This window comes from Chamaea fasciata, unplaced genomic scaffold, assembly GCF_029207755.1.
Source record: "Chamaea fasciata isolate MVZ Bird 193981 ecotype frontalis unplaced genomic scaffold, bChaFas1.0.hap1 SCAF_4, whole genome shotgun sequence".
Taxonomy (NCBI): domain Eukaryota; kingdom Metazoa; phylum Chordata; class Aves; order Passeriformes; family Sylviidae; genus Chamaea; species Chamaea fasciata.
The window spans coordinates 69,676,893-69,794,228 of NW_027094089.1; the positions used below are offsets into that span (position 1 = coordinate 69,676,893).

Consider the following 117,336-nt stretch of genomic DNA (forward strand, 5'->3'; position numbering starts at 1 on the left):
AAAGGGAGGTTTTTTTCACCTGGCATAATATTAAGCACACCTGGGGAAAAGAGTCTGAAGCTGCCTGGTTTTTTTTTCAGCAAGCAGAAGGTGAGTGGAGAAGAGAAAATAAGAGCTCTCCCCTTCAGGGAGGGATGTGCTGGCATACTGCAGTGGAGAGGCCAGTTGTGGTTTGGAAGAGAGGGAGCATAATTAATGAGGTTTTCAAGGCTATCTGCACTTTGTTGGGCTATACAGTCAGCTGCACTCCTCTGGCCATTAAAGATTAAGGAATACTATTTCTCCAGCTTGTCACGTGGACCTCCCATTTCTTTGTAAGAGGTCCCAAAGCAAATTGTGGACAGAAGCTTTTGCCTCCACAGCAGACTGCTGCTTGGGCCAGGGCCACCACGGATGTCCCAGATTTAACCCCAGCCAGCAACGAGCCCCATGCAACCACTCACTCTTACTCACTGTCCCCTCACAGGACTGGGGAGAGAATTAGAAGGGTAAAAGTGAGAAAACTCATGGGGATGAGATAAATACAGTTTAATAGGGAAAGAAAAAACTTACAGACTAGGAAAGCAAAACAAGGAATTCATTCACCATGGGCAGGCAAGTGTTCAGCCATCCCCAGGAAAGCTGGGCTCCATCAAGGTGGCTTGGGAAGACAAAAGGCCATGACTCCAAACACACCCCCTTCCTCCTTCTCCCCCCAGCTCTCCAGCTCTGTGTGCTGACTCCGACACCATATGGTCTGGAATATCCGTCTGGTCAGTTGGGATCAGCTCTCCCAACTGTGCCTCCTCCCAGATCCTTGTGCATCCACTTGCTGGCAGGGTGGTGTCAGAAGCAGGAAAGGACTTGATGCTGTGCAAGTCCTCTTCAACAATAAAAAAAGATGCCTGTGTTATCAACACTGTTTTCAGCACAGGGCCAAAACAGCCCTGTCCCCTAACATAGCTACTCTGAAGAAAATTTACTCTATTCCAGCCCCAACCAGCACACATGCCAAGCTCCAGGTAACAAGTGCTAGTGGATGGTGGGATGCACCTTGCAGGACACAAGGTCCCTAAAGCTCCTTCGCAGCAAGGATTAGCTGCTGTCCTCTTAGTGGGCTCAGGACCTCCTAATCCTGGTTTCGTGCTGCAGACTGGCTTGCTCTCCTCACAGGGCAGGCACAGGCTCTGCGTGCGCTCTTGTCTGCCGCAAGTAGCTTTTCCAGGGCAGAGATGCGGTTGTGTGGAGCCACTGCCTCCGGGTGGGAAAACGCTGGCCCCGGTGGCTGCAAGTGCCCAGCTGACGGCACTGTGTCCCCGTCAGCCCCACCGGAGGAGAAGGCGGTTCCTCTGTGCCTGGCTGGAAAAGCCTGCCTTTTGCCGGCCAAATGAGTCACTGGCTTTACTCCGACAGGCATTTTTATTTAATCATGTATTACCCGATCCTCCTTGGGGGCATGTCCTCTTCTGAGGTAGCTGCAGTTTTGCTCAGGTCAATAGAAGTTGTTGTGCACATTTGGACAACTTTGTTAAAGGTCTGAAGAGCAAAGACAAGCCAGAGAGATGAAGGGCATGAATTTGCAAGCGCTTTTGCTGGCTTTGACATGACCTGCATCATCCCAGGACTTCTGCCGCATCACCACAAGACCTGAGTCTAGGTTTTGCCTCTGAATAAAATGTTGCCAAATTGCTGCTTCTATTTATGTTTTTGTTGTCTTGTGGAGAATGCAGTGCTAACAAGGGAGCCTTAATCTACCACTTCCACCTTAATGATACTTGAAGAGTGTAGTTCAAACCCACCCTACATAAGAGTCCTTGTTCAAGTAATTTTAGGGTGAGATGGTTATAAGTACTTGAAAGTGAATTTCTGCCCTCCATTTTGCTTGCTGAGGGGGTCAGAGCCAAGTGCAATTAAAAATCCCACCGTGACATTTTTTGTAGGCAGTGGTACCCCTGGTTTCCTCCACAGAGAGGGGAACTGCAGCACGGATGTGCAAGGCGGTAGCAATGCATCCAATTCCACTGTTGCCAGCAGAAAGCAAGGAGATTAAAGCTTAAAATAGCATCAGAACTACATGGCCATCAACTGATCTTGTAAAAGCCAGGGCAGAGATTTCAATATATTTTACCACCTGCTATCAGGGCAAGCCAGAGTTAGAGACAGGCTCCATTCTTTTTTTCTTTCTCTCAGGTGATGTTTAATCTGTGAGACAGACAGATTTTATATCTGGCTTGACAAATGAGAGAGAGAGAGAGAGAGACAGAGAGAGAGAGAGATTGAGAGAGAGAGAGAGAGAGAGAGAGAGAGAGAGAGAGAGAGAGAGGTGGAAAGGTAATGAAAAGGTAAAGAACTTTGTCCCAGGTTCCAGGAGCAGAGTTGAGGTGTGCAACTGTGGCTGTGTGACACTTCAGGTCTGAGATGGAGGAGAAGTTACATGGAGGGAAGGTCTGGGTGGAGGAGACATGTGGATTATATGTGGTGTGCAAAGCTGGGGCCATGAATTTGATCTTGGAGAATGATGGGGCAGCAGAAAACAGAGGGAGATGCAACCAGCACCAGATCATTTCTCCGAGGATATGCTGGGTATGGCCAGTGCTGAGGAATTACTAAATTTCTGGACTACAGTACTTAAGAATTACAGAAGTTTGCTTCAGGTTCATCCAGTATTTTCCTTATGTAATTAAAGGCATTGCTACATGATAGCAAGTTTTTGGTTTTGAGCTTTGTACCAGAAATTTAAATTTGTCAAATTGTTTGTCATCTTTAGGAAAAAAAAATTAATATACCATGTATACCCTTCAGGCTGGAAACTTTTTAATCTCCAGGTGGATGAGCAGCTTGGCCAGTCTTCAGTATAAATTGGAAACGGGCAGGAACTAAATGTACAGTCCCACCCTGGCTCCAGAAGTGCTCAACATCCTTGATAACACTCCAATAACAGATTTTTGGACTGCTTTTAAGGTATCTTTTAGAGCCAAACCTATACTCCAGGAAAAAAAGGAACATCTTGATCCTGAGATAGAAATGTAGCGAAGTCTGGAGGTGGATGGGCAGCCTGGAAATTGATGCAGGCTTATTGAATGCTTTTTTATGTATGGCTTAGTCCTGACATGGGCCTACAGAAGTCTACCTGTTTGTTTAATTTGTACTTAGGGCTTTCAAGAGACATTTTCTACATTTGTTTTCCACTTTGGTTAAAATTTAACCTTAATTAAATTTCCCCTGGAATGTTTCTGTTTAATCAGACAGAATATTGAAAATTAAAACTTGACATACTGACTGCACCAATTGATTGGTTGGTTTTGTTGATTTCCTTTTCCTTTCAGCTTTTAGTTTGTGCTAAAGTATTTGATTCAGAAACTCAGAAATACTCTTAATAGTTTAAAAATAGGATTCTCCTTTTGAGTCTTTTTCGTGCGCTTGATGCCATGAACGATTTTTAAATTTCTTGCTTTAAAGCGCATTTGAGTCCCTAAAAGGTTTAACATTTGGTGTCTTTACTATTATTATCTTTTTAATGACCATTCAAGAGCAAATTACCAATTGAAGGACAATAATCTGATCTTAATTCCTGGGCTGTTTTTCTGAGACCATCCCACTGGAGCTGGGGGACCATCTTGAATCCCTCCCTTATTTCTCTCTTGTGAAACCCCGGGGGTGCCAGGCAGGAGATTGTTTGTAGCTCAGAGGGATGTTTTGATGCCCATCTCCTGGAGGAAAGGTTCCTTGAGGAAAAGGATCTGCTGGTGAGTAAGGAGCAGATCCAGTTGGAAGATGTAGATGTCAGAAAGTACCACTTCCTTCTGCTCATGGGGAATTTCCATGTACTTTTTATATACATATTTATTCATATATAAAACAGGAATTCTGAAAAAGCTGTGTGTCATGCTAGTGACATTTTATGCTATTCAAGTATTGTCAACTGCTGCCTTAAAACATTTTAAGAGCTGAAAGGGGATTTGACAAAGAATAAAATTGAGGGTGATTTTAGTAAAGGTCTTCATTTTTTTGCCATTTTCTCCAGTCCTTTGTTTTGCTCTTGTGAGTGGTGATTAACACTGCTGTTTTCTGCTTTATCTGCTCAGTTTTGTGGCATATTAAATGGCCTTCCTTGTATCCCACAGACACTTTATTACTCACCTCCCCCACTGTCACCGGTATGGACATGAAAGAATGAGGCAAGCAGCAAGAAGGTCAGCAGGAAAGTTCTACATTTAATTTTTTGACTCCATCTTATATACAATTCCTTCAGAAGGCACAAGATGGGCTACACAGGTTGCCACCTCTTTGACCTCGTTGGTGAAGACCACCATCAGTCTCCTTTCTCCTCCCAGAGGAGAAATACGTAAACAAAAAGATAAATTCTAAAAATATACATTGTTTTCTTGAAGCTGCGTGAGAAAAAAATGCAAACTCTGAAAAGCAGGCAAAGTTGGGGCAACACCCAACCTTTTCTTTAATTGATGACGCACCTCTTTGCCCATGTGTGTGCAGATGCTCCTTCTAACATCTTTAAAATAGGATTGTCCATGAGGCAGGAGCTGATCTAGGAGCCCTTTGGCAGCTTGGGATGGAGCAGGACGTGGGTGTGGGGACCAGGAGGTGCAAATGGGGAGCTAGGGGGATTTTTGAGATTTTTTTGGATTATCTCGTCAGGCACAAACCAAAGCAAAGGCAAGGTCCAACACCAATAACCAGGCCACTATCACCTGGCTGGGGCAAGGGGCACATGGAAAAGCCCCCCCTGGGGCATCTTGGAGTGACATCAGCTCATTGGGAATCCTGGAAAGTGGAGGGGAGGATGGGTGCCTCGAGGGTGACTGAAGCACTTGGCACTGGGTGGCCACTTGCCAGGGACAGAATTGGGGGACCTTTGGGAAGATGCAGCCACCCCTTCAAGATCCCCCAGCCGTGGGAATCCCACTGTGCCCTGTCCCCTGAAGAATGGTTGTCCCAGCCCTGAGGGTCCTGCAAAGGCCAGAAGAGCCCCTACAAGGAGAGTTAACATAGTTTTGGGAGTCCCAGGCAGAAGGATGAGGTGTTAATGGCCTAGGGGTCCTGATGAGTCCAGCCCCATTCACAAGGGGTGTCACCACCATGGGGATCTCATGGAGAGCAAGTGTAATCACTAAAGGAGGATCTCAGAATCTGGGGGTTAATGTTCCCGAGTGTCCTGATGAGCCCTGGCACCCAAAATGGGTCTGCCACAGTTCTGAGAGTCCTACTGAGCCCAGGCTCCCCTCGGGAATAGCTGTCCCAGCCCTGGGGATGCTGCAAAGTTCAGGAGACCCCCTAAGAAAAGAGAGCATCCTGGCTGTGGTGGTCCCACAGCCACCCCAAGTGTCCCAGGGGTCCTGCCAAGCCCAGCATGCCCAGGGAAGAGGGTCCCATGGGGGTCCAGGGCCATACTGCTGGCAGCTCACCATGCAGAACAGCAGCCAAGGCCAACACTTGCCCCTGCCCCGCCCACCTTACCCCTGGGTAAGCCGCCGGGAAGCCATCGCCCCAGCCCTGGTCCCTGCCAGCAGCTGCCCCTGTCCCCAAACCCCCAGAGCTCTCCAGCCCAGCCTGCCCGTCCCCCCAGCCCCGGATCAGGGGCTCCCCACGCTGTAGCGCCCTGGTGTGGGCAGTGAGAGCTCAGGAACCACTTCTGTTCTCCTGCAATAGGAGTTTATTAACAGAGACTGTAACAAACGATCCTAACAACAGACAAACACAAAAATATTCATACCAATGAACATAAAAATATTTATAACAACAGACAAACAAAAATTACTTATAACAATAAACACAAAAATATTTATGACAATAAACAAACAAAAGTATTGATAACAATAAACAAACGCAAAACCAGTCTTAACACTGAATAGCATCCTAACCCATTCTAACAAACCAAACCAAGCTGAGGTTCATCCCCGGCGAAGGGAACCCATCCTGCAATCTCCAGCATTCCCCCCGTGGGGCTGCGGGACCCCCGAGTGCACACACGTCCCACTCTGAGATGACGAGCGCCCGCCGACCTCGCCGGCTCTGCCCACGGAACTTGCGCAGCTCCTCCTTGAACGCCGGGTGCTCCATGGGCCGGTAGTCTCGGGGCTCGCAGTAGTTCTGCAATCCACGGCTCCGTCAGCCCCCGCAGCGCAGCCCCCGGCCCGCCCCCATTCCGGGCGAAATCCAGCGCCCCTGGCCCTGGAGATCCCCTGCCATCGCAGGGAAGATGCTCAGAACCAGAGCTGCCCCGCCCCACTGCCATGTGCCCCCCCCCTCCCCCCACTAGTTCCCGCCCTCCTGCCACTGAGGGGACACCGGGCAGGCACTCACCGGGAATTGGAAGAAGAACTCGCGGTACCCCCCCTTCAAGACGTAGAGCTCGGAGTAGTACAGCTGGGGATACTCATGGCAGGACCGATCCGTCTGCCGCAGGAACTTGCACCTGTGACAGAGAAAGCCCACGGGATCAGCGCCGTGCAGGGATCCAGGCTAGCAGACCCCAGTGTGCCTCCCCATGCCTTCACTCACATTTTGGGCCCCCGCTCAACAGAGAACTCGCAGTGGAAGATGATGATCACCCTTTTGCTGGTGTCCAGAGGCATGATGGGCTGCTCCAGCAGGAATTCCTTCACGCCCTGCTGCAGCGGCAGGTTGACAGCACCCTGGGAAGGGACTGTAGGCACCTTTTTTCCCCTCTGCCTCCAGTTTCTTTTCTGCAGAGACCCAAGGACGTTGCCCTCCACCCTCCCCTGCTATCATGCTTCTCTTTCCAGTTGGGAGTCAACCCTTTCGGGAGTGGCTTGACACTTTCCATGGGACTGCTCTATCGCTCTGGGAAGCTCAGTACCCTTCATGGGGGCCTGCTCAACCCCTCTGAGGGCTCAGAATACGCCTACAGGGGCTCCTTTACTCCTCTCTGGGAGCTCCTTGGAGGGGCTGTTTAATCTCTCGGAGGTGTTCAACAAATCTGGGGGATCCTGAATCCCCGTTGTCTCTGCACTTCCTGGGGAAATGCTCAACCCCTCTTGGTGGGCTCAGCACCCCTGAGGATGGGTGGGGTTCAGACACCACCTTCCTCCCGGCCCCAGGGGCACGTGGGGGTTCTGACTTTGATGTGGCCCCCCTCATACTTGTAGGGGTACCAGCAGTCCACGATGGTGCTGCTCTCGATGAAGCTGCTGAAGTGCCCTGTGAGCACCACCGCCAGCTGTGCATGGGGTGCATGCCCCTCGGGGGGACTGGGGAAGGGTCACTGTCCCCTTACCGTGCCAGGGGAGATGTACTTCAAGCCCGGGTCCTTCCCCTCCACTGTTGGCAGGAGGTGAGGCTGGAGAAGATGGGCCATGGGGTCATCCTTGTCTCAGGGACACCTCCCAGGGATGGCACCTGTCCCTCCAGGCCAGTAGCACACAGTGGCCAGTTCTGAACCCGCAGGAGGGGAAGGGGCAAACACACATGGCTGTGCCACAGGGATGGACCAGAGGAGCAGTGATGGGGCTCTTCATCAACTCCAGGGGCTGCAGGCTGGGAAGTCACAACCCCGTGTCCCCAGACAAGGGCCATTAGCTCGCTTTGAGCTCTTGCAGCAGTGAGGGGTTCTTATGATGGTCCCTATTTAGAATAATGGGGGCAGCACCCCCAGACCTGCCCTATCCTTATGTCCCTACCTTGGAGAAGTCCCCAGTGAGCTCCTGGTCATCACTGACCAGCAGGTTCTCGATTTCCTCAAGCTGGGCAGACCTGGAAGGCTCCAGACACACTCCCTGTGGAGGCACCAACCAGAGACACCCCCAGATGTCAGCAGGGGCTCTGGCAGAGCCAGGGCATGGCCCAGTCCTGCCAGTGACAGGCTGGGTCTCACCCCACACATTCCCCATCACCCACCAGCTCCACCGATGCCTCCTGGTCATGGCTGCCAGCCACCGTTCCCTGCTGCTTGGCCTTGACAGGAGTGTCTTTGTCTGAGGGCTGTCTCTGCTTCAGGACAGGCCTGGGGACACTGCTGGGACCCGAGGGTGGGCGGAAGAGCTGCTGGCACTGGCTGTGCTTCCCCGGACGCTGTGGGAAGAGTCCATGCTGCTGCCTGGGAGTCTGGCAAGTCCCCAGCACCAGGGCTGGTGCTGCTTACCAACCAGCCCCCACCCCAAGGACCTTCAGCCCCAGACACTCCTTTGGAGACCCCAGGAGAGGACTGTGGGGCTCCACCCACTGCCAAAGGCTGCCACGTACCAGCTTTGCCTCTTTCTTCATCACTGGCGTGGTCACCAGGTTCTCTATCCCCTGGGGCACAGTGGCATCATTCTGCCAGGGCAGCAGCTGGGGGGACTTGGGGGAGAGGCAGAGAAGATCGTGAAGGGGACAAGTCCTGCCAGCATCTTCCCATCCCCAGGCAGGGATGGATCCCATACCCAAGGTCCATCCACCTCCCAGTGCCTTCCAGGTTTGGAGTCAAGATGTCCCCATGATCCCCCAGCCTGTCCATCTCCCACATCCACAGGTCTCCAGGGCACCCGGGGAAGTTGGAGCAGCAGCTCCCATGTGTTCAGCCCCAGCATCCACCCATTCTTGGTGCCCTCCTGAGCACTCCAGCGTCTCTCACCAGCAGCTCCGGTGCACAGCAAGGGCTCTTGGCAAGGGGGTCTGTCTTGGCAGCCCCATGGCCGGCGAGCAGCCGGCTCTGCTGGCCCAGCCTCTGCAGCTTCTTGGGAACAAAGCCCTCCTGCAGTGGGGAGGACAGGGCGTTAGCACCTCTCTGCCCCCTCCCTGACCCCCCCAGGTCTCGCTGCCCCCTCACCTCATCCTCGGGCTACTTCTGGCGCCGCTGCACTCTGTCCCTGCGTACCTGGAGCTGGGAGATGTCCTTCAGAACCGGGCTGGCTTCCAGCTGCCACTGCTGTGGGACAGCCAGGGGATGAGGAGGTGCTGCACAGCCCTGCCCCCTCTCCTGGCTCCATCCTCCTCGTCCCAGCTCGCCCAGGAACTCGGCAGGATTCTTCACAGCCTGCAGCACTTACCGGCAAGGAGTGGATCCACTGGCAAAGGAGCTTCCTCCTGCAAGAGCCGAGAAAGGAAAGGATCAAATGACAGTAGGTGTCCTGGACCGTTGTGTCCCTCTCCTCTGCCATTGTCACCTCCGTCCCCTAGGTCCTCTGGGTAAAGTAAGACCTCTCCAGGGCTGCCACAGCTACCGAAAGGGACCTAGGGTAAAAGCACTTCCAGGCACTGAGTGAACACCAAAGGCCTGAGTGGGATCCCAGGAGGGGCACGGGGACACTCAGGCTTTTGCCTCTGGGACAGGGACGGCCTGGGCACGGGGACAGCCTAGCATTCATGTCCTGGCGCAGGGACAGAGCCCCTTCACTTACTCTTTGAGAGCTCTCCCAAATTCCGGGATCGTTTTCTGGAAGCTGTGGCGAGAGCAGACATGGGGTTTATGGGGGGTGGCATCCACGTCCCCGTCCAAGCAGCCCACGTTGTCACCCCCCAGACACAGACTGGGGATCACAGCTTGATGCGCAGCCCCCAGCCAGGCTGAGACCGGGCCCTGCTGCTCGGGAGAGGCACGGGAGGGAGTGGGGGTGTCCCCGGGAGGACGCGCGTATGAGGCCACTCTTCCTGTGCGGCTGTGCGGCTCTGCTGTATGTGGGAGTCCGGCTCCAATCCTTCGGGAACAAGGGACAGAGGTAGCCCCGGTGTGGGGATCGGGGTCCTGACCCCAGCCCAGGGCACCGGGCAGGATGGGGCCGGGCAAGGAGCCCCCCACCAGGCGGGTGGCACCGCCGTTGGTAGAACCGGTCCAGCATGGAATGTCACCCTGAGCAGGGTCCCCACCGGAGCAGTTCCTGGCTAAGCCCCAGGGACTCTAGGCTATGCTACGTATGCTATGCTATGCTATGGGCTCCTGCCCGTCACTCCCCAGAAGCTCCCTCGCCTCGACTCCCTCGCCAGCCTCTCGGCCAAACCCTCCCGAGACATGCCCGAACACCATCGGGACCACCCCAAGGCCGGGGGCGGTTGGGGACGACTGCGGCGCGGAGCAGCCCCATCCCTCACCTGCATTCGTGGGCTGGGAGGAGACGGAGTCCTGGAGACAGTCCGAGGCCACCTGCTCCGGGGACAGTGTTTGCCACAGCCGCGGGAAGGGCAGCCCTCCGTGCCCCCTCTTCGGGGTTTCCCGGTGCCTGCAGGCGGTAGGGACGGGGAAGTGTCAGTGCCCCGGGTGCCCCTCGCCCCTTCTTGCCCTGACGGGGCGGGGGCAGGAGCTGAAGGAGGGGATCCCAGAAGTGTCCTTCGGCACGCCCCCACCGCCGAGCCCCGCGCGCGGGACAGTCACGTCGGGAGAGTCCCGCATGGGGCAGACGGACGAAGCCGTCCCGCTCCCCATCCCCCGGCCACTCTCACATGTCCGGGCCCGCCAGGTCCAGCGCCAGCGGCGTGAGCGGGGCAGAGCCCGGGGAGGGCAGCGGGGAGATGACCGCCAGCCCGGGCAGCCCGCGGCCGCCGTACAGTGACATGGTCTGGGCAGGGACCGAGCGAGCGAGGATCGAGCTGCGGCAAGTGACCGGCGACAGGGGACAGCGGACAAGAGAGGACGGACCTTCTTTCTTACAAGAAGTAAGAGATGAAAAAGATGGCAGGTGGGATGTGGTTGATAAAAGGCGATAAGAGGGGATAAGAGGCGACCAGAACTAAGAGGTCACACCGCCCGCTCCAGCTTACAATAATGACAGAAATAACAGCAACGGCATCCGCAGCCAATGGGAGACCGCGACGGGCACGAGGTGGCGACCCAGCCAATGAGAGGTCGCGGTGGGCGCGAGGGAACGCCGCCGGCCAATGAAAGGTGCACAGTGCGCTTGGGGGCGGAGCCTCAGCCGAGGGGGGATTGAAAGGGGCGTGGTCACGCGGAAGGCGTGGCCAACGGGGAACGGGGCGTGGTCAGCGCTGTTCGCACGCCCGGCGTGGCCGGACCTCGTCACTGCCAGGGACACTCGGTCACCTCTGATGGCCCTCGCTGTCACCTGCAGGGTAATAAATTTATGACCTAACATTACCCTGAGAACCAGGCCATGGCACTGAGTGCCACATCCAGTCGCAAGAAAGCGAGGTTGAAATTTTGGGGGTTTATTGGTGGTTTCTTTTTTTTAAGCAGTTGTGAATGGCCTGCTCTGCTTACCTGCTGAAAACTCTGTATTTCTGTATTAAACCTAACCAGAATCAGTCAATTGCCACTTGTGCTTAAGGGCCCTTGATTTATTTGCTCTTGCAAACATGCCCTTGAGTCCCTGGTGTTTATTTCCTCTGTGGTTCCAGCCTCAGTTTCCTCATGGATATGCCAAAAGACTTGGAATTTTAACAGAGGAGGGAAACAAAATCATAATCTAGAACTAATACCGAGTGTTTGACTGTGCCTCCCTTTTCTCCCACCTGGAGATCAAACTTGCCCAAGGAGTCCTAACCCCCTTCGTGGGTGTTTGGAAGGCACCCTGTTCCACTGTTGAGAGCCAAGAGCTCTGATACAATCCTGCACAAAGCACCACTTCCTCCTGCTCACAGCAAATTCCATGTATTTTTATATATACATATATTTATATATAAAACAGGAATTCTGAGAAAGCTGTGTGTCACGCTAGTGATATGTTATGCTATTCATGCACCATCAACTGCTGCTTTTAAAACATTTTAAGGGCCAAAAAGGGAATTTGACAAGAACTCAAATTGCAGGTGATTCCAGATTAAGGTCTTTTTTTGTTCCCTTTTGTGCAGTAATTTCTTTTGTGAGCGGTAAATAGCATTTCTGCTTTCTGCATTTAACTTCTCAGCTCTGGGGAAAACTTAAGTGGCTTTCCTGGTATCCCAGAGCCTCCTAATTACTCCCTCCCCATGCTTTAATTTTGGTTGTGCCCATTCTCCCAGATGCACTGCAGCCCTCCAGCAGAAGCTATGTGACCTCACACGCAGGTATTTCAGGTCCTGTGGGTTTACTGTGCCTTTATCTGGGCTCTTCCAGCTGCCTCCTATCACAGTGGCAGTCCACAAGCTAGATTTGGTCTATGTCAACTATGATGTAGCTTTGAAGTCCAAAGGAAAAGAGGCAAAAAACACTGTAGCAGTGTCTCAATGTGCTTGTGAAGGCTTCAGTGGAGCGTCACCAACCTGTAAAGAGAAGAGAGACTGGGCACTGGAAGCGGCTGCCCAGGGAGGTGGTAGACTCAACTGTTGCAGGAGATGTTTAAGAAAAGGCTGGATGTGACATCAAGTGCCATGGTCGAGTTGACAAGGTGGTATTTGGTCATAGCTTGGACCCGATGATCTCAAAGGTCTTTCCCAACCTAGTTGATTCTGTAATTCTGTATTTTGTGGGTTTTTAAAAATTATTTCTAGGCTTTCTTCTGCCTAACAGCAGCAGTGATAAATAAATGAAAAGCCAGGAAGGGCACCATGCATCCTTAAAAACTTTATTGGAGTGACACGGCACAGACTGCAACTACAGTCACGAGTCTAAATATCCCCAACTTCAGTCCCTGTGCCGTCCTTGCTTGCAGACCCCAGGCTCTGATACCAGTGCCCTCCCTTTGCCAGCCCATGGCAGAGCTGTACATGTGTTGGGATGTGCAAAAGGACATTCTGCAGGGCAAGGAGGCAGAGGAAAACCCACAAAGGTGGTGGCAGCCCAGAGCTGTGGCAGCTGACCCGTGAAAGGCGCCTGGCTATGCTTGTCCTTGCAGGGAACAGGAGAAATGGGGCTTTGCTCTCTGCAGCACCACCTTCAGCCCCAGCCCTGCCTTCCCTGCCAGAGTGCCAGAAACAGGAGGAGTAGAAACAGTGCAAAATAAGATAAAAAGGAGCCTGCCCCTGGACCTGAGCTTTGATTGCTGCTGAGGCTTGTGCCCCTCCTTTCCTTCCCCACTCTTGTGTGTTGGCAGCTCTTACATTTGTTATTTGTCCAGTCCAGGAGACTCCTGAAATTATGAGATAACGGTACAGATACAACTGGAAATAATGGTAATAATTATAAAAAAAGAGAAGGTCCTGCCCTACTGTGTTTTAACTACGGCTAAAGGCAGCATCCCAAATACCTGCTTGATGTCCAGACATTCTGGAAGAAGCGGCTAATCCCCATTTTCTCACTCTTTACCACTCTTTCTCACTCTTTTCACCCCACAGCTGGCCTGCAGTTTCCCACCAGGAATTGGCCTGAGCAGAAGGCTGCATAGCCCAGCTGAGGGTAACTGAAGCTCACTATATTCCAGAATACTTAATGCATTCACTGCAACGTTAAAAAATGCTAGCACATATGAACTCTTCAGAGATTTACAGGCACTATGTGGAGATTATGTGCAAAAGTCTGCAGATTTTTTTTTCTTTCTCTTTTTTGCCATAGCTCTTCATTGATGCAATATATTTCCTGCAAATAGAAAGCGTTCTTTCCCCCTGAATGCTGAAGGAAATTACAAAAAAGTCAGACTATATGAGTCTTAATAAACTGAATTGCGGGGGGAAAGAAACCAACCACCTGAGTCTACTACTGGGAAAGAAGAAAAGATGAGAAAAAGTCCAGCAATTATCATTGTACAAAAACCACCCAGAATAACTATGTGCTTTTGGCATCAGCTTTTGTTCTTCAAGAATAATCATCCACTAACAGAAAGAAGACATTTTACATGACGCAGCAGGATCCTGGCAGGGAGAAAACAGAACAAAAAAATAAAGTCAGAGTGCTCACATTCTGTTATTTAGAAATAAAACAACATATATCTGAGAAGAATTATGGGAACTAAGCTTCCAGATGGGTCCAGAGCAGGGGTAATGACACACGGTCAATATCCTGAAGATCAAAACCCCCAGCTGATGGGGAGGGGGGGTGGTGGGGGGTCCTCATATACCCTGTGAAAATGTCTTAGACAAGCAGCACTTCAACCCTTGGAATGCTTGGAATTCCACCAGCTTAAAGGAGTTGAGGTACATGAAGTAGTTCTGTACAAACTGAATGGATAAAGTGTGTGAAAAAGCTTTCCTGCCTGGGAACCCTGAAGTGCAAAGTCATCCCAAGCATTTTGATTTAGCAGCAGTTTTAACCATGTCTTGGTTTGGTTCAAGGACTGCTAGCAAAACTCAACTTTAATTCACAAGCACAAAACTGTCTTTGTGGTAACCCAGGGAACACGAAAGAAGAAATCTTACCTAGTAAGGTTGATGTTTAGCTTGTTTTCTGCTTCTCAGATGTGCTGCTGGAGGACTGTCCCTTCGCCTAAAGAGAGGATGGGACAATGAGGAACCGAACCAAGCTAAAACCTGCTATCAGGCTGTGACAAGACACTCTCAGAATCACAGTTCAGACATAAATACAATCTGAACTTGAAATACAGATAGTGTGGCAAGAGTATTTGCTGTGTACAAATATTTTCACCTTTTTGCCATCAATTGCATTCTTTCAGACAGAGTGGGCTGTGCCTCACCTCGTCATTCCCTGTTCCTCCCTGTTCCTTTTACCTCCACTAATGATCAGGTCACAGCTCCTCCTGAAGAGGAGATAAAGACACCCCTCAGTTTTACACTGAGAACTGCAAGCCAGTTCTGTGGTCACACAAAAGGTACCTGTGGTGATTTAATAATAACAACCAGAAACCCCATCACTAACATGTGAAATGTAAAATTTCCAGAGCAGATATAATCATCTAAATCAGGCATATACTGCATGTATCCTCTGTCAGAACAACACAATGGAATAAGCTTCACCCTGACCTGAATCAATTTTCTGTACTTCTGGATAAAAAAAGCCAAGCAACTCTTTTCATCTTCCCCTTCTACCCCCTTTTTCTTTTTCCCTTTTTTTTTTTGAATACAGAAGCAGAGGTGGTTGTGGTGTGGTTGTAGGAGTACTTTTGGGATGCTGTTACTCAAAACTGTCAAGAAATGAGAGAAGTGGTGGGGATCCTGCCCGAGGCAGCTATAGGCATGCAAAGTGGGACCCTTAGATCAACAAATCTGGGAAGGAGAACCCTTTGGAGCATGCACTGAGCCCCCCCTCAGAAAACCACACTCTGTCTGAAAGATACATATTTTTTTGCTCCTGTTTATTGCTGATTTCCCTTGAAATAGAGAGAGGCCTTTCTCCTATGTGCATGTTTACAAAAATGGATCACGGTCAACCTATTGATGTAAAACTCCCCACAAAGTAATAACCCTGTAATATAAATCCAAAATCCAGCTGCCCCTCTTGTATGACTGTGCATATTGTAATAAATGTGTTCCTACCGTTTTAGGGTCTCTGGGCTTTCCTTTATCCTTTGAGCTTGGTTTTGTGGTTGTAGCTTGTTTTCCACTTTTGCCCTACACTCCAAAGAAAAAAAAGTAATTACAGTTACAAGGAGAATAGAGCACTGGTAGCACCTGCTTTGACATCTGCCAAAACACAATCTTTTGAATGAGGTTGGCAGCAACACAGGCCATGCTGACAGGAGACTGCATCAGAAAAACTGGTAGAGATGGGCAGATTTTGTATTTACTACTGAGCAATAATGCTGCAGCAGGAGATTTAGCCCTGGATTTCACAAGCAGATGAAGCAGCACTTGAAACACCAGTGGTCCTGTCTTCAGCTGCCTGAGGATTCTGTGCTGAGGGAGGCCCCTGGGGGAAACACTGCAGCGGTGAGAAGAGTTGTTTGGAAACAGCTCTTTCCTCTGAGGAATACAGCTGATTTGAACATCAGTTTCAAAGCTGCTGCTCCTTTTCTCAGTTGCAGGACCTCTCCAGTCTATTCCTTCTGCTTCTTCTTGTCAACAGTCTTTGCTGCTCCCTGCTTTTCTCTCTACAAAACCCTCTTGAACTGTGTCTCGGCTCCAGCTAACAACCACTGCTACTCAATGCCTCCTATCATTGAACAAAGGTTTCTCTGCCTGTCTGCAGTTTTTGAGCACTCTTAAAAACTATTACCACATTTCTCTGCTCAACTTACTTCTCCAAGCCTGTCTAAAAGGCTCTAATCATCACAAACCTTCCTTTCTCCAAATACTTAGTACACAGCAAAATACACCCAACTTCCACTCCAGAAGTGAGACAATCCCTGCATCTGGACAGGCTTCCTGTAAACCTAAAATGAGCTGCTGCGAAGAAAACTGAGGAGTGAAAAACTGTTTATATTGCAAGTTAGTAGCAGAAAATGTCCTACCTTTGAGTGCTGCGGTATAGCAGGAGCCTTTGCACAAGTATCAAAGTCATCTGATAAGGCATCAATAGCTACACTGTCATCTGTAGGTTTCTGCAATAATTTTAATTTTGAAGTCACAAAAGGTGCAACCCAGCTTACCACAGTCAAATCAGTGGTTCAGGAATTTATGTCTGCTTTAATTAATTATCCCTTTTCTTAAAGAAAAGCATACCGGAACTCGATATGTATGTTAGAGACATCTATTTGAGGTATCCAAGAGGCATGATTTCCTGAACATTCATAATGCAGCTGTACAATGCATAAAGTACAATGCATAAAAACTGCATTTATTGTGAAGAGCTACTCCTCACAAAAGTTTTACTGTCCCCTACTGTTCCTATTGCCTCCTGCATTTAGGAGTATTTGCAATGAATCGCCCCTTAAGCGTAAAGGGACACAACTTTGAAACAAAATCAGAGCCCACAGCATGAAAAAAAACCCAGAATAAATAACATGAATATATTAAAAAAAAAAAACCCTCAATAAACCCCATCATAAAGGTTACCTTCTTTCCTTTGTGTTTCACATCATCCTTTGCTGTTGGTTTTGCTGGTTTACTCTTGGGAAGAAAAAAACAGATTCTCATTTTGAACTGGACAGATTAGTTTTAAAATACAAGTATTTACATATGGCACTACTGGATGTTCACAGATTGCCATTGAACCTGCAACGTTCTGAATGGATTTCCTTAGTAGTTCAAAGTGATTTATTTATTCAGACCGCACAGTCGGAAAAGGAAAAAAAACCCAACCAACCAACCAACCAACCAACCAACCAACCAACCAACCAACCAACCAAAAAACAAAACAAAAAAAACCCCAAAAAACCAAACCCCCCCCCCCCCAAAACCAAAAAACCCCACCAAACCACAACCCCCCCCCCCCAAAAAAAAAAGAGAAAACAACCCCACAAGAACAAAACTTCTTTTTTTCCCCTTTTATTTTTTGACTTATAAGCATGCAAGGACAGAGCTACTCTTACTGAAGGATATTTCAGTGTTTTACCCTAATATATAAATACAGTATAGACACTCACTTATTCAACTTGTAATTCCAAAGAGGACAGTCTAGCTCAGACAGACTTAGATTTCCACTGCTGCAAATAAAATCTAGGAAGTTTTTCCTTACCTGCTCACCTGACTCCAGAAGTTTTCGATAGTCAGGTGGGATTGTTTCCTCTCTCTCTCCAAGCTTGTCTCTGTGTTCAGATTTAGCCTTTTCCTGAAAGTATTTAATTTTTAAACAACTTTAATATCTATGTTAGAAATATTAGCAATGAACAAGTCAGAGGGCTTGTTCATTGCTTAGGACAGATATCCTTTTTCACTTTAAAAATTTAAAACTACTGAGAAAACCCCTTATATTATTTATTTTACGATGAAATATGTTTCACACCTGAAAGTTTTAGAAACTACGTTTATTTTTCAACTTATGCTGCTCTGATTTTTGGCAGCATATCAGGAACATGGCACACAGAACACCACAAGGAGGTTTTCATGCAGACTGCTGTAGAACATTTTTGTCTTTCTTAATGCAGACATTTTAGGGATCTCTTTTTTCTTTTTCTCCAGCTAAGATTCTAGCCTAAACTTATTGATAAGGCAGCATATGGTCGTTTTGTTTCTCCCCAGTAACGTATTGGGGAGAAACCTTACCTTAGGTATTTCAAATTACAATTTGTTACTACTATTACTACTGTGATGCAGAAGTTTATTTTCTTGTTAGCAGAAGGGCATTTATAGGATTTTATGAAAAATTAAATCAAGACAAAACCAGCAGAAACAAAGAAGTTTTAAAATGTGCCTGATTAAGTGAACTTGATACTTGTGGTTATAAAAGTCAAAGCTTGACAAAAAGAGAGCCAGAAAATCAATTTTAGAAACTGAGGCCTGAGAAGACACCTGAAAAGGGATGAGAATAATGGCAATGAAAAGCACTGAACTAAAACTATTTCAAATCTCCTACAAGATTGCAACACTTGCCTCCAAGCAGCTAAAGTATATTAACTAAATCATCATTTTTAACAGAACACACAAGTAATCCAGATGACTGAGAAGTGGCTGATATACCTATTTGTAAAAGCATAGATTTTTTTTTTCTCCAATAACCTTACTCTGACAACATCTAAAATCCCAACGCCATATACTCCTGTGAGCATACAAGAACCATTGCAGGTTTTGGAGAGGTTTTCTTGTTGATTTGGTTTATTTCCTCCTACCCCTCCCTCTCCCCAAATTGCTCAAGTTTCAGAATGTCTTTTGTTACCTTCACTTTATCCACAACTGGTTTGTTCTCATCGGGGTCAGGTTCTCTCTGTCCCAGGGAATCAGACAGGAGATCCAAGGCTTCATCCATCTCTTTTCCTCCCTAACAAAGCAGAAACATATTTGTGAAAGCACATATACTGCAAAAATGATGTAATTCATCAATCTACTATAAGTACTGGCTAATGAACTGTAGAACTTGAGTGAACAAAGAGGACTCCCTTTGTAGTTGCAGTGTAGCACAATAGCTGAGGAGAAATACAGAATATTTCTGACCTGCAAAAAACATTATTTCAAGAAGGGCTTTATAGAATTTACTTGAATGGTTTTCTTTATTAATAAATAAGCCTAGCTGCTATAAAGAGAAGAGATGTATGAAATGATTGGCAATTGTTTGGGAATTATTGTTTGGCAATTACTATTCATTTTGAAATTTTATACAGAACCTGGATAGAAAAAAGGTCCTTAAAGCCATCACAGGCAGAAGGAGACTTATGTTCCCCTTCCAAGCCAGGCTGGGAGCACCAGGGTAAGATCCCTCTGCATGGATCAAAATGTGTGAGCAACATTACAATAGTCACTATGCAGGAAAGTTCCCCAGGTATTCAAAGGTGGTCATGGTGCTGCCTGTGGAACTCTGTTGATAATGGAGTGTCCACTCATTCTTTTTTTCTTTTTTTTTCCCCCCAGGTGAACATTTTCTTTCTCCGCAATAGCCATTTTTAGCAATAAATTATTAAATTCTACAACAGTCCACACTGGTTACACTGTCTGGATCACGCTGCTGCCTCTCCTCACTACTCAGCCCCTCGTTTTGGGGTAAGGACCGACAGGAGAGGTTTCTTACTGAGGTAGAAGGTGCAGGAGCTGCTGAGTGCACTAAGGAAACAGTAGCAGCAGAGATCACATCTGAGGAACTCATGGGCTTGGCACCATCCTTGGCTTTCTGGAAGAAAAAATCACACAGGGGAAAACACTCATCAGATCCAAGAACACATCCAAAACACAGCACCCACACAGTTGATTTCTAGGATTTAATTTTCCTGAGGAGCTTTGCTTATTTCAGATTGAAACACACCCCCACACAGACACACTGTGCAACTGTTCCTCATCTCAGTTTGTTCTTCCGTCTCAACCACTGGGTTGAACCTCACCACACCTGAAGTTCAAACAGGTTTAACATGACATCAAAAAACCAAAGATTTCACCAAGCCATCTAATTTTCCCAAAAAACACTTTTAAAATCCTCAGCTGCAAAACACTGCTTGTGCAAGCAACTGGTAAAAAGATAGGTCACATAACTAGTTTTTGTTTGTTTGTTTGTTTAACTCCTCCTCTTCTATTAACTTACTGCAAGAAGTATTTTAAATTTTTAGCTATTGGATTTCATTTAAGGAACTTTATATAAAGGAAATATAGAAAATGTCATCATTATTCAAAAAACTTGAAAATAAAACCAGAAATCTAATACACTCACCTTTAGTAGAGTTGATGTAGGTAATGGTGCAGGTGGTGATGTAGAACAGGAAAATCCTTCTGTCAAACCCTCTAAAAGATCATTTTCACTCATAGGCTGCCATTGGAAAGAAAAAAAGAAGATTATAAATCTCGTCATCTCTGAAAAAGTAAGCAGGTAATATAGCCCATTTTTAAATTTAACACTGAGTAACCCTGCTGACATTTGGTAAGTCATGGATGAAACACTTATTTGAAATAATCACTTTTTTTTACCTGTGACTTCTCTTCTGGTTTTGGTAGGAGTGGTTTTCCATCTTTATCCTATAAAGAAAAAAAAAATCCCTTGCATTAAACCTTAAACAGCCATGCAATACGACCACTCTGGGAGAATTCTCTAAGCAACAGAAAGTGTTACACGGGACAGAGATATAACCAGCAGCCCCTATAGCATCTACTGCTACTACTCAAGATGCCACTTAAAATATCCAGGTTCCTGGGGTTTTCTTAACAACTTTAACCAGTCACAATTTATTTATTTCTAAAATACCAGAAGCTACTGAAAGACTCTGGTGGACTAATCTCAGAAAGAATTATAAATCTGCATCTAAACCACTTCCATGCCCACACAGGCATCCAATGATACTTGTGGGAACTACAAACCAGAATTTTTAGATATTATAAAAATGGCTGAACCAAAACATCAGTGCTCCAAAATGAAATGCGACTCTCAGTTTCACCCACATGTTCTGAGGAATGAAAGGGAAGTAAGACTAAGCACATTAAATTAATTACTTTGGATTCTGTTAATCTGTACTCTGGAGGAATTGTTTCTTCTTCTTCACCTAGTTTTTTGTGTTGTTCCTTTTTGGTTTTCTCCTGTAAAGGCAAAATAGGAATCACAGTTAAGAAAAACAACTACCCACAGAAATGCACATAAACAGGCTTCCAGCCTTCACTCTTCTGATTAAAATTGGTCTTTCTCATTCAATCCAACCACCAGATACAAATCTCATGAAAATTAAAAGAAAGCATTTTCTCTTGAGAAAGCCTTCATTCCCCTGCCTGTTTCTTCCTCTGTGTATCAGAAGTTGCTCTATCTATTTCAGTGAAGCTAGCAGAGATAAATGACTAGATAAGGGTGGACCAAAATCAAAAATACCTCTGAGTCTTACTTCTAGACATTTTTGGAAATCCACTCAACAGCTCTCTGGGGTGCATGTAAAGGAAAGCTGAAGAGAGAAATCACTGGACCACTTCAAAAATTATTACCCCCATACAAGTCATGCTGGGAAAATGCCAACTGTCATGGGTTTTGTAAAGAGCATACTATTCTATTCCATCTGGGTGGAGCAGAATTGCTTATCTTTGCCCAAATGGGTCAGTGTCGCTTATCAGATGGTGGAGTGCTACTTATCTCTCTTCACTGTTTCACTACTTCCATGGGAATGTCTTCTGCTAATGGACCATTAAGAGCTCATCAATGACATTACACATTACAGTGCACTATTGTAAGCTGCTCCACACAGGGAGGAGGAGCCAAACCATCTTAACCTAGATAAAAAAGAGCCACAGTCCCACTAAGTATCCAGTTTTTCCACCGGATCCCTGGAGGAAGACCAGACACATCTCACCATTACTGGACCCTTTTTTTTTCAACAGGACCATCTCTACTCCAACAGAACCACATCTGCCAATCCAGGAGGGCTTACTTTGGACTGCTTCCAACACCCTGACCACCAGGGTGTCAGGTTGTATTTCTGACTCTGTCAGGGTTTTCTAGGATTTCTTGTTTGTTTATTTGCTTGCTTATTCTTCTGTACTACAACATCTATATTTTTATATCCCTAGTAAAGAACTGCTATACCTATTCCCAAAATCTTTGCCTGACAGCCTTTTAATTGCAAATTTATGATAATTTAGAAAAGGGGGGGGGGCTTACATTTTCAGGGAGACTCCAACCCTCCCTGGCAGATACCTGTCTATCTAAACCAAGACACCAACGAAGAAAAGGGACTAATGCCAACTTTGGGAACTTTTGCCTGACAGAATTCCAGCCACCAGAACACGTGGTTTTTGACTCTAGTTTCTGGTTTCTGACTCCAGCCAATTCCATCTGGTCTATGGCACATGGGGGCATTCACACACTGCCTATGAATAGCATTCCCTTGGACAGGATTTCGGTGATTTACTTATGGCTCCCTATTTAAATATAAAAACCCCAAAAATTTTGTGCATAATTCATAATTTAAACCCCTCATCATAAATTTGGTTCCTTCAGAAAAAGGGTTATACTGTGTGCTACTCTTAATATGCATCTTAATTCTGCTTCAGTTCAGCAGAAGGACGCAACAAAACACAGTTTCCAGAAACTGAGGGAACTACTGCACTGCAATTGTCAGAATTATTAGGAAAGTGTATTCACTGTGTTGAAATCCTACCAGTACATCCTAAGCAGAACAGAACTGGTTTCAAGAGTACATTTTCTTTGTAAAAAAGAGTGAAAACATAACATCTACTTTGTTTGTAGGAAATGAGGAACGATGAAGGAAATGGAGGAACGCTGAAGGTAATTACATCAGAAGTCTACTTCTGGGGGTCTGATTTTTTTCTCTACCTTAACTTTGTCCACAGCAGGCTTTTTCTCATCTGGATCAGGCTCCCTCTTTCCTAGGCTCCTGGACAAGGTTTCCAGTGTGTCATCTGACACAGGACCAACCTGCATGGGTGTTGATACAGGGAAAAACAATTTTTAGTTGAAGAAACCTGGTTTTGTTTTTTCCTGCAGTCCCTATTAAGTTCACAAACAGCATCCCCTTTAGAGCAGTAAGAGCTGGAAGATACCACAAGTACTATCAATTTGGCTTTCTCTATGAGGACGGTCACTGACCATTCAGTTTGTGCTTGACTTGGCAATTTTTTTTTTGTGAACCACTCAGCCTTTGTGGATTATGGAGAACAAACATGCAATACTGAAATAAGCATCCTGACAACATACTCTACCATCCCATAATGAAACAGTTAGTTTTGCTCCAGCTGAAGGGGCTCCACTACTTACTGAAGGCATTGGAGCTGCAGACTGCACAGTGCAAGCTGTGGCACAAGGGACCACTTTATCCTCAGTGGCTTTTGCAGACACAGAACCTGAAGGCTTCTGAAACAGAACAATTTACACTGTATTTTAGTGAATATGCTTGGAAAACACAAAATGTGCCTGTTAAAGGGCTTTTTCTTTTTTTTTTTCCTTAAATACAGTACTAAATGAGAAAGAGAAGTCCAAATTTTAAGGCAGAAGATGCTCAATGAAGAGCTGAGTGTCAATACTGCATGTTCCACTAAAAGCAACAGGAAGGGTAAAACAGGAAGAAATGGGTTTTTTTGAAAGAAGAGTAGGACTACCCAGTCTTAGCAAAACTGTCACTGTCAGCTTCTCCAGTGAACTAGAAAGACATACTTTGGATATGTCACAGGGCTTTGGTGCTTTGGGTTGTACTGCAGGCTGTGAAGGGCAGGCAAAGTCCTTTGAAAACTCATCAATGAGATCAGATTCACTCAAAGGCTGAAAAAAAACAGAAAAAAAACAAAACAAACAAACAAAAAAAAATTGGTAGAGGTGACTCACTGCCTCTTTTTAATATGCTATTTCAAGGACTGTATTTCAGCTACTCAGAAAGCAGGAAAACATCTGTAAAGTACACTAAAATAACCTTTCACAATTATTTGCAACAAAACAATTAATTTTGCAGTGCATAAAATTAAGAAAAACACCCTTTAGAATAAGTTTCTTTGTTATTATAAGTGAATATAATGTAGAGAATTGTACATAAAAAACATAATATAGAGAACCAGGGCTACTGAAAAGGAAAATACAACCTCTTAATTAGGAAGAAAATGCTAATATTTACTAGCAGAACTAGAGTTCCCTGAAAGTTCCCTTAGCCTGTCCACTGACTGCTGACACTCAGTGGTTTTTACTGTGCGTGTTTTGGTGAATAAAAAGGCAGTTTTAGTTTCCTGCTGTGTGTGATATATTGCAGTCTACTGACACTATGTGAACTAGGCCTCTACAATCCATATATCCCTACATCTATATACTTGGAGTTCCTGGGATCCTCCCAATTACTGTTCAAAGCTAAGTATTTAAATCTTTGCTAGCAGTGATGGCCATTCACCTGCTGCACGGAATGCAACAGCTTAGGGACAGACTCATAAAATTGCATTTCTGAGAGAGAAATCCCTCCCGTGTTCCCTTCTCCTAATTCTTTACAAAGTGTCTCAATATGTAAGGCTCCACTTTCCATAATGCCTGAAATCCTCCTTCAGACATTAAATAAGAAAAGGCATTTAGGTAGTAACTTTAATTCACTAAGAATAATGCCACTGCATGTACTTAAGGCTATGCAGAGTGGAGGCCCAAAAGAGGACAAACATCAGCTGAAGTCCTGAAGGAAGGACTTTGCCTTCACCAGAAATCATGGAAGTACAGCAAGTGGCTGATGGTTTCCAGCTATTAACACAACTTTTCCCATTTTGCTGATTTTGGTTTCAGTGATCGCAGCATCAGTGATCCTACAGGGTTATCTCCTGGCAGCAGGGCCTAGTACCCCCAGAGCAGAGCTGCTCCCTTTTTCTTCTCATGACAGGCCTGGCAGGAGTTCTCTGCAGCTCTCAAACATCCAGCACTCAAGACAATCACATGCGAGACCAAAATCTCTCTTTTCCAGCACTTTGCATTCCTTCCCTCCACACTTTAACCCTGAATGACTTCAGATTTCTACTCATAAGGCACTCAAACTAGTCCTGACCTTCACATTCATTTCAGAAGAGCAGAGATTTCCTGTGCTTTTCCGATTTTTGGAAGCATTCCTCAGCTCACAGTGGTTCCAAAGTGGAGCCCTCAGTTTCTTCAGTGCACAGTCCTTTTGCTTTCTTCCTGTGCCTTTAAAACTAGTATTTGCAACTGTCTCTTTCAGTATTTTAATCTTCTCTTGCATTTTCCAGTAGAGTACGATGGGTACTCTTTGCAAAGTCCAGGTTGCTCTTTGTGATTAGGAAAATGTCCACAGCAACATTTTTTTCCTCCTTTCCAGTCAAATTTCTTTATATTTGATCACTAGCAAGAGGAAACTGTCAAGAAAACAAAAGATTTTCCTACATCACCTCTCTCTAGCCTTAACAGCTCCAAAAGACCTTTATAGAATACTTTACACTAACTCCCCACACAGCCTTTCTTTGAGTCAGCAATTATTTTTGTAACTCCCGTCTTGAACTCTCTAAGCCTTTTCCTTATATGAGTTCTTCATTCACAGATAAGTGAATTTCAATAAAACCAACTTCCACTTGACTCTTGCACAGCAAGTTTTGTGCAAGGAAGTAAAACACAAGCAGACTAAGAGACTTACATCGTGGCACAGAGAGAAATGATGACAGAGAGGGAGAAAACAGGATATCTAGCCACACTCCTACAATACTGTCGGTTTTCTAACCTTTAGTTTTTCTTCAGGCTTCGGCAATATTGGTTTTCCATCTTTATCCTAGAAGGAAATGAAGTATTATTTGCATTTTTCTGTTGTTACAAGAAGTGCCATACTCAGTAATCACCAGCAAAACAATGTAAATTACATACTCAAGAATAAATCAGTTACTGGAATTCCCTTAAATAATGGGGAATGTTTACATGGCCAGATAAGTAGTTCAAAAAAACAAATTGGATGTCAGCACATTACAAGAGACTAAAAGGTGTTCTGCTGTTGTTTTGGTTAACTTTGAATCAATCTCCATCACTTTGATGACAATCAAAAAAAAAGGTGCAATTGTCCCACCATTTTGCATCAGTGTTTCAAGGTTACATTACAAAGTGATACCAAAGAACAATCCTGCCAAGAGATGGATTCTATTTTACAAGGCTGAGATTGTCACTCTTGGAGAAAGAATGGGTGACTTTGCCATTTGAGATGACTCACCCATCTCATGGATGAGATGAGATCTTTGCCCTGAGTGCCTGGAAAAAACAGTGATGCCCACAAAGGAAGAGGAGGCAATAAGAGGTATAGAAATCACCAAGGAAAAAGCCATTGATGAAATACCAGTTTAGTTTGTTTTCCCTGTGTTCTTTCCCTCTCCGCAATGAAAGAAACCGTCAGGCACAGTACCCCGCCTACAAAACAATGGACATATGAAAAACTTACCAACTCTGGTGTTAACCTGTACTCTGGAGGTATTGTATCATCACATTCCCCAGCCTTTTGTTCCTTTTTTTCTTTGGCTTTTGCCTTAAAGAGAAACAACATTAAAAAAAAAAAAAAAAACTTAAAGAAATTAAAATAAAAGCTCCAAGTACACAAACTTCACTATCAGGATTCTTCTGTGTACTGTGGACAAAAGGACAGGCATCAGATGAAATCGTTCTAAGTAGCAAGATACTCAAATCCCTCGATTTATTCCTGTGAAATGTCTGTGGTAAAATCATAATGGTTTAAGATTCAACGCCATATGTGAATATAGCTAAATTATTTTAAATCCTAAAAAACTCTAGACAGTATTCATAACTGTCTTTATGGCAGACACTTTTAGAATTTTTGTGTGTACAAAACCCTCAGGTTTTCTTGTATTTTAAACACTCTGATTACACACACCATAATTCTCTGTCTTTTTCCATCACTGGCATGAAAACTAAGTTTTTAATTCTCTGGACCTCCTTCATGAAGAAATGCAATCCACTAGATTATCTGAAAGTCCAGAATGACTAAATCTGCAATACAAGAAGCTCTTTTTTGGTCAAAATTTAGCTCAGCAACAGAAGATTTTTTACTATTTCCCTGGTGTTTGTTTGCTCTGAGCTGTAAGTGAAGATAGGAAAAAGCCTGCTCTAACTATGGTTATAGACAGAATTTGCAAAACTAAACCAAAAAGTTAAAGCTTAACATGCAAACACAGGGTAACTTTAAATTCTGTCTGTTGGGGAAAAACAAAACTCTCAAAAGACAGTGAAAGGCAAGACTCAAATTAGAAAGATAATGGTGTTTGATGGAAAAAAGAGCTCACATGCTAGAAGTGAAAAATCAAACAGCAAATACGCACAAAATGAAAGCTTGCTATAAATTGTATAGAGTGCTGCGGGAAAAAAAAACCAAAACAGAGCTGTATCTATCTGAGAATGTATGTATGTATATGTGTATGTTTGCTTATATTAGCAAACAAATTATATGCTCATAATTTCCAGATCACCTTACAATGTTCCACTCTATCTGTATCCACTTGGGATTCTTAATGTTTTTCAGTTTCTTCATCATTGAAGACTCACACATTCCTTAGGCCTTTGATATCAAAATCACTTTCTTGTTATTATACACATTCGCCCAGTGTCTAACAAAGAGAACTTGGGATTCCACAGCCAAAACTTGGAAGCCATGATAAAAAAGGAGTGAGGTGTTACCTCTGACACCTCTACAACAGGGGTAGGATCTTCTTCAGGTTCAGGTTCACGTCCTCCAAGTGTATCAAGAAGAGCATCCATTGCATCATCTTTAATTTCCTGTATTTTAAGAAAATGTGCAAACGATTTTGTTGTTTCTTTAAACTGACGTGGGGTTTTACCTTTCATATTTTTATACTGTATATGAAGAAAAAAGCCAGCACCAGATTGGTCATTTTGGTTTGGCTTTACCCAGTTTCCTTAACACCAAATTACATGACAGAATTAGCCCAGCTTTAGTCAGACATGGGGCTTTTCTTAACCAGAGAAGGAGGAAAAAAGGAAGTAAAAAAAACCCCAAAACCCCATAGTGTCAGAATGTCAGCTAACACAATGCTCATATGCTTTGACATGGCAAACTGAAAAAGTGTAAGGTCAACACTTGCTCTGTTCAGAGGGAAAGAACAGAAGGTTCATGAAACATGAGAAAATTATATCATATCCAAGTTTTAAACACAGATCACGGAGCTAAGAAAATTTTCCTAATATTTCTATTCCACTTCCTCTAGGGAGAAGAATCACATTTATGCACAGAGTATCACACTTATTCTGCAGAATCCACAAGGAAAATCATCTGATATGTAAAGTCAGATCTTTAAGGCACAATGGAATCTGGGCAATGGCATTTCTTGTTATTCCTGTGTTTTCCATAATAAGCAAGTTTTACAATTGAAAATGAGAATGATAAGCATCTATATGAGAACAAAAACAAATAGCAGCAGCATATGCCTGTAAATTTTACTTATAAGGTAACCAGTGAAAGAAGGACTATCCTTACCTCTTTTGATTTTGTTTTCTTCTCCTTAGGAGGAACTGAGGTCTTAACTGAACTTGCTGCTTGTGCTTGCACAATTTCTCCTTCTTTATTTGGTTTCTACAAGTGAGATGAAATTAGAGGCAATTTTGCAAAAATAGAAAAGAAGCAGGAAAATTTATCTACTTTAAAATTAAATATTATGATAACAGTGTAAAATTTTCCTCACAATAAATGCATGCAATGGCAAGGAAAGTGTCAATACCTCCGTCAGACTTGTCTCCTTCTCCTGAGCAGAAGCAGCACTGCAGGTGAAGTCAGATGACAGGGCCTCTGCAAGCTCATCATCCGTCATTGGCTTCTGAGCAAGGAATTGCAAACCAAGTTATGACCATGAGAAAGTTCAAATATCATCACGGGTCAAGCTCAGCTTACGGCCTGAGTGTGTCCCACGATTACTCACACAGTGACCTCACTGGCACAAGTTCCTGACACAACAAAAAATGAAGATGCTTGCCCCCACCAGTTGATTCATGTCTCAGATAAGCTTTTATTTTTGTATGTCAAACTTCCCAACCAGTAAAATTATGCTGGCTGACAGAAATCTCTGGTGTTGAAATACTAATCTTTGCTGAAGGCATTACAGAGAGACTCCTGCTTGCACAGTATTTCTCCCCTTTGTTATTCAAATGCCCAATATTTCTCTAAGCATTTACTGGACTTATTTCAGCTTCAGCATTGTGATAATTCCTACACCTTTATTATAATCATCTGTGCCAAGCTCTACTTAGTTTTATCAGTAGCTAGGTTATCTGGCACCCCACATCCCCCTCCCATTGCCTGGGACTTTTGGAGAACAAGCAACATTTATATTTTCCTAGGAATCCAATGATAACTGTGTTATTTTCACCTGGGTTACTTTCACCTTCCAGTATATTAAAAAAGGTTCTTACTTCATCTTGTTCATTTGCTTTCGGTGGCACCACATCTTTGCCATATCCTTTGCTCTAAAAGGAAAATTAATTTTGTAGTAAATGGGAAGCAGACATATCCAATGCTACAGAAAACACACATGAACAATGTGTTTTTTAACTCACTCACCTTCAACAGTTTCACATACTCTGGAGGGAGACTACCTTCCCGTTTCCCCATTTCTTCGAAGTATCTTGAATATATATCTTCCTGTGAAAATAATGCACACATTAATGTTTGTGTACTGCTCTTTACAGAAATAAATTTCTGATAGAGCTACCTACAGTGACACTGCCAGAAAGAAAACGCAAATATTGACTAGGACACTCTCCAGTGTCTTTCAATACCTATTGTCATGCACATGCCTCCCCCCCTTACTTCAACAGTACTCATCATCCAGCAGAACATTCCCAGATTCCTAATTTAAGCCACTTCACTGTCTCAGACCACAGGATGTATTGCTGAACCTAGACTGCTTTTTAAATATTTATCAATTCCAAAATTTTTGTCATGTTTTACTAAGTTTGTAATCTAATCCTTCTTACATGATTCACCCATTCAGGCTCAGAAAGCTATGCATTCTTCAACAAATTCCCAAAATGATATAATTTCTATATAACAAAACCACTGAACATTGAAATGTAACACTGAAATGTAACTGTGCACCCTCTGTTTTAACTCTTCATAGATCACAGCTACAAGTCCTCCATCAGCACAGTAATGAGCAACTACAGATGTCATTTAGGGATGAATCTTCTAATTTACATTTATGCCTAATGTTGGGTGTAAAATACCGTAATTTCTGGGCCAGTGTAAACAGGAGTAGTAGGCACATCTTCCTCAGGTCCACCAAGAGTATCTATTAGGTTATCAAGTGCTGACTCATCCATATCAGGCTAAAAAATAAGCAAACCATTACAGAAGTTACCAAGGTGTACACAGGGAAAAAAGAAATCTGACGCATCTGGTGTATCTGTAGAATACTCCTAGAAACCAGCCTAAAAGCTTTCCTTCAGCAGGACATTTACTTGCCAAATTTTTCAGTGAGAATGGTTCTAACCTCAATTCTCCAGTGTCATTAACAAGGTATTTTGTATTTGTGTATTAGTGGATATACATTTATATTCAAATATAACCGAAGATAGGGAATAACTAATTTTAAGCTTGTGTAAGTTTAAGCTAGCTTCTAAAGAAGTCCTATTTGACAAAACACGAATAACACACGACTCGTTTTTTACCTCTTCTTTTACATGGCCCTCCACCATCATACATTCACTGAGGATGTATCAGTACTTCAGCAGTTACCCATTCTTTTTTTTTCCTGAAACTGAAGTATTTCAGAGAGAGAAGCACCCTTTGAGACATTATTGCAAGGGAAGCCTTTGTCTAGGACTATGTTTACTAACCTCAGTACTTGATTTGTCAGCAGCAGCAACCACATTGGCACCAGCTGTGCCTGCTCCAGCAGCTGCACCAGCCACTGTAGGCATCTCCTTGGACTTCTGCTGGAGAAGAAAAACAGAAAAATTAAGAGATAGTTTACTGCAATTTTAAAAGAGAGACAAAGTAAAACATCTAATGCTGAGACTGTGCACAGTTTTTAGGACTCAGCAACTGGCTAGTGCAAATGCACAGCACCCAAATGCTTGGGCAGAGTGAACTACCACCATAACAGCTCTGTTTCCAGTGGGATACTGCTGTGGGAAAGAAAGCTTTCTAGTTTAAGCACTCTACCTCCCTCTTTTACTCTGCCAGTGAAAGAAATCTGCAGGGCAAGAAAGACTTTGAGGCCCCTTCTGAGTTTTTTTTTTTGAAAGCTGTCTTTACTCCTGGTAGCTCTCAATGCACTATTCAACTCCAGCTCCAAAGGTGCTTAAGCAGGCGCTTAAGCAGGCGGGTTGGAAACTGCTGCAGGCAGGTAGGTGGAGGAGTAACACCACCACACAAAATGCAGACTTCTGCATTATTTACACTCCCATTTACTGCCAAAAATAAGTGTGCTGTAGCAGAGCTTCAGCAGCCCTCTGTTTTATCCTGGCCTTGTCACCAGACGTGCACACCAGCAAACCAAAACATCCACATGCTGATGCCACCATATGCTTTTCCTTCATATTTTTTCTCCATTTGCCCCTCCCCAGCTTTTTTCCCCAACCTTCTTCACTTTAGTTTTTTTCAGAGCCTTGCGCTCAAGGCTGACCTGCTAAATTTGGAGCCAATGGTGCAGTCAGAGGGCAAGGGAAGAGCCTTACAAAGAACAGTGACAGCTGTGTAGCTACAAGGAACTTAAAAAAAACTGAGAGAAAAACAGAAGAGCCCCAAACACACAGGAACAGGCCTAAAACTGATGTTCTTAATGTTGTTTGCTTAGCCAACAGCTTATCTACACCGTGATTTCTGAGGACCCAGAAGTCTCACAATATTCAGCTAAAGAATCCACCATGATGTGGATTCCTAACATCCCATCAATAGAATAACGAAAATTCGCTTAAATAATAAAAAGTGGTTGTTGTTTCTACAATACCCTACAATACCTTTGCTGTCTCTGTGGAGGTTGCTGGTGGAGGCTGGTCAGCCTCAGTTGTAGTTACTTTTCCTGTGTTATTTGGTCTAGAAGCTGTTGTCACAGTAGGTGTGGTTTGGTTTTTTCCCTATGTAGAGATAAACTACTATCAGTAGTTATGGAGGGTTGACTTTATGTTTTTTCAAACTATATTTTAAGCAAAAGAAGGCAGTAAGATACCAGAAGAAACCCTCATTTAAAAAATTCGAAGTGAGATAGAGAAAGAGAGAGGTAGAAATTATACAACTTACATCACTGGGTTCCTTTTGCTTTTCTTCAGACAGCTGTTTATTTTGAGAGTCTGCTGGCTGTCATAAAATAAAAAATTTGGATCATTTACCATTTCCACCACTCAATGCTACGGAATATGATTCATGCTTGTCCAAACAGGCAGAAGACAGTGCTAAAGGTGGTTAACAGGACACTTCTTGGGCTCTCCTTTAAGTTTATGCCCAGGTATGTCACTGATCACACACCAGTTTCATATGACACAGAAATAGCCAACAGTTCAGCCTCTTTTGTCAAAGTTAGTAAAAGACCAAAGTGCAGCAACTCTGCAAAGGTGAAAGGTAGGTACTCACCTTGTCTGACTGGTTGTTTTTTTCTGATCCTGCTTTGGTTGTCGGTGTGGACTGAAATATAAACAACATTTATGCAGAGATTAATATGCATGGTTATGTGCAGAGGATCAAATTATGTAAAGCAGAATATCAGGCAAGTTCACACTTGTCAGCACACATGCTGTTTAACTACTACACACTAATCTTGCAGTTCACAACCTCCTAACACAGGCTGCCAGTGATTTAAGAGCACTCAAATGTGTGCAAACATCCACACACAGACACACTCATTCCTCACACGGGGGATTGAGAGGGAAAGATGTTAAAATATAGTAAGCAGTTTGATACCAAACCCAAATTGCCACTAGCAATTTCTAAAATAGCCTCAAATATCATTTAATGAATTATTTTTCACCAAGTTATCAATAAAATAATAATAGTTGTAATGTCAGTAATTATAAAAATACATATCGTCCTGATGGAAAAGACATTAATTACTTCAATTCAACAGCACATACAAAGAGCGGCATACGATTGGTTAATATCCTTATACTACACACAGAAGAAATTTTGTACTTTTCCTCTCCTCTGTAGCCTCGTAATGCTCTTATTTTACAACAGAGCTGGACAACCTGGCTAGGACAGTATTACGTGACTGCACTTCCAGGGTTTACACCTGAAAATCTTCTGCAGCCATGCCACAAAATCAATTCCTGTGATTCAGTCAGTCAAAGTACAGTAAGCAATAAACCACAACAGTAACAACCAAAACTGAAAAATTAAAGAATTGTTTTGTCTGTTTAGAAGAGAGAAATCCAGCCTTCTCACTGTATTTTTCTTCCTGTTTTTTCTTGCTACTTCAGCTGCACTATGAGCACACAAAAAGAGCCTTTCATCTGCCAAACGTTCATTACCATTTAGAATCACCCAGCTTCCGTTTCCTGGCTGACCACACAGAGAAATTTGCTAAGTTTGTTTACATTTTGTTACGCAAGTACTCACACCCTCACACTGAACTGCAGACACTTGGCTGGGAAATCCTGAGCACACATTAAATGCAGGTGCCTGGGCATAATCCTGGCAAAAGTCTTGGAGCTTTGACGAACACACCTCCACACACAAGTGGGGAAATACTGATGGAGAGGGAGAAGCAAAAATTCTCAAAGTAAGAAAAATGTACTAAAAATAAAAATGAAAAAAACCACATCACTTAAGGTCGCAGATTCCCACTGTCTCCCCAAATTCCCTGCTTTGTATTTTGTCTTGATACCTAAAAGATGATTAATGCACAGCAACTCTTGCTCCCACTTGTGTGCCCTTATCACATGACTACTGTTAACTCAAAGACACACATCCATTTTCCTGTAATGTAAATAATCCTGTAATGAAAGGATAGTCCAAAATTTTCATAGCTTTTACGATACATTAAGTTTGGGTGTGTTTCTGTAACATCTATAGCAAAGAGTCAATCAGACAAGAGGTGTCCTTCAGCAAGGTGCAAAAAATGTAACAGAAGCGCAAAGATGATGTACAAAAAATACAGAGTTTGACTTTTCTTGTGCTGGGACCACTGCATGCTCGGAATTCCAAGTACTCTGCTGCCAGAGCACAAATTAAGGTTTTTCTCATCTGCCTTTCAAAAGAACACACCTTAGTTTTGCAGGACCATAAAATATACGTACTTGTACTTCTGCCCACACCCAATAACACCTGGACAGAACACTGAATACAAACTCTCAACCTGCCAAACCAGTTATGAACAACTGCAAGTCTTCTCTTTTATACTGTAAATATTGTTTTACTGAATACTTTATGCACCTTCTGTGTGAGGTACGCATCATTCACTATCCTTTTGTAATGTTTAAAATATGCAGAATTGCCCATAATGTAAATTTAGGTTAGGTGATGCTGAAGAATAAATGGACCCATATGGGCAAGGATTTGATTCAAGACTTGCACATTAAAGCATGTTGAGGCCACAATAAAACACATGATTATAAACACCTGCTCACACAGAGACACACATCTATGCAGATATACTTTTAGCAATTACAAAGTTCAAATCTAGTTTTAAAAAAATTCAAACAAAAAAACAGGCAATCTATCACGGGTTTTGTAAAGAGCATACTATTCTATTCCATCTGGGTGGAGCAGAATTGCTTATCTTTGCCCAAATGGGTCAGTGTCGCTTATCAGATGGTGGAGTGCTACTTATCTCTCTTCACTGTTTCACTACTTCCATGGGAATGTCTTCTGCTAATGGACCATTAAGAGCTCATCAATGACATTACACATTACAGTGCACTATTGTAAGCTGCTCCACACAGGGAGGAGGAGCCAAACCATCTTAACCTAGATAAAAAAGAGCCACAGTCCCACTAAGTATCCAGTTTTTCCACCGGATCCCTGGAGGAAGACCAGACAATTTCACCATTACTGGACCCTTTTTCTTCAACGGGACCATCTCTACTCCAACAGAACCACATCTGCCACTCCAGGAGGGCTTACTGTGAACTGCTTCCAACACCCTGACCAACAGGGTGTCAGGTTGTATTTCTGACTCTGTCAGGGTTTTCTAGGATTTCTTGTTTGTTTATTTGCTTGCTTATTCTTCTGTACTACAACATCTATATTTTTATATCCCTAGTAAAGAACTGCTATACCTATTCCCAAAATCTTTGCCTGACAGCCTCTTAATTGCAAATTTATGATAATTTGGAAATGGGGGGGAGGGGCTTACATTTTAAGGGAGACTCCAACCCTCCCTGTCTATCTAAACCAAGACACAATCAGACCAACAATTTTAGTACAAGAGTATCCATTCAGAGGAACTGTTCAGCCGTCCTTCACACAGAGTCAGCTGTGAGCAGCCATAGACTGAAACCATGGCATCAGCTGATGGCGTGCACTGAATTCATATGGCAAAAAAGATGTTCCACTTCTCCTTCAACTGCCTGCTTCCACCTGCACCGTGCCAGGATCCGACAGGATGAGTTTTAAACTGAGTGAAAAATGGTCTGGAAATGAAAAATAACACTTTTTCATGGGTTCTCTGGTTCACAGTGGCAGCTGCACATACACGTGCAAAAGGAAGACAGATGAACGAGATGTGTTTGTGACAGTGGCAGTGGCAGCATCTTGTTTCTTCCAATCCTGCAAAATCCACAGGGGGCTCACTCTACACCGTGGTCCTCCAAACTCTCCACCTAACTACAGGCTTTGCCTCCAGATCAAGAAATTCCACATTCCTTCCTCTGCCACAGTGAACTCAGGGCTTTCTCAGAGAGGCACAATGCTGAGGATCCATTAGAGACAAAGGAGACACACAGACAATTGAAGGCTTAAGGAGGGCTCCAGAGCATGTTTAAGAGCAGGGGCACACTAGAGAGACTTCAGGAAGGACAAATGAGATGTGGTTATAGCAGGCAATTGGGAAAGATCTGTTAATTTGCAAGAAATTTAGGAATAGAAATTGAAGTGACTCAGCAACCTGACTTCTCTTCAAAGAAGTGTACTGCCAAAAATGCAAATGACTAGTTTAATCCCGCAGAAGAAAGACATTAATAATGCAACAGACATTAAAAGAAAACATTAATTATGTTACACATGCAAATGCAGGCCACTGTTTCAAAGGGTTTTGTGTTTACCAGTCTTACAGTGCTGAAGCATGCCTCTGCTACTCTATTTTTGGCTCATTTACACATTCTTCTGAGAGTTGTTTTAAATTTCAAGTAGGGAAATACCACAGCTGTCTGGGTTAGACCATACAGAGAACCACAGCATTAATGAACATGACACAAATGAGTTTGCCCACAAACACAACAGGAAGTAGAAACCAGAGGCTGGCAGATGCCTTCATTTGTGAGTAATGATGATGGTGCACAAATGGAAAATTTGTTTAATTCAGGTCTTAGATGCATGTGTGCATGAAGGAAAAGGGTTTTAAAAGGCTGAGTGGAATGTAATACCTAAGTTAAAATGCAGACACAGGCCAGAATGAACAGAGACAAGAGGAAAAGGCTGTCGCAAAGAAACTTCCCATTTGATAAATGGAAAAAAAATATCACCGTGAAGGTGACCAGACCTCAGCTCTGACTGTGCCAACATGCTGTAGGTGCTCAAAAGCTGCCTAGCAGGGCCTCCAGCAGTGCCATTTACCTGCAGAGCTGGCTCTGCCTGCACCAGAGCACCTACAGGGACCTCTCCCACCCTCACCCTTCCACGTACCCCTTTACTGGCATTTACACAGGGTGCAGGCAGCCTGATCCTTCACCACCACACAAGTCCCTGCTGGCCTGCTCTGGCATCCAACTTTTGTTGGTTTTGCTGTTATGATAGTGGAAAATGGAAGAGGTGGGGGGAGAAGCATTAATCATTTGTTTAAACAACACACATAACTCCTGTTAGGCAAGGTGAGGGTGATGACTCTCTCTTAATAAGCAATGGACAGGACTGATGACACAGCCCTGACACTGAGAAAGCCCCAGTCATAAAACAAGACAAAACAAGCATGAAGGGGAAAGGCAGGGGAGCTGCCTTTCAGAGAAACACAGGAGATTAATGAGAAGATGCAACTGTACATAGAGAGAGAGCTGAAGATCATCCTGGGGTTGTTGAGTATGTGAAAAATCATCACCAGGTAAATAACCCTGCAGTTACACGGGGGGGAGCTATACACATGTCAAAAAACGTGACACAGCTAAAAGTAAACAAATAATTTTCTTTTTATTGCTGTTGCAAAAACCTCCAGTTGCTTTGAATAGCACTTTTTTAGATTTTTTTTTTTTTCCGGGGGAAACTAAGCTATAGCTAAGAAATAAGGGTAAAGTTACTCAGTATCAAAGTGTTAAAAAGGAAATTCCATGGCTTCATATATGTGCCATGCAAGCATGGTTTTCTTCTGAAATTCTTACCCTAGTTTCGGATGGCTTCATAATTTGTGGTTTTGCTGCATCAGCAGAAGGAGACTCCTTCTAGGAGAAAAAAAAAACAAAACAACAAAACACAACCCAATATTTATTTTGTAATAAATACTTGAATCAAGCAAGTAGGAAGAATGTGAATTCACTTGTTATCTAGATGAAAGTTAAGAATAAATTATTTCTGACAATTAGAGTTATTATTTCAGATCTTTTGCCTGGCCTGTATTTCTACAATACATACATGTAGAATTTTGACAGTTTGATGATGCCCACAGACCTTCTTTAAACATTATTTTTTCTCCTCTGACATATACTGACAAAAAATTTTCCATCAAGTACCAAGATATACTCAAATCCTGTTCTGACACTGAAGCACATATACTTACTTTGCAGGATCCATCGACATTTCTTTTTTAATTTTTTAAACAGAAGTTTAGCCTTTGGATTTACTAGTTTGTTACAGAAAATATTTAACACCAAAGTATCAAACTCAAACATGCTGAGCTAAAAAGGAGTAGTTCATATGTAAGCAACACGTGTCCCTCCCAGCATTCCTATATATCATCTGACCCTTTTGGAACTCCACAAAGGACATTCATTGTATTTTCTCCTGGCTTCAGGGATGTCAATCCAAAACCACTGTGCTGTGTTTCTGTTGTGGCTGCATCAAATTTCAAAGCCCAGAACATTCCAGTTGTCTCATCAATACTTTATAAAGAAGTAATACTCCACTATTCCTGCTTCTTGCTCCTCTGCTTAAAGGTGTATTTTGGCATACACTCAAAGCTGTATTCTATGATTCTGTGATCTGCCATGTCTGTCACATTAACACATTCATAGGTCATTTAAATTTACAGCACAGTTTATCAACTTTTTACTTTTTCTCTTCTCTTCTCTTCCATTTTTACATTGTCTCTGTTCACCACTCTACTTGGAAGTACAAAACCACACACACACAGTTTGAATGAACAGAAGCCATATTACTACTCTGTATCCCAGAGTGGCTTCTTACTTCCACAAGGAAAAATTAAAAATTTCCCTACCCTTTTGCAGCACAAGCATTTCTCAGCAATAAGAGAAAAGCCTTACAGAATTTAAAATGCACACTATGGTGATGACAGTATGGTCTCCCCACTGGCTTAGTTGGTGTCTCACACACCTCAGTGAGAGGTTCAACTGTTCTAAATACATATTATAGAGAATCTGCAGTTGTCACACTGCAGAAAAGTAAACAAGTAATAAATATCTGCTTCCATATATCTACAGATTGACTACTTAATAGATAGGAGCTTTTGCATGGTGAAGACACACATAGGAATGTACAGACCCTCCTACATTAGGGCAGAGAACAAAAGTTTTTAATAACCTTTTAACACATTTCCACTACCACCATCAGGTAACCTGCTGGCAACACATTTTTTTTAATTTGCTCTTTAACAGTTTTTTGTCTCCTTTTCTTTCTTCTGCAAGAAATTAATCTGAATTCCTTCTGCATGACTAACAAGTAGGTATCTGTTCTACACCTTCATATTAGTCACCATAGTCCCTGTCTGTTTAATAAAAAAACCTTTTATCTGAGCCCTTCTCCCTTCCAGCCCTCAGAAAACTCCTACCAAGCCACTGTCTTAAAATGCACTGAAAAATTCTTTTTTTCCTATGCCCCAGCATAGCAGCACCACCACAACCAGCAGAAATGAGTGAAAACCCCCCAAAATCCCAGCTGCTTCTTCCTGCCCTGTCCAGCTAGAGGGCAGTGACCAGCAGAAGCAAAAAGGTGAAGAATGGGGGTACTCATGGAGGAAGAAGGAGCAGTTTGAAAACACCTCAATGTCTGGCTGCTGACCAGTGGCTGTGGAGGACACCAAGCCATGCTCCCTGGGGACACTCAGGATTAACTCAGGAGAAGAAAGCCCTGAGGAGCCAGAGGAGAAAAGCAGGACAGGTGGGAAGAGCAGAGGGACCACCACAGAGTGCCTTGCTTTACTTCCCACACTTCCTGCTCAAGTTCCACAATAAAGAGCCCCAGTTTTCCACTCTCTCTCCAAAAAGAGCCATTCCAGGGAAGAAGCGGGTCCTTGCTCTCCCAGCCCTTCAGCCAGCAGGATTTGCAGCCAGACTGACAACACCAAGAGGCTGCTGAGCCCCAACCCCTCTGGCTGGTGCAGTCACCACCGTACCACCCTGTGACCACCAGCCTGGCTCCAGGATCAACCTCTTACCGCATGCTGCTCTGCTGCTCCTGCTCCCAGGACCCTGCTTTGCCACCAGCTGTGCCCAGATGTTTCTGACACAGCTCCACAGAGGGACTGCAGAAGGCGTGAAGCAACACAGGGACGTGTGTCAGGTGTGGAGGTAAATACTGAAGTGCTGCCTGGCAACTTGGCAACAAAAATGTCCTGACGCAGAGCTGCCCCGTGTGGCTGTGGCACACCCAGCTCGCACCCCGGCATGGTCAACCTGAACACTCCCTCGCAGGAAGGCTGGGCTGTCAAACAGCAAGGGTTTAACCAGACCGGGAGGCTGGGGCAGGGAAAGGCAGGAGATGCTGCAAATGGAGAGTGGGGCATCCTCTGGGCTCTTAGGGATCCCTGGAGGGCAGAGCAGGAGGGAAGAACCAGCACCATCAGTGCTGGTTCCTCTTTTCTGGGAGCTGCACCCCCACAGGTCCTGCCTGAAACCAGGCATGGGTTCTGAAAGCTGCTGTGCCAGCCCTGGTGTCCTACGAGTGAGGTGCAGGAAGGATCCCAGCCTGGGGGATGGCTAAAACAGCTCTTGTGTGAGCTGGGAGGCAAATACACGGCAACTAGGACCACTGCTAGCCCACCAGGAGCTGCTCCCTGCCTAAGACTCCTGAGACCACCACATCAGGCACTTGACATACAGGGGAGATGTTGTTACAGGACAGCCCTGATTAAGCAAAGACTGATCCCTGTTAATTACCCCACCCTGCCAGCAGAGCTGCTGGGTGACCTGCAATGTGCGGATCAGTCTTTGCACAGGAGCTGACCAAAGGACCTCAGGAGCTCCTGAGTTAGAGGATGGCTTTCCAGGGAGGGCAGATGAAGAGATCTGAGATCCAATTTAACAGAATTAAGAGAAGGAATATGCTTGGAAACTAATTTGTCAAGTTAGTAGGTTAGTATTCATGCTATGGTTGAAAGAGAATTGCCACAGAAGCCAAGTGAGTTAGCAAAATAAAACAAAATAATAAAAATTTGGTTATCTGGTCTCACCATGAATATCACAGAAATCTGCATGAAAAATAAGGAGAAGAAGGAGAAGAAGAAAATAATGATAATACAGGAGAAGAAGAAAATAATGGTGACAACATCAAAATAAAAAAAAAATTGAACAGCTCAGAGGACTGGATACAGATGCCCTCTGCAAAAATAAAACAACAAGCAAAAAATCCATGAGTGCTCTCCGTTTCACAGAACTAAAAATCACTGAAACTACTCCATGTGTAGCGAGAGCTAACGTCAACTAAAATTAAAAATTCTGGAAATGCATGAGGAAGATTCATCAGGCTGAGGAAGGTCATTGCCCAGCCTCAGAAAGGGGCAAAATTCACCAGGCGGAGACCTTCAAAACCAGAAGAGATGCTGTAAGCATTTACCAAGCAACCCATACAGAAATGTTGAGATGACAAGAGGATAAATAAGAATTAACAAGAATAAAGCAACAAACTCCTGAGGACATACTGTCAGTGCAACTTTTCACTTTACCTGAGGTGACATTTTCTTGAATAAAATGGGTAAATTGGTCTGTAACAGTGGGTTACAATCTTGCTTTCAGACAGCTAAATGAAACAGAGCTCCTGATCTCTGACACTGGTGGTAGGTTGAAGGCAGCAACACAAAAACCCAAAACACCACCAAATCCTTCTAGACAAGCAGCAATACTGACAAAAGCATGCAAAGGCCATAGTGTCACCGACTGAGATTCTCCTACAAAAACAAACAAGGGAAAAGGAATCTGGGGAAAAGGAATCTGTTGCTGTGACAAGATAAATATAAATGCAAAATATAACTTCCAACCTCTAAAAGTATGTATGAGGTACCTAGTGGCAGGAAAAGGCCAGTCAGCACCTGATGCTTTGTACTCCGGTCAGGGCCCCAAGGACATGGGAAACAAAAAAGAAAGAGACTTAGTCTTCATTAAAGAATCTTTCAGGTCTGTGCTCAAAGATCTTCCTTCCGGAGAGAAGAGTCACTCTGAGGCAACGGCTACCTGGACAAATCAGGCACCTCCAGCTCTAGCAGCCTTTGGGAGAGCTTGCATAAACATTTTTAGAGCAATCTAGCTGAACTCAGACTAGAAGAGAGGACTGAAGAGCTACCCAAATTCTCCTTCGGTATGACTGGGCTGGGACTGCTTCTCAGGCTTAGAGCTCACAACAGCTATAATTTTACAATTACTAATTCACAGGGTGTGTAATGCAAGGGAAAACCTAATCTACCTGACTAGAGTGGCTGCTTCTTTCCATGAATGGTCCTGATACTGAGCTTCAATTAATGGCACTTGTAAGATGTGGGCAGCAAAAGCTCTTCAGACAACCATTGTGTCAAATAATGGGTTATTTCGATGAAGTGTGGAATACCACTTGAGCTGTTAAGAGGTTAAACCTCTTACTTGCATTGATGGTTTGTGGCAAGGGCTGTGCAGCCCCTCTCATGCCTGGACACACACACAGGCGGCAGAAGGTGGGACAGGGATAGCACCAAGGGGGTGTGTGTGCACACGTACAAATAAATACAAAAATCTATAAATGCGTGTATTTAAAGCGACACTGCATCTCAGACGTGCAGTGACTTAAAACGGGAAAAAAAGATTAAGCATTAACTCTTTATATATCTTTTATTGTTACACTATCTATAGTAGCTGAGTTAAAAAATTACAACTTAGAGTGCTCCTGTGTCATTTTCCATCCCAAGTAATTTTGGAAATATCCTACTATTTTGCAACTGCTGCTCTTATATGCAGTTCTGCTATTATATTTCTAAGAAAAACAACAGGTTTTTAAGAGAAAGATAAAAACACCTACGACAACCAGGAAAACAATATTCTTCTCGAGATTTCAAGCTCTCAGTTAATTTTGTGGAGGCTTAATATTAAGAACCCAATGAAATGGAAGAGCAGGATACAGGTTTCTAGTTAGTACCTGTGTATTACTCAGACACTAGTGTAGTTGTGCTGTCCTATTGCGATGGGTTTCTTTGTAGAAGTGATGACAACCATTTCCAAATGGTTTATGCTGCAATTTCTGATGGCTGACTTTGTCCACGTGTAAGTGCCCTTTCATTTCTAAAGTCCACTGTCATCACTGAAACCCATCAACACTGCAGGTTACAAAAAAAAGCCTCCTGCTCCTGCCACCCACTGAGGGCAGGTGGGGGGAAAAAAAATCCTTGGACGACAGTTCCAGTTACTTTATGTACCTCTATTCTAACTCAATATAAAACTCTTTCCAAAGTTGTTATTTTAGCTGGCTTTTAAATTCATGCTACTGTAGTTCAATTCATCAATATACCTGGTTTTAAATACCTACCTTTGGGGAAAACAAACAAACAAACAAACAAACAAACCAACAACCACCACGTAGAAACCCTGTCTCTAGAGATGTTTCCTTGTGCTTTTAGCTCTCATAAACTCAGCTGCTGTGAATATAACCGAAAAATATCGACGATCTATTACTATCATTATAGTTCAAATTTCTCCAGCTACTATTGTGGAAAAGAATAGCCCTAAAATTTCATTATTCTGCCATTTTCTCACCACGCAGAACAAGCATTTGCAACAATTATTATTAATCTGTACCCAGAAGCAAGATCAACCACCATTCAGAGATGGTAAAAGACACAGAGGAAATACAGCCATTTCCACATGAAATAAAAACATGACTTTTTTTTTAAGGAACTGGTTTGAACCAGGACACTGAGGTGCTCATTATCTTGTAAAGACTCTTTTACAGCCTCAGGTGCTGCTAAATTGATTGATGGTCATGGAACATTGACCAGACAACTTCCATTACACAGATTCACGGGTTCCTTCTACTCTGAATACTAGAATAAAATTTCTGCCATTCTGGCACAGAGATGAAATTCTTCAATACTTCACTACAGAATTTCATGCATCAGCTAAAGCTGGTTAACCACACTACTCAAATTTAATGCAACAGGTTTTTAAGCAGTGTTTTTAGACACAACCTACTTGCATTTAAATTTGTTCACACTGAACAAAATGTTATCAAGCAAATCAGTAAGATCAGTATTTTATTTACCACAGTGTAGAACAAGGCTTCACACCGTGTAGAAACTGCCAAACCACCTTTAGGTGAGATGTCTGTTTTAAGGTGTCAGGATTGCAGCAAGCTAATTCAGGCCCAAGGCTTAATACTGGCATGTTTTTCTTTATTTTAGCAACTGTTAAGACTCTGAAACAGCTTTATGCTGGAACAAAACACAACTGAGGCCAGTGAATGACATTTCACTTTAAGTAATTTTTGTACTATTTGACTCTTCCTTTAACTTCCAACACCTCAGTTTATGCTCACTTATATGCAGGAAGTTAGGACTTTCAAAAAATTTGTAAGTATCTCATAGCAGATGGCAAGAAGCACCATGCCTGTTTGCTTCTTTTGGGAGCAGAGGGAAAGAGTTTGCTAGTGGATCACAGGTCATGCACAGTAACTATACAGCAAGAACTTTATATACTCACAGTTCAATTTGTGGCCATTACATTGAGGAATTACTTAGACTCCTTAGTAATCAGTTTGGCTTACTGCTTTAAAGGCTTTACTATATACAAAGGCAATTTCTATTTAAAGTCCTTCCATGATACTGGAAATTATCTGGAAACTAAGTCAGTATATTCCAAGCAGGGTAACAGACTTCATCTGCTGCCTTCATGTTCTGTGTGTCTGCAAACAGACCACTTCAGTATCTCAGGTTGCACAATCCTTGTTTCTTTTAAATTAATCAGCAATCAGCTTTAAACTCCCCATTCTTATTTCTCCTTAAACACACTCTTCAATTACGTCCTCCTGGAAACTTCCTGTTTCAGTGACAATAAATTCTACAAGCTGGCACACACTGAAATTTCACTTTCATTCAGTCATATTCAGATATTAGAAGCAGTGCCCCAGTCCTGTCAAGCCTCTTCTGAGGTTCCCACTCTGCACAAGAGAGGATTACAGTAATGTATGAGCTGGTCGCTGCAGATGAGCTCCCCTGTTTTTGTGGTCAAAAATCCTGAACACAAAAATCCTCTTTTCAGTTTTGCCTCACGTGAGCATTTAGCATTTGGCTGCAACTTCTCCAGCCAATCGTTTCCATTTTATGCATGCTGTTTCAAACACCAGAACATTCCACAGTTATCTGCAGCAGCAAAACGCAGGTTGACAAATAAACACCAGGAAAACAGGAGATTAGGCACCAGCCACATGCCATGCTGCACTGCTGAGCTCAGCTAGGATTTGTGTCATTTGGTCTGCAGTGTCACGCAACACTATGCTTTGCAGAGCTGGGATGCAAAGGGGAATTACAAACCGAACCAGGAAGTCACAGACAGAGACAGGAGTCACTAACAGAACCAGTGTTCTCTAAAGGAGGGCTGAAAAAGACACTAAAGTTACAGAAAGTTACAACTTCATCTTGAGGCTAAAGGTCTCTGAGGTTATGAACTCGATTACTTCTACTGTGACAATCAAGCCAGGCAATATCCAATGTGAGAGCAGCACTCAGAACAGGAAATTTGTTTTTCAGCCCCAGAATGCAGAGAAATGGAAAGAAATAATTATTCATGAATAGCTGTATGGACCGACACACATAGCTACCAAAATGAATGGGGAACACAAGACAATAAATAAAAAACACCAAGTCAAGGAATCTTAATAAAACTTGGCTGTCAAAATATCATCTCAGGGCAACGCTGCATAACCAGGGGTAGTGGTGGTGTGTCACTGGGCTTTGTTCTTCAATCATTTTAGAAAATTTCAACACTGTTTTATTATCCCCTCTTAAAAAGAGGCATATTGGGGCACTTCTTCCTTCAGCATTGGCTTCAATTCAAAATCACTTCAGAAGGCCCTTCAGCATGCTCTGGAGGAATAACTGTATTGTGGTCCAGTTAAAAAAAATGAAATCTCCACTTTGGTGACATTTTATCCAGCCTCACAGCAGTTTTCTCTCCCAGGGATCAAAAATGTTCGTTTTAAAGTTGGTCCAGCACTTGTGCTGAGCATGACATAAAGGCAAGCACAGACCTGACTTCTCCCACGACATCATCAGGGTTTCTGAGCTTTAAGGAGCTCCCAAAGGGTGCTGAAGGCCACCACCCTTCCTCTCTCCCTGAGATGTTTTCCCTTTGGCAGGAGAGACTCTGAACAAAGCCCCGAAGTGTTAATGAGCACAAGCATCTTCCTCTCAGGGAAACAAATGGCAGAAATGGTGACAGTGGAGAGGCTGGAGACCAACTCAGTGGAACAGTTCCTTTGCTTTCTGGAGATAGAGGTTTCTCCTCTGCTTTCACACCCAGTCTTCCAAGAGCCACCGCGGCAGCACAGCCTTGCCCAGAATTCAAACTGGGAGTGTCCCCCACACGTGCAAAGCTCTATGACCAGAGCCAGGAGGAAAAACTGGTCATGGAGCTCATTTCTGCAACTCCAAGATCAGAAACAGAATTGTCTGCAAGCTCTACATACCCTATGTATCTAATCACTCAAATGAAACAAAAAAACCCCCAAACCCCAAAAAAACCCAAAACCCCAAACCAAAAAAAGCACTGTTATATAAAAGACTGAGTGCAACAAATGCTGGTCTACAAAAGAGAATGTCTAGTGCAGAAGAAGGTATTATATATTATTTTATATAAATCTAAAAAATACAACATTGTGGAAACTAGTTACCAAAAAAAAAAAAATCAAGAACTCAGCAGAGGTGTCTGCAATGTTTAAAAATTCTGGGCTATTTCATGCACTACTTTAACTTTCTTCAAAGGAGAGACAATATTACCAACAATAATTAAACACTGGCATAATTTAAGCCATGCCTACCCACCTACTGCAGAAACAATATAATTTATTGAAAAGTACTATTTTTTCATTTGTTTTAGCATCTTTTAGATCATACATTTTTAAGTGCAATAAACTACTGATACCTGAGCACAGTTCAAACAAGAAGCTGCTCTTGCAGTTCACCACACCCTGACTATGCAATACTCTGTACAGGCATATAGGCTCTGCATTAATATGCCAAAAAAAAAATCACACAGGTCTTGGAAGCCAGAACAGCGTGGGCTGTGAGCAAGCAAAAAATACCAACCCCGCCCCAAAACAAAAAAATACAGAAAAACTTAAGACACGACTTTCAAAGCTTGCTCTTCCTTGTCCCCGTCTTCTCCAAACTGCCGTGTCACGTGGTGTCTGAAAAGGCTGTTTCCAGTATATTAAAATAAATTCCAAAGCTTATTAACGACGCATCGCTCTGGAGTGCCTCAAGCCTGCTGACAGGGGAGTCACGCCAGAAAGCCCTGGCTGGAGCTGGCAGCTTGTGTTATTGCAGCCCACAAAATTCCCAGAAAAGGGCGAGAAAGGGGACAAAACACCACCAAAAAAAAAAAAAAAAAAAAAAAAAAAAAAAGAAAAAGAAAAAAAAGAAGAGGAACTACAACATAAACACAAACAAGCCCTACGCAGAGGCAGCTAACTCACTCGGCAAACGTGCGGCTCCTGTTTCCTCCAGGGACACCGGGACACGGCCGCTCCTCAACCCGGCGCTGGGCTGCGGCTTCCGGGAGCTGCCGGCCAAGCCAAGCCCTGGGCAAGCCCGAGTGCTGAGCCACACAGTCCCCACCCAGCAGCGCAGGGAGGGCACCCAGACCAGCAGGTTCGGGCTCCCACAGTGAGCAAACCCCTCCTGCTCTTTCTGGGGTCGCTTTTGGAGCTGGCCAGACCAGGGTGCCCCAGCAGGGACAGCTGTCACTGAGCTGTCACTGAAAGTCACGCAGCAAAGCAGGGGGTGAAGCCAAATTCAGCAACCAAAAAAGCAGTGTTTGCCTTCTACCTTTTGATTTCTCAGCACTGGTGCAAGAGAAGGAACCCGTCCATTTCCCCCCAGCAGAGCAATAGCCCTATTACAAGTTTACAGTCTCTAAATTTGGACTGATTACCCAGACTCTCTGAGTACGTGGATGTTACTAATTGAAAGTAATTGAGATGGTTTAGGCCACTTTAGCCCTAAACTTGACTGACTAGGGCTATTTTTAAGCATAACAAATCCAAATAATCTGTATTAGTTTAGAAATTAACAGGTGCTTCTTGAAATACCAATAGTGATCTGCTCTTGAATTTCCTTTTGCCATTGAATCCAATTTTCAGTATCTGTAGTAGCATGGGAGAGTCTGGTTTTTTTTAAAGAAAAAGCCCTTGTGCCACTAACAAAACCTTCAGCCACTTTTTCCTAATAGCCTCTGTATTGCCTTTTATACTGAGCAAATAATAAGAAATAAGTCAGCCCTGGAAGGGAATTAGAAAAGGATAAATAACTGCAGACTGATGAATACCTCATTTCTGAGTGAAATACAGAATTTTTTCATTAAAGGATTGTGCTATTTTGACCACTGCACAGGTCTACAAGTTGCGAATCCTGTATCTTTATACAAAGCCAGCTCTTCCATGCACCAGGCACCTTCTGTACTCCAGCAGCTTCCAATTTCTGATGTTTACGTCTATTTCAAGCATGTCACTACCACCAAGAAACCCAGCACTGCTCTCCACACAGGCACAGCCCTCCTGATTTTCATGAGCTGCCAACAGCTCTGAGGGCAGCTTCCAGGAAGAGCCTTATGATTTGCCACAATCCTGCTGCAGAACACTTATAAATTGTGTCTGTGTCATGACACACACCTACCCCAGACAGAACATGGAAATGAAGTCCTCAGATAACTTGAATTGTTATTTTTCTGAATAATCTCAAATTCTAAAGATAGTCTTTCCAAAATTCACAATATAACTGGGAATGTAAGAATGAACTTACGTATTTCTGTGGACATTCCCAAACAATCCTGTGACTTTGGAGGCCTTCTACTCAAAAATTCTTTCCTTCACAATAATGTACCTCTGCAAAACTCACAAAATGACAGTTAATAATGTGTGTAGCAGAAAAAAACACTGACAGTAGGTTTAATTTTTGATGATTAACTAGATAAATTTGCCTGCTGCAAGAACAGTAGGGATTTCACTCAAAGATACTTAGCAACCGCTCTTCTTTTTCCATGTAACACAAAGACTGCCACTTCTCTAAGCCATAGCAGCCACCCAGAAAAAGAAAATAATTACTCATTAGGAGCAATGAAAAAAACCTGCTACACCAAAAGCATCAAAACTTCATCTGTTATCAACAGAAATACCACATAAGAACACAAAGATCCAGGAAGGGTGGCTGGATCCAGCTGTGTTCAAGTATTTGTGCCTTCTATTAATAGACACGATTGAACACTGAGGTGGAAATTGGCTTTTCTGATGGCTGTGGAACTGGCAAAATCTTCATTGAAGGCTGTAAAAAGAAAACACAGCAGCACTGGCAGGAGACCTTTTGCAGACGAAGGGGGTTAGTTCAGTTTTTCCTCCCCACTGCTGCCTGCTAATCCTGGCAGTCATGGCCTGGTTTGTGCACCTTGGCAGTCAGTGTGTACATGGAAGAGGCTGCCCTTGGGCAACCCAGTAAACATTCCTGATGATGACAGCCTTACCTGAACTTCCCTTTTCACTCTATTTATCTGACAAGACAGGTGCTCACTGAAAACCCCCCTGGTACAAACCGATATCGAACAGGACTCCCCCATCAAAGAGGAAAGAAAGGTTTGTCACAGAAACAAAGCAGTCAGAACACCTGCTTCAGCGAAGCCTCCCTAAATTATTCATTTAGATTTGAGTCACACAAAAATTGGGCACATCCAGGTTGCTGACTGAGCCTTCTGAGTGCCGTTCATGCAGAGGAGGAGGCAAGAGAGGCAGCATTTCTTGCACCCCCACAGGGACACTTAGGCAGCCAACTAACACTGCTCTAAGTACACATGGAGCAGAGGCAGTGAGTAAACACTGGATGCAATTCCAGGAACTCAGCAGTGATACAACAGAAAGCACAGGTGTAAAATTAAGGGACAGAGGGCATTTCTGAGGAACAGTGCAACAAAAACAAAGCCAGGAAGCTGAGTCCTCTTCCTTGGACAATCAGACTGCCCACATGCCTGGGCAAGACATAATGACAATCCTTCACCACACGGAAGCTCCTGCAGCTGAAAGACAGAAACCCCAGAAGAAACAAGCCATCAGTTACTACTGCTTACTAGCTGAAGGAAAATTTACTCAGGCCTGATGTGAAGGCAGCAAAGCCCCTCTTGGCTCTTCAGTTTAATTAATATTACCACAAGGTAGAAATAGATTAAAAAAAAAAAAAAAAAAGTGAACTGGAGCAACTTAACTATACCACCTCCCTTGCCCTGGTAAGGATTTAGGAATTTATCTAGGATAAGTAATGACAAGTACTACTGACCAACAGAATTATTAAAGCTACATTAGGGGGAAATAAATAATAGAAGAAACAGCAGTCCCAAACTGTCCAAAAACTGTTGGAATATTTCTGATTGCACTAAAAGATTTGATCAGGTTTTACAGGAAAACAGAAAGGGCTGTCTTGCCTTTTCAAGAAATACTTTAATTCCTGTAAAATTCCCATTAAAAAACAAAAAGCAAGCAAAGAAACAAAAAAACCCAAAAAACCCCTACACACAAAAAAACCCCAAAACACTGCAAATTTTTTTTTGTTTTCAGTACATATTTTTAGAGACATAAATAAAGGCAGAAAAGAAAACAGACAGACAAATGGCTTGAAAAAAGGTATGGGTGGCACAAATGACAATAAATCTCTGAGTTTTCCTCTATTTTAAATAACACTAGAGGATCACAGGAGATTGTTGAGAGTAAAAGTTACAATTAACAGAAGATTTAGCCTAGAAAGGCAGAAATGGCTGAGTAGGAACTTAAAAGGCTGAACTTAAATTACCTTTTGATTAAAAGTCAGTATTAGATAGTATGAGGTGAGTATTTTCATAGTACGTAATCATTATCAGTAAGTACACTGGAACGTCACAGAAACTGGAGAAACACCAAGTACTGCAAAAATACATAATCTAATATACAGCAATTCCTGGCAATTCCATTGCATTATTTTCATGACACTACCTTCCAGTTCTTAGGCTTAATAGCATGTATGAACTGTGCCTTCCACACTTAAAAGTTTTTACTACTTATCGTAGAAAGAACATACACAGAAAAAAAATTTTAAAATACTTAGAATTTGTTAGTCAGCAAATTAGATAAAAGCATTCCTGGGACTATGCAGCTGGTGACATCCAGGTTGACTAGGAGGAAAAATCCTTGGCAAAGAGCAAGGAATAGAAAGGAAAAAAAATATTAGAAAATGCTGGGCTATCTTTAGTGATAGACAGAAACACTGAAAGAAAGGGACAACAGAATTTATATCTTTGTCTACTCCTTTACTGAGTAAAAAAGAAAAATAAATTACTTAGGAAGCATGAAGATATCTTTAGGTGTATTATTTTACAAAAGAACTGATTAAGAAAATAAAAAATCCCATTCAAAAGCAGAAACACTTCCTGCTGTTAAGATCTTTCAAACAATAGGCTCTCTCCGGACATGGAACTCTGTGGTGGGTCTGTGGACCCTTCTCAGCTTGACTTAGGAACAGCCAACCTCACATCTTGGGTGTGAACTAAGGAGCTGCAAAGCCCCTGGCTCACACATGGGAGTGAAGGGGGGTTGAGAAATATGTCAAAAGGTACTTCTGAAACCCAGAATTTCAAGGTAACTAAAGTACAGAACACAGTACCAGAACTAAACAAAGACACTGATCTTGTCTCCACTGCTGACTGGCAGCCAGCTGCCTCACTCTTGAATATTGCCATCAAAATGGGCCCAATCTGAGCTCTCTCTGAACTCCAGCTGGAGCTAAACTTTACTGCCCAGCTTCACTGAATTCCATCAAAAATGTTTATTTATCTCAATAAAACATACTGCTGTTTCTCTTTTAAGTGATCTGCATTTTACTCACCTGTGACAATTATGCACCTAACAATGGCTACCAGGTGCAGCATCAGCAAGAGTATTTTCAACACTCTCTTTCAACACCTTGCAAGACCTGAGCACCCTGTTTCCCCTCAGAGAATACCACCTACACTCCTTTGCAACTAAGCATTAAAATGCTTCTCAAACTGCTCTGGGGGCAATGAAAGCAAAGACAAGCTGTCAGTTCTTCAAACTTACCAAGTTCTACCAAGTAAACAGAACCCAAAAATATAAACACCTCAGGGTGAAAAAAGAAACATAGCCCCCCAAAAGTCAAATGCCGACGCCCACTGACATCAGCAGGGCCAGAATTCTTTAAAATAACTGGAAGACTAAGAAAGAACACGTGAAAGGGAAGAATGTTACCATTTACTTCCTCACAATGTCAACACTGGCATTCTGCTGACTTGTGCTCCCCTTTCATTTCAACACATTACAATTTCTAGCAAGTCATGAAGAGCACCCTAGCGGTGTTGAATGTTGGCAAACAAATAATCTTTTATCCCAGTGCAGGGGATGGAGTCACACCACATCCTCTTCACTTGCAAAAAAAGATAATTTCCTTAAGTACACATTACCTTAGCAGAAGCATCTGCTCCGCTTGTCTCTGTTTTGATCGGCTGGCTGATATTAGCACTTGCTTGTTTGTTCTAGAAAATAAAAAGACATAATAAAGGTCAGACATATCCATGAAAGAAAAGAAAATCCAAATAAAACGGTAAACAAACAAACAAAAAAACCCCATCCAAACAGAAAGTATTAAAAAAAAAAAAGAAAAAGCACACTTAAAAATGTTCCCTAGAACATTTTTGCAAGGCAAATCATCAAAAAATGAATTCTCCTGCGTAGCTTTAATTCACACAGGCACATTTCAGAGCCCAGAAATGTGTACGCCCAGAGCAGCCTCAGTTCTCTTCCATGTTTTATGGACGATATATAAATCTGTGCTATTTCCTGTGGCACAGCGACTTCATTTTAAGCTAACAGTTAGAGCAACAGTAACTATATGAAAAGTATCATGAATACAAGAGGGGCAAGCTATTGCTGTTCAGACAGAAGGTGAATGACTACCCAGAAGGCAACATCCTCTGGCAGAAAAGATACAAAGTTATGGTTACAGTTTTTCTAAGAAGCACAAGATTCACAATGCAATTAAAGGTTTCACATTTCAACAGCTCTCCACAAGTAGGGCCGGCTGCAGAAGGACCAGAGATTCAACCAGCAAACTCAGAAGCACCAGTTTTCAGTGGATGGGACATCAGATTTGTAACAGTCTGGGAGGTCCAGAGACCTCTGCCATTCAGGTAATTCCACCTTCCCTTTCTGATTTAGTTTGAAAACCTGGAGATCAGCTAGAGCAAAGATGCACATCCAGCAGTCAGCTCCAGAGATGGGGCAGTGAGCCATACACACAAGATTAACATGACGAAAACATGGCCCAAATCTGGTACCAACTGAAACTAAGAGGGATCTTACATCAAGGATCACACTGGAAAAATGACAACCCAGTAAGACTCCACACGATGCCGCAAAACCCAAGGCTAACACTGATTTTTGCCTGTTAAAAGGGTATTAGGAGTGTTCCAGCCGAGAACCTTCCTGCATAGTGACTGAAGTCCAGGGCTGCTGCCCATTACAGACCTGCCCAGAACCTGGGGCCTATCCCCAGACTGAGGGATGTGGCTAAAGGAAAAAGTGGCAGAAAAGCCCAGAGATGCCCCAAACGCACCACAGAGACACACACAACCCTCATCACAGCCTCCCTCCATCATGTGTCAGTCAGGTTTGTCTCAATATTTTCTTCTCTGACCACACATTCCTAAGGGAACAGACAGTCTTCTTCCACATGCTCTTCATCTCCCGTTGAAGAACAATGAACATTTTTAACTCCCTTAGGAAGGAAGCAGTGTTCCAGCTGAAGTGGTAATGATCCTGGAGGCAGGTGATGGAGGTGTGATGCATTTACAGTTTTGTAGAGACAGTACCAAAATGCAGAACACCTTGGGCTTTGTCTCTACATAGCGCACTGAAGAGTCTGTAATAAGCATTACCCACAAATCCTTCAACATTTAATTAAGTTGTCCAAGTAGCTCAAAATCTGAAGTGCTAGCCTCCACTTTTCAAATAGAAAAATAGAGAAGATGAAGTCACCATAAAAGAATCACCAAAAAAAAAAAAAAAAAAAAAAGAGAAAGCTCTGAAGAGCAATCAGAATTGTGGGGACACCTTCAGCACCACAGATATTGACTGCCACCTCGTTCGTATTCAGCCTCGGGCTCAGGGTTTATGGTGTTCAAGATTTACCTTTGGTACCAAAGACTATGTCTAACAGAACTGTGATGCTCTGAAAATATCATAGAATTCCATAAATCCATAAAATACTGTTTTAGAGAAGGGAGTCTTTATGGCACCTACCAAGGTACTCAAAACTTTCAGGCACAAGGGTAGCTTTCCCCACCCCCACGAGTCTGAGCTACAAAAAAAACCCCAAAAAACCAAACTAAACCAAAATAACAATTAAAAACAACAAAAAAACAACCCCCAAAATAAACACCCTAAAGAACCCCTCAAACCAAAAAACCCAAACCAAAAAACAGATCAAATATCAGTAAAAACAAAAATCCCACCTCCCAACCCCCCCCAAAAACGGAGTAAAAAAAATGTCCCACCAAAAACAAACAAAGAAAAGCCCCCTCCAAAAACAGAACCAATTAATAGAGCGAAATAAACCCTTATTCAGAGTAAGAACTTATGTTAATCAACTAAAGAGAATAAAGAAAAAAAAGTTAATGCCAATATTTTTTTTTGGTGATAAACCAACAGCAATAAAACATAAAGACAGAGAGAAGAAAAATTAACAAATAAATTCTCCCCTGGAGCAGAGGAAGACTACCTAGAGAAAAGCCATTTGGAAGTTTAAGCCACCATATCAAATGTATATCATTTAGTGAATATTGTCTACAGCACATGGAGTTATATATATTTTAGATCCCAGAGTCACCTTTCAACAGCAGCTTCTTTGGTATCTAGGTATCCCTTAACACATTTGTAAAAGCAGGACTGGCCACATCATTCAATTAGGTTTATCCTTCTTTCACCCTTATTAAAATAAGGATGCTAGATATTCCATCCACACAAACCAGCTCAGAAAGCCTTTATTGACAAATACATCAGAGCTGGTCCCATCTTATTCCCCTCCGAGAACTGGAAGAGTATTTTTCTTCTGTGACAATATCAGACACAAACAACTGAAGAACTACGTTGCAGCTGTACTCACACCTTACTTCCCAACCAGATATTAACAGAGACAACGGATTACCAAAATACAGCTTCTTTATGAAATGAATTTTAAAAGTTATGCACCTGTAAAGAATTGTGCGTGAAGGAATAAAAGCTGTGGCACACAGGTACTTATAATCCACTCTTCATTATCATCAGCGGCTTCAAAAAGAGAGAACACTGTTTCAGAGAGGAATATTAATTCTCCAGGTTTATTGAAGGGGAGATGAAGTACACTGTTCTGATAAATGCATTTTGCAAAGGAAGATGTGTTACAACTGGTGTCCAGAAATGTGGACTTAATGCTCATTTTGGACTACAACATTCAAGTGTTCATTGTAAGGTTGCAGTAAGAATGCTTATGGTACACTTGCCTTTAGGAAAAAAAAAAAACATGAGAGGCAAGGATGTGCAACCTCTGTTCTGCAAATGCTTTTGACAGCCATCAGCAGCATTTCAGCCTTCCCCTATCAATCTTCCATTCAAGAATACCGCAAGCAGCAAACACCCTATATTCCTTCTGAAGGCAAAAAACTTACATTGCAACAGCTCTCAGCAGGTACCAGAATTTAACTAAATTAATGTTATTTTTCAACTACCTTTGGCATTTTAGCCAAAAGAAGCACCAAAGCAGAAAAGGGAGACAGATAAAGAAGCTGCTGCTGTGCTTCCCAGAACCCTCCCACTCCTCTACTGAAGATAGATTAAGGCCATAATTCCCTCTGCCAGTGCCAAGGTGCTGTGAGGCACAAGGGGGAAAGAAAACAAACAAACAATAGAGATATAAATTAATAATTTGGAACCAAAGTAAAAAGAAACCACAAACACTGAAGGTAAAAATTACCCATGCACTTCCACAACTCAGATCAGCAGTGGGCACCCCAACATGATTGTCACCAGCCATAACGCCTTTACTCACCCTCAATGCTTTTTCTGGATAAGGAATCCTAAGTGGCAAGCCTCAGGATTAAAATGTATCATGGACACACTGATTTCAGAGCAAATAATCACTTCTAAAAGGATAGAGATGCTTTAGCACCAATCATGACTGTCATCGTTTCAAAGTAAAGAATATATTTCCTGATAAGTGAAGTACCATGAGCTGAGTAAGCAGCACAGGTCCTGCCTACAGTCCTGTAAAGAGTAACTCAAAAAGCCAGAACAAGTTAAAGAGGGGCCTGTTTCACATCATGTCTGGTGAAATACGGCCTCACTCTAAGCTGAGCTTCCAATTCCTAGAATACATGACTCTCTTTTCCTTTTTAGTATCACATTTCCAGATCCAGACAGCAGCCATGCACAGGCTGGGCTTTTACAGAGATACAGAATCTCTCTTTGGTATGTATTTCCCTCTGCAACGGTAAAAAGAGAACAGGTCTTTTTCCATATTATTAACATGGATCGACTCAGAGCAGGGAGATTTCAGAGCACAGCCACACACAATGTGAGCACTTGTTCTGCATTATTGTTATGAATTTCACGTGGTTGTGTAGCAGCATACACTGTGCCCCAAGGGCGGCCCTTTGACAGGCAGCACTGACTGGACATGGCATCCAAGATTAGGACAGCAGGACCATGCACCTCATCACAGTGCAAGACCTGCCTTCCTGAGTTTGGATAAGCTTCACTTTTATCATTCCCCTGTCTCTAGCATTAGTCAGCAGCAGATAGCAAAGAAAACAAAACCAGCAATGCAAAAACAGTTCAGGTCCATGCTGATGTTTCTTCTAAATACTCTTCCAGACTCAATTTGTGGGCCAGGAATTTCTTAAGTTCAGTGTATTTTATGAACAATCCTGGGTTTTTCTTCAGTGATTTTGTGCCATCTGCCCTTGAAAGCATTTATATTTCAGCATCCAAGAGCTTCTAGAGCACTAGAGCCCTAACGGCCTCAAAAGTGGAAGTGATCTGAAACCAGGAGAAAGGCACACACACGTGTGCTGACGGCAATGTCCAGATGGGGGATAAAATAAAACCACAGCAGCTGTCCCTCACATGCTGACAAGTTGCTAAAAGCCTTGGAACACCAGGAACCAAGTGGGAGAAAGGGAATTTACTATTTCATACACTTTGCAATAGCATGCTGCAAACACATTGGCTCAGGTCAATGAAGTCACATCATAGCGAGAGAACAGAGGGACAGATATGGGAAACCTGTGGCACACCACTCATTTTTACCGGGTGGCAGTTGCATCCCAGCTGCAACAATATGCCACAGCTTCACGTGCACAAGCAACCAGCAATTCCAACAACCCCCATTTCTTTTCTGTTAACACCCTCCATACACACATCCACAAGGAATGAAAACATTTCAGTAAAGCTGATCGAGATTTTCAGCAAGTGTCTGACTCTCCCTAGAAGGTGAACTCAATAAATGTAAGGTTCTAACAACCAAGACATGAAGATTTTAAGACAGATCCCTGTGGCTTGAGTATTTGTCGTAGAGCAATGCCTAATACAACACAGAACATACACTTTTATTGACATCTTCACTGATGAAGATCTGCCTTTATTTTTTCTTTTCAACTACATATTCTAACACATCTGGAACTTCCAGAACATCTTTTGCTCGTTTCTACCAGGTTCTGTGCACAGATACACTCTCAGCTCCTCATCACTGGACTGACAGATTGTGCCAATCTCAACCAAAAGCTGACCCTTCCTGTGCAAACAGATCCCACATCCTGTCTAGACTCACAGCTTGAGCAGCACTGCTGAAATGATGCAAACAAGCATGACAGTGTCTTTCCTTGGCTAACATCTTGAGGCAATGAAGTGATGGAAATCAATCTTCCCAAGGCCAACATGGCCCTGTCCACCATGGTATCACAGTTCCCTCCCTTCTGTGCAAGTCCACATCTTACCAAACAGGTTTCTATCTACACTAAACCTGCGGTGTTTTCTTCAGTCTACTTTAAAGTCTCCAAGAAGAAAGGGTTAAGAAGCCTGTTCTCCACCCTAACAGTATTCATAGGGAATTCCTCTTGATGCTGTGGCTAATTGGCAACTCCCAATCAAACCAGTGTCAGGCCCTCCCTAAGTTTGCTTTTCAAAGCTCTACCCTCCTCTCTCTCCTTCAGGACTATATACTCAAAGAATCTAAGAGACAAGAGTTGTTTGTTGTTATTTTTGGCTAAACAACAACCATATTGATTTTACTGTTTTTCTTTCAGTATGGATTTAAACTCTTTAAAGACCTTCATATTTTCTAGTAATTTTTTAATGCCAAACCTTTTCTAGTAGGCGGGTGAACAAACTCAATACTCTAAACAATGTTGCCCAAAGCTCTCTACAGATATATTATAAATTTCTGCTTCAGAAACTGAAGACCATAGGAATTATGTCTGACTTTTTAAAAAACATGTAACATTGCAGACTCTTGGGAAAGTTGTTAAAAGATTTTGAGTTGCTTCCTCAACTGCTTAATAAAACAAATTTGGACGTAGGTATGAGTCACAGTCAAGCTAATGCCCCTCAGTGGGTCTGTGGAAGAAGTTTTTGATCTGTTTCCACTTTTAAGCACTGCAGAGTGGATGGAACAAATAAAATATATGAAGAAACTCACAAGAGGAAACATACATGCAGTATTCTAAGGATTCAGAAAACATAAGTATTGGGACAATAAATTTTAGTAAGAGTCTTGTTTTGCTGGAAACAGATCTTCTTAATAAGAGGTCAGAAACATTAGCCCTAGAACCCCAAACTACAGGCCTTGACTCCCACCCTTCCAACAAAAAATGTCAGCACTTCTCTACTAAGAATAACAATGTGCAGTCAAAGAATATGGCATTAAACCAAGAATGTATAAATGCACAATGGTATTTATGAAAAAAACAAGCTGTCTGGAGAGGAAAGGAGCAACATATTCTCAGGCTAGAGAAGCCTTCCTGGCTTTCTGGACAGGAAAAAAAAGCAATTGCTTGAATCATCTACTTCAGAGGATTTTCGCAAAAGCATTCACTGACCCTGATTTGCAGTGCAGTCAAACAGACTTAGGCTAAGTTATTTCCCACATAGCTTCTGCTGTGGATGAAACATCAGGTGGAAAGCATCACAGTACATTCTCTTCACCTGTACTTCTGGGCAACTGAAAAACCAGGGCCATCAGATGTGTCCCCCACTGTACCAGCACTGCACAGCAGACACTTCACTGAGGTTACTTCCACAGATACCAATGTGAAGTATTAGGGAAAATATGAACAGAGAAAAAAACAAAACTAAACAAAACAACATTTCCAGTAGGCTCCTCAGCAGCATGAGACAAAACTAAACACTCCTTGGATGTATAATGACTATCTGGATTAACGAGTTAATTGTCCAAAAACTACCACTTTGCTCTCAAAAGGCAAAAATCAGTATAGGAGGAACTTCATTGCCAACTTTTTCTCTTAATGTGTTCAAACACTTGAATTTACCTCTTCCACTTCTGCTTTTTTCTCTGCTCCTTTGGAAGAAGCTCCACTTGACTTCTTGTCACCATGCTGTGAACAGAGAAAATAGATATGTTGTTACTTAGACCTTAAGTCATATCTTCCACACAAAGAAATTCTCAAATTCCTTAGTGCAAGGATGATTCCTTTCAGCTATCACAATATGACAGCAGGGAACACTTAAAACTTTTTTTTCTCACTAATGGACAGGATTTCTAAATGGCCTGCTGGATAACTTCAAGAGAAATCAGTCATAAGGTTATGACTTTTAGGGCAGTTACATGACTGTTCTTGTGAAAAGCTCTGGAAGATATTCAGCTTATCACTCATCCCTCAACAGCAAGGGACTCTCCAGTGCTTGTTTAGGAAATGTCAGGACCACAGGCTTCATCAGCAACTGAACAGCTCTCAGAGACACCAACAAGTGTGGAGTGCAACCCACTCCAACATCTGAACTCCCCTCAGTCACACTGAAATGCCTGTTATGTCCAGCCCTCATCACCTGACAGAAAGCTCTTACCATGACTGCTGTAATTCTACTGCTGATACAAAAAAAAAAAAAAGCTCCAACAGTTCAGGCACAGGTGCACATTAGGAATACAATTCTTCCAGGATCCCTGAACCTCCTGCACCTTTTATCCCTTCCTCTTCCTTTCACTTAACCTGGTGTGCAGTTCCAGTAGCTTCCCATGTGCAGCAATGTAAAGAAAGACACATTTTGCTCAGCACATACACTGGTATTCAGCACGCTATAACTGTGTCTCTGAAAAGTGGTGAATATGGTCCCTCAAAAAAAAAATCTCTTTTCAAAAATAATAAAAGCAAAAAGAAAGAAGTTAATATAAAAGGCAACATAATATAGCTACTCTCTAGCACCTCAGCTAGTGTAACTTTCCACAGCAACTGAGACATCTGGGAGGGAGGATTCACATCTGGTTTGTTTTGTTAAATAAAGGCAGGAGATTATTCAAGATCCATTTATTCCCTTCTGTTTTCAGGACTGAGCAGCAGGAAGTAGAGCCTGCTAATCCACTAAGTAATGAGTTCCTGCAGATTTTTCTTTACATGGCTATAGGGGGAAAGTAATGATCCATGTATCACTGCACTGTCTTCAACAGGAATTAGTTCCAGCACATCAGCAGGAGAAAATGCAGGCTAAAAAAGTACTATAGCAACAAAAACTTCAATAATTGTTTTGGACAACCTCTAACAATTCAATTTTTTTAAATGAGTTTCGTTATGACTAAGACACTCAACGAGTTTTAAAACTGGAAATGTTATACTCACATTCCAATTGCGCCTCTTTAGAGGAAAAACAAGCCTAAAAGGTTGTCTATTCAGGTAAGAGATTAATTGATTCACTGCTCCATAACAGCACTTAAAGAAGAGACATAATTTACCCAGCTGTCTGTGCTCTTCACTGCTACCATAAAAGCACATCGCACACATATCAGTAAGAGCAATGCCAGTGAGTGTCCTGTTGCTGACAGAACAGGAATTTCAGCCATGAGGCCCAGGAGCTAAAGGAAAACACTGTAGATCAGGCTCTCTTCTTGCATGGATACCCTCAGCATCAAAATGCTCCAAAAATCAAGTATTACCCTGAATCCAGCTATTAAAGTCTTCTTTTGCTTTCATTTGTTTTTCTTCTTCAGATTCAGACAGATTTAAAAGCAGCAACACCAACTGAAGCGTAGGCTCTTTAATTGTTTTTGTTTTTTTTTTCTTATACCAAACAAAGTCAGATAATGTAGGAACTAAATACTTGCTTCCTACTGAGTATGCCAGGCCTTTATCAGGGCTGAATCTGGTGAATCTCTCCAAGTCTACCTCCTCATCTTCATACCAAAGAAAGCCACAGCAGACAGGACCATGGCACCAAAAGGGCACCCAGACCCAGGACTAAGAAGAGGGAGATATGAAGGGGACTGGCAGGATTCCTTCAACCACTCTTCAGGCAGAACAACTCCCCGAGGGATGCCAGGGCAGCTTCACTGCCCAGAGAGGATGCAGACTGGACCAGGACAAGGACCACAACTTTGCTATCCCTAAACTCAAGTCAGAGAGACATTAAAAGCATGACATCTTCCCTCCAGAAGGCTATATCAAACAGTATCTATAATAAAGAGACTTTGACTCTGAAGCCAAATGTTTATTCCAGCTCAGGGAAGGAAACACATTTGGTCAGACCAAAGTAGTTTTGGTTTTTTACCGGTAAGTTGAGTAATCCACTGTGTACACACGGAGCCCTGCTACTCACTTCCCAGCCTCAGATAATAACACAGCCTGTGAAAGTACTGCCTTGCAGGAAAATCTGCTGTCCTGAAGAGGTAACCTTGGAAAGCACAGCTTCATCGTACACCTGAAGAAACAATGCTAGTTCACTGAACAGTTGATGCACAAGGTATGATGAGAGGCCCTGTTTCAATAATGCCCTTCAACAGCTCTTTTCTCATCTGGATTTCCAAGCGTGGACCCCCCCCCTAAAAAAATTAAATATATCAAAACAAACAAACAACCAGACAAACAAAACCACCCACAAAACAAGCAGTAAATCAATCTGCTTAGTCAGAAGGCTAAGCTCAGGTTTTATGGGACAGCGTACGTTCACTGCTCATTCATATTCACAACTCATGATGACAAGCTGACTTTTTCTTTGGGCTCTTTCCTTTTCCTGCTCATCTTCCCTTACAGTGCCAAAGATACAGTTTCGTAACCAAGGCAGTGGATCAGAGCTGCTCCAGCTCTCTCACATCAACAGCGGGCATACAGCTGAAGTGACAATTTTAGTTTAACTCATGAGCTAAAAATTCCTTGTAGCTTTTAAGCTGCCTCAAAGTATTTTCCAACCTAACTTAAAATAAACCAAAAACACACACACAACCCTATCCATAATCACATGTTCAAGAAAATACATAATTGTCATGCTCAAAAAAGTTTATCCTGAGATCTTCATCCTGTTCTAAAGTGCACAAAAATGTCACCATGCTATTAAGACACACCTTTAAACTTCTGACTTAAATTTCACTCATAAACTAGAAAGCGACCAGTGAAAAAGCACAGAGAAAATTACTAACAACTGAATAGACACCTATGTGCATAAAAATCCAGCTCTCACTAAAAGCTTCCAAGAAATTCCTTCTAAACCTCAAGATATTTAGAAGACATTAACAAGCCTTTGGTTTAAGGCCATTGCGCAGCATCTAGTAACCGGGTGAGAAGTGAAGTCTTGCAAGAGTCTCAGCTGAAGTCAATCAACTCAGCATTACAGATATTTAGGGAGATGGGAACCTGACCTTCACTCTCAGCTGGAACTGGGAGTAAGACAGAGATCTTTAACACTGCTTGGAAAACTGTCAGAGGCAAAGAGTTCACAGAGAAGTTACAATCAAGCCAGAAAAGTAATCAGAAGGTAAAACCCAGATTCTTATTACATCCAACCCCAGCTTTAAATACACCAGCCAGTAAAAGCCCTTATATCAGTCATGCCTGTTCCTCCCACCCACCTTTCCTGCCTCTCCTACCTCCCCAGTGTGAATCACATGGACTGGAGACGACTCTGGTCCCACCTGGAGGCTCACAAGTGCCAACAGCCACAGCCAGGGGTTTCCAAAAGAGCAGATGTGGGAGCAGTTTTCTTGCCTGATCACACATAGCCATATCTTAATATCTTTTCTTCCCCTGTATGCAATGCCAGAGAGCTAACGAGGCCTTTTACATCCATTCCATAGCTTAATGCAGTAATTCTCAAACTTTCCCCTTTGTGCTTTTGTGTCACCTCCACCACACCGACTGGACTTATCACAACGACTGATACCTGAAAACACTGCTAAACCACTGATCTAAGCTACACGGAGCAACTTAAAAGTACAGTTATAAGTTCAAGAGATTTAATCGACCTGATAATGTACTTAGGAAATACATTAAAGTGGTATTTTCTCTGAAACCAGCTTTCCACAACATATGCTTTCTGTAAAACTTTAACAGAATGCAAACTTTTTTTTCTTTTCACCATTCCATGCAGATACCAACTGCTTCCTCCTATGTGTAATAAACCATAAAGGTTTCTTAAAGGCTTTTTAAAGCCTTTTAATGCAGTCGCGGGTTCGTCACAGTTATGAGCAGCGACCCAAGTCCATCCAAACCACACGGAGCCGTCAGAGAGCTGTGAGTTTGCTCAGGGAGGATCTGGCAAGCGACGGCTCTTCCCGGCAGCACCGTCACCACCCACTTGCAGTGAAGAACACGCTGCTGGAAAAAGGCGCAGCGCAGTTTTTCCCAAAACTGGAACATTCCCACATAAAATCCTGTCTTACGCGTTCTGGTGCAGTTTCATCATCCCGCGAGCCTGAGTTACTGGGCGATGACTAAAACTGGTAACAGCACCAACACCCCCCGTTTTCTGTCTCGCTTTCTGACAGATAATGGGATGGGAACGGACCGATGGAACGCACCGCGCTTCCACCTGACCTGAAGCACTGGGGATAAAAAAAAAAAAAAAAAAAAAAAAAAAAAAAAAAAAAAAGCGTGGTCTCGCCTCCAGGCGCACCACAACCCCCTTTCCTTACCAGCTTCTCCATCCCGAACGCCGGGGAACGCCGGGAGCATCCCGCCCGCCGCACCCCGCGCCGCCCGCCCGCCGCTCCCGTGCTGCTCCCGGCTCCCCACCGGGGCGGTCCCGGCTCTGCCGGGGCTTTCCCCGCACTCACCATGGCGTACCACCACCGGGCGAAAGCCATGGCGCTGCGGCTGTTCCTCCTGCCTGCGCTGCCCGCCACTACCCGGCCCGGGACGCGCCCAGGGCGGTGCCCGGCGCGGAGCCGCTCCCCCGCCGGGGCCGCGGGGCACCAGGGGCAGCGCGGAGCGGCATCGCCGTCCTCCTCACACCCCTCCCCGCATCCCCGAGCCCGCCTTACCGCCGCGGGCGGCGGCTGCCTGCCCTTCCCGGGCGCCGACATGCTGATCCCGGGGGAGAGAAGCGGGGGCAGCCCAGTCGCTCCCAGCTCCGCGGGCAGCTGGAACGGCCGTCGGTCCCTCCCCTTCCTGCCGGCGCCGAGCCGGGACGGGGAAACCAGGGGGGCTGCGGATCCGGGGCGAGGCGGCGGGGAGGGGACGGGTAGCCCGTGGCAGGACAGTGCTCAGCTAGAGCGAGAGTGGTGGCTTTTCTTTAGGATAGTCTTGTTTGCTGGGGTGGGAATAAGAGCGCTCAAACTTTCTTCTCACGAAAGTCACTCCCCTTGGAAAAGCGTTTGGGTATCGAGAGCCGACCCTAGGCGGCTTCAGGCTCCATGGCAGCCCCCTCGAGGATTTTTTGCCTTTTCTCCGTGATGGAGCCGGGTGGAGGGTGCTTAGGGCTGCTTCAACACCCGGCTCCACCACTGGCATCTCTCCGTCTCCTTTGCCAGCTTCCCTCCAAATTGGGCACCCTCTTCCTGTGGCAGCCTCCTTCCCTAGCCTTTGCATTCAGGCTCCTCCACCAGCCTCTAGCTCCTGTGCCAGCTTCCCGAGCTGTACCACTCCTGCTTCTCGGCTGGCTCCAGCCTTGGCCATCACCTTGGCATGCACTCAGTCCCACCACCCAAACACACTTGGCTTGGAAGTTGGCCGCACATCCAGTGGGTTGGTGTGGTGTTAACCCCCACATAACATGGGATTTGTTGCAGGTCAGGTTATAAAATGGAAAACACAGGTTTTGTGTGCAGGAATGGGCACAGTTTGACGAATTTGTCTTGCCGGGTTGTGTGCAGTAGAAGTTGTTGGTGTTTGGGGTGTTCTGTGACAGGGAACCCCAGACTCAGGCTGGATGGGTGGAACAGCTTTTGAAGGAGTTGCAGTACTCTGAAGGGGTAACAGCAGCTGCTCCTGAACATATTCTTGTGTCAGGAGGCCCTGTCTATCAGCAGGAGGAAGGAAAAATGTCCCAGTCTTTAGGGAGTGCTCATCACCTGCTTTCTTGGGGAAGAGGCAGTAGGACTAACCTGCGTGGTAGGAAGCCTGTAAACCCAATTAGTGCCTACGCCTTCGGCCGTCAGACAGGGGACAAGTGGGTGAGGTCTCCCCTCGTGGTTTAGGGAACTGTCTTTGTTTTGCAGAGAGGGAGGGAGTGTTCAGATGGATCTGCCGAAAGCCACCCCTGCTTTTCCTTTCTGCTTAGATCCATGCAGATTTATGGCTGACTCTGAAGCGTTTCAGCCTGTGACACCTAGGCAAGGTGCTCCAGAGGAGGTGGAGGCAAGGGCCATGTTTAAAATGCATGGCTTTTACATAAGGCTGATGTGTGCAGGTTTACCTGGGGTCACTCTGACAGGTCTAACAGATTGTGCTGCATTCCTCGAGCTGCTGGTAGCAGACCCTCCCTGCTGGCAGAGGGCTCCAGGGAGTCCTCAGGAAGCGTCACCCATCTCACTGTGATGTGCCTGATTACAGACAACTGGAGCTGAAAGTAATTGGAGTGGTGGCGCTGCTCAGGAACAGGGCAGTAACATATGAAACCCTCGGTGACATCAGCCTGCATCATGCTGGACATTCAGGGTTCTGCTGACCCAGAAGCACGTCACCCATTCCAGCTCTCCTAGTAGGTTCAGTTTATAAATGAGGTTTGAACATTGCTGCAGGAAAGAGGCGAGCTGCCCAGACACTTACCACAGTTCCTTGCAGTTGTTGCAGTGTTTTGTAAACTGACTGGGCTCCATCCAGACTTGCAAGGAAATCTTTTTTTAGGGCCAAGGGCTTGGCATTGTTGCTTCTATTAGAAGGCTTCTCTAGCTTGTCGCTGCTTCAAGAAACCATTGTTTATTGGCAATTTCTTCCTAATGAGTTGAGATTACTTTTATATGTAAAGGATGTAGGCAGCACATATTTACCTGGGGATGGAAAACAGGTTATTTTTGTCTGACAGAAGGAAAGTCAGCTGATGGATGCCTGAGTCAGCTTTTTAAATACTGAAGGCCCTAAACACCACTGCAACAGTTTAGTCGTTTGGGTAAAGGTTTGGGTATTTTAGTGGAGCAGTCACTAGTGATTACCCAAGTCAGTCTGACACTGATTATCTTTAATGAGGAAAAAATAAAGTTTCCTTGCCGCTTGCAGCAGCATACAAGTGTGTGATATCAAATTCACACTGTATTTTCTGTCACAGTTTCTACTTATTTCTTCAGAACATCCTGCAAGTGAACAAATCCACTAAGACTTGCTGAGATTTTACATGGCATTAGCCATGGAGTTCTGCTCAGGGCTGATCAGAAATAGATACAAGAAGTGATGGACAGCACAAACATCAGTTTTTTTCAATGTTTATTGACTGGTAAAAGAGCAGGTGACCACGTCAGGAACACACAGGTTGTTCTTTACTGCAGTGATGCGTGATGTGAACAAGTATTCAAAAAGAGTTTGTGTTCTTTTAATAGTCATAGATACATTTCTGTGTAATTCAAGATATTAGCAGTCTAAAATTGGAATGGAGACTAACAGACTCATTTTCCCCACCATGCCTCATCTCCAGAGGGCACCAGTTGATGTCAAATGCCTCCCAATAAAAAGGTGCTCAAAATTCTGGCAGAATGGGATGAAATTTTTGCCAAGTATACATATTTTATTAATTTAACTTGCATAATGATATGACTGCAAGCTTATGAGTCATTCACAAAATCTACAAAATAAAGTACAAAATCTCATTTGTAACTGGATTTTTGTCTAGGGTAGTTTAAAAGAAGTCCTAGTATAAAAACTAGTTAAACAAATAGTTTTTAATTTTTTTTCCTCCTCTTCCTGTGGTTTACAAAGAAACTCATTGCGAGTTTTTGTTCTTTTGTCTTCCTCTGAAACCTAAAACCATCAGGATTTTTTTCTTCTTTTTAATTTGATGAGTTCAGTCCCACCCTGTTTTATCACACCCACAATAGCAATGAGGGACAAGTACATTTCATTTCTTCTTTTATTGTTTTTGTTCACAGCATGCTCTGTAAATGGAAATTGGAATTTTAAGTCATGGAAGTTCTGTTTGTTGATAAGCCTAGTTTAATGACATTCTTGTTCTAGAAAGCATAATGCCAATCCTAACCATTGAGAAGAAAGATTTCTTTCCTTATCTATGGATAGATATATTTTTGCATATGTTATAAGTATCTTTTATCATATAAATTGTATGTGCCCTGCTAGTTTAGTGCAGTCTGAAGAAGTTTGCTGGACTCCATCCCATTGCTGAGTGGAGATTTCCTCCTCTTGGACAGAAGACATAAACTTTGACACCAACCAAGAGAAAATTAGAGTCTTCCTTGAGGTTGGATATTTTAAATACCAAGCAGAACTTTAACTAAGAACCAAAACCATTTCGAAATTAATACTGAATAATTTTTTGGAATCAGATTTGGGTGATATGTATGAAAATTTTTATCCATCCAAATTTTCTCCTTCATTACATTGAAATGCAGCAAATCCCAAAGTTTAGTATCACATACACCCAGGAGGGAAAAAAACCCCAGTATTGTAGCCTTCATCATCCAGGATTGTGTTCCACCCAGGTGTTTTTGGTCCTCTCACCTCTCCCCAGTTTCTGCTGGGAAAGCCAAAGCGTGCTGTCAGTTCTGGGAGTCAGCAGAAATTCAAGGCAATTAACTTGAAAACCACACTATAAATTAAGCTTTTAGCAAACCACAGGCATTTTTCTGGACTGGATACAGATCCAGATGAGGTTGTGACCCCAAAGTGAGTCCAAAAGGAGGAGCAGCACGATGAGTGAGGCGTTGCTCCAGTGAATGTCAAACATTGCAGCTATGTAGGAGTGGCCAGCCTGCAGCTCACATCTGCTGGTTTTATCTGAAAACAACTTTCCCAAGATGAGGTAAATTCTCTCAGATGTAAACTGAACTATGAAAATACAGAAAATATATGAACCAGGCCTAACTGATTTTTATAAGCCTGTGTAAAGATTTATACATATGAAAATGACAATACCATTCATGTTGGATTCTTAAACTTTAGGAATAAAGTAGTCTGTAGGTGGAAATTGCAGGCTGGTGAGCTCTGTGAGAGGCAAGACAGAAAAGTCTCGTGTATTTAGAAATATACTTTAAATTCTTTATACACTATTGTTTCAAAATCAATGGTAATCCATGCTAACAAAATAAAACACAAAGCTTTTAAGTACAGCTTACACTGTCAACATGCAGGTTTTTGGAAAATGCTTTAATATATGCCAAAACATAAAATCCATGCAAGAGATTAAAAATTCCGTGTACTCCTTGGACATTTTCTCACTTAGTCTCCATTTGCTACAGAAACAGTGATTTGGTTGAGACTGACAGCATTCCCACCAATGCACTTATCCTTAATCATCAAGGTGAACAATGCTCCCCTCAGGGCAGTACCCTTCTTCAGATGAAATTAATCCTGAGATTCTTGGTATTAAGAGGCTCCCCAGAGGAAGGTTTGTGAAAAAGAGTTGTGGTTTTCTGAAATGCATCCAGTAAAAGAAGTTAAAAATTGTCTGCTTTGGTTTGCAAAGGTGCAGTGGGTCACTTCTGATGCCAGGGTGACAAAGGTAAGGTTTTACATGTCATCACATCCCTGCTTATGTTTTTGATTTTCTTTTTCTCACTGTCTAACCCATGCACAGACACACATGCAATCAAGGTTGAAAAAGCCCAAACCAGATGAAAATACAGTTTATAAGTAATTCAAAAGTAAGATTAAAGCTAACTCTCAACTACTTTATATATAGTGTGCATATACATTCATACATATATAAATATCTTGCAACTATTTTGTACAAGTATAAGATGTAATGCACTATATCACTAACCAATGTTCCCATGATTCACAGGTAGAATAAAAGCCTAATGACTAAACACTGCAGGAGAATACCTCAAAACAGCATTGATAGGCATAATAAATTTGCAATGAAGTTACACACCAAAAATGTTAGCGTAAGGCAGAATTTTGACAGAAACCTTGGAGATCATCTAGGGCAAGGAATGTGGGGAAAATACCTCTTCCACTTGCCTCCACTCAGCTTTTGCAAGTGTTATTCAGAGCAGCAGCCTGTAGCTGGATATCAGCTGTAGCTGTCAGAGACAGAAGCAGCACGGAGTAGCCATGACCCGGTAGTACAAGAAAAAAAAATTGCAGCTGTTCATTGGAGGTTTTCATGACTGTGCTTCTGGGAGAGAACCGGACAGTGCTGGCTGTTACAAAACACAAAATGCTCTTTTCCCAGGACTGTGAAATATCTGGTTTGCTTCCTCCAAGGAAGGGTTTGAAAATTCTTCCCTGATCCTATGTTTGGAGAGTGATGCTGCCTAGGGCAGGGGTGTACTCACCATCCCCGGAGGGATTTAAAAGGCATGTAAATGTGATACTTGGGGACATGGTTTAGTATTGGGCTTGGCGTACTGAGTTAACAGTTGGTCTAGATGACCTCAAGGGTCTTTTCCAATTTACATTATTTTGTGATTCTGTGATTCTTCTTGTATTCTTTTAGAAGCTGCCCGTGAAACAAAATGTCAGTAATTACAAGAGTACTTCCATAGTGTTTCCTTCTGCACTTATGACAGGTTATGAAAAAAAACAAACAAAAAAACCCCCCAAAAAACCCCCAAAAAACACAGACCTCTGAGAAACAAGAAATTCTTGTTGAGAGGCGGGGAAATTACAATGCTGGGCTCTGTCTGCTCAATAATTGCAGATAAGCTGGATGGGAGTTGGTGGATGTGGGCATTTATCAGCCTTGTTAGCATCTGGTTTATCCTGTGTTTAACTTGGTTAACTAATGCCTCATGTGAAAGTGACATTAATATGTTAAAAGCTGCATTAATATTAACAACTATGTATCTGCTTACAGCCCGCCTCCCTGAACGCATTATATCCACTGCCCTGCCATGACTTCCATCTTCATCTGTTTTCTCAGTTGCATGGATCAAGTTCTTCTCTGCTGGCATGATGGCTCCCTACAGATTAAGTTTCATAGGTCTTTTCTTAGGTAAATACCACACTTAAAAAGCACAACTTCCAGTTAAAACAACACAAAGGAAGCCAAACTAAGGACAGGCTGGCACAGGAATGTTTTATGGGAAATTGCAACAGTGCTTCGCAGTAAATTATTTATTGTTTCAGAAATGCATGAAAACATGGGGCTGAGATTGCTTGGAAAGGAAACATGGGTAATGTGGAAAATATTTTACAGCTGTGTATTGATCTGAAGGCAGCAGACATTTCTCGTAGTTAAAAAAAGCAAGCAGATTGAAGGGGCATTGAGCTGAACCATGGACAAGTGAGCACCACAGCCACAGCACTCAGTGCAGCTTGACTGGGTGAAAGCCTCTGCGATGCATTGTCTGAGGACATCCCTGCTTGCAACAGCTTCCCTTCCTGCTCACGCTCCTCTGAAATCAGACATATGGCATTAATGGAGCCAAAGCGTGGATAGCTTCCACTCAGCACACACTGCTTTTCCTTGGGAGCAGTTCTCAGTTCCTCCTTTCTCTTTTAAGTTGCTGGGTTTGCGTTTGCCCTGAGATGTGTGGTGAGGCAGCCCTGCACTGTGGTAAAACCAGTTTCTGTGCATGTTCCGGAGCAAGCAAGAGCACAGGAGTGCATGGTTTGCAGTGAAACCACTTGGGAGAGCAACCCAGCACAATTTACATGTGGCTGACGTGCAAATCATTTCAAGTTGTGACAGCGGGGGGGGGGTTTTTTTGCACACTACAAACCCACAAATCTGTCACTTCTATGCAGAGCTACATGCTGCTTCTCAGAGGCAAGCTGATGGGGCCAGACAGCCCTGTGAGCTGAGGTGATGCTCTACTGCCTGTGGGTAGTGACCACCCCAGAGCTGCCTGTGGGTGTCCATTGCCGTGTGTTGTGTAGGTGAGAAAACTCCATCTGCAGACACACCAAACATGGGTGGGTGACAAATGTACGGTGATTCTGGAGGAACTTAGGTTTTGTGTACGCAGCCCCAAATATTGCAAAATCCAAAGGAATTCAAGCCACCACGGAGCAGGAGAGGAGTGACAGGAAGTCCTCAGCTTGAGGAAATTAATTTGGTTTGTGTGGAGTGGCTTGCGACGGCATGGCACAGGACAGACACACCGTGCCCAGGCCTGTGCTGCTAGAACCAGCCTGGCCACCCCTGCCCATGGTGATGCTGTGCTCTGCCCTGGCACCAGCAGAGCACCCCTGCCCCTTGTCCAAATTCCCAGGCTGCTTCTTGACGAGGAGCAGAGAAGCTCCCTGGTAGAGGAGAGGGGCTGGACCCGTGCAGGGAGGTGGATGGCAACCTCACCCCATGCCTGCTCTCCTCACAGCTCTGCTGTGGCTTACGTCAGTGAGCTCCATGACAGATCTGTGCTGCTCTGCTCTCCTGAGGGACCAGGCCACCAGAACAGCAGCTTTGGGGTGGAGTAATAAGCTAAATAATTAATGTGCAATCATTAAATGTGGCAAAAATAACTACCTCGAGTGAGAAAAAAAAAATGCATCCTGCTGTTTAGACCCTTAAAATAGATATTTTTGCAAATAACACAGTATGAGTGCAAGTGCCCACCTACTAGGGGCACCAGGAAGTCAAAATCCTCCTCCACCACTCAGAATTTGCCATAACTAGAGGAAATGTATCCACTTGTTCTTGCCAGGGACCAGCTTCAAACCTCACTGCAAGAATTGGCTTTCCACTGCCACTCAGTGAGTTTTAGATCAAGTCCAAGAGCCATTATTTCTGCAACAAGAAAATGTGGAAACAGTACTTTGAATGACCCAGGTTAAGATATCTGAACTTGTGAAAATCCCCTTTCCCACCAGAGGGGAAAAAAATTATAAATCATGATAGCAATGTTATCCTTTTCAAAAAGGCTTTGGAAAGCTCTGCCGGCATTGTGTACTGTTGCCAGAAGATAACTGGTCCTTTAAAATCCCAAACCCACTGCCAGTGGCTGCGAGCAGGCTGGTAATTTGTGAAGAACACAGAGTTTTAGAAGTTTAGTGCCAGCGTGCCTGTATCTGTGCGGTGGTGCCAGCACAGATGTTTCCTCCACATCCTCTGTCCCTGCTGCCGAGCCGTGTGGGTTTGCAGCAAGAGCCGGAGGCTGGCTTCGCATTCCGAAGAGAGCATCCCTGGGGAACCAGGACGCCTCTGGGGTTGGGAAATACGAAGTACAGCCCACAAAGCAAAATGCGAAAGGGAATTCCGCAACGCTGTAGGAAGGTTTGGGGAAAATATGGCAGTGGTCTGAGGCGGGGAGCAGCCCTTTGCTTCGACAATGTTTATCTCGGGGCAAGCGCCCTGTTCCCAGCGGCGGACGGAGTGGGTGCTTGGCTGCCGGATGATTTTCCTCCCTCTGCCCGCAATCCTGCCGTTCCCCACGGCTCCCAGCTGTCTGCCATGTTTACAGAGCAGCTCTTTATGGGATACACAAGGCATGACTCACCCGGCAGTAGTGCCCGGACTGTGGCGGAGCTGGGTTGTTAAAGCTGAAACTTTCCTTTCCCTGCCCTGGCTGCAGATGAGCCGGGCTCTGTTGCACCGACCTGTTGACAAGACTGTGCTTGTACTCTTTGTTTTTCTTGTTTGTCTTGCCAGAAATCTTGTGTGGGAAGGTTCTTAAGAGTCATTCTAGCTCGGATCTGAATTTCTGAGCAGAGAAATGACGTGACGTGTTTGGGACAAATTGGGCACTACTGTGCTTGTGTTGTTGGGTGAGCCTCCCACCTGTCAGCGGAGCTTCACTGCCTCCCCTCCTCTCCATCTCCTCACTATGTGGGCCAGGGCTCTGTAAAACACCTCAAAATCAGCTACACCACACACCCAGGAGGTACCAGACTTTATACCCTTGTCTTTCACAGCTGAAGATGTCTGTTAAACATTTCTAGACCTTGCCCAATAAATTTCACTATAGTGCTTTTCACTTTTTTTTTTTTTTAATTTTATTTTTTATTAAATGACTGCTGGATGCATCGAATACTGGCAGTGCAGGTTCATTCAAGGTAACTCATACCTGGGTTAATAATTTGCTGTACACTGGCTTTTATGTCCTCAGCCCCAAATCCTCCAGAAAGGGTCTCTGGTGTACCCTGGTTTCTACCATTCCTGGGAAACAAAGCAGCATCAACTAAGCATCATTACTCTGGTTAAATTATATTACTCAGCTTTTTTCCCCTGATACTCTGATGACATTTGTGAGTTTCAAGCATCATCCTACCATACTGAGAAATACTGTAACGTGGCAGAAAGACAGAATCTGAGGAATTTAAACTCTTAGACTTACACAGCCTTTTCACAGCTCAAAATGGCTCTGAGCATCAGTGGCATGATAGTGGTGGGTTTTCCTGTCCAGTGGTATACTTTGTCCCAGGTTGTGTCTCCTCTTCTTCAGGGTGCTCCAGGAGGACAGCAGGCTTTGATTTCTGCTGTCTCTTCTCTGGGGAACTCCCTTTGCCCCTCTGGGGCTGTGACTCATTTCCTCCCTATGGCTCATCTCATCCTGTCTGCTGCCAGAGCTTACAGCTCCCTCTTCCCCTCTGCAGCAGCAAAACTTGTTACAAAAACAAGTGAAAATATCACGTTCTTGGAAGTCTTGTCCCCTTTCCTGCAGCATGTAGAGAGCCTTGTCTGTGAGGCTCTGTGTATGGTATGACATGTAAGGAAAAGTGGGGGAAAAAGTCCAGTTATTTGCATGTAAAGACATTTTATATTCCTGTTGTGCAAAACGGGGGAGAGACACAAGCAATCATAACTCAAACAGTGAAGTAGCCTCAAGCTTCAGTCTCCAATTTGTTAAAATAAATAAAGCTTGACTAGTGAATGAAGGCAGAATTAACCATGCTGGCAGTACCAGTTTTGTGGTGAGAGGCATCCTGAAAGCGAGCTGGGCAGGAAATTGGGGTGCACGTTTTCCTGCCCTATGGGTGGGACACCTCCCTTGCGTGTGCAGCAGAACTCCTATCTTTATGTTGTTCAAGACAGGTGATCTTTCTTTGCCTAAGAAACTGATTCTTTCTGAGATTGAAAACACAGAAATTTTAGTTATCTGTGGGATATGGGGTTGTAAATGTTAAAGTTATTAAAGCTTATGTTTATCAGAAAGCCCTGTAGGAGGGCACAGCTGCAGGCTCTGGACGGCTGGGAGCCGGCTGGGGGTGAGAGGCAGTTCTGAGGAGGAACACGTGGACAGCATGTGAGCCGGAAGCTGGCTGGGTGGCAGGAGATGTTGGCAGCAGCACTGCAGCTGAGCAGCCAACAGGCACCCTTCCTCTGCTAAGTTTTGGTTATGGCTGGTGGAAACAAAAAGTATAAAAGGAGAGTGTTTTCTACAATAAGGAGGTTTCCTTCACATGCATAAGGGGCCCGTGTCTCTCTGTTCCCCATCGCTACAATTATTATTGTGCCTTGACTAAATTTGTTTTCACCTGTCACTCAGTTTGAGTTTGTGTCATTATTTCTATAAATTTTGGAACAGAAGGCAAAGAAAACTGAGTGGTAGGAATCTTCAAATTATGCAGTCTCCTTTTAATAAAACTCTGGTATTTGGCTTCCTACAGCTACAGGGGAAAATAAGGACTTTTAAGGTCTTTTTTTTTTTTTTTTTTTTTTTTTTTTTTTTTTTTTTTTTTGTCAATTCTTCATCTGGTTGTAAAGCCCACTGGGAATGTGTCAGTGAGTTTTTTGCTTCTGTGAAGAGTTACTAGAGCTTGCCACGTCCAAAGAGATGGGCTGATGAATACTGCAGTTGGAAGTGGAGGATTGCCATCATGTTGGGCCTGATATAGGATGTGGCAGTGCTGGGAAAGGTAAAAAAATGAAAATCACTCTGTGAAACAGTGTCCAAGCTGTTCTCAGGTCATGTGGAGAGAGATGCATGGGGAAACTATCAATCCTTTAACAGCTGAGAGACAGCAATTTGCTGTGGACTCTGTCAGATGCATCCTGTTATTTCAGACTTCAGTTTTAACAGGTAAAAGGCAGCCAGTATACATGTGAGGACACAGCTGAAATGCCAGTACAGACCCTGTTTAATTTTTGATTTAAAAAAAAAGCACTTACCACTAATTGCAAGCTAGAGCCAAACTGGCAGAAAAGGGATTATAGTCATGAGGCATAGTCTGTCTGTTGATTTATTCCTTATTTTCTCTTGAAACACCTAAAATATGTGCCACCTGGTGAAGGCATGGGATCTGCTTGATTTTTAAGAAATTTTAACTCTGTTTCCTTTTCCTTCTTGTTTTCCTTTTTGTCTTCCTCTTACTTTTTCTTTTTCTTCCTCTTTTCCATTTCCTTTTCTCTTCCTTTTCTTTCTTATTTTTCCTTTTCTTTGTTTTCCACTTTGTTTTTCCTCTTTCCTTCCTTTTGGATGCAGAACAAGCAGCTGAAAACTAATCCATGGCCAGGAGATTTCTACATGCAGCTCTGTGCTCACACTTCACCCCTAACACAATGCTTTTAGCTCCTGGCTAAAAGAAGCCTTCTTGAGGCAGAGGTACATTTTGGAGTGAGGGAATGGTGAGCCTGCCAACTATGCTGGGGAGTGAGACAAAGCTCTGTATGTGGCCCAAGGACACTCTTGTTGTGCGTCAGCTTTTGTGGCGCCCAGTAGAGGAAGATGGTGGGAACAGACACAGCTCTTCCCATGCCAGCAGCCGGCCAGGGAATGGGAACAAGAGCCTTCTAACGACAATGAAGTTTGAAAAAGTGCTCAGTTCTTCCTCGATTCCTGTAATAGCTCAGGATGACTTCACTTTCCTCTTCCAAAGTTCATGTGCAGCGCCTGGGAGGTAGAAACCCTGGAATGGGCAGCAGCGGCATCAGAGCTTCTCCCACACTGGTGCACTCTGCAGAAGGCACTGCCATGGCTCCCAGGGTAGCTGCGGACTGGCAGCCAGGCCAGATTTCATCTTTTCCTCTTTAAAGCAGCTCACTCTGTAGCCATGGCAACTCATTGCCAAGCATGGGCAGGCCCTGGAGCTGGCGCTCTGCAGCAGCTCTGGTCCTGCTCGCCCTGTCTGGCTGGGCAAGGGAATTTCCAAGAGTCTCCTCATCAGTTTACAGTCAGCCTACACTCAGCTTACAGTCAGCTGTTCTGGTCTCCTAGGAGACCAGACACCTAGGAGGCTGAAATCAGAATGAGAGTTAGTGAGCATCTCTTTGTGTATCACTCTCTGTGAGGTGCAGCATCCCTTCTATGGCCACAACATCCCCTCCAGGGCCACAACATTCCCTTGTGGCATGCTCCCACATCCCCACCAGGGCTGTGGAGCTGCATACCTTGGGTGAGACTCATCACTAAATCTGAGCAGGGAAAAAGGACTCAGAAAAGGGCTCAATTCATCCTCAGAGAGGCTGTTTGGTTTTGCTGCTGTCACAGAGAGCCCTGTGCCACAGTGCACCATCTCTCTGTCTTAGAAATTCTCCATTGAGACTTGTATTCTGGACTGGAGTACGGATTTGATACTGCTTCAGCAGTGAGCTCTAAGGGGTTAAAGAATGGAGTCATACAGCCTGGGACTTTGCTCATCGACTTCTTGCTGTTGTTTGCTGTTGCAGACATTTGTTATACCCAGCATTAGTCATATTGTCCTTTAAGACACCTTCCTATTACAGCAGCAGCCTTCCTGAGTGAAAATTTCTTAAATAAGGTTTCTTAATGAAAACCTTAAGTTGGTCTTCTATATTCACACAGGCAGCCCATACCCTTCTCTCTCATTGTCTTGAAGAGCTCTCCTCCTGAGGGAAGAGATGATGTAAGAGAAAAACCACCATGTTCTCATCGTCTCAGCAGCATGTTTTAGGTCTGTGAGGGGAACTAGGGACGTCCCTCCTGACACCACCCTAAGGTGGTAACCGGAAATCATGGGCACACCTTGACCCTGGTGTGAGGCATGGCTCCACCCTTGCTGCTCAGCGCCTGCAGTTCGGCTCCTGCTACCAGAAGGTGTTGCTGTAATCAGGAGCTGCAGCTCCAGAAGTCTGATATTGTTCCCTGGGGAGCTATTCTGGCTTTGCTGGAAGAGGAAGCACGGTGCTTGCAGAGCAACACATTCCAAAAGGCAGGAAGAAGGTGGTGCTAGACCCTCGGGTCTGCATTGCTCATATCTGCAGTGCTGATGTTTCAGTGTGCCCAAGTATGCACCCCTGGGTTTCACACCAAGTGTTGTTTCTAATACAATGATTTCCCTGGAAAAGGGCAAATCTCCAGATTCACACATCCATTATGACAGGAGAGGCATGGAGGTGGGACAGGCTGAAAAAAAAGATGACACTTGGAAAATAGAAAACAACCAATGGGATTTTGTTATACCAAAGAGCTGTTGGCAGATTATCAGTGCCACCATACAGAGACTTATTTGAATGCTGTGAGGATTCACAAATGAATCATAAATCATTGGCTGGAGACTTCAGCACTGGCAAACATCATACAATCAGCCTGACTTCAGCCTCACAGGTGTCTTTCTGGGAGGCCAAAATGGTATGTGCAACTGAGGAGGCTCCTGAGGCTTCCTGCTCCTGAGCAGCCAGCGGCCCATATCGAGAAGCAGCAGAGCCAGGGCTGCTGCAGTGACCCAAAGCAGCCTCTGCTGTTGACATGCCAAATGGAGCAGGGCTTCTATGATGCCACTGCTCCCCTCCATTTCCTGCAGGAGCCGAGTCATTTCTTGATGCAGATATTCTTCATGCTCCTTACCCCTATGGCTGTGGACAAAACAACCTGGTGCTTCAGCTTCAAGCTGGGCAAGATGCCCAGCAGAGCCAGGAGGAGAGTTGTTGTTGAACCCATGGCTTGGAGGAAATGGGGTGAGAGGGCATTCAGTAGGTCTGGCTGAGAGGGAGCAGGGGGGTGTGGGCACCTGGAATGACCCCAGAGCCTCTCTGGGCACCTGCTGTCACTGAGACCCTTAAGCTCCATCTGCCTGCAGCTCCAAGAGAGATACCATGCCCTGCCCTGAGGGTCCCAGCTCTTACTCTGGGTTTAAACCCCCAGGACATCTTTCCAAGCTCTCATCCTGCCCAGCTTTCCTCCTGTGTGTGCACTCACTGGCTGCCAGAATCCAACTGTGCTGGGTCTGGGTTTGGGGCTGCCTGGTGATGTCCCTGGCACAACTTCCAGTTTGGCACACCCTCTGTGATACTGAAACCTCCAAGCTGGATCTCCCAGCCCACTAGACCCAGTCTTGGTCCCCACTGCTGGGTTTAGCAGGTCCTGGTCCTCCTCACCCTGGGCAAACCCAGCCACAGGAGCCCCCTGAGGCTCTCTGGACTAAGGGGGCCCTTGACCAGACACTCCAAAGCTGTAACTGAAAGGAACAAGGGGACTGTTTGTGGATGTTGCTGGCTTAGGTGGAGAGGTGAGATGTTTTCTGGGCCATGTCATCTTACTCTGAATTTTCTTGCAACAAAGAGTTATGTCCCCTTGCGCAGAGACAAAATTCTTCTCCTCCCTCTCCTCTTGTACTCTTGGATTGCTTCTACTCTTGTAATTTGTTACCTTGGAGAAGAGATCCATCTCCACCTTCCTGCCATCTCCCGTGACCCTCCTTTACTCCAGGATAAACACTTCCTTAGTCACTCATATGACTTAATCTCTAGACTCTTCCTCAACTCCACTGAGTTTCTCTGGACACACTCCAGCATCTCAATGCCTTTCGTGCCATGAGAGGCCTAAAAATGCACACAGGATTCAAGATGTGACCTCAGCAGTGCTTTTCGCTCACCCACTCAGTGGGTCACCTTACCACAGAAGGAGATTGGGCTGGTGAAGCAAGACTTGCCCTGTGGTCACAGTTCTTCTCCACAGTTCAGCTGCTTGTCAATACATTGACTAAAAATTAAATCTGTGTCTAGTTTGCATGGAACAGTTTGCATGATGAAACTGATTCTTTAATTCTGGTTGTTTGGTGGTCAAACTGGAAGTACCAGTGTCTGCAAGTGACCTGGACCGCAGGCAACACTTTTGAGTCATGGTCATATGTTAATGGTGTCCATATTTGCCTCTTTCTTGAAATCTATAGTTTCTCATCTTTAGTACATGCTACAGGGTTGTTTTTTTTTTTTTTCTTTTTTTTTTTCCTTTTTTTTTTTTTTTCCCCAAGCTATTTGGATTCTTTGAGGACAAGGAGGGTCCAACATATGTAAGGGACTTTTGAGCTCTTGCTCAGTGTTTGCATATTCTCCTTGAAAGAGGAAAAGCTGAATAAGAACAAGCCAGCCAGCAATCAGGAAGGTCAGATTCCAATATGATAACTGCCCTCCTGCACTGCTGGTTCATCCACTTTTCATCTCCTTACATGTGCAACCCAGCAAAGCCACACGTGGAGCAAGGGTGACACACTGTGATGATCCAGGAGAAGTACAGGGGCGTTGCTGTGGTTGTCCCCTCTTCGTTCAGGACAGCACAGTAGATGGACTTCGTTCACTGTGGCTCAGGGCCAGCTGAATGTCCACCTCCCAGGGCCTGTGAACACACAAGGATCAGCAGTCCCACAGGAACAAGCTCAGTCCCCAAAGCAAGTGAGAAAAAAAAATGCTGGCCAAAGCACAAGTTTTGTTAGTCTTAGCAAGGCTGCCCATCCTCTTAAGGAAGAGAAAAATAGTTTTAAACCTAAAGGTAAAAATTTCCCTATTCTGGGTTGAAGTATATTCTATCACCATCTTCATGAACTGTTGAAACCAGGTGAGGCAATGCTCCCTGCCTCCTCCACTCTGGCTTATCTTCTGTTAATGGGCCCATCAGCACCTTGGCCACACGACTCACAGATAACCCCCTCCTGGACTATCTCCTGTTAATGGGCCCATCAGGCCTTACCACATGACTCACCATCCCATTGTGAGATGCTCCGCCCAGAGGGAGGAACCAAGTATTCCAGCCTGGATATAAGCTGAGACTGAACACCAGAACAGCGCTTACCTACTGGACTCCCAGAGGACAAGAGCTACTGCTGGATCTTCAGACCCATTATTTCTACAGGATTACCGCTTCAACAGAACCACTCTGCTTGAACTGCTACCACCATAGGGCGTCAGGTTTTGTGCTGTGTTTGTCAGTGTTCTTGTACTACTGCATTTATTTATTTATTTTAATTTTTCCCTATAAAATTATAATTCTGACTTACGATCTCCCACTGGTTTGATTTCAAACTAGTACATTCCCAAATAGAATCTTGTAAAACAGGTTGGTCCTTGGTCCTGGGAGTCAATCAAATTTGGATTCTCAGATTTGTGCCTTCTAGTTCTTCCCTACTGACTTCCAATAAGATTGCAGCAAAAGGGTCTGCCTTGCTAGATGTTAAGAGATGTATACGTGAAGGTGCCTGAATCTGTGGTCGGAGTCAGACCACAAGTAGGGCTGCCTCAGTATTACCAGTCCTTTTGCCAGCTGCTGAAATGCCTCTGATTTATTTTCAGAGGTCTGGCTGGCAGTATAATGGGTGGGAAGCAAAAAATGGCCTGCCTTTAACTGAAAAGCTGTTTTCACATCATCTTGGCTGTACCCGAGGCTGTAGCCATCCCTGTGAAACAGCCACATCCCTTGATTTGCATGCAGCAGAGAAATTCATCACCCAACCAGAAGGATAAGCCAGCCTCTCTCAGTAACAGATCTCCCATGAAGGTTTAGGGAAAGGGCTGGGGAAGAGGATGCTGTGTCGGGCTGACAGCATGCAGAGAGGAAGACGAGGCTCTGCTAACAAGCCATGAATATACCCACTGATTAAAAAAAGACCGATGAGTAGAGCAGGTTATTCTTCCTTCTACTTAGCAAATTGATTGATTTTCCAGAGAATGACAGCAGGGATGTAATACCTTCAATCTTCCAGGGTAACATCTTCTATTAAGAAAACATGAATAGTTTAAGCTGTGCTTCTAACAGAAGTCTGGAGCATTTGCAAAGGACCAGGGCAGGGTGAAGAAAAATGTTTACAGTTTGGCATCAGTCACTCCAGATAGTCACGTATGACAGAATATGAGTGCATGAGAAATTAGAAAGGAGATGTAGCATAACATCTGCAGGGAAATACTTGTTGCTGAAAGAGGAGAAGGTTCCATTACCAGTGGGAATCCCCTAGAAAAAGATTTCAGGGTAAAATTTGTCCTGTACCACCATCCCAATAGCTCCAAAATGCAAATCACTTGCAGAGCCAGTGGAAGTCCATTTGCTTTCCAGTTGTGTTGCCTCTGCAAGATGCTAATGATCAATGAAGCTTCACAATAAAACCTAGAATGGTTAACAATCCAAAGCAGACACAGAGTGAAGACAGAACAATGATTTATATAGGCTTTCTGGAAGGCATATTTTGTGGGAAAAATTTTCCTTTATTTTTCAAAGACAGCATGATGAGAACTGGTATCAGGTTTCATATCCTGATTTGAGTAAAATCTTTGAAAATTCAGTTTATGCAAGGGAAGGAGGTGTCACATATTGATGGTGTTTTTTTCTGTAAGACCTCTGTATTTCAGTAAATGCTGGAAATCAGGCAACATCATTCAGCTGTAGCTCCAGGCCAGAGATCAGACTTGTGTGACTCTGAGAGGGGAACAGCTTTACTTTATCATCATCCAGCTGCAACAGCTTGAGGGATTTTTTCATCAGGAATCTGAAAGGAACCGTGACCCTTCTGGGGTGGGAACATGCTGTCTGTGCTGCCAGTGTCTCTCAGAAATTCAGGCTGCTTAATTTCCAGCTCTAACCCCAACACCTCTGATCACATCAGCCCTGCTCTGTGACCTGCTGTTTTTAAAGACACAGGGAATTCACTTATGGTGAAAAGGCCAATTTAAGACTCCTTTTAAAGACAGCCAATACCCAAAGCAGTGCCGGAAACTAGCTCCATCTTGGCCAAGATGCTCATCATTACTAAATGTGTTTGTTTTCTGGGCTTTTATTTTCCTAAAGCAAAACCTATCTTGCATTCTTAGTCTAGTTTCCTAAATAGCTTTGAACCTTTTTTTTTTCTTTTTTCTTTTTTTTTTTTCTTTCCCTCTTTCGTATTTGTATGAGAAGTACAACAGACACAGTGGCGGCAGGTAGGTCCATACTTGGAATAACTTTTCCCAGTTGTTGTTATAACTGGTATTATTTGAAATGAAAACTTTGTCAGAGTTCACAATTTATTAGGCACTAGACGACATTCTCCTTGGTTTCTTTCCTAACTTGTTTTTTGATGATCTGAAAGGTTTTTTGGTATCTAGCAGGCTGAAGCCTTTCTAGATTCAAAAAACAGCTTTTCAGTTAAAAGCAGGCCATTTTTTGCTTCCCTCCCATTATACTGGCAGCCAGACCTCTGAAAATAAATCAGAGGCATTTCAGCAGCTGGCACACAGGGTTGGTAATACTGGGGCAGCCCTACTTGTGGTCAGACTCTGAGGGCCAGGCTCCTCCTGGTGACAGCAGACACAGTGCTATTGGGTTTCAGTGGGCATTAGAGAGACCTAGAGAAGCCCATTGTGCAGTGATGTGGGGTTTGGTCCTACCATCTTGTGTGTAGGCACATGATGGTGTGCATGTGGCACTTGGGGACATGGTTTAGTGGGGGGACTTGGCTGTGCTGTGTTAACAGTTGGAGATTTTAGAGAGCTTTTCCTGCCTGAACTATTCTGTGATTCCATGTCTGTGATTCTGTGAATATAGACAGTGTGAGCATTCCTGCTGGCTATGGCTGCATCCAGCCCTGATAAAGGTATCACAAAACCCAGTTTCTCCATGCTGAGATGACTTAGTAAACCCCTTTATCGCTATGGCTAAGCGTGGTTTAAAAAGGGACCCAACTGAACCTGGTGAAAAGGTTTGCTTCTAAACTTCTGGAGGTATTTTAACATCATGCTTCACACCACTGAGATACACCTTACAGCGCTGCCTGTCATTGCTGCTGGTCTTCTGGTAATTCTCCTTTGAGTCCACTTTAATTTAAGGTTTATTCCCCTCTCTGCAGAAAATACTTCTTCCCAGTAATCCTATTTCATAATCCCTTCCATGACTGTTCAATTTATATTGCCTCGAACCTCCCATGATCTTCTGCAAAGCAGCCATCATATCTCTTCAGGCTTGTCCAGCCCTATTCTCTCTTCAGTCAAGAGGCAAACATCTCAGAAACGCCCCTGTCCTTTCCTGCTCTTCCCAGACACGGTTCAGACAGAGCTGCACAGCCTCACAGAGGACAGCCAAATTGCACTGGTGCCATGGAAAGGATACCCAGTGCTTACTGCTGCATTGTAAACCTTGAGGAAAACTGTCTCTGTGAAACCTGTAACTCACTCCATTGCTTTTAGGAAGATCAGGAGGGCCTGACAGTAATTCCTGCTGCATTTCTGCTGTTGTTTTCTCAATGTTGCCTCCAAGGCATGGTAGTGAAAGACAGTTTTTAGTGCTTTATAGAAAAGTCTATACAAATTAGGTTAGGGAAGTCCCTCTTCCACATGAGATGATGTGATGTACTCTCTGTACTCCGTTTTAGTGAAAATGGGGCTGCAGCATTTTGCAGACCCTGACTAGAGGAGACTGAATGCTTTACAAGCTTGAATTTTACTGATTTGTCCCTCAGCAGTGTGGACAAGCCACTGTAGGTGTCTCTCTTTCCCAGATTCTCCGAGGAGTGGGAAGAGCTGAGGCCAAGGGGCTGAACTCCAGCACTTTGGCCACAGACCTGGCCCTGTGTTCCCAGCCCAGGGAAGGGGCTACAGATGCAGCCCCCAGTGCTTCCCCACGAGGATCACAGTGCTCCCAACAGCAGTGGAAGGATTTCTACCTCATTTGAATAATGGGTTAATTAGTGCTCCTCTGTTTAAAACTGCTCCATTTCTGAGTCCATCAAAGTCTGTGAAAGCTTTGTCACATGTTTTATGGTGATTAGGAGGCGGCATAATTTATATAAGATATGGAAAAATGATAGAGGAAAAGGAAGACATTATTCCAGAATAGAAGCCATTAGCACAAACAGTAAAACTACTTTTCTTTCTTTTTTTTTTTTTTTTTTTTTAATCTATTTTAATAATTTATATATGTAATTTTGGGCTTCATTCTCTCTCCTAGCACCACACAGTGCCATGGCAGGACCCAGCTCTGTGACAGGATGCACTGGGCTTGTTGTGCAAAGCCTTGGGTGACCTGGAAGCATTTCCCTCTTGCAGGGCAGGTGAAAGCTGTCAAGAAATGCCTGGTGGTGGGGGTGGTCATCTCCATAAGTTTGTTCTGCCACAACTTCAGCAGAAGAGAGGAGGAAGAGATGTTTGAAGGGACTCTGTAGGTTGTGCAGAGAGCACATCTACATATTTCTTTTTTTTTTTTTTCCTGTGAAATAAGTGGAGATAAATAATTAATCAGGAGAAACAGCATAGAGGGTTGAATTTGCTGCCATTCCTCACAGAGCATGCTGTTAAAACACACAGTACTTTCTGTTAGGACCAGATGAAAACTTATTTTCTAAATGCATGAAAACATACTAGAAATCCAAGCAGAGTTTCTTTGAAACTATGAAAATAACAGGGGATGAAGTCAATAAAATGTTATGCTGTAGGAAGAAAACTCATGAGATCATTGCATAAATGAGAATTAGTTGGTTCAGGATGAGCACATGCTGAATCTGAGCATTCCCCTTGATCATCACTTTGAGTGCAGAGTCTCTGAGCTGACCAGGAGACTTGCTGCCTCCTTGCTGCCTTGCAGGGTAGGCTCTGCAAGGCCGGGAACAAACAGGAGAATCACAGAACCATTCAGGTCGGAAAATTCCTCTAAGATTAGGTTGGAAAAGTTCTCCAAAATCATTGAGTCCAACTGCTAACCCAGCACTGCCAAGTCCAGCACTAAGCCATATCCCCATGCCACATCTACATGTCTTTTAAATCCCTCCAGGGATGGTGACTCCACCCTGGGAAATCTGTTTCAACACTTGACAACCCTTTGAAGTGAAGAAATTTTTCCTAACATTCAAACGAAACTCCCCTGGAGTAACTTTAGGTCTTTTCTCTTGTCCTATTACTTTTGACTTCTGAGAAGAGCCTGTGCAGGGCAAAGATCTGAATAGCAAAAGGCTCATTGGAAGGCAGTGAGAACCCAATATTGATAAGCACTGATCGTTGTTTGTTAAAGTCTAGCCATCAACATAATTAGAATTTCCATTAATGTGAACATTCATGATATCCATGTTGGCCCTTCCCTGTAAAAGTGATGCTTATGGCAGACTCTTGATGTGGGGCTATCACAGCTTCACCAGGACATGTGGGAGCTGCTGATGAAGACAAAGAGGATGCTGGATGCTGATTTACCTCTGGGGATCTCTTGAACTAAAGTTCAAGCCGCTCCCTTTGCACCAATGAGTGGGAGCATGGGCTGTCATGTTGTCTGGTTTTAAGCCAAAACTTTAAAATCTGATGTTAATTTGTCTCATCTTTCCTGTCAATGACATTTCAATTGAACAGAAATTTGTGGAAATACCCTGACACCAATTCTTATTTTTAAGATTGCTCTAGAGAAGCCAAATAACAGGAACATCTAGGGTCAGCTGACAATTAACCTGTGTTCCCAGGTACCATCCTTCTTCATTATCTGATCACCACCTTTGCAACTCCTTTTCAGGCCAAGGCTACATACTGTTCTAAGTACCCAGGAAGTTTGTAACAAGAAGAGATGTCCCACTGGCAAAGAAATAAACACATCTGAATGCATTCTAGGGGTTTTCCACATAGTTCAGCTTATTTGCAGGTGGCCATACAAACCTGTTTGCGGGGTTACTACTGCAGCTCTGATTACCATGGTTATACATGGACTGGTTACAGCATGAAGAAACAGAAACAGCAAGGAAATATTTTGGGAATGCCCTAGTTTCATAGCTCCCTTCTTTCCTGGCTTTGTGGTGCCTTGCCAAAACTGGTACCCTCCACTGAGCATCATCCGTGAGGGTTTGTGAGGTGGGACCCTGGGCTGGTGCCAGCTGCAGAGCTGGGAGGATCAGTCCATTCGTCAGAACAAGGGATGTGGGAGCGCATTAGTCATTCCATACCCTTGACACGGGGTCAGTGATGATCTCAGGCACCAGCAACTTTCATTACCTTGAAAACCCTGACTGCCAGTCCAAGGCATGATTCCTTGTTTGCAGAGATAATGTCAGTGGTTGGAATAATCCATCGACCTGATCCAAAAGGAAAAGTGAACACTTCATTTCCATCCAGAGCTCTGTTTGCTAGGCTGTAGTGCTTGTGACACACTGGAGGATGAGCTCACACTTATGAAATATTTCAGTTCCCACTTCTATTGTCCTTTGCAATGGAAGTTCTCACCTCTGTTTTAACTATAAAACCCTTGGAGGAGACTGCAGTTCTGACTCAGACCATTAAGGGCACGTTGAGAAATAACTTCCATTTCCCAGAAGACTAATTTACATCAGCAAGCAAGAAGATAATCAGAGTCATAAATCTTTTTCCATGTCCATATCTCCTGATTGCTTTAAAAATATTGGGACAGTACTTTCTATACCTGACCCAAATGCAGAAATTCAGCTTGGTTTTCCTAAGATCTGCAGAGCATGGTAGTTAGGCTGGTTTATGTCTCCCTCATTTCCAGCAGGCTGGAATTAAGCATGGCCTGTAAATTATGTGTGACTTTTTAACTTTCATGAATCCCATAATTTTACTGCATTGATCAGTTCTTTACCATAATTGGCAATGACCCACGAGGAAATGGATGTTCTACATCAGGCAAATGGGAATTTTATTGATGTAGTATTGGGAAAGCCATAGGCATGATTTGCAAGCTAAAATGTTTCTATCCTTGATGTTTGTTTGAGAGCAGTGTTGGTGTCCTCCTGCCTGCATTTTACCTGGGGTCTTCATGGGAGTTAGAAAACCTGCTCTATTTAATATTTATAGGGAAATTATCTTATCCATCTAGCCCTCTATTAATATTAGTCAAGGTAACCATGTATGTTCCCTCTATTAATATTAATGACAGTGAACACAAGTGTCAGTGTAGGGATTCTGAAGATTTTCCTTAGGACTAGAAGCCAATTTTTCCTTTTTCCTTTCTCTCCATCTTCATTCCACACACTTCCTGAACAGGCACACATAGCCAGCTGCAACACCAGCCTATTCTGATGATCCCCATGCTGGAGGAGCAGCAGTTCCTTTCACTTTAGGAGAAACAAACCCACCTTGAATAATCTGGTTAATAAAGGCCGTATACTGAAATACAGCCTTTGCCCTTGTGTAAATCACAGAGGCACAGAATCATTCAGGTTGGAAAGAACTTTAGGATCGTCAAGCCCAGCCCCAGCACTACCAAGGCCACCGCTAAACCAAGTCCTCAAGTGCCACTTCACATCTTTTAAATTCTTCCCGGGATGGTGACTGTACCACTTCCCTGTGCCAACACCTAACAACCCTTTTGGTGCAGAATTTTTTCTTAATATCCAATTCAAACCTCCTCTGGTGCCACATGAGGCCATTTCCTCATCCTGTTGCTCACCTACCTGTTTTTTTTCCCAAGTTTTCCTCTAGCTACAACCTTTTTTCAGAGGGTAGCAAGATCCCCACTGAGCCTCATTTTCTCCAGGCTAAACAAGCTCATCTCCCTTGGCCACTCCTCACCAGACTAGTCCAAACCCTTCTACAGCCTTGTTGCCCTTCTTTACATATGCACAAGATTTAAGACACACCAATAGCTAAAAAATTAATGTCCAGAGAGGACCCACAGCCATATCTCTGCTGTCCTTATTTTCTGATCATGGGAAGGTGCGGTGGTGCGTATCTCCTTATGCTAGGCTAGCCCCTGACGCCCCACAGGATATCGGTGGGATCTTTTTTGGCCAGCTTCGTCCTGTCGCTTAGCTACGGTGCAGGTAATGAGAGACGGGACACTCGGAGGTTTATCTGGGAGTCAGGCTTTATTGAGGAGGAACCTCGCCTTTAGCCCAGAGCCTCGAAGAGAGGCAGAGCCTTGGGAGGCAGGGGGTTTAATACAGGAGGTGGAGACTCAGGGTGGGTACATACAGAACCAATGGGGAGAGAGAGGAGGGGAGCCATTAACATAACTGACAACAACATAGACTTGTCACCAAAGAGAGGGAGGGGAGAGCCCTCCAGCCAGCCAGTCACCTGGAAGCTCCTATCGAAGCTTCCAGACCTGGGGGACAGGCCCTGGGTGACTGGCAGGGAGGGGGAATCTCCCTGAGGGATGACGGACAGGTACACAAGGCGGGAAAGGGTAGCCAATCAGGGACTGTAACTGGGGAGACAAGGAGAGGCAGAGGGAGGCAGAGGGGGAGGCTGCAACATGAGGAAGACTAAAAATAGAACTGGGGTACAGTGAACAGAGAATTGAAATACATGAAACCAAAGTACATAACACAACTGTAATACTTTAAACTTATAAAATCTCTTGCACCACCACAGGAAGGGAGAAATGGATCCCTTTATTCCAAGGGTAAACACAGCCTATAATTAGATGAAATAGATTTCTTATAAAAATGGTTCCTGGTTGGACAGGGTGACATCAACCCATTTATTGCTTTAAAGAGTGAGGACAGATAGCCATCCTGGTGGGTCATGTAGCAGAGACTTTTAGATGGTTCCCCAAAGCTCTCAAAGAGCAATCATGATAACAAAGCATTGATGGTGACCTTTCATGACTCCAACTATACATCTGTGGAGGTAAAGATTCGTGGTGTGAGGGCAGTTAAAGAAAATTTAATTCTCTATATGCACCTCCTAAATAATTTCAGCATGCCATTTGCCCTCCTTGCATTCTGCTTTGGGAAGACACCTGATTATGTTGATAAAAGTGATTAGAGCAAGAGTCAATCCTATGTCAGTTACTGGGTGTCTATAATGAGATCAATTTTCTCATTTTATTTCCTGCTCATCAATCAACCTTATGCGTGTTGGGTGTAACCGAATTTGTGTCCAACAGCAAAATGAAGATATTTAGATTTACTCTTATAAAATCTTATACCAAGGTTATATTAAACTGGAGGGAAAAAAGGGAGCTGCTCTTAAACATCTTAACTTAAAGTCTGCATGCAGCAAAAATGCTCCTTGTTCAAGCATAACTTGCCTTTAACTCTTCATTTTTTTCTCCAGAGAGCACAGTAACAGAAATAGAAAAATGGAATTACCTCGGGCATTGCTTTTTTTTTTCTTTTTTTTTTTCTTTTTTTTTTTTTTTTTTTTAAAGGTGGGAGGGAATGAGAGAGCTTCAAAATACTTGATAAAAACCCTTTGATTGTGCTCTCAGAAACTCTTGGATGGGCTCACACCTCAAACAAAGTACAAGCCTCTGTAGCTTCTGTTAAAATTAAGAAAGAATTATTAGGAAGAGAAAAAGCCATTGCACACAAATAATCCTAAAAGTGAAGTACAGGGCGCATTTAGTATCCATACTGTCAGGGAAAGCTAGTGTAATGCATCAGGCAGATACAGCATTTCTGCAAAGATTCTGGAACCCAAGAGCAGATTATAACAAAGTAAAATGGGAGACGAAAATATAGTGTTCATCTGATCCATAAATTTTTCAACTCTTTAGCAAATAAAGCCTACGAAGCAGAATCCTTCCTGCACAAAAAAAAAAAATCCAACAACAACGACAACAAAAAACAAAACCCAAAACAGAGAAGGGAGAAAAAAGGAAACAAAATGCCCTGAAACAGAGCGTGTGCAGTCCTGGGCCAAGGGGATTTGTTATGAAAGCATCCTTATGAAAGTATGATCAGCCTTCTTGGGAGAGCAGCATTCACAGACAGCTTTTTTGGAATAAAATCAAATATGACTTCCTGATATTTAACTATTGGCCATCAATAAATGATTTATGAGAAAACTATTCTTTATTACGCATCATGTGAGAGAACATATGTCTCGATTTTTGAGTTTTTGGGAAAGCAGGGAATACAGTGACTGTCTGATTGAATTACTGACCATTTTCTTGGACATGGAGAAATAATACTCTTTGCTTTTTTATAAATAACACTTTTACAATAGGACTACCTGATATTACACAACCACAGCATCAGAGTGCACTCATCACAGTTTTTCCAATGTGCTTGATCTTCACAGTAACTTTGTGACTATGCAGAACTCTTCATAAATATTTAATTAGTATTATTCTGCAGGCATAAGTGCCAGGGAAGAGTCAGAAAGTGACTCATTGTTTCTTAATAAGAGATGTGAGACAAAGGAGCTCTGGAGTCACAGTGGAATTGGGTTCTTGGTGCTAATAAAATCACCCATGGACTTTAAAAAATCCTGTGGAATGAAAAGAAGTATCTCTTATACCATCAACAAGGGTATGTGTGAGAAAACAAGCAAAGCTGGTCTACTCTATAATAACAAAAAATATGTTAGCAGTAAAATGATGGTAAAAACAATAGGAGTAATTTCTTTCATCTTTCAGGAACTTTAGCCATGATATCATGGATGGAAATAATAAATAAATAAATAAATGTAAATAAATGGTTAATTTCAAGATGCCTCTGAGATAATACCAAGCATTAGCTCAATCTTTTGAGTTTAGCTGGTTAAATAAGAGCTGATGCACTGACAGTTATGAAGATCCTGCAGGAAATATTGGTGAGAAGACATTTCCCTGAAGTGAACGGTGCATGATATTTCCCATCCCATCCCATCCTCTGGGTGCGAAGGTTACAACCCATGTTCACTTGAGCCATATGCAGAGATGGCTGAGCTGTCTATGATACTGCATGGGAAATTTATTTACTATTCATTCTAAAGTCAGTAAGAACCTTTTTAAAAAACAAAAAAGACCAACTGACCAAAACCCAAAACAAAAACAAAAACACCAAAACAAAAAGACCAAACATGTCTACAAATGGCAGCTGGTCAGTGGCTCCTGCAAAATATCAGCTGCCAGAGCAGGGACAGCAAGCTCTGCCTCCTCAGTGTTGCCTCTTGTGAATTCTTTAAGTATTGTTGAAGATGACTTCAAGATGATTTTAGCTATCTTTTTTTTTTTTTTTCCCCCCAGATTTTGTGAAAGTTTCCACTCCATAATCCAATAGAGATTTTATTGAAAAATGGCTTCACAAAGTATATATGAAAAATGGCTAATCATCACTGCATCAGTCTCCTTGACTTATCCTCATTACCTAATGCTTACTCTCTCTGCATATGAAGGTTTTTCTCTACTTTACATACCCTGGTATTAAATTCTGCCTTCAAACAGAAGTTTGAGCAACAGCCCAGGAGATAAATGGTCAGGTGCACCTTGCTAGAGTAACCATATATTTCTATTTTTGGCTGGGCTACATTTTGAGTTGCAGTACCACCCCAAAAGTGATGTCTGATGCATGACAGTTATTGTTATGAATTGCTTTTGTAGTCTTTTAGCCTGCAGAATACTATCAATCCTCAGGGAAAGCACTGAAGGGTAAATTCTACATCAGTTCCCATTTTAATTATAAATTAACAGTGTCTTGATTACGTGAAGCTGCACACTAAATGAGCATGCACAATATCATGAAAAATACCCTGTTTCTGTTTTTTTGTTGGTCCTGCTATCATTTTTCCTGCACCAAGATGTGTTGGAGGGTTTAACCTATCTCCTGGGGATCTGCCAAGTGCTGCTCAGTGTGAGGGGAGAATTGAACATGGGGGTGCTCTTGCCTTCACGTGGAATGAGCAGGCATTTTCTTTTACAGCCCCACTTGAGCCACTAAGGAGGTTATCAGTCAACCAAGAAAAATGTGATTGTCATCAGGAGCAGATTCTTCCCTACTGTCCCCTCCAAAACAGATCAAAAACTGTGGTGCTACGGCTTATGCGTGTAACTAGTGTTTCATAAACCTGATATTATCACAAATAGTGGGTCTTCATGTCTATAGCATCTCAGGTGCTGCATAAAGAGAAGCACAAATCCATTAGGATGGACTAATCCTTCATGTTCAAATAAACCTTCATTTGTTTTTATATCTGCTAAAATCCTAATTCAGTTTTATGCTGTAATATCACCACGACTCACCGGGTCCTGCTGCTGCGCGACTTTGCTTTGAGCCGCTGTGTAACATTGGAATGGCCACAAAAATCAGAAGAAAGTTGTCCTTTCTTGGGTGCATTGAAAATACAAACATTTGTAATATTTCAGGGGGCAGAGAGGTCACAACCAAAACAACAACAACAATAGCAAGTTAAATTGCCTGAGCCGTTTTACCAAGCAAGAGGGTGGCAACTTTGAGGGCAGATCAGTAAAACCTGGGAGGCTGTGCCAGCACAATGGATGAGTGCTGACAGCAGGACCAGGCAGGCAGACAGTTTGCAGCCTATTTGTAATACTCCTCTTTGGCTCAAACTCCAAGGAGAAGGTGGGTTTTGAGTGGTGGCTTTGGTCCTGCATGGCCTGAAGCTAAGGGAAAGCATCCCCAAAAGGATCCTGGTGACATCCCTGCCCGCCCCACTGGCTGTGGCCTTGCTGTCATCCAAGAGATGGAAATTGCCTGTGTTGCCCCTGGATAAAGAGCACTGCCTTTATCTCATAGGCATTTAGGCTTCCAAACTTCTACAAGAAGAAGCAGTAAAACAACGTATAAAATCAAGATACTGCTGTTTATTCCCTGAGCAATCCCAAAAGGGCTAAAAAAGACATCATAAATATCAGCCAGCAAATGAAAAGGCTGTTGTGCTCGATGCCAGTTTTATGATGCTAAGGTGAAGCTGGTTTAAGCCACTCCTACAACACGGGCATGGCACAGACTTTTGATGTTCACTGCTTTTTCACTCCACCAAAAGTTATAATCCTGAAAGTGTGGATCCACTTTCTTTTCCTATCTTTTCTTGGAAAGAATCATAATATGTACGAGTTCTCAAAAACAGGGTGCAAGAGAAAATCTGGGCTTATTTCACCTGTAAAATTTGCTAACTTTCCTGAGCAAAGTTTTGTGTCTTAAAACTAGCACTGCCTAATACATAAATAATATTCCCATAAATACATAAGAAAAAGCATTTTCCCAGTTTGAAATGTGTGTTTACTTTGTAGGAGAGGTGTTTATTTAGTGACAAAGAGATGAAGATTTGAGCTTTGTGGGCTCAGAATGAACTTCCCACTACTGCTGTGGTGGCAGAAGAGGGTCCTGGCTCAGCTGAAGCACCCAGCTTCAACTTTCTTTCACAAGAAAATAGTAGAAAAGGGACAACTGAAGGGGATAGATGTTTTTTATTATGTAAATAAATATAGTAAATGTAATGAATCTGGAAATACAGAATATTTCACTTATCTTGACAGCTTTGAAGACTAAGATTTCCAAGAGGAAATTATCACTGGTCATGAGGCAGTGTGATTACCAGCAAATTGCATGTAGGTAGCCCATGCTATAAAACAATAAAAATTTTATTTTATACATACATGTGTGCATGTATGCTCACATATGCTCACTGGTGCTCTTTCAGTGAAGGCAAATGCAACATTAATAAGTGATAAAGAACCAAATTTTTGCCCTGGTGGACAGAACTTGCAAGATGGACAGCCTGTGGGATGGGCTTTGGAAAATCAGTTTAATTTTCCCAGACCTTTTGAGTGATGGATTAAGAAATAAAGTTCTTTTATAAAATGCCTTGCAATATTGATTGCTAATCCTGTAAAATGCACCATGGCAAAGATGGTGTACTGTTTTGCATAGTTTTTGTTTTATTTTGTTTGGTTGGTTTTGGTTTTGGTTCGTTTTGGTTTGGTTTTTTTTTTTTTTTGCATAGCACAATCATAATCATTTTGATTCCAAATAATGCTGCCCATTTTAAAGGGTATTTAAAAGCTTCTTTCCTCATTCTCTACAAAACCATAATTTTAAAATTCCTCTCCCCTTACAACAGGCTATCAGAGTGCTTTGCACAATGAGGGATACTATTGACATATTCAGTGGGATATTTTTAGCATAGTGGGAAAAATAAAATCTTGGCAAAGGTCAGCTCTTTCAGTGCGCTAATTAAATTTCTGCGGAAGGAGATTATATAACAATGGTGACACGCAGGCTTGTGGGGACGTCAGGCAGCAGCCTGCAGCAAGCAGCCTGGGTGAGAGGGGCTGGCAGGGGTGGACTTGCATGCCTGACAGATTGCCCCTGAGTCATGCAGCACCAGATTTCCTTCCCTGATGTTTTCATTGGGGCAGGGCAAGCAGAGGGATCTTGCAAAAAAGGTTTTCCATTAGTTAATGGCAGCTCTGTGCAACCTCTCTGGGAGCGGGATGTGCTAAGGGAGGGATGGGTGCAAGGTGGGGCTATCAGTGAAACTCTGCTGTCCTAGCTGCTCTTCTAACACTGTCTGGGATAAAAAACCCCAAGGATTCAGACTGGAGAAAAGCAGGAAGTTTTCTACAATGAGAGTGGTGATGCACTGGCACAGGTTTTCAGAGGAGCTGTTCATGTCCCATCTCTGGAAATGCTGCGGGCCAGGCTGAACAGGGCTTTGACCAGCCTTGTCTAAGGGAAGATGTCCCTACCAGTGGCAGACAGAGTGGAACTGGATGGTCTTTACAGTCCCTTCCAACCCAAACTCTTCTATGATTCTATGATTTTCTGTTTCTGTGAATCTATGTGTCTGTGACTTGATGCTTCACTGCATCTTCTTCAATTCTGTGATTCTATGATTTTGGAGGAGGAATTAAACCTAAGGTCACTTTTATACCAAAACAATGCCAGCATGATCACAGGCAGAGGTGGGACTTGACCCATCTTGTTATCAGCAAAGTGCTCTGTAGAACTTGGAATTTCAAAGCTCTGAACAGTGGTGATTATTGCTTGTCAGTAAACAGCCACCTTCTCCTCTCTTCAGGAGTGCAAAAACAACTTGCTCCAGTGGAAGGATCACAAATATGCTAAGTAAGATATTTCGAATAACTAAGCTACTTTGAAAACTGACTTCCAATGGATATGAAGAATGAAAACTGCTTTGTGTTTTCTATGGTAACTCACTGTCTGGACAAGGCAAGACACAGAGTATCTGCATCAAGAGATGATTTGTGTTATGCAGGAGAGTGAGAGGAGCAGCTGGGCAGCAAAACCAGTGGCTTCACAGTCACCTGCAGTCTGACAGGTCCTCCCAGGCTTTGGATCCCTGTCTGCACCTGCCAAGACATAGGGAATGCCATCAATTTTCCTTAAAGCACTGTTAGAGAAGGAAGTTCCCACGAGATGAGCTGCCACAACAGGCACAGATGGCAAGCGGGAAGGCGTTATGTCAGCCCTACACAGAAGTGAAAGGCTTAGAATTAGCATGCCGGACAAGATGACAAGATTCCACTACGCAGCCTGTGGGAAAAGCAGGGAGGGAACAAGAGGAAGATGCCAGGCCTGGTGAGGCAGATATGGGTAACTCATCCACACAAAAATTCCCACCATGGCAAATTGTGGGAAAGGAAGCAATTGTTTACACATATTCCATACCAAGTTGTGGGAACAGGTCGTATGTCTTGTGAATGCTTTGGAGTTGGACTGTATAAAAATGGTACCTCCAGAAGAACACTCAGGGACACCCTCCACTGAGCAGAGGAAGAGGGAGCAGCAGGACACCACAGCATCTGTGTGGTGGTGACCATCTTCTTAATCTCTGTCTCTTTTTCTCTCCCCTTCTATCCCTTTCTCTACCTCACATTGACTGTTAAATAAAATCCATATTATTGGCTTTGGCATATGGTCTTGTTTGCACCTTAATTCTGGCAGGGGCATCTTTTGATAAACAGATCCTAACACTGTTTCAAAAGTGGGATCCTAACATTATTCCAGGGGATTATAATAGCATAACAACACTGTCATGTACTATCTCTTCCCCAGTCTCCACCCAGAGACCTTGCCACCCTTGCACCCACCAGTGACTGCTGCCTCATTCATTCTCTAGTTCTGCTGTGGCTGCCGGTGCCAGCACAGCTCCCTCCATCATTCCTGGCCTTGGACGAGCAGAGACTTATTTTTACGAACATGTTCACTCATCTCCTGCAGAGCCCTGTGGTAATTTAGCAAAACCTTAGTGGCAGGAGACAATTTTAGTTGGTTACCAGTTGATGGCACAAGGGCCGTTCACCCTCCCAGTCGAGTCACTGTCACTTCCCAGCAAGTGTGAACCTGTCTTCACACTTCCACAAGCAGACAGGGCAAGTTGCCTGCATTTTGTCTGTTCAGTGGGGGATCCCTCCTCCAGCGTGGAACTGTCACCCTCTTTCAAGACTCAGGTTTTAATAAAATTTCTGCACAAAGCATCTTAACTCTGAGCTGAATGACTGCTTTGAATACAGCAATTAAGAAGATGAAAGGGGGGAGGGTATCCCTGTGTATCATGTTGTCATATGCTTCAGAAGAGTTCCTGGGGTGGGTGTGATGAATACATGAACAAATAAGTCTGTACAAGAAGATCAACAGAGATAAACCTGTGTGCTTCTGTCCTCGACCCAGCAATGGGAGGTTGTGGCTGAGGATCCTGGAGGAATTTGCTGGGACTTCATTTGAAGTTAGATTTAGGATCATTAATTACCTATGAAATCCTTGAACACATCGTTTTTAAATTCAGATTAATTTCTCCAATCTGCAGTTAATTTCAGAGCTGCCGTCAATTTGTTCTCGCTGACACAGACCTGAAGGAGGTTTCTGAATAAAATGTCTATGGCTGAGCTTTTGCTCCACAAATGAGTGAGCAATGCTCCCAGCATCACGTCATTGGCCTCTGCCCCTTTTCCACAGTCTTTTCGGGTTGGATGTGCAGAGGAATACCAGCCCAGCATTTCTGAGAATGCTTCATGGCAGAGATAATTACATGGTGAAATGAAAACTAACAAGCTGCATCTACTTAGGATTAAGGATTAATGATCTCAGCTTTAGTCTTTGCTTCCCTGCAGGGTGGCACATCTCACAAAAATCATGCTCCAATAAATACAAAAATTTTAGTGTGCAGCCTGCAGAGTGTATGTACAGAAACAAGATTCTTACTGTTCTCACCTATCATCTGAGGCTGGACCTAATGTCCTCAATTGCCTGAGGCAAAACAAAGATGTAGATTAAAGAATCATGGTGTCACAACATGATTTGGGTTGGAAACAAGACCCTCCAGTCCTGCTGCGGGCAAGGGATACCTTCTACTAGGCCAGGTTGCTCTAAGCCTCATCCAGTCTGGCTTTGAATAATTCCAGGGATGGGACAGCCACAGCTTCTCTGGAAAACCTGTTTCAGTGTTTCATCACTCCCACAGTTGAGATTTTCTAACCCTGTCTTCTCTCAGTTTAAAGCCATTCTTCCTTGTCCTTTTGCTCCAGAACCTTGTCCAAAGTCCCACTCCAGCTCTCTTGGAGCTCATTTAGGCACTGGAAGGGGCTCTAAGATCTCCTCAAAGCCTTTTCTTCTCCAGGCTGAACAACCCAACTCTCTCAGCCATCACCAGACTTGCCATCTGCTTTGAAACAAACCCTGCTCTGCTCACCACTCTCCAGGGTTATTTATCCTCATTTCCAAGCTGCCTTCACCAGTCCTTTCTCACTGTTCTTTCTGCATATTTTATATGGCAAGATTATGGGCACTGTGGGCTACACCACACCCAATGCTTTCCTCTCAAGTCCTCCCCACATTTTATAGCCATAAAACACCATCTTGATGTGGTGTTTCGCCCACCCTTGGCTGTGACCAGCTGTCTCTAGGCCTTCCCTCTGAGCCAGAAAATACGGAATAGCCTGTCTGCTTGCTCTTTTGATCTCATTGGCATCAATTTCCCAGCCACCTGCTAATGGTGGGCTCCTCTGGATCACCCTGGAACATGCTGGATAGGTGGCAGGAGAAAACAAGCTCGAATGGCAGAGGTTGGGACTTGGCTGGCCAGCCTGCTTCAGTCTAGCTCAGTTTGTCTTCATATCCAGGTCTTCAGTTTTCTCCAAAACTACACTATAGGGGCAATGTTACAGAAGGGAAAATATGGTTTAATAGAGCATGTGCAACACTGGTTATGAAAACAGCTGCCATTCCTGTGAAGTTTCTGGTGGATCCACTTCTCCCACCTTGCCTCTGGCAGGCAATGTGTGTGCAAAGGCTGCTTCAGGTTATCATTCCCCACAACCAGAGGATTGAAGTATTGTGCCTCATTCGGTTTGATTTCAGTTTAAAGAGGTTTGACATTTCAAAGTGAGCCTCAGTCTCTGTTTGGGGTGGCTTATGTCGGATACTTATCAGAGACAGCACATCCATCAGTGTTCCCACATGGCTGTAAGCTGGAAAAAAACCCTTCAGAGAGTGAGCTAGGACCAGAAATGCAACCAAATCCTTCAGGTAGGGGTTTTCCATCTGTTTTTTGTAGAAGCTACTTGAAAACACTGTTCTTTCTTACCTCCCTTTGGTAGCTACTGCATGGTGTATTTTATTTCCCTTAATGTTGCCCTGAAGTGCCCTCATGCAAAGCTGTGCATGCATCCCAACTGGCAGAGCTTCCCTCCTCCAGCTCTGTGAAAAGTGCTCTCAGACCTACTGACACATCCAGGTTAATCATCTGAAGCCTGTTCAAGCAGGAAAGAACCCCAGGTGGGATAAAGGAAAAAGTGATATTTTTGTATGCAGAGAGAGAAGGGTTGCCTGGGTCATATAGACATGAAACACCAGGTCTGCCTGGGATGACCGATTTTGGATTCCCTAAATGATTACCTACAGCAGAAGTGGATCCCTCCTCTCCAGGAGCACAAACCACCTTGCCAGGTTGGGTCCTCAGCCAGGATATCTGTATTCTGGAAATATGCTGAAGGTTTCTTATTATGTCGTTTCTGTGGCAGGTTGTGTGAGTAAATCTTGTAGTCAGGCGAAGCATGAACAGTTTGGCACATATAATTTACTCAATGTATTCAGATGCAGTGTTCTGAATACTAAGCACTGTTCTCCCATCAGTGAAAAAGACTGATTTTAAATGTCGGGGACTTTTTTTCTTGGCAGTCAGTGGGGGTTATATGTAAATCCTGCATTTGCGTGTGTTTCAAATAAATAGATCTCAGTTGCTTTTTTTTTTTTTTTTTTTTTTCAGGTTAAGAAATTATCCAGACTTGCAGTGAGACAACTGGCCTGTTGAGTCAGAGCCCACGGGGAAATCTGGGAGGAAAAAAAAAAGGCAGGTCTGGACTGAAACTGAGGGGTAGTCTCTTGAAGAAAGCTCAAGGAAGTAAGCCCTGTCCTTCCAGCCCTTGGAGGCAGGACATCCAAGCTTTTTCCAGCCCCTGGAAGGCAGTCTCTAGCGATATCTCTATCTCACCCAATCTCTATCACCCATGCCCAACACTGTTAGCCACCATCAGTGATTTCAGAAAGGTTCTGCTCCCGTGGCCACATCTGGCAACACTTTTGCTCCCTGTCTCTGATGAACAACTGGAAATATATCTGTGCATCTGGGCTGAGAAGTGGAGGGGTTTTAGTATGCAGAAAGCTTCCCTCCTATTTTCTTTTTTCCTTTTTTGTTCTTGCCTTTTCCTTTTTTTCGTAATTAGAGAGCACTGTAACAGTGAGTAGCTACTATGGCACAGCCTGTCAGCTGTAGTGCTGGCAGGTGGGTATCTGCAGGTTGTGTCTTGGGTTTGCTGATAGGAATCTTACACAAATAATATCTCCTGCCTTTCTCAGTCCCTCTGAACCAGCCTGTCAGCTTGGGAGACAGGGAACAAGGCTCAAGCTTGATTGCAAGCCTCCAGCTCCCTGCTGGGGAGCTGAGAGGATAGGAGTCAAACTCCGAGGCTGATTTCTAATTGGTAAGATAAGGAGACGTTTTAAATGAGATAGCTGCAATTAGGATGAGAGGCACTGCATAGATCAAGAGAAATGCTTCTTCATAAGAACAGGCTGTTGCTTCTCTCAAGGGGAGCAAGCAGGGGAAAGGTAGCCTGCCTGAAATGGGTTAGCTGCAGCAATTAGGCACAAAACTCAATATACAGAAGAAATCTCTTTCCTTCAAGCTTGTGACTGATTTCAAAGGAATCAGAGCTCATTGAAAAATAATTAATATTATTAATCTGATGGCTTGCTTAGCTTGGTTATTTTGCTCTTACCTTCATGTTTAGAACATTATTTTTAATTACTTCTGTAATTTTCAAGCATGCATGGAGGAGCACAGGACTGATGAAATGTTTGAGAAGAATGAGAAAATATTTATGAATCCAGCAGGGAAAGTTAATGATCTGCCAGGCCAGTGGTGTCCATGGGGCAGTGGAGTTGTTGGCAGTGACCCAAAGTCCTGTGGATGGTGGCCGCCACTGGCTGATTCCTTCATCCACACCTTTCCTCTCAAAAAGCCATCAACCAGCTTGGAAACCAGTAGAGCTCAGAAGTGCTGTTTACCCCTAGAAACAGGGGTAGGACGACAACTGCAAACTGTTTAGCAGTTGCAGATGACAACTGAGATCAGAGCTAACACCAAAATTCCTGATAAATACACCTCCCAAAAGCAGTGACAGAAGGTACCCTCCACTACTACGATGCTCTAACAGCAAATCTCACTTCGCCTTCTCTATTTTCTTCAATGTTAATTTTAGTCCATATTTAACACAATCTGCAGGTTTCTGATATCTAAAATTTTCTGGTGTCACTTCAGTTATGACACAGTTTAGATGTGACCTGTTCATCCACAGGAAGCTGGAGATGAAATTTCAAGCTTTCAAACATTTGAAGAACATTGCTTGAGCAAATGCTGAATGCAGAGCAGCTGACTTTTCCCTAAAAGTTACTTACAAGCAGCACTAATTATCTTATTTTTCTGAAATTTTACAAGTGGCATCAGTGCTTAAAAAACCCATCAAGACAGTCTGGAGAATAAGGTTTTACTGGAAATGTTGACCAGATCTGTAGATGATAAGGTCGCACCAAAAGGGAGCACAGAAACTGAATTTCTTCTGACAGCCCTCCCAGTGCAGCAATGCTGAGTATCAGAGAGAAGCAGAGGTTTCTATATCTAAAAATAAATTGAAACAAGAGCATCTTGTGGTCTGCTCAGTAGCATAGAGCAGCAGCAGCTGTGGCACTTCCCTTGGTCTCCCCAAGGCTCTAACTGGGAAGATTCAGGCCACTGCTTTTCGTATACTGTTTAAATTGAAGCACTCCAAACAAGCAGCCAACAAATGTTTTGAAAAGAAAAGCTGGCCTTTAGGGGTCTGCTTTTTCTCATGCAATTTTTTTCTTTTTTTATTTGTTTTCATCCATCCTGCTTGTGCTTTGTTCTCCAGCCTCCTTATTAGCACAGCAGACAAGGAGCCAGAGAGCAGTCTTGATTCTCATCTATTTCAGATCAAATGGAAAAGAAAAACAGAGCAGAACATTGCCCTGACAGAGCACAAAAGATCCTTAAAAATAAAAAAGAAAAGGCCAGGATCAAGCATGTCACAGGAGTGTGGCAGGTAAAAATGTGTTCACAATGTCCCACACACATGCCTTGAGCAGAGACCTTTCTCCCAGTACAGCCCTGGCCCTTTGCTGCATCTGGCAGCAGATCTGGGGCCTACATGGGGTTACCATGGGCAGGTGTGGGGCCACACATTCCCAAAAACCTGCTGGCACCCTTGCTACTGCATTCTGAAGGTCTCTGTGCTCTTCTCAGGGCATGAACCCACACATGTGGGCAGCCTCTGGAGCCATACAAGATAAAACCACGCAGGGTTGCTGTCAAAGCAACACAGCAAGGGATTTTCCTGGTTTTAGGTAAAAACTTGGTCTAAGAGAAATATACATTTGAAGAAATTCTTCCCTGTGAGGGTGGTGAGGCACTGGCACAAGTTTCCAGAGGAGCTGTGGAAAAAAACCCATCTCCAGAAATGCTGAAGGTCAGGATAGACAGGTCTCTGACCAACCTGGTCTGGTGGAAGACGTCCCTGCCAGTGGTAGGCAGAATGGAGCTATATGGTCTTTAAAGTCCCTTCCAACTCAACCCATTCTATGATTCTATTATTTTATGACTGTATGATTCAATGTTTCAATGCTTCTTTAATTCTATGGTTTTATGATTTTGGAGGGAGAATTTAAATCTAAGGCCACATTTTAACCAAAATTATGTCAACATAATCAGAGATGGGACTTGACATATCTACATTATTTTATCTCTGCCCTCAGTATAGTTTGAAGAGGATTTTGCAGGAAATCCAAGAAATTAGGTTTCAGTAGATAAAAATGTTTGCTGTTTGCTGGGGTGTTTCCCCCAAAATTGAATATATTGCTGCTGTTTGGTGGACATCTGTTGACTGTTGCTTGGAATCAGCAAAGTGCTGAGTAGAGCCTGGGATTTCAAAGCTCTGCACAGTGGTGATTATTGCTTGTCAGTAAATAGCCACCTTTTCCTCCCTTCGTGGGGGCAAAAACCCCTTGGTCCAGTGGAAAAATTAAGAGCTAAGTAAGGTATTTCAATGCCTAAAAACTGGCTTCCAATGGATATGAGGAATGAAACTGATTTTTAAAATTAACTCATTGTCTGGATAAAGCACTGGCCTGTTCCCTGAGTTCTGAGATTTATGTCTGTCTGCTTGGTCCCTGCAAAGTCATGGCACCTCCCTGTTCTTCTAGTTTCCCTTCGAATAAAAGAGAAATAAAAATTCTGTTCCTTGTAAAGAGTAAGCTGATGAATCATGCTGTCTTAGTGTTTTATCTCTTAACTTGCCATTCTCCCAAAAGGAATTATGGGACACTGTCAGAGTACGTATTAAAAAAAATGGGATTTCTCCTTAAGATATTCTTAGCATTTGTAAAACCAGAACGGGTGTCATTGTTTATTCAGTTGAAAAAGATCCTTGCTTTTTGGCTTTCTTTCCAAAATAAGAGCTGGCATACTGGTCCTAGAAATGCTGGTGGAACTTTATGCCTGCATAGATTTCGGAGTTTTGTTACCTTGCACACCAGTGAGAAAATTCTGCTTGGCAGCTCTGTGTTTGGTTGTGCTAAGTCCTCTTCCATTGTTTGCACAAGCCAAAAGAAGAGGTAGAAAGGAGGAATGACAGCCTCTCCCATCTTTCCAAGGACCATCACCTGCCCTGGATCTGCAGCTAGTGAGGCACCCAGAAAGATGGACACCATGGTGTGGGCACACGAGCATCTGATGAGCATGGACCAGGTAAATGAGATACCAGGTTCCCTGTCTGGGAGCATCCATTGCTCTGGGAACCTGGATGGGTTTTTTGTTCAAGGAAGCAACCTGAAAAACCACCAAAATGCTGACATAACACCTCTTAAATTTCATCAGTTTAAGGAAGGAGGTGAGGGAAGGCAAGGCGAAGTGAGGCAAGGCGAGGCAAGGCGAGGCGAGGTGAGGCGAGGCGAGGCGAGGCGAGGCGAGGCGAGGCGAGGCGAGGCGAGGCGAGGCGAGGCAAGGCAAGGCGAGGCGAGGCAAGGCAAGGCAAGGCAAGGCAAGGCAAGGCAAGGCAAGAAGTAGCACATGGACAGAGGAGCAGACACAAAAGTGCCCCAAAATCCAGAAGAGGAGCTGGATGCCAGGATGCCAGTGAGGCCAGGGAATTACACCAGACATCATCTCCAACCTACTAAAGCCCACAGAAGTAATTAGAAAACTATCAGGTGGCTGACACCATATTCAACATTTTTTTTTCTCCATTTTCCCCTACACACCCCCCTTCCCCCCCCACCCCCGACCTTTTTTTTTTTTTTTATCTCCAAGAAAGATATCAGCACAGAAACTTCCACTCAGGAAACAGGGCAAGAATTTTCTTCTCTCTCTCTCCCTCTCTCGTTGGCATTTTGTTCTGAAATTTTCTTCAAGAACTGTTTATTCAGAGAAGTGCAATGGCAAAATGAATGCTACAGTCACTTTGAATAGTGTAGAGCCATTTAACCACCCCTCTGATCTCTGAAATCAGATGTGTAGGTGATACATGACACTGTGATAGTGCAAACAAACATCTGCTCCTGTGGGCGTGGGCTTGCTCACTCCAACATGGTCTTGAATGTAATTGGGAATTTCCAGGCATATATTGCTCATGTTCTTTCCAAAATAACTTGTAAGTATAAAGTGTATGAATTAATCATCCTTTTAATCTGTGCTATATCTGCTGTGCTATATCTGCTCAATCACGAAACATTTATTTCTCTTCTGGGTATCCAGGATGGAATATTTTTGGTTTGGTTGTTGGGTTTGTTTTTTTGGTATTTTGTTTGTTTGGTTGGTTTGTTTTGTTTGTTGTGGGTTTTTTTTTTTGGTTTTTTTTTTTTTTTGGTTTGTTTTTTTGTTTTTTTGTTTTTTTGTTTTTTTTCACAAGTCCTGAGAAGAATTTTCAGCTTGAAGAAGTAAAGTGGTTGTTTTTCTGCAACAGAGAAGAGATTTAGCAGCATGGTTGTCAATCCTACAATCTGAAGGGAGAAGGTCAGCTGAGGTTGTTAGTTTGATTGGGTTTGTCCAGAGCTTCACACCATGCTGAAGTGCATGTACAGTGTGATATCATGAGTGTCCTCACAGCTCAGAGTCTGGATGCACACACCAGACAGTTAGCAACATTTCTCTGTCCTGTCTCCTTCTTGTTGTGGCTGAGGATGAGTGCTGTGGCCACTCAGGCATCTGCCCAGGTGTTGGGATGTCACTGACCACTCCAGGCGTGCTGTTGCCCATGCTGGATCGTGCAGTTGGCTGCGCTGGTATCACTTTTGGCAGGTCATTTCAGACATGCCCACAACTCACAGGTCAGTGCAGAGAGCATTGGATAGAGATGAGTCATGCAGGTCCACGTGGCACAGACAGTGCTGTCAAAGTGCCCCAGTCCATGGCCATGACCATGTGGTGCACACCCTCCCAAAAGAAACTGTTTCTGAGCACTGGGGGAATCTGCCCTTTGGGTTCCTGTTATGGAACTGTGCCCAGGAAGCAACCAAATTGTCAGAGGGAGGTCAGTGGTGCCACCTGAACAACGCATAAATGAGAGTACCTTCAAGCCCCCATGGGAACAGAAAGTCACCTGCTGGGTCCAGATGTTGGTGGTATCGGCCTGGTGGCATCTGCCCTACTCAAGCCACTGCCAGCTCACGGCACTGCCCTCTGGCAAGTCCTGCAGCTTCCAGCTGCAGCTTCACCTGCATCATTGAGATGGTTTTGGCTGTGCAGCGAGGATCAAGTGCCTACCTGAGCCTTGAGTAGGCAGCAGCCAGCTCTGCCAGCAGTGCCCTGTGGGCCAGAGCACTGCTGTGTTACTGAATCACAGCAAAGCCCACCCAATAGGACAATTTCCAAATTAGACTTTTAGACCCACTTTCCTCTTATACCCTGATGGAGTTACCCTGGAGCAGAAAATGAGGTCTGGACACCAATTTTGGGAGCACTGGGGCAGAGAATCTGCACATCACAGAGATTGATGACGCAGCTCAAGAGAAGCTCAGCACAACCAGAGCTCAGAATACCTTTCCCTCACACTTGGCAGGAGTAGTATCCAGAGTCTAAGGGCTCATGTCATCTTCCCAACGGCTTTGTCAAAGCCTGTTTCCTCAGGCAAGGATCAAGAAAGTATTCCTACTAGATGACTCATGAAGTATGAAGATGATAGCAGTACTGAACACATAGACAAGGTGAGTTTCACAACTAGCAACACTGTCGTATCATAGACTAATACTACATAGTGCACCAAAACAATAATCTTAGTCCAGACCCCATGGAGGATAAACATATGGAAGCAGTAGGACAAGAGGAAATGGCCTCAGATTGTGCCAGGGAGAGTTTAACTTGGAACCGGGAGAAATTTCCTTACCAAAGGGGTTGTCCAGTGTTGGAACAGACTTCCCAGGGCAGTGGTTGGGTCACCATTCCTGAAGGAATTTAAAGACATGTAGATGTGGGACTGAGGGAATAGGTTCTGTTGTGGGCTTGGCAGTGCTGGGTGGAGATTGAACCTGATGAGGGCTTTTCCAAGCCAAATGATTCTATGATTCTAAAGGAAATATGGCTAAAAAAATTACTGGGACTATAGCATACATCAGATGTGCTGGCCTGAACAGGACACTCCTGCCAGACCCATGAGAAGAAGAAAGGGTGAGTTAAAAAGGAAGAGCTCTACTCACCTGCATGACCGTTCTTGGCAGCTATAACACAGGAGATTGATTGTTCAGTGATTGTATTCTGTTAGAAAAAGAAAATAAACTTTTTTATTTACTTGACGTGGAGAGCAAACTTTTAAGTGGTTCTTGTGATTGAAAATAAGGAATTTTCTGCAATATAGAATTTCAGCTAAAGTTGCTGTGATTTGGCTGGAGGAGAAAGAGACATACAGATATTGGCAGAGAAGCTGAAGGAGTCTCTAATTAAAATTTATCCTATTTCACTCATTAGTTAGAGAAGGTCATTTAATAAGGAAGACTGTCTTAGCAGTTTCATCAAAGTGGTACATTTAAGCCAAATAGCACAATCACTTATGTGATATATTCTAGAATATGCTGAAATATAAAATACTAGTCACAAAGTCAAGTCAGATTTTTATGGGAGAAAACTGTTAAAGGAGAAGCAGTTACAAGAAAGTAAAATGTCTAAAGCAGTTCTAAGATGAGCTGGTATGGCTTGCCTTCTGTATTGATTTTGCTCTCTGCTTAGCAACAGGATTTCATGTGGGTTATATAAAAACACAAAAACACCCAACAATATGATTCAGGATAACCTTTTCTGGAAATATTGCTGGTATTAATCTTGGATGGAATTGTTTTACCTTGGAAGATTTGAAAAATAAAATACAAACCTGAAGTATTTGATCTGTGGGGAACTAACTGGGAGTGCTTGCTTGCATCTAAAAAAAGGCTTTGATTTTAATGTGATTAAATGCATCTTTATGTGACATCTGTTCAAACATATCAGGGCAACTGAAGACAAAGGAAATGGGTTGATGGAAAGCAGCTTAGAAAAGCAGGTTGCTCATAATGTCTTCTTTCAGGGAATAGGGTTTGTTAAATTTTCTGTAAAATTCCAAGAAACTCCAAGTATTTCTATTTATGCAGTTCCATTCAACTCCCCAGCAGTGTTATGGTAGGATACTTTTTGTTCTGAACCCAATCTGGTGGCTTTTGCAAGACTACTGAAATATTTGTGTGAGATAAGTGAAGTTTCAAATGCATGTGCTTTGATTTTGCTAACCTTTTACATCTCTTTTCTGATGATACTCAAGTGACTATTCCCCAGAAAGGACATTTTTGCCTGTGGCTAGACACCATCATCTTGGAAGACGCTTAATGTTTTCAGCTGTCACTGAAATTAATTTTAGCTTGTTGGGAACTGAGTTTTCTTTGCTTACGTGGTCAGCTTGCTTTGTCCTGCAGGGTCCTCCCTAATCTTGTGACTCTGTGCTCTGCCCGAATTATCTTTTCCTAAATGAAGGATGGCAGATTGCTCTTCCCTGGACCCAACAGTAGTGGCTATGGAAATCTCAACATGTCTTTTCTACTCAGGAGGAATACATTTCTGTGATTGTTTGGCAAAAGAAATGTGATTTGGGAATGCTTTTTAAGACATACATGCTGCTGCTTCTTTTGTGGCTTCCCTCATATACAGGATGAGATTAAAACATCCAGCATCATGTGAAGCTGCTACTTTTGTGAATGACAAAGGTAATATTTCTTCAAATAGCTGGCAGACACTGTGTGGAATGTAACCTTAAGAAAAACTCCAAACCCGAAGAGATAGGTTCAGGTTACACAGGAAATTCAGAAATGCCAATACATGTGTCTAGGAGTAGTTTTCCTGCTTTCTTAAAGCATGCAGCACCTCCTTTTGTACCCCACCAGCACCGTTCACTCCTTGGATAGCTCCTGGTTCTGCACTGCTTGTGGTGGATTTCAGCCCTCTCATGTGTCAGCACAGGATGCTGAGACAGTACAGGTGGGGAAAGGGTCTCATGTCTCTTCTTGGCTCCCCTGCCTTTCATTGCAAATGTTATAAATGCTAAATCTCAACAGGCACATTACCTTTGTGATAATTTATAGATGTTGATGACACACTCAGTGGGCTGACCCCAGCCAGCATCCAAGCGTCCACCCTGTCTTTCACTCATTCCCTTTTGCCAGGGGATGGGGAAGAAAAATTTGAAAGGGAGGCAAAGAGACCCATGGGTTGAGATAATGGAGTTTATTAAACAATACAAAAGCTGCCCATGTAGGCAAAGCAAAATAAATGATTCACTCAGTACATCCCACTGGCAGACAGATGTCCAGCTGCTTCCTGAAAAGCAGAGCCTCAGCTTGGATAATGGCCACTTGCAAAGACAAATGCCATAATCACTAACATCCCACCTTCCTCCTCCTTTTCCTGAGCTTTTATTGCGGAGCCTGACATCGTATAGCATGGGATAGCAGCAAGGTCAGCTTGAATATCTCCCATGTCCCCTCCTAATTTCCACCCCACTCCTTGCTTTGGGACAGGGTGGAGGAAAGAGAGAGAAAACCTCAATGTGGTGTGAGCAGCACAGCCCACAGCAATGCATGACACAGGGTGGTATGAGAAAAGTAACCTCCATCCCAGATAGACTGGCATCAAAATGGACTGGGGTGGATTGACCATGGTTGGCAGACAGACACACACCCAGCTGCTCTCCCACTCCCCTTCCTCAATGGAGTTGGGAAAAACTGAGACAGAAAAGCTCATGGATCTGTATAAAGATAGGGGTATCACAAACTGATTACTTTCATGGGCAAAATGGACATGATTTGCTGAAAATTAATTTATCAGTGACAAATTGTCTTGGTTTGGGAAGACAGGTATCTGCCAAGTAAAAGCTGGGGTTTCCTTTGGAATGGAGAGTGTACCCCCCCCCCCCTTTTTTTTTTCCCCAGTTATAAATTTACAATCAGAGGCTCTTAAGCAAAGATTTGGGAAATAGAAATAGCAGTTCTTTACTAGTATGTATTACAAAGCAAACAAAACAAAACAACAAAACAAAACAAAATAAAAACAAAAAAAACCCCAAAAAACCCCCCAAAAACAAAAAACAACCAAACAACTACAACATTAATTACAAAAGAAAACAGTACCAAGAACCTTGAGGGCTTTGTTTCACAAAACCCAGGGCAGTTTGGTTTCGTTGCCCCTGCTGGATCCTCAGAGCACCAAGCTGAAACAGTGGAGAGTCCCTGGCTGGTGGCTGGGATGGCAGGATGTCCCGGCAGCGCAGGGGGTGCAGGGTCACGCTGCAGCAAGAGGAGCAGCGCCGAAGAAGCCGAAGGCGAGGCAGGGCCGGCCCAGCTCCCGCGGGTGGCAGAGAAAACTCAGGATTCAGGCCGAACTGGTGATAGTAGATTTCCCAGGACTGGATCCCTCTGGCCACAGTGAAACTCTTCCAGCCAGCAACAGCCGTTCTTTCTCTCCCTGAATGCCAGAAAAAGAAGGGCCCACAGCTGCCTCAAGCTCTGTCTTTTACCTGCGTTATCTCCCCCTTCCAACTTTGTCCACCTCTTTGTTTCGGCTAAGTACTCTCAAGTATCCAACACTTGGTCTTCTTGGTAACTTATGGGGAAAAAATTCTTTAGAGAAAGAAGGAACAAACCTAACCCCCAACACAAATAGAAATTAAGAATGGTTAGAAACAAAGCAGGAGCTAACAAAGCCTTCCCATTTACCCCTTCAACCCTTCATTTCTGACTCTACCTCCTCCCACCGAAGCAATGTGAAGCAATGAGGAATGAGGACTGTCATCAGCTCATAACATTCCCTCTGACACTGCTTTCTCCTCACACTTCTTTCCTGCTCCAGCACAGGCCCTTTCCCTGGGCTGCAGTCCCTCAGATAAGCCCATGCCAGTGTGGGTCCTCTCCATGAACCACAGCTCCTGACTGAGAATGAGCTCCTGCACAAACACCTCTCCCTGCACCAAAATATTCCTCATACCAAGATATTCCCCACACCAAAACGAAAGTAATGCTATCACAACACCACCCAAAGTGGCCAATTTACAAACATAATAAAATGCCAGTGCTTGGCCCCTCACAACATTGCAACAATAAAATATTCCTCACAATTATTCCACTCTTCTGAGTGTTTCCAGTCCAAGTTTTGTCCACTGCCTCTCCCAATTGCTATCTTTATCTTAAATCCCTGACCGAATCCTTCCTACTCCTAACTGAAGGAAAAAAGCTGATCCAAAGCTCTTGTTCTTCCTACTGCTCAGGAGGAGGACACAAGAAAGTGAGATGATGAAACCACCTCTAAGCTGAAAGGCCTCATGCAAAAACTGAAGGAGAAGACAGCTGCTCAGAAGGGGACCCTTCTTCTGTGCTTATTGATAGCATGGGTCCCTGTCTCAACCATGCCCCTCTAATGGTGCTGAATGCTGGGACAGACACAGCTAAGTTCCAGTAGAGTGGTGAGGAGACCTTTCAGAAGACCTCTTAGTTTTGGAAGTCTCCCTGAGATCAGCAGGGCCACAGCAGCTTCATTTGCTCTGGCACAGGACACTTAATCACAGGATCATGTATTTCAGCCCATGAAGTGGAAAGTACAGGTTTTCCTTCTTATTTTTGTTTCTCACTATCCTACCCTTATTTTCAAGTCCTGATAAATAATTGCCAATTATATTGGTTAAATGAAATTAATTTTCCCCAAGTCATATCTGTTTAGCCTGCAACAGTAATTGGCAAGTAGTAATCTCCCTGTCCTTATCTCAACCCATGAGCTGCTGTAGTTTCTATTTTTTTCCCACCACCCTTTGGAGAAGGATGAGGGAGAGTGCAGCAAGGTGGAGGCCTGGCAGGCAGTTCTGGTCATCCCACCACACATATGAAGGTATTAAATATGTTTGTACCCTTGAAACATTAATTTTGAAGAATTAAAGACTTTAACTAGATATTGCTGAAGTAAGACAGATAGACTTCCCTTTTGATAAGCAGAAGCCGGATTTAAGGAACTGATAAATCATGAGGCCTGTCAACTTATGTTTGTGTATTCTGACTAATCAATAGGCTTCGAGAAGTACAATGAATTCATAAATCAAATACTCCTGGGAAAACAGGATTCAGTTGTCACGCAACACTAAAAGGTTAAAAAGTCAAAGCAAAGAAGACTCACTTCATCATTTTGAGACCCTGCCCCATAAAAAAGACCACCAACCCATTTCAAAGAACAAACCACGCGTGCTTAATAGCTTTTGGCTAATTACCATACGAAGCGGGGAATGGGATGTACCAGAATCATGAATATACATTTGTGTTTTGGGTATTCAATACTTCTGTACATAAAAAGACCCTGTGATCTGTGGGCGCGCGTGTGTGTTTGGGAGCTATCCCGCACGCTGCCTGGCGTCGTAATTAAACATACACTTTCTGACTTTAAACTGTTAGAGAGTCTTTTGTCCGTCATAGTTGGATATCGGCATTAGGGCGATTATCTTTTTTAATAATTCACCCTTAGCACTTAGTACTCTTTTTATTTAGGGTGACATCTTGGGAGTTTTTGTTATTTTGGACTTATATTTCCTGTGGTGCAGAAGTTTTTTGACAACCCCTCTAGGAAATCCCCTGGGGAAAGAATTGAGCAGTAGAACAGATGCAGAGCCCAGCACAGCAATATCCAGGCATCTTTAATGGGATACATGTGTATACAATATAAGAGAAACACACTTGGCATTCATTTCTGGGTTCAGGAAAAGTCTCTGATGAGAAGAGAGTGGAGACCCAGGGAACCTGGAGGTCCTGGATGGACCTTCTGTGGGATAGTGTTAAGTGGAGCGGTGCATGACCATGCACTGAGGAAAACCTCTGAATTTGCTGTGGCATCTTTAAAGTGTTTTCTAAAATGCATACCCTACCCTTAAAATTGTGTTTGCTTTGGCTGCCACAGCACTGGTAAAAATGCTTCCAACCACATGCATGACACACAAACAGAAGGATTGGTTTTGTGTGTTTATCAGCTTTGGACAGGGCTGAGTGATTTACTTGGAAATACCATTGCTTTATCACAGCTGAACCTGGACTCAAAGAATATTTAAAGACATAATTTTCAACTGTCACTGGTACTTCAGTAGCCCAAACTCTTGCACTTTTGAAGCTAGATTGTAATATAATTTGACATAATGCAGCACTTGACTTATTAGGTAAAAGTACTCAGGCAGCTCTTGGAAGCATCCAAAAGCATCAGAAAGCACCCAAAAGTATGATGTCCGCCCAAGTGTCACCCAGCAGAGCAGGTTGTGTACCACAGACATTTGAAATACTGCCCCAAGAAGCAGCAGAACACAGGCACAGGCCTGGCTTATCTGCAGCCTGATGCTGTACTGGCCAAACCAACACAGGGGTGTTTTAATTTCAGTTTAAGGATGGTGAGACTTATTCCTCATTGGCATAATACAAGCCAAAGTGCTTCAAGCAGTGAAATGATGAGAAGAGGAATTTTATGCTCTGTGAAGAAATGAGACCAATTTTAAGCAATTTCAGGGATGTGGCTGAGTGGTGGGCTTGGCAGTGCTGGGCTGGAGTTAAAGCTCTTTTCCAACCTTGGTCATCCTGTTCCATTCTGTGATTCTTTACTCTTATCTGTGTATATTATAGACCCAGTATTGGCGTTGGTAAGGAGCACTGACAATTTAGTTTCTCCCAGTTTTCTTCAATGAGACTACCATTTCCTCAACAAGAAAGCTTTCCTGATATTTTAACCTAAAATCATCATTTATGTCATTTCTTGTTACCCACTCATTACTTAAAAAAAACCCAAAAAAAACAAAAAGAGAGAGAGAGAGAAAGATAAGATATTTTTAAAACACAGCTTTTTATATAGTTCTGAATGGGGTTTAATCTATTTTTCCAAGTATTTTTTCTCTTCTCTCATGTATACACGCTCTTTGTTCTTTCCGGTCTTTTCTCTGTTTCATCCTACTTGAAATGGAACATGAAGAGGCAAAACACAGCATAAGAGCCATTTCAAATAATTAATCAATGTACTTAGTCTTCTAAAAATACTCATACAAAACCACCCCCTTTAAAATAAATGTGTAACTAAAACAGTAATTTTGAATTCTCAGAAATGTTTTCATCTAGGCTAAATATTAATTATGCTATTATTAAAATAAATCAACAACAGATTTATGAATTCATTCATCCTCCTATAGGAATTTATTGAAGAACTTGCAAGCAAGGACAATAAAAACATTATTGTAAATAAATAATTACTTAAAGTGTAACACAAGTATAAAGAAATTTAAAATGCCAGGTTTGTAGATAAAGGTGATAAAATGTTTTCTTAAAGTATTTCCTTCCTTTGATCACTTCTTCTATCAGGATCACAAAAAAACCCACCCTGGAAAAAGAACCCAAATAATACCTCTTTCTATTGCCATCATTAAAACACTTGAGTTGGACTTTGTCCTTACCAAACAGAGAGATTATTGGCATTTCTCTGGAGGTATCCACCTCACAGTCCCACCTATGTATTTTCCCAGGGCTTTTTGCTTGGGTCGGCTTCAGCCATAGAGCAAACAGAATCATCCAGGTGGCCACAAATGGGTGGTTGTTCCCCAACTGCTTTCTGCTGGCCCCAGGCAGCTCCTGATGTCATTAGGGCCCGTTTAACCATGTGTATGGCCGAGAGGGCATGTTTGTATTTCATTTGTACAGACACGATTAGCTCCTTCCCAGGGTTTGTCTGCTGTAAAACTGGAAATGTGTCATGCACTATTACCCAAGCAAATGTAATGCCCCCAGAAAAAATATGCCTTGCAAGTTCACAGGCTGTAATTGATGGAAAAACAGGTGTTCCCCCTTATCCTCTGTGATTGCCTGCACATATGGCCTCTTTTATGCCATCCTCCAATTGCTTGGTAATGCTGGCTCCCGCAGAAAAAGAAATAGTGTTACTATAAAAGAGTGGGTTTCAAGAGTGTTCTTCGGTCCACAGCCAAATTAAATGCAAGCAGCACAGCCCTTTTTAGTATTTAACTAATTAAACTGCAGCAGCCACCACAAGCACTTCAGGCATCAAACTGTATTCCCAGCCACTCTCATTTTAAAACATGGTGCTTTGACTTAGCACATTAAAGCTACATATAACGCAAATTCCCATTCGAATGGTGTTAACATCCTCAAATTGAGTCCTCCAAATAGAATCAGTAAAATAGTATCAGCTCCTGGTTGGTTTTATACTTTACAGCCTGAAGTTTTATGCTGAAAAAAACATTTAGCTCCCAACAGCTGTGTAAGATTTACTGGTCTTGTGGTGTCAAAACCAGGAAGATTTTAGAATGAGGTGCAAGCAGAAATGTCAATGGTCCTTTTATACAAGAGGTTTTCTACACAATTTTGTTATCCTGAGTGAATGCAAATGGGGGAGAAGTAAAAGGAGGTAAGTGTCTGAACAGCTGGAGGGCCACACTTAAGAGGTGAAGGCTGGTGACACTCAGCAGCCAAAATACGTAGTCTAGGACTGGGTTGAATGTTGATCCCTGTGCATTGATCTGTTCGCCTTGACATGTGTCTCTGTCTCTGCATCACTCTTGCTGTCAAAGCAAGGCTTGCTTTGTGGACAGGACAACTCTCTGCTTCAATTGTCTATGTTGGTGGGAGATTCCCAGAGTCAAGACCTGGTCTTTCTCTGTCAACCCAGCAGTGTGTGCAGGGACTCAGTAACATGTTCAGGATATGCTCCTCCTGCTCCCTAAACACACATCTTTTCATTTCTCACAGAGAGGGTTTACTGTTTATCAAGAACTACCAGTATTTTAAACTAAATTCAGTTTACTTATTGAAAGCAAGCTCTGTGGGTACATAAAATATGCTTGGCTTGATCTTACAAAATCAAATGGGGTGATCAAGATATGACATCAGAGATGAATCTTCTGTCTGGCTTTTACACTGTCACTGATCTAAAAGAAAATGTCATTACATAATACCTTTCTTCATCCAAAATATACTAGCAACAAGATGATAAAACAGTGGCTTCTTCTGAATACTTTTGAATTTTCTGCATATAAACATGGTACTTTTACCTGCCTTTGGTTTTCCTTATTCCCTGCTCCTGTTTATCTCTGCTCTCTCCTTAATTGCCTCAGCAAGAAGACAGTTGCTTCTTTTATACGAGGTGCACAAATAAGAAGAAATGCATCTTTCTCACTTTATCCCTTCCTGGGTTGCTTTCATTTCTGTGACAGCTTTCTCAATTCATGGCCTGCAGAGTTTCATGCCTGGGTTTCTCACCCTGTGACAGATAAATTTCACAGGACTCTGGTCACTATTCAGAGGTGCTGAAGCTCCTGAACTTCCCCACCTTTTCCCACTGCACAGTTCTGAATTAAGGGATGGGTTTGTTGGATGTCAGTGTGAACGTGGTGAAGCCACAGGGTACCTGTTGCAGAGAGTGATGCCCACACCAGGAACAGATGTCTGGAGAGATGCCATGGCAGCCAACAGACAGCTGGGCTAAAGATTATGGACTTGAACTTTAAATAAGGATTGTTAGGTTTAAAGAAGTTATGTCTACTAACAAGCAAGAAAATAGGGTGTTGTGTGTAAGTGCTTGGCTTTTCAAAACCAGCCTGTATTCCTTTTTTGTGGACAAGTCTTTGAAGGATCAGAAATGTGGGCACAAAAACATGGCTACAGCCTCAAATATTTACATGCCTTTTGACTATAAGGGAGAAAAATCTCAGTTAAACTCCTGGCCCTTGTAACTTTCATCCTCAGTGTTACATGCTGTATTGAAGGGTATCTTACCTATGTGCAAAGGAGTATTTTGCACTAGGTCTACAAGAGGATATTTCTGCTTGGGAAATGTAATGATTCCCACTGAGCTACCACACACTGAAAAAAACCTTTGCACCAGGTTATTACTGGGATGTGGATCCCCTGGAAGCAGGTCTACCTTGAATTTGTTGTCAAACTGAAGTTATAAAAAAGAAACAGTATTTTCATAAACAGCCTTGTGCTTGTTTCTGATCTTACACTCAGGCAGAATACCACTGGGTGCAGTAGGGACTAAATAAATATTTCACTGATAAACAACAAGCCTAAATTGTTTATGAAGCATAAAACAATTATCTTTGACTCCATCTGATGCTGCTGAGCAAGCTGTTCCTGTTTATTGTGCTATTATTAGATGGGAATGTAGTGCATTGGACAGCATCTTTCCTGAATGGATGACATAACCAAGTCCACATAGCACAGACTTATTCCCCAGCACAATTCAGAACTCTGCAGACAGCCCATCATCCTGCACAGAAGGATTTCTTAAAACCAAATATATGTGAAAGAATTAATAATTTAGAAAAAAGTGCCTAGACTTTCAAAACACTTCTGTGGATGTAGATGTTCTGATCACTACATAAAGACTTGAGGATATAAACTGTCATTATATATACATACGGCCCTGATTTCATTTCTGTATGGAGACAATATTTCTGCAGAGTTCTTTAATACAAAATGCAGCAAAAAAGTCATGCCATGTAGTCTCAGTGATGAGAAATGAGAGGTAAAAAGCCCTTTGTGTTTTGAGTAGAACACTGCTGATATTATTCAAACAGGAAAAACCAACATGGAATCAGAAATTGCTTGGTGGATGACCACGTTTAAATAAAGCCTCAGAAACAATTCTAAAAATGGAACAGAAGGATCTTTAAGGCATCTGTCCAGGAAAGTGAAGAAAAGACATTTTTGGCAGTGAACACTGAGAAAATCATGCAAAGAATAAAATAAATTAAAATGAACAGGAAACACATGCCCTGGTTGCTGCCTTGGCTTTGGTGAACCTTGATCTGTCATCACACCATCTTGCAGAAAGCAAACATGGGTAAACAACCGGATGGTGCTCTAGTGACATTTTATCAGTGTTCTATTCTATATCAATATTTATTGATATTCTCTTGGCATTTCCAGTATACTTACTACACACTCACCCTTTCCCCTCTCATAGATCCATTTGTATTCCTCTTATTTGAGGATCCTACTCTTATGGCTGGCAGACCAGTGGCAGTATTACAGTCCCCCAATCCCTGTGGGTCCATGGAGATGCCCAGAACCATATCTGCTCTGCCATGGTGATGTCCGGGGCTGAGATGTCAGACAATGAAACAGTGATCTTTTATAATATTTTCCTTTCCTCATGGTTTCATATTTATGTTTTGGTTTTTTTCCCATTTTAGAAGCCAATGAAGAGCAAGGCAGGCATATCTGTCATTCCATAATAAATGGAAGGAAGCACAGTATTGACGTACAGATCTAAAACCAGCTTGCTAAAATTTGCAGTTAAAAAGTTGGAAGAATCAAGGAATGAAATAAAGTGCACTGTAAAGTGAAGATGCTAAAAGGTTCCATTTCAGAGGCAAAGGGCATTTAGAAAACGTTAGGAAACTTTTAGAAGTATTTTCTAGCACGTGAAAAGGCAGTGAAATGGTAGAGAGAATGTTAAATAAAACTGAAAGCTAGGGAAATGAAGATGCAAAATGAAACTATGTAAATAAGTGTTTAACATATTGAAGTAATTGCTGAAAAAGTACAACGGTCAGACCACTGGATGC

General features: G+C 43.4%; 1 protein-coding gene and 1 pseudogene across 7 annotated transcripts; both read right to left on the reverse strand.

Moving 5' to 3' along the window:
* Nucleotides 1–5,749: 5,749 nt before the first annotated feature.
* Nucleotides 5,750–10,484, reverse strand: LOC136288957 (M-phase inducer phosphatase 2-like; annotated as a pseudogene).
* A 1,930-nt stretch (nt 10,485–12,414) lies between these two features.
* Nucleotides 12,415–64,012, reverse strand: CAST (calpastatin). 7 transcript variants are annotated; one of them, XM_066181894.1, is made up of 30 exons: nt 63,910–64,012; nt 58,979–59,044; nt 51,863–51,934; nt 37,133–37,189; nt 32,241–32,291; nt 31,911–31,967; nt 31,631–31,747; nt 30,506–30,604; nt 29,894–29,995; nt 29,229–29,309; nt 29,081–29,134; nt 28,393–28,488; nt 28,152–28,247; nt 27,335–27,433; nt 26,088–26,171; nt 25,386–25,433; nt 23,354–23,458; nt 22,958–23,053; nt 22,517–22,618; nt 20,695–20,778; nt 20,176–20,223; nt 19,922–20,017; nt 19,292–19,390; nt 18,446–18,547; nt 17,309–17,401; nt 16,687–16,740; nt 16,143–16,232; nt 15,229–15,308; nt 14,155–14,221; nt 12,415–13,650 (listed from the first exon to the last, which is right to left on the reverse strand). In XM_066181894.1, exons 1-29 carry the CDS (start codon nt 63,949–63,951, stop codon nt 14,155–14,157), a joined length of 2,337 nt encoding a protein of 778 aa, XP_066037991.1. In that variant the 5' UTR covers nt 63,952–64,012; the 3' UTR covers nt 12,415–13,650. The 7 variants fall into 7 exon arrangements, with proteins under 7 accessions (XP_066037991.1, XP_066037992.1, XP_066037993.1 ...); XM_066181895.1 differs by having other exon boundaries at nt 30,506–30,601; nt 37,133–37,192; nt 63,910–64,011; XM_066181896.1 differs by lacking the exon at nt 63,910–64,012 and adding an exon at nt 63,703–63,899 and having other exon boundaries at nt 37,133–37,192.
* Nucleotides 64,013–117,336: the final 53,324 nt, after the last annotated feature.

Bases quoted from the DNA above. Each gene is read 5' to 3' on its own strand.
- CAST (XM_066181894.1), bottom strand. From the start codon at position 63,951: ATGTCGGCGCCCGGGAAGGGCAGGCAGCCGCCGCCCGCGGCG. The intron at 37,190-51,862 runs GTAATGTGTACT...TTCTCCTAGAAG, and splicing joins GAGCAGATGCTTCTGCTAAG to GAGTCTCCTTCTGCTGATGC. The intron at 29,135-29,228 runs GTGAGTGAGTTA...TTTTCCTTTTAG, and splicing joins AGTATGTGAAACTGTTGAAG to AGCAAAGGATATGGCAAAGA.